The sequence below is a fragment of the Caloenas nicobarica genome, chromosome 13 (assembly GCF_036013445.1).
Source record: "Caloenas nicobarica isolate bCalNic1 chromosome 13, bCalNic1.hap1, whole genome shotgun sequence".
Classification (NCBI taxonomy): domain Eukaryota; kingdom Metazoa; phylum Chordata; class Aves; order Columbiformes; family Columbidae; genus Caloenas; species Caloenas nicobarica.
In genome coordinates this window covers 5925517-6064290 of record NC_088257.1, presented here as the reverse complement: position 1 = coordinate 6064290, position 138774 = coordinate 5925517, and the positions used below count along the sequence as shown (strand labels likewise).

Below are 138774 nucleotides of genomic sequence, written 5' to 3'. Positions count from 1 at the left end.
AGCTGCTGATGGCATGAGGCAGCTGGGACAGCACTGGTGTGCAGTGCCATGGCCAAATCCTGCAGTTTTGGGCCACCTTGGCCATTACACGTGTGTGCCCGCACACAGGACAGTCCCAGCACAGAGCAATACCTGCCAGCAATACCCAACACTGGTGCTCGAGCTTTGGCTAATGTCCTTTCACTGTGTATTATACAAATAATATAAATAACTCGTCCTCAGACTTCAAACATGCCACTTCAGATGTATGGTGGGAGATTACAGAGTTTGTTAAAGCTCAGGTCTTCAATCATCTGGGCAGCTTCGAAGCTGCTCACTAAAATACAGATCAATGCTTCAATTTTATGGGAGGCCTGTCCCATGTGACCAGACTCAAATCCCTTATTTTATGGCTTGCTTATACATTCCTGGTGAAAAACGGTTTACATTTTGGACCCCGGGAGCTCTCCTAAATCAGCTGCCAGGTTTTTGCAGCTGGTAGTAAAGGGAAGCGCTGTCATCGGGCTGCCCGGAGGTGAACAAATGAGCTGCCAGGCGCAGGACTGACGGCTCGCCCCGAGCCGCGCGCCAGCTCCCCGGCTGCTACCGCGGCGAGGACGCCGCTCCGGCGAGGCGACACCGGGCACAGCACCCTGGGCACCCCACAAGCGACGCCGGACCCACGGCAGCATCTCCCCCCAGGAGACTGCAAAACTTCGGGGCTTTGGAGACATGTAGATGAAAGGGTTAAGCTGGGCTGGATGGCCAGAGAGGAGAGGGATGCTAATCCCCCTGCTCTGGCCGCTGCTAATTATTTGCTGATTCAGCCGCTGAGCTGAGCCCGGCCCCAAAGCGGGGCCTTGGCCCACGCCTGCTATCAGCACCAGGGATGCTCAGAGCTCGTCTCTGCCGGTTTTCTCTCAAGAGGCAGAGCTGGGGACGGTGCCCAAGCCCCGGCTGCTCTTCTGCCTTGAGTGGCAGCATGTCACAAGCAGGTTTTGCAGGGAAACTGAGGCACAGATTATCCCTGGGCAGACCCAAAGGAGTAATGATTTTATCCTCTTCCATCTTCCTGCAGGGCTTCACCCCTTTCCTTCACCAGCGAGTGTGAGAAATGTGGCTGAGGCGCTGCAGGGGCTCAGTCCCAGACTGGAGCTGCCACCCAGTGCAATGGCACGGGGACCTGCGGGGACACACCGCTGCTGCACGGAGCTCAGCAGAGCACTTCTGCCTTTGCCAATTGCATTGCCTCCCCTCCTTTATTGAGCACAACAAGCTTCCAGAGTTTCCCAGCAGCATAGTCCCCTGAGGTCACCACTAACAAAGTCCCCTCCAAAGTCCATAAACCCCGGGTTTTCGGCTACCAGGTTGCCTGGGGAGTTTTGGCATTGAGTTATGGCCAGGCTGCCCCTTGCCGGCTCAGCAGAGCGCACAGTCGGTAGCAGGCGATGGCCATAACTCCTGCCTGTACAAACATCTCCTCACCCTGGCTCCTTCCCGATGGTGCCATGACAGAAAGCAGCTGCTTTTCCAGAGAAGGGACATTTGGGCTGCAGCCGACAGAGGTGGAAGGAGCCCGAAGGATGAAGGCAGGTGCCCGGCTGTGCTGGTGGGTGATGAACCCAAGCAAAACTGAAGCGATGGTTGGATGTGGCATCATGGGGTGGGAGGATGGCTGAGCCCGAGGAGCTTTTTCCTCCCGTTGCTTCCCACTGAGGATGCTGGAGTGGGAGCAGAAAGCCTCATGGGGAGGTCTGTCCCTGGCTCTCCTGCACAAGGAGCTTTGTCTCCTCATGGGGTTTTTCCCCAGGGTGGCCATTCCCCTGGGCCAGTGGCTGAAACTGGCCCCATAGAGACCACGTTGCCTCCAGCAATCCCTGAATCAGAAAGCAGAGCTGCTGCTTCCCAACACACTGTCTTATGGTACCTAAATCTGTGCTGGGATAGTGGGATGAGGTGGGTCTGAAATCCAGCTGGGCTGAGCTCCTCCAGCTCCTGCCCAAGTGAACTTTGGTACCCAGGCAGCACCCTGAGAAAACCCAACTCCTCTCACTGAGGCACCCAGAAAAAGATAAATCCAGCCTTTGGCTCCTGACCAGTGGTGCCGAGGTGCTGGTCTGCTGCCCTGGGCACGGCTGGGCAGGGTTCCTTGTCTCCAGCTCTGGCGATGGCCAGGGCAAGGCTTCAGTAAAGTGCCAGGTGATCTTATCCCTCCCTCATTAAACAAAGCTGAATTTCCACCTCAAGGAAAGCAGACAGTGTCCTCCTGTTTCTAGCTATGTAGGGGATGGTTGGTTTTGCTTTTTTGGGTTTTTTTCTGTATTAGAAATGGGTAGCTTCATAAAGAAAAAAAAAAAAAAGTCCATATTCATCTTGCTTTGAAAATGCTGTAAATAAATCAATTCACTCCCAGGGATAAGCTCTGCCTTCTCTTTGCGGTTGACTCCTGCCAGTGCTAATTGGAGCCAATAGGCACAGCATGAGGGGAGCAATCCCCTTTACAGGCAACACTTTAGCCTGGCGAGCATGTTTACAGCCTTATTTCAAAGCCTTAAGGAGGAGGGACCTGTCATAAAACCTGGCAGCTTTCGCCGAGTGAACAGTGCTGTTAGAATATTTAAAAACCCAGCGTTTGGGTGGAAAAAATATAGAAAACACATGTTTTTCCATGTGAGCTCTCCTGCTGCTCAGAGCTGGATTTGTGGCAGTGCAGAGCGGGTGGGGAGCTCAGCCCCCAGCTCTGATGGGGACGGCTCTTCGTCACCTTGGGTCCTAGCAGGTGGTGACCAAGAGCCATCCCCTGCAGGGGTGGGTGACCAGGGCCCAAGGGCACCAATAGGTGTGAGTGGTCCTGAGGCCCTCCTGGGACCCCCACTCAACCCACAGCTGGCGACCCATGTAAGCTCAGTGCAGGGTTCAAAGAGATATTCCCTATACTGTGCTTCTCCTAAAATGAGCCCTCAGGCTTTTGGGGTGCTTGAGGACAGTGATTTAGAAGAAAACCACTTTTTCCTGTCAATGAACGAGTTTGGTGTTGATATGTTTTTTTTTTAAAAAAAGAAAGAAAAATCTTGGGGAAACTATAGGAGTTAGTAAAGATGTTTTCAGGATTACTTTTATCTGAAGAAAATCAGGAGAGATTTCCTGCATTAAAAATGTCAATAAGGTCTATAGGAAAAGTACTGTGCAGGGGTTGGCGAATGGGTGAATGAGCCTCGTGCTGGGTATGGGGTGGGGTGACCATGGCCCCTCAGGCTGGAGGAGCATCAGGACTGTCCGCAGCTGATGCTCCCCAATGCTGGACGCTGCATCTCTTGCTGCGGTGTCACCTGCTCAGCACGACCGCCTCGTCTCTAACAATTGAGGATAAGCTAAGTGAAAATAATGAATAATAAATCAGGTCTTCCTTGCACAGACTCTCCTGATGGTGCCTTTTGCTCCCCACTCCGCACACAGTAGCTAACAGTGCTATTTCTCACCCATCGCAGGGCTGGGACCTCTCTGTCCCAGCAGTGTAGGGAGCAGGAGGTTGGCAGGACTCCAGGGGGGACATGGTGCTGCCACAAACCTTCCCCCAAAGATGAATGGCCACCAGTTTTCTTAATCCAGCCACTTTGGAGAAATTGTTTGTTCTCATCCTGTTTGAAACAGCTTCAAAGTGGCTCCAGTCTAGACTGTGCCAAGATAAATTACAAACCCAAAGCGCTGATATAAACCATAGGGGAAGGAGTCATTTGCTCTAATGTAATTAAAACAAGATATCATAATGTATGTAAGTATGTATATGTGCAGACATACTCTTTCCTGGCAGGGCAACGGGGAAGGAGCAAAATGATGCCAGGCTGCTCCCAGCAAAGACTAAACCACCTTTACTGGGATGGGGGCTTCTGCCCCCTTTAAAGAGGGGCTGAGCAGGGAGACCACACCCCCAGAACCCAGCAGCCAACCAGGCTGTGGCATGCAGCTCTGACATCACCACTTCTGGTATAAAAGGCAAAGGAGGTGAGCTCTGCAGTAGATGGGAGGTGGCTGGTGCTTGGTCCTGACCATGATCCTGGTGCACTGTGGTTGGTACATGGCGGTTGGTTACGTCCATGATCCTGGTGCATTGTGGTTGGTACACGGTGGTTGGTTACGTCCGTGATCCTGGTGCACCGTGGTTGGTACACGGTGGTTGGTTACGTCCGTGATCCTGGTGCACCGTGGTTGGTACACGGTGGTTGGTTACGTCCGTGATCCTGGTGCACCGTGGTTGGTACACGGTGGTTGGTTACGTCCGTGATCCTGGTGCACCGTGGTTGGTACACGGTGGTTGGTTACGTCCGTGATCCTGGTGCACCGTGGTTGGTACACGGTGGTTGGTTACGTCCGTGATCCTGGTGCACTGTGGTTGCTCGTGTCCATGATCCTGGTGCATGGTGGCTGGTTACATCTGTGATCCTGGTGAATGGTGGTTGCTCGTGTCCATGATCCTGGTGCACGGTTATTGGTGATGTCCATGGTCCTGGAGCATGGTGATTGGTGCCCATCTGTGGGACTGGTGTGTGGTGTCATTACTGGAAGCAAAGGGGAGGACTCTAGAATGGCAGCAGTGCAGCAAGGGAGGCCCAGGCTATAGTCATGGTAAGAAGAGAAAAGCAAAAGAAGGTCTGCCCCAGTGCAACAGATGAAGTAGGGGATGTGTGTCTTCCAACACCAGGATGCCTTTCATCAAAGTGTATCTGATGGGACCCTTCCTTTATGTTTCCTGTGGGGGCGGTTGAGGAAAAGGGCTTTTTCTCCACAAAAGGTACATGGGGAAATAAACACTTCTTCCTTCTCCTGGAACAGGTCTGATTTGTGATGAACTAAGTAAAAAAAAAAAAAAAAAAAAAGGTAATTCTTCCACTTTTAATTCAATTAAATGCAACTCAAGTAAAATAGATGGGGATCCACTTACCCCTTAGGTCTCCTCTCATTTACTGAAAATTAGGAGGGAGGAGAGAAAGAAAACAGAAAGAACAGGATCTGGAAATTGGGGGAGCAGAAATTAAGATAACTATTCTAATTTTGAGTTATTTTGTTGACTAACAAATGAGAATCCTTGATGAATAATGCTTATATAAATTAAAGAGGCTTTCAAAAAAGTTAACGATCATTAATGTTTCAACACAACTTGGCATCCAGACAAAGCTCAACGAAACTGAATTCCATGAAGAGAGAGTTGATTACCAGCAAAGGTGTGTGTCATTTTGTGTCAATAGCAATATTGCACTCGAAAATTAAGATATGTGTATATACAGCTGGAAGTTAATTTGTGTATGTAGATGTGTTTGTGAGTGCATATATGTTGCTATACATCATCGCCCCATACTGCAGTCCTGGTGTCCCCAAGGCCACCGCTGTGCTGCCGCCTGGCTTTAACTTCCCTCTCATCTCCTCTCTGGGTCTCTTTCCCTGCAGCTTGCAGCAGTAAGTCATCCAGACATCATCTCAGGCGTGAGACGCTTTCACCTCCATGTTAACCGCAACACAAATCGCTTTCCAGTTAGTTCTGCAATGGCTTTTCCGCTGGTGCTGCGCAGACGCTGACCCTGAAGACACGGCGGCAGTGCTGATGGGGTGGCAACAGCTCTGTAGCTGTGACACCCTGATGTGACATCTGAGGGACGTGTGTGGCGTGTCAGCTCATGCCACAAGCAGTGTCATGGATTTGCCTGGGACCACCAGAGGAATAAAATCCTGGTTAATGTGAGCAGAGGTAACGCTCTCCAAGGCAGGGGGTGTGTGGTTGTGTCTGGGCTCTCACTTTTCTTGAGAACAGCCCTGAATCTTCTGCCTGGCAGCCTGTGAGTCGGTCTCCAAAGCTGCTTTATGCATGGTGAGACAGTTGTATGTGAAAAGCAAAGGGCCTTTGTTGCTCCTGGCAAACTTCTTGGAATACGTTTTTAGGGCATGCTTTGGGTGCCCATGGCCATGGGGCACAACCCAGCCTGAGGCTGAGCTGCTGCTTTTATCATATTGTGGCCATCACAGTGCAGGGCAACCTGCTTTGCTCCTTGCCTGCATCCCATTTACATCCCACAGGAGATTTTGTCACATCCACGGCTCTGTGTGGGTAAACCCTGGTCCCAACACTGCATCCTGCCCATGTCCCTGTCTGGGGCTGCTCCCACTCTCCCAACGCCCACGTGGGCTTGTGGCAACATAAATTTCAACTCAGTGCTTTGAAGTCTCGAAGGAGGAGAGTTGTTGTTTTTGTTTGCGGCACGGCTTATCACCACCGTGCCTCCTGCCTGTCTCTCGCCGCACAGCCCCAGCCCGCTGTCCGTGTAGCCCCGCTGCCAGGGACCGCGGGCTGCCAGCGCTGGCTGATAAGGATGATGGATGGGGAGGAGACTGGCTCCACCACAGCCGGCCGCTTCCTGGGAGCTGCAGACGCTCCCTGAGCCCAGAGGAATGCGCGTTGGAGGGATGGAGAGCCAGCACGGGATGCGAGTGTCTCCCTGCATGGCTGAGCCCTCCACCACCCCCAGCCGTGGGTGTTGGTGCCACGCACGGGTACCCCACATCAGCCAGGGTCCCTTCTGTATGCCCTTGCCCACGGCGTGGGGTGGGCAGCACAGACCCAAATCCATAGCCTGGCAGGGAGGAGATGTCCCCCACTCTGCTCCATCACCTCTGCAGCCCACCCCGGTCCCCTCTGTGGGATGAGGGTAGCAGGTGGCTTTGGCAGGTGGATGGGTAGACTGACACTGCACCACCGGTGTGGCATCACTCCTGTTATCAGCAGCCTGATGGCATGGGCTGATCTGTAAGCAGATGGTCCTTGCTTGTATTGCCAGAGAGGTGCTTTTGTTTAAATTAGGGTCCCTGGGGCCGGAGTGGGGCGGAGCGGGCTCTGGACACCCTGGTCCCTTTAGCAGAGTGCGGTGGCTCCAGCATCGAGAAGTCCTTAGCCTGGGTTTAGGGCATCCCAGCTGGGAAATTATGCTGCATTGCATCCCTTTGTTTTTGGGTCTCCCTGGCCTTCGGGGAAGCTCTTTGCAGTGATTTTCAGAGCTGAGCTGCTTCTAATACACCTGGAGCAACTCCCTTCACAGGTTGGCTCTTGTTCCTGACTCACAGCAAGCCAAGGGAAATACTTTCGTGCAGCTGCCTTAAGGACCACATTGTAGTTTCTTTGCAATGCCATTCTTGCTTCTCTCCCTTACCATGATTTTTCTTTGCTTCCATTTGACCCAAACCTCCCGCCCTTTTATATTTCTTTCCCATTCCTTTCCCCCTAATCTGCTCCATGGAGGACTAAATGCCTCTGCTCCCAGGTTTGAGCTGCAGAAAGCAGCCAGCCCAAATCCCCTTCCCCTGGCAGGAGTCTGGATTTGGTCCCTTCTAACAGGCAGGATAACGAAGAACCCAGAGCACAGAGATTACTGTTAGCTCATGTCCCCAAAGCATCGCCCACTGAGCCATGCCAAATGCAAACCTGGGATAAAACACACTAATTGCAGTGCCTCAGTCAGACAATGGAAAAATTGGATGCCTTTCCACGCCAGCCTCGTTACAAGGGTTTCTTAAATGGAGGTTGTGCTTGTAATTAAATAGCCATATCTTGGCTCCCAAAGACAGGAGGAAAAGGCAATTTGAAAATGTATTAAAACAGGAGGTTTGGCAATTCTCCTGTATTTAGAACAATTCATGGATTTAAATAGTTCCATTTCAAATATGTGTGCTTGCTTTCAGTGGAATTAAATAAAGATGTGCAAGATGGGGGAGAAGGCGGCGCTTTCCTGGATGCTTTTCCCTCTCCAGCTATCAAGGGAGGCGGCAACACTGGGCTCTGAGAACTTATTTGGTAGCAGTGTGTTTTCTGGGCTGCTCTGTGCGGCTGACGCTGGGGCTGACTCAGCTGATGAGTACAGGAAAGCAAGAAGGCCTGTTAATGCCACATTTTCCAAAGTTTTTCAGCGTGGCTTCTGGTTTTACGCTTACCTCCTGCACTTCCTACCGTGCTCCTGCCACCGGCGGGGCCGGCTCTCCAAGCACAAGCTGTGACTATCTGGGGATGGGCAGGATCCTCTTCTCCAGCTTCCTTTTCTGCAAGGATGCCACATTAAAAATAATAGTCTAAAAGCTGATAACAAAGGACTCCTTGGGCCCTGTGCCATTACACACACCCTTTTATTTGGCATGAAACATCAGTAATACCATCATTATGCAAGTTTCCACATCTATGGGGAGAAATACATCAGATATTTGAGAACCACGTGAAAATCTAACACCTCTTTTACTCCATGAAAAGAAAACGAAACCCTTAATTTCTCTTTAGACAGCAGCTCTCATGCTGGGAAGGTTTATCCTGGCAATAGCAGTCAAAGCTCTTCACTTGACCATGGGTAGCTCCTGGGGAGGAAGAGTCCAGCAGCACCCCAAAAATATGTCCCCTCTTTTAGGTAGTTCCAGGAGAGAGCAACCTCTTTGCAGAGCACTCGCGCACCTTTGACTGCTTGGGTATTTATTAGTCACTCATTTGAAGCCGGAGTAACGGAAAAATCCTCTCCCTGCACCCTCTGGCTCCCCTGGCATCACGCGTGTGTGTATCAGGAGGCAGCTGAGAGGTGAACGGGAGATGAACTATGAGATGACTTACTCGGGTAGCAGGGAGGATGGAGGAGTAGTTTGAATCCAGCCCAAATCCTGAGCTCTGTGGGCTTGACATAAGCATTTAAGCCTTTGGTTGGGATCTGGTAATAGAAGAGGGCTGGAAAGCACATTTCTTTTGTGGTTAAAGGTCCTTTTGTCGGTCCATAAATCCAGAGGGAGGTCTGTTTATTCTGTTTACTTGCAGTTACCTAACCTGTGAGCCTTCATGTAAATCATGGCAAGCCGTGATTTAGAGAGGAGCTGCTCTCCCCGTGGTGTGTGCACCGTGTTCCTGCCCAGACCCCCACGCAGGCAGCGTGCTCCTCCAGAAGCCAGGAGATAAGACCAATAAAAGCCCCAGCACTCTCTGCAGCAGCACTACTGCTTCATTTTTTTTGGCACAATCACGCATTGCTGCTAACAGATGGAAAGAGGAACCTGAGCCCAAAAGATTTTTTTCTTTTCTTTCCTTATTTTTTGGGAAACAACAGGCATTTCCCAAGGCTCCCTGGCTGCAATGTCCCATTTCCAACCCGTCACCCCCAGGGATGTCCAAGTGCTGCTATCTGATGGGGCTTGGCCAGACGAGGAGGTGGCCAGGCTGATAACCCCCCGCCACGGGTGCCCAGCGTGGGGCAGCTGGTGACCAGCCTTCCTCACCTGAGAGGTGCTGACTCCCTGGAGCCGAAATCGGCAGCCCGATAAGGGAGTGACTCCCAGATAACAGTGCCAGCTGCTCCGTACAAGCCCCCCGGGGAAAACCGTCTGTGTTATCTGTCAGCAGAGCACGGGGAGCGAGAGGAAGAGGAGGGTTCAGGCAACTGAAGGGGAAAGAAACCACCTTTGGAACGCCAGCCCTGCCACGTCAGGCTTGGACACGCAAGTTTGGTGATGGAGGAGGGATGATGCAAAGCTGGAGGATGGCGGCTGGAGGGCCAGCTCGTCTCAGGGGGAGTGACCCCCCAACCTGGAGGGGGGTGTCTGCTTCCCACAGCCCAGACTTCATCCTCCAGGGTCCCTTCAGCCCTTCCTCCACCTCCTCTTGCCTGCTTCCATTAAGTAGCCACAGGATCCCTGTGTTTTTCCCCGTTAGGATGGTGCTGCCAGTTTTGATATTAACCATTGCGCTCTCCTGAGCCCCCCCCATTTCCAGGCTGGAGTGGTGCAGGGGGGGATCAGCCTGGGTCCTTGCTGTTTAGTCTACCGATCACACTGGTGACAAGGAGTCTAGCAACTGGCAGAAAGCACTTTTATAATTGCTCGGGTGCCGGCTTCGAGTTGTTTGCTGGTGGATCTTTCTTTCTTTAAATACTAGAGCAGGGGGAAGGAGAGGATGATTGGCGGGGGGGTGGGTGAAAAATGTTATATCCCTGGCATTGAAGTCTAGGCAGCTGGAGAGGGCTCTCTGCTGATCTCAAATGCAGAGGGATTTGGGGTGCTGGTCATGGGGAAAAATAAAGTCAACAGGCAGCTGGGCAAAGCACAGCATCCTCTGGGCAGGCTGGGTTGGCTTGCTCCACTTTCAGGTTGGAGCATCCTTGGCAGAAAAGGTGGACACCCAGGATGTGGGTCTGGTGTGCAGATGTGCCTGTGCATCTGGCGGCCCCTCTTAGATAGGGTGAGGGTCTGAGAACCCCCCATCCTAGAGCTCGCGGGCAGTTTCACTCCAGCCACAATGCAGCGTGATGTCTTACCTCAGCTTCAAGGCTTGAAGGGTTGAGGAGCCCATGTCTCACATGGAGCAACAGATGAGCTTTGTTTGCTGGAGACCAGAGCTGTGTTTTGGAGCAAAATGGCACAGCGCTTTGCTGCATGCAGCATCATTGAGAGGTGTGTGCTAAAGGGGGAACCCAGATGGCCAAATCTCACTCGAAGCTTGCGAGTTATCTGCCTGGCTTCAACTCCTGTGTGCACTCCAGAGAGCAGGCAAAGCAAGAGACTCAGTGTGGTCTTCAGGGCATTGAGGTTCCTCCTTTGAACACCCATCAAAGTGAGCCCCATGGGGCTCAGGGCGGGATGCAGACAGCTCGAGGAGTCAGCACAGCAGCAAGGATGATGAAGGGGACAGCCCGACCTGGCCAAAGAGGTGGGATTTGTTTTCTCTAGAAAGCTGGAGACAGAGGGGGACATGATAAGAGACTCCCAAGACCTCTGAGACAACAGTGATCAATCGATCTCGGGGTCTGCTGGAGCTGGGCCAGGATGTAATCAACATAATTTGCAATGAGAAAGCTCAAAGGTTAGATATTAAGACAAACTATTCAGGCACCATAGGAGGACAGACAAGCCTGGGCCAGGTTATGGAAGGGTATTTTAAAACCAAGCTGGGCGAGACTGTGGGACTTGGAAAGACATTAATCCCCTGAGCTGAGCGGGCAGGCAGGGGACAGGCAGCGCTGCCATGAGTTGAGGACATCTCTGTCCCGCATTCCTGGCTGTCCCTGTTCCAGCAGCTCCATCTGTCTCCAAATCGGCTGGACAGGCTGGACGCAGACCATCCGTCCCTTCTTCATGGCACAGTCTGGAGCACTCATGTCCCATCAGCAGTGGGACAGGGACCAGCGAGACCCCCTAAAGCCCCTCCTGGCCCCACAGCACGGCTCCAGAGGTGGCATTTCTGAGCCTAAGAGAGGGAAGTTCGGGGGCTTCCAGACACTTACAAGCTATTTTACTGGAATTTTCTAAACCTTATTTTGGGCTGGTGCCTTTTGGCATTTTAAAGAGAAAAATTATGAGGAGGCTGAGGCTTATTAAAATCCAAAACTCAACCACTCCCGCAAAAACAACCCTGCTTGTTCCGTGCTGGCTTTTACGGCTGTTGTATGTGTGTGATAAAAACTGGTTGGGGCTAGCGGCAGAGCGGTGTGGCTATTGCCATATCCCAAACCGCATGTTCACGGGTGTGTTAGTGATTTGCTGAAGTGCTCTGACTTTGGAAAGGTTTCACTCAAACAGAGAGGGTGGGGAGCAGCGCTCGTTTGGGGTTTCGATGGCTCTTTTCACGTGAAATTAGATCTCTGGTTAAATAAGCAGAATTAATCAAGATTAGTAAAAAGAAAAGCACTTTCCTCCCTTTTTGGGGGGTGGCTCCACAGCTGCAAGGAGCATGCCCGCTCTGTAGTCACCAACCGCTGCAGGAAAACCCCCAAATCCTCTACCTCCCCAAGCCCACGCTGCTTCCCGCACCCTTTCAGTCGGTGCCTGCTGTCTGCTGGTGACTAAGGACGTTTATCGGCAGGGCTTTGCAATCAAAGGGCTGCGATAGGCAGGGTAGGATTAACCCCAGAAGGGGAGGAAAATCCCTTGCCGGCCTCCTGCCCCGTACATCAAACGCAGCGGTCCCGTAGCTAATCTGCTGCGCAGCCCAGCAGTTAATCACAGAGCAGCCCGACACTTTGAGACGGAGGAGACCTGAGATCTGGCTCCTCCAGCCCCTGTCTGGGCTGGCCTGGGACCCTCCATGCAGCCCCACGGCTCCCACTGATGCCCATCGCTCTCTTCTGGGCTGCTCTCCCACACCAGACCCCCTCGGGGGTGGGTGTCCATTGGCATCGCTGTTCACGCAAAGAGAGCTTGGCAGGACGTTTCACCATGTGGTCACAAGACAGACTGGGGACGGGGTGTCAGACAGGGCTGCTCCCACCACGGAGCCTCCCCTCCCACCCGGCTGTGGGCAGCTCCAGCCCCTCGGCTGCCCCCGAGCCCACTGCAGCCCTTGGCCCCACCGCTTTGGGGATCAGGTGCAGGGTGGCCAGGGGACCAGGCGGGTCGTGAGCTCCATCTGTTGACAGGGAACTCCAGCAGCCAGCACCAACGAGCACTGCGCTCTGCTCTGCTGTGGTGCAGTGCAATGCGCTGTGGTGCAGTGCAATGCAATGTGGTGCTGTGCCGTGCAGTGCAGTGCAGTGCAAGGCGGGACAGCGTAACGCAGGGGTGCAGTGCAGGGAAGGACAGTGCAGTGCTGGGGTGCAATGCAGGGCAGTTCAGAGCAGTGAAATGCAATGCAGGGCAGTGCAGTGAAGTGCAGGGATGCAGCGAAGGGCAATGCAGTGCTGGGGTGCAATGCAAAGCAGTGCTGGGGTGCAGTGCAGTGCAGTGCAGGGCAGCGCAGTGCAAGGGTGCAGTGCAAAGCAGTGCAGTGCTGTACAGGGGTGCAGTCTCCCCTGGGATCAGAGTGCCTCCCTGGGGCTGCAGCAATCTTTAGGAGCGAGCAGGAACAGAAGCTGTGGTGGTGAAGCCCAAGGTGGGTGACCTGGCTTCCCGCAGGAGGTATCCGTGACAGTGGTGGGACCGGGGCCCTGCGGAGCTCAGAGGGCATGCGCTTTGGGGACAGCCCTGTCGCACACCCCTTGACTCCTTGGCTGGAGGTGGCAGCTTGGAGGGAGATTGAGAGGGAGGCTGCCACATCCCCTTACCCAGCAACTGAGGTGGCTTGTGAGGCCACCCTGGGACCTGCCCTTCAGCCTCCTCTGCCTCACTTCATGGCCCTGTATGTGACTTCCCCACATATGGTTTCCATCCCATGGGCTAATGGTCATTGCTGATGATCCTTTTGAAGCTTTTCCCAATTGCCCTGAGAGGCAGCAGCCTGCAGCACAAACCCCACAGTCCAGCGTGTTTATGAACTTGCTACCTGTACTGTTCCCCCTTTTCCTTTGGGACCTTCCTGCACATCCTGCGCCGCAGACCAGCCCTTTCCCTCCAGTGCCGAGTGCTGGATCACAGCCGCTGCAGGCTGATGGCAGTGCGATGAAATGCCACTTGCACAGTGCCACCATCCACAGATGGCACTGTGCCAAAATCAACACAATTAAATTAAACAGTATTCCCTGAAAATAAAAACCCCCAAAATTTCAGAACAAATATGAGGCCTTGATACTTATTTTTAAAATGTTCTTAAAGCTTCAATGATTGTTTGCTGCTCCGCTTATCTACAGTGATTGATCTGAGAAGTTTTTTCCCCACCAGGACTTCAGAGGAGAGTGATGGTGGCCCTGGGAGCTGGATGGATGTTTCAATGAGAGTGCACACAGCTAATACCCTGGTGCCTTACTGAACACAACAGCCAAGAGAGGCTATAACATCTGTCTGATGGGTGAGTGGTCCCTCAATGAGCAGAGTAGTTTGACATTTGGAGAAAAGCTCAAGGGAGTTTTTTTTTTTTAATGGGGAAAGTTCCACAAGAGTTTCCTTAGGGGAGGAGATGGCCATCCCTGCCCTGTCCACAAGTCATCTTGTGGGAGGCAGCCGAGCACAAATGCTGCAGGCTGAGCTCCTGTAACTCACAGCCATCCTCACTTGAAAGGGAAACAGCCCTGGGACCTGCGTGGCAGCCAAAAGGGGAATAACCAGCCCAGCATTGGGGATCTGTGCTGCCAGTCAGCAGCTGGTGACTGAGCATGTTTTCAAGCAGCTACTCAGTGACAGACAAATCCCTGGAGAGCCGGTGAGCCCCCCGTCTACCTTGGGACATCATCCTGGTGGCTCATCCTCACTGGTAACGGAAAGGACCAGCACTGGAGCGAGAGTGTTATGTCAGGAAGGATGCAAACAGCTCCCAGGGCGCACGCAGCACAGCCGGCACAGGCAGGCTGGCGGCACAGGCAGTGCAGGCAGCGCAGGCAGCGCAGGCAGCGCAGGCAGCACAGGCAGGCTGGCAGGCTGGCAGGCTGGCAGCAAGCGCATCCTGCACATATATCCCTGCCCGGCTGGCACTGGGCAGGCAGGACCCCCGGAGGGCTCTGCTTCCCCTCCGTGGTGCCTGCAGAGCAGCACAGGGTAGTGCCAGCCCCATAGGTGATGGGAGCTGAAGGCCAAGCGGGTAAGCCCGACTTATCTGCAGCTCCATCTTGTTCTCTGCCCATCCGCAGCAGGAAAAACTCAAAGGAGCGATGTGGGGTGCACGTGCTGCCCGTGTTGCAGGGACATCCTGACCACGGGTGACTGTCACCAACCAGCACTTTGACCAGCAGCATCCCTGGGCAGGGGGTGACCCAGGAGGGCTGAAATGGGCCAAGCCAAGAGCGGAGCCACTGGCCACAGTCCACATGTGCCACCCCCTGGACACTCGACGTAAACGACTGGAAGCCACCGCATCCCGCGGCAGAAACCTCCAGGCCTGGCTGCCATCAGGGGGAAGCCAGATGTTTGACAGCCCCGGGACTTACCCTCTGGTACCACAGGACCCAAAGGGGCACTGGAGCTTGGAGACAGACCCCAAGACAAGGGGTGCTGTGGAGTGACTTAACCATGCTGCCCCACAGCCCCACCAGCCCTCAGCACATCCTCCCAGCCAGGCGCTCGCTGCTTTGGGGGGGTTTTGAATCTCCTGTCCCTGAGGAGTGCAGGGCACCGCAGGGAGCAGCAGGGTTTAGGAACCGGTCTGTTAAATTCTCTCCAAATTTGCAAAAAGAAAAACAAACAAACAAACCTCTGGTCTTTTTCACCATCGGGTTTCTGCCAGCCCACCCCTCCAGGGTGCAGCTTGGGTTGGTGGCAGCTGGGGTGTCTGCAGAGCTGAGATTTGGGGAAATGGGAGGAAAGAATTGGCTCTCACCTGCCCTGAGAGCAGAGGACACGGAAACGAAAAAACTGCCTCTTTTAGGAACCCATTGAAAATGGGATTTTGTACGAATTTATTGCACATACAGCTATTCGCAGTGATATTTACATGAAAGCTATTGCATTGCTGTTTCGCCTGCCATCAGCGCTGTGGGATGCCGGCTCTGGGAGCTGAGATGCTATCTCAGGGACTAGCTGGCAGTCCCAGCCAGAGCCAGGGCATATCAACCTGTACTGCGCTGAGGACACTTTGCAAACATCCCAACATGTTCCTCAGATGTATTTCTGGGCTGAAGCCAGGCAGCATGAGGCTTTCGACAGGCAGGTGCTGCCAGCAGAGCTTTCCCTACGCCGGCTGGTAGCTTTTCGAGCAAACCCTTTGTCCTCACAGGTCAAATGCCTCCCTTTTGAAAGAGGGAAAGGACTTGTTTTAATGTTATTTGGATGAAAGGGACATCCTTCAGCTGAGAAAATCAGTGTTCTGGGTTTCCTTCTGAGCTGAGCGGTGTTTGGTCCCTGGGTTTGCTGGCGGCAGATGGCAGCAAAGCCGGATTCAGGCTGCGCCTTGGCTCCTGGGGCTCTCCCGCTTCCAGGCCTGGCCTGGAAGAAACCAGCAGCAGCATTTCCTTCCAAAGTGATTTTCCTTGCAGGGCGATGGACATTTTCCCGGGCTCTGCTGTGCCCTGGCTCCTTTCCCGGCAGGAAAGGGGAAGCACATTGGCAAATTCAAGCCAGCTCTGAGCTGCTCCGTGTCCCCAGCCATCCCAAAGCCGCCACTGTGACCTCGCCAGGGCTACATGGGTCATGGCGACAGTCCAAACATCTCTCTCCCTGCCCCATCCTGGGGTCTCAGCCCTCCCAGGAAGGATAAACAACTCCCACTGCATCGAGAGGCGCCAGGGAGAGGCGGAAAGCCCCCACTACCTCCCAAAACACTCTCTGGGAAAATTAAAAACCAAACCAAACCAAAACCAAAAAACCCACAAAAAACAAAGCACAGGGCTGTGAGAGCTGTAAACAGGTTTTCAGTGAGTTTTCCATGGCACCTGCCCCGATGGCCGGGAGCACAGCCAGAGCACGCTGGGATGCTTGGCTGGCCAAGGCAGCCAAGGCTCTTCCTTGGCACCCAGCACCAGCGCAATGCTGGGAGGGGGCCAAGGACACCCCCTTCTCGAGACACTTTGGGGTGCTTGTTTATGGGGGCAGACGATTTTGTCGAGTCACAAGCTGGGACTGGCAAGTGTCCAGTGCTGCACCACCAGCCAGAGGGAGGCTTGGGGCTGTGTCATCCTGAAAAAAACAGTGCGGGAAAAACTGTAAGCCCTGGCAGGGAGCTGGGACCCTCTTCCCTAGCCCATCAGGTGCCCTCTAACACCCCACTTGGTTAAAAAAAATTAAAAATAGTGACAGAGCAATGTTTGCTTTGCAAGTGCAGAGCCCTTGCTGGTGGAGCAGCTCCTGCCAGGAGGGTGGGCATGGGGATGGGGTTGAGCTGACCCTGGAGGCATGGTGGGGGCTGCAAAGCTGGGGACAGGCTCCGCTTTCGTGCCGTGTGATTTTAGGAACCCCCAAGCCTGGCCACAGGGGCACATGAAGACTGCTGCAAGCCAGTAGTGAGTCTCCAAGCCTGCAAGTGCCTCTGAGCCGGAGAGAAGGTGGTTGGGACCAGCCTGGGATGCTGGTGGTGCAGCCCACGGTGCTGAGCCACCCCCAATGTCTCTCCTTTACTCCCCGGCTCTCCTCTCCCTCAAAGCAGGGATGGGAGGATTTCTCCTAAAGCCCAGCCCAGGGCCAGGAGAGAGCACCGTTACTGGAATTGCCAGTTCCCGGAGGACTGGCTGTGCAGGGAAACCCACCATGGCTGCATGGCTTCTTGGGGCTGCACCAGCATCTGCGGTGGTGGGAAATTCTCCCCGTCCAAGGCAGCCCCTCTCTCACTCGCCAATTCTGCCTCCTGGCGTTATCTTTAGCGCTGGGGTCCTGGGTGCCTGTGTCACCCCACCCAGCCTGGCTGGCTGGAGATGCAGTTAAGAGCTGGGGCTGCCTTCTTCTGATTACACACAAGGGTGCTGGATCACCAGAGGCTGCTTTTATCGTGGGCAAAGCCCTGCTGGCTCACTCAGCCCCTTTGGCTGCTCCCGAGAGCCCTGTGCTCGGACCCCAGCTGTGCTATCTCCCCTCTTCACGTGAACCACACGACTTGCAGCCTGCCTATCTGAAAAGCAATGCGGGAGAGGGTCCCTGGCCTCTGCCCAAGGGAAAGTGCCATTTGCCACTGCCTGGGGAACCGGTTCTTCCAGGGAAAGGTGGATCCTGATTGCTCTCATGCTGGTGCTGCAACCCCCTGAACAACAGCAGCTAGTCCTGGGACAGGTCCAGCCCAGCAGCAGGCTCCAAGCCCCATCCTGTCCTTGAGAGTGGGATGAAGGGGCAGGATTGCCCTCCAATAGCCAGCAGACCATCAAGATGGAATTAAAATGGTTATGCAGTGTTTGAGAAGATGTTTAAATGTGAGCATACAACCTCACCGCAATTTCCCTGGGGGTTTTCCTGGCATTTGGGCTATCACACAGTCAAGCAGGTCACTGGAGGGATTGTACAGAGAACAGCTTCACCGGGCAAAGCATCTGAAACAGCAGCGCTTGGGAAAGCTCCACGGGAACATCTTCCACTGCCCTGTGAAAGGACAGTGCCATCCCAAATAGTTCCCAAAGAGCTGATGGGGCCTCTGTATCCATCACGAGATCCCCTGCTTGGAAAGAGGACAATGTGGAAGTGTTTGGTCCCCCAGGGAGCGCGGGGAGGGGGAGACAGGCTGGAGAGCCCTGGGAGGAGGTACCTGTGTTTGTCTGAAGATCAAGCAGACGATGCATTAGTCAAAAGGAACTTCTCCAACGTGATGTGCTGGGATGCCCCACGGTTAGCATGAGCACCAGTGGCTTGGTGCCCCGGCCTCCGCCAACGTTATCAGCAATCATAACGTGCTGTCACCACGTGTGGAAAGGGAGGAGGTACCTTAATGAGGCTCACTAAAGTAAATTATTAAGTTAACAGCTAAGGCAGTACAGCTGCCAAAACAACCAGCAGTGGTGCAGGAATCACAGTGCAGTCTGGAGCAGGATGGCTGGTGCCTGCCAGAGGGAATTTGCCAGGCAAAACCTCCTCGGGACCAAGGATCAGGAGAGCTGTTGATCTGGAAGGTGCAGGAGAGGAGGGATGTGTGTGCACAGACTGTCACTGCCCTGGGGTTTCCCCTGCCCGGTGGCCCTGTCCCACCAGGCAGGAAAGTCAAAAGCAGCTTCTAACGTGGCTTTTGTCCTTCTCTTGCGTTGCACCGGGAAGGTCTCGGGCCCCATCAGCGTTAACTGTGGCTTTGCAGGCTCCGGCCACCGTCATGTGCTCCTCTCCGCTCAGATAAACTGCAGAGATGTTTTCGTTTGGCACACGCTTTGGTTTTGCATGCTTAGGAGAGGAGTTACAAAATAACAAGATAAGGCTGTAGACTGGAAGCAAGCTCAAAAAAAAGGTGTTTCAAGTGTAAAGAGATCCCTCCTGCCCGGCGGTCTTGTGGGGCAATCTTGGTTTAGGACATAAATTGCTGCCGAGGGTTTCTGGACAGCTGGAAAGCCTTGGGGTGGTCCTGTGCTGACCTTGTGCTGGCTCTGCTCAAACAGAGAAAAGATTTTGCTATGGGAGAAGGAGCTTAGAAGCAACTTGTAAGGGTGGGAGGGGCAATATGTGCTTTTCTCCCGTTTTTCTTTTTTTTTCTGAGGATGGAGAGGACCTGTCCCCAGCCGCACCACCTCTCTGTCTGCTCAGCCGAAGGGAGGGCTGACACAGACACAGCACGTCTGTCCCTCCGCAACTCATTCCCATCCCTGATGACCTCCCTAGGGACAAAGCATGAACATGAGCCCTTTTAGCTGCCGTATTTGTATACACAGGCCTGCTGCTGACACAGATCTCTTAATCCCCCTGCCTGTGTCCCACGGACCGTGCTTGTACAGCGGTGGCCACGGCTGGCTGCTGGCACTGCACTTTACTGAAGCCCTTTTACCTCTGACTCGCTGATCAGCTGCTGACGGGGTGTTACTGGGAGGCTGCAGTGGGCTCGGTGGCAGTGCCAGCATCCTGGCTCAGAGGACTGTCCCCAGCTTGATTTGGTGGCACCAGGACAGGCTGGCAAGGTGGGGAGGACCAGTGTGTGCTGCTCTACGCTTTGGTGTTGCTTTGCTTCCAGTTTATCATCTCTCCCACTTCATGGGCCTTCAGCTGGGAGGTGGAGGCGGCTCAGCTCAGGATTCAGCAGGCTGATTCTTCCTTTGCACCAGCAAAATATTTGGGAAAGCAAACACAAAGCTGGCGAGGCTGGGTGGGAGTTATAGCCAGAGAGCCTGGCTTACTGCAGGGCACAAGTGGAGAGGAGGGGATGCTCAGAGCAGGCTGGAGCCCTGTCCCCCCCTGAACCTCTGGTTCTGGGTGCGCGGGAGAGCAGTGCCAGCTGCTGGGGGAGTTTCTGTGCGGGATGAAGCTCTCCCCAAAAGACAGCGTGGGGAAGAAAGCCAGGAAAATCAGCTCAGCATGGAAACTGCCCTGCAACAGGAGTGGGGATGTGAGCAGATACATGCACAGTGGAGGAAGATCCTGATGGCACTGGGAGTACAATGGCCCCGCACAGCACATCCCTGCATTTAAAGGGAGATCATGTAGTTGTGCCAGGGGGTCAGTCAGAGCCAGGCATGGAGCTGGTCCCGCTTTGGCCCCTTGTTCACATACATGATGCAGCTTTTGGTCACAGAGAGATGCACTGTCCCCTCCTAGGGTCCTTCACCACCTGCGGTGTGATGGCTGGTGCTGGGGCAGGCAGCCGGGCTGGGCTGGGGAAGGAGATGCAGCTTGACCCCACCATTCCAGACTGGCTTTTGATGGGGTTCCTGCCCAGTTCCTCCTCCTCTGGCCCATTGGAGCCCAGGCTGCTACATGGTTCTGGGGTCAATGTAGCTGCAAAAGTGGGAAGGAAAGCATTGAGGTAGGATGCCCATTGACCTCAAAAGTTAGGGACAGAAGTCAAAACTCCTGCACACAAAATAACAAGAAGCTTTTAATTTTTCTTCTCACTGTTTCTCAGATCCATAGCTATCTGAGGAGGAGAAGAGCATCCATAGGATCCGTATGTATTGATGCAGTGCACAGATTCTAGTGTGCTCCCCGCCAGCAAAACACCCGGCAGCAGTGTAATTGTGCTGTGGGTCAGGCTAGGATTTGAACAGCAAAGCCCAGGGCTTTGCTTTGACTGCAAAGGGGTAAAACAATATTTAAATAACTGCCAGCTATTGAAAGGAGCAGGACTCCCATGGGAAAAGAGAGAATTTGCGGCCGTGCACGGCTGATGGTTTTATCATGAACATACAACCTGCAAAGGGAGCGAACGAAGCTGCTGGGAGCTGCCTCTGATTTAGTATTTCATAACTTTGGGGGTTGACTCCAAGCCTTTTGGCTGTTAATTATCCTTAGGTGCTTAGAGGAAAATATCCTGGCAATTCTACCCATAAATCTTATTGATTCTCACCTAGAGTCTTTGGGAGCTTTTAGGGCACCTGCACAAGCTGCCACCGCTCAAATTAATGGAGCTCTATGGAGCAGCTGCTGGCTGGTGCCTCCCTGCACATTAGGCACAAGGCAGAAATACATATGTCCCCGGCCAGCTCTGGCACAAGGTGCTGATGACAGAGAAACATAGACTCCCGGGACTCACGGCACATTGCCAGCACGGTCCGTTTCTCTGTGGGAATGGCACATCCCCAGCTGGGCTGAGCAAGGGGCCTCCGGGGCTGCTGTGGGTGGCTGGGACCTGGGAGGGATGCAGGACATCGTACCTGAAGCACAGAGAGCTTAAGGCATTTTGAAGAAGGATGCTAGAGCATTATATCTCATTTCTCTTTGTAGAAGTGTCTGAAATATTTTTGCTCAAATTTCTGATGGCAGCGGAGTGGCACAGAGGGGAAATATCCATTGAAGAAAGCGTCAGCCTCGGTGGTCAACTTATGCCATGTTTTCACAAGCACCTGGATACTGAAATGACTTAGGGGACATGTTAAGCAACCTCAGGCTAATATATCTACAGCAAAATATACAAGGTAGGAAATTCTGTTTGAGAGGAGGTGTTGCTTTCTACAGCCAATGTCATCAATAACTAGGAAATGGGAGCATTTTCAGAATTTTTCTTGAGCAGATAAGGTTATTTATTGGCTTTGGGCAAGTTCTACAAGAACTGTGGCTTTTGGATGAAAAACTTGTGAGGATAAAATCATTAGATATTCCCTTCCTCCAATCCATTTATTAAAAACATGCAAAAACTGCATAGCAAACTTAATTTTTTAAATTATGGGATATTCAGAAGATGGGTGGAAGTGGCGAGCGGCCAGCGCCTCCGCAGAGCTGGTGGGAGCTGCTTTCTACCCCACGTATGTCATGAGTGCCCTGGGCTGGTCTGCACCATCAAACCGGCAAGCCTGAGCCTCCGGGCTGTGGAGTCCTGCTAAGGGAAAGCACTTTTTAATGGGGATGTAATGGAACTCGTTAGTGTCTGCTGTTTTGTTACATGGGCTGAAAACTACTTACTAGTGTGAATGCATTGACTCCTCATGCTGATTGTTCATATGCTTTGCTAGAAGGGTCCAAGCACATTTATCTCAGAGCCAGGGAGCATCTTCCATCTCTCTGGATCACACGGCTGCAGACAGAAAAAGCCTACAGGACTGTCCACGAGCACTCAGTGTGTTCATATCCCTTTGCCCTGGCAGCAGCAGAAGTGGAGAGTTTGCTGCTCTGGCTCCATGTCGTGTTTTTGTGCATGGCCCCTCTCCCCAGAGTAGGGGCACAAGCCCTGGGGTTAAAAACTCTGAGCAAGGGGAGTTAGAAGCTGGGTTCAAGAAGGAGAAGTTGGAGGAGGTCTCTCCAGCAGAAACGCAGCAATGGGCGCTTTCTTCTGGTTCTGAGCTAAAACAGGTTGAAATGCCAATATTTGGGGTAGTAGAGTAAGAGGTTTGGGTGTTTCATTTTAAAAGCACTCGAGACCTTTGTGATGGCCACGATGTGCCACTAGCAGTTGTCTGCTGGGGTTGGGAGGCACCTGCCAGGGCAGGGTGACAGGGACTTGCTGGCAGCCTGCCCTGTCCCCACTCACTGCTGGGGCTGTAAACGGGGTCTGGCATTTGGGCTTCCACTGCTTTGTGGGATCCAAACTGAAATGGCTGAGTTAGAATTTCCTGATGAGGATCCTTAGGGACAAGCTGGGTATTTTTCAATGGGAAACTCAGGTTTTTTGAAATTGGAAGTTCCTAGTTCAATCTTAGGGTTATAACTGGTGGCCCAGAGAGCTGGAAATGGCTCTGCACCAGCATATCGCGCTCTTCTTGAAGAGAAGATGTTTCTCTGATAGGAATGAGCTCTGGGTGCCCTTTCAAAAGCTTTTCCCCCGCGGATACCAGAGGTACCCTGCAGTTTGGTCGATCATGCTGCATTGGCAAGTCCCTGGAGAGCAGGACTGCTGTGACAGTCCCTGGGGCAGCCGCGTTCCCTGGAGGGCGGCACTGCAGGGCTGCTGCAGGAAAATTTGCCCAACCTTGAGTGCATCATCCCTGACAACCTTCCTGCCTGGCAGGATTCATGGAGTAGTAACAACTACACAAATAAGTCAAAGCATATGACTCAGGATAGGAAGTTTGAGCTTTTCTTGGCAAAATCCCCTTTCTCTTTTGCAAAGCCTTAAAGGTGCCTGAGTCTTAATATTCTGCCGTCCACGTGTAAAGCTTGGGCTTCACTCACCTCACAACGGAACAGTGTGACCGGCACTGGCTGGCAGCGAGCAAACTGGTCTGGAGGTGCTAGGAAGAACAGAAGATGCCATGACTGTGAGGTCAGCACAGGCCCTGGATGCAGGGAAAAAGATCTGATTAAGAGTCTGCTGCAGCTGCTGGTGGGCATTTGGTCCTTGGGACCAGGTGAGGGTGAAACTAAAACTGCAGGAAATGTATAATGGCGATCTCCTGTCCATAGCGCCAGACAAATCTGGCAAGTGAAGCCCGAGAAAGGGGCTGAGCTGCCATCCAAGCAGGATGGTGGAGCTGAGGGGTATATCAGTCACATCGGCTTCTTTGTGCTCCCCCATCACACAGACCCCTCGCTGCAGGCCACTGAATTAAAGCAGTTCCCAAAGGGAGGGTTAGGACCCCAGGTGAGGTTCCCAGACCGGCAGAAATGAAACTGGGGATATTCAGGGCCAAGCAAGACCCAGAGGTGCTCAAAGAGGTTGACGGCCACCATCAAAGCATCTTTGAACCTTCAGGCCAGCATCAAAGCAGCCAGGCATCTGTGATAAATCTGCAAGCCCCACTGCAGTCAGGGAGAAGTAGGTAAACTGCTGTACATGGAGCGAGGGAGGTGGGGAGCTCCTGCCCAAATCACTGCTCTGCAGAGGAGTTTCCCTGGGCCCTGTGAGGGATGCAGCACCAGAGTCGCTTGGCGTGGCCCGGGCAGGTACGGGGACTCATCTGGGGTGAAGGATGAGGTAGAGAAGCAGGCTTGGGAATAACAGTTAAGTGCTTCTGTTGAACCTGGGGAAAGCAGAGCTGGATTACTTGCCAGTGAATTGTACTGTAGAAATGTGGCAGCTTCTCGGCTGCTGCTCAGCAAGTCCTTGGAGCCGAGGAGCAGAATATCCCAGTGCCGAAGATGCTGGGCAGAGCAGGGGAAGATGAGGCTGGCAGACGTGAGGATGCTGAGGGAGGAGCGGGGTGTGTGGAGGTTGCTAGACACAGCTGGTGTGTTTACACCATCTGGAGCTGGTGCACAATCAGCTTCCCTTCACGTGAAGGACGGGGGTTTGAGAGTTGACCAGCCAAGGCGATTTGTCCCTGTGGCTGATGCAGAAAGGTAGCACGGACACTTCCCTTCCTCCCCCCATGCCCATGAATTTATTTGCTAACATTTAAAACTCTGCCACCTTCCTCAAACAGTGATGGGTTGTGCTCCCCACCCAAGGACCCGCTCGTAGGGAGGTGAAGGTGTGAGCCTGGCTGGCAGGGCAGTCGGTCCAAATCTGCGTGAGCTGTGCAACCCCCAAGCTGTGCTGGCAAGGAGAACGATGACCCCCCAGCAAGTATGGGACTGGGCTACAGGGAGTGCAGGATGCGGCTTGTGTTCCTGCAGCTCAGGTATCAGAGCATCCCCGGCCAGCTGCCGGCTGTTCTGGAGTTATATAGAAACTTCCTTTCGGAATTTTACTGGCCGAATTCTGAAATACAGTTGGGATGTGGCACATGCTGGCGCTCCCTGCGGCTGGGTACCGAGGGATGCCGGGAGCCGAGCTGGTCCCAGAGGATCACCCCTGACAGCCCGAGGCTCCTTCTGGGGATGCGCCAGACCCTGGACGCTCTTGTCCTTGCAAGCGGGGGCGCTGAGTCCGTGTTTGCCTCTCGCACTCCCCTTCTAACAGCTCTAACGCCAACCGACCCCACTCGTGTTTCTGCAGCAGCGTGTCGCTGCTGGCTCAGGGGAGCCGGCAGAGGAACCCCGGGCCGGAGCAAGGCCTCTCCCAGCCGGGGTGAAGCCCGGCGGGGCTCTCCGCCAGCGCGGAGGGGCGGCGAAGGGACCGGTACCCCCGCCCCGCCCGCGCGGCCCCTTTAAGCGGCACCCCCCGTCCCTCCTCGCTCCCGCCCAGCCGGGCGTTGCATCAGGCACGTGCGCGCCGCCGGCCGGCCCGCGGGGGCGCGCCCCGCCCCTCCCCTTCGCCGGCGGCGCGCACAGGCGGGCGGGCCGGCGCGGCGCGCGCCCCCGCGGCAGTCGCGTGGTCCCCGCGCGTCTCCATATTGCGGCGGCGGCGGCAGGGGGGGGCGGGCAGCGCGGCGGCCGGGGCTCGGGGGCGCCGCGTGCGAGGGGAGTTCCCCGGCGGGGCGGGGGCGCGCAGATGGCGACGCAGGTGGAGGCGCTGCTGCCCGGCGCCCCGCTGCTGGCCGCCGAGGAGCGCGCCCTGGTGCTGAAGCCGCCGCAGGACGGCGGCCGGGAGAAGGGCGAGTCGCCCATGGGCCCCGACGGCGGCCCCGGGGCGCCGCGGCCGCCCAGCGCCAAGCAGCAGAAGGAGGAGAGCAACAACCAGGAGAAGGAGAGCCTGCTGAGGGCGGGCGGCGAGGCGGAGGACGGCGGCGAGGCGGGCGGCGCGGGGCGCCGGGAGTTCATCGAGGCCCCGCCGCCCAAGGTGAACCCCTGGACGAAGAACGCCCCCGCCGCCGCGCCGGCAGTGAACGGGCAGTCGCCTCCAGGTGGGTGCCCGGGGGGGTTGGAGCGAGGCCGGGGTTGCGGGGGGGGGGGGGGTCGGTTGCGCCGCCGACCGCGCCCCGGCCGGCCGCGCCATGCGGCACGGCGTGGGGACGGCGCCGCGCCTGCGGCCTGCCGGGGAGCGGGGCCGCGGCCGGGGGAGCGGCGCGGCGGGAGGCGGTGTGTGTGTGAGGGGGGGGCGCTGGAAGTAGGAAGCGGCCCTGCCGTCCGTGGCCATGAGGCGGGGAGCGCGTGTGCGGGGGAGGGGAGCGCGGCCCGGGCAGCGGCCATGAGGCGGCGGCGCGGGGGGTGGCGGGGGACGCTGCGGGCCCGGCGGCGGGCCTGGGCGCGGGGCGCACCGAGGAGTTCGGGCGCGGCGCTTGGCGGCCGGAGGCGCTCGGCGGCCGGGCCCTGGCGGCGGGCACGCGGCGTCCGCCCCCCTGCGAGCCGCCCCCCCCCCCCGCCGCTCCCAGCATTCCGCCGCAGCGCAGGCAACGTGGTCGCTTCTCCGGGCACCGCCAGCGTGCGGCTTCTCCCGGGAGCGCGGCCCGGCCCCCGCCGCTCCCGGCCCCCGGGGGCCTTTCCCCGGCCCGGGGTCTGGCGCTGCCCACGTGTGCGGCGGCGGTGGCGGCTCCCCCGGCGCGCAGGCCGCGTCGCCTTTCTCTGCCGACTCATGGCGGCGGGGCCGGGGGCTGCGGCGTTGGCCGAGCGCGGCTCTGCCCCTGCGCGCCCGGAGCCGTGAACTGGGCTTGTCAGCGGCAGAGCGTGAGCGGCTGCGGGGGGGTGTCCCCAAAAGGGAGCCCCATGGGGAAGCCGAGGGGCAGCGTCCAGCGGTAGCGAGCGGGCGCTGCTGTCCAAGTCGCGTTTGTAACCCACTGCTGTCGTCAGCAAAGGCTGAAACTGCAGAGCACCATTTTTTCGGGAGCTGGGATAGGTATTGCTTTCACCAGGAGAGCATTGCTCGCCCGTGCTTCGCGTGAATTGGTAGTAAGTGGAAAACAGAAGTTTTCACTAAGCGTGTTGTCTGGGAAAGACTCGTAATTTTTCAAGCCTGCCCCTGTTAATGCTGAAATCGTACTGCCAGATATGACATCAGATTCCCTATTACTGTATATGCTAGTGTTTTGCAAGAATTATTATTGCCTAGTGTGATGATTCATCAGAGGTATTGATCTTCAGAAGATGCTATGCAAATTCCACCTGGAAAGCTGTCATCTTAATGGGGAGTGTAGAGGAGAAGTTAATTGTGCCAGGTAAAAGTCTGTGTTCGGATTGTTTGGTGGTTTGTCATTGTACGCACCAACGTAAGCAAAGCTTAACGAAATCCAGGACAGCGTTGCTGTCTGCGTTTGCCTCTTGAGGTGTGACACAAAACTGGTCACATCCCTCCTTTGCGTGAAAGCTGCACACCATTGCGCTGCTTTCTCAGGTAACAGTCCCTAGAAATAAACCAAAAGATGCAAAACCACAAGATTGGATATTCCTGTTTGAGACTCATGTCTAAGACGTATCCATATTCGTTCCCAGGCCCGTCACGAAGGTGGGTGACTTGTCAAAGTGAGCAGAGATGAGGCAGTCCGCCCAACACAAGGAGGGGGCCTTTGCAACTCCTGAGATGATTTTTTTTTGAAGGAGAGTGTGTTCAGTAGCCTGTCCACCCTACAGCAGGGTAAGGGAGTAATGCTGAGAATTTTCTTGGGCCTCGTGCAGTTGTCCTGGTATTCCCGAAGGTGTTTAAATAATGGCTTAGGTTAGTGGTGTGTTTTGGGATGTTTGGCAGCAGTGACTGGTTCCTGCAGTGCCCCAGACGCTGCCACTTGGCTCTTCTCTCTTGGGACATTGTTTCTTTTGCTGCGTGTTGGTTAGCAGAAGAGAAAATGTGTAAAATAAACACTGCTGGTGAACTCCCAGGAGCTGCAGGCTGGCAGCTGACCTTGCCCAGTGTCCCTTTGCCCAGGTACCTTCTCGTAGAGTTTGCAGGCTCCTGTTGTGTCTTGGCTGATTTGGGTGGAGGATTTCTTTTAGCAGATGCTTGCGAAAAAAGACCTGGAGCGTGAGTTTGTGCCCAAGGTGGTGCTGGTCAGGTGAGTTGTGTTGCAGTGACCTCCAGGAGCTCACCTGAGCAAAGGGACTCCTTTGTACGCTTGAAGCCGATTGAAAGCTTCTGAATGCTGGAAAGTCACAGCTGAATGTTTTTGGGTTTTCAGCAGAGCTTAGAAAGCCATGGCTTCCGATTCAGCAGTGTTCCCAAAGCAGTGCTTTGTGTTGGAGATATTAAATGTTTCCAGCCCTGACCCTGACAGAGGAGACCAAGGATCCTAGTGAGGACAGATCTGTAAAGATAAAGGGATCCTTCTATGACTTGTTTTACAGGCTTTGAAAGCCTTAATTTTTTATAATGATGGTATTAATTACAGGACCGTAGAGCAGATTTAATGGACAAGACCTGCTCCTTATGTGTTCACCCCTTCTCTCTAATGGTCTGCGTTGGAATTAGTGCTTATAAAAGTAGAGGCATTGAGCTCTGGCCCAGAGAAAACAGAACCACCTTTAAGATCTTTGTGAGTTTCTGCTGTGTTGGAATATGGAACAGCATAACAAATCCACCTCTGTTTGTTTTGAACAGTTTGACTCACTCGTGCTGGGAAAGTTGAATCCATTGGCAGGTTGATGAAGGGACTGAAGAACAGTTTGGTTTTTTTGTTGTTGGTGGTTGGTTTTTTTTTTTTAAGGATTTGGATTCATTTTTAGAAGTGGGTGTCTTGCCTACCTGCTGCAGCATTTTTATGCTCAAGTTTGGCAGTGAGGTCTGTAATAGGATGTTTGAGTAAATGTTTCTCCTTTTTCAGGAAGGAGGACTATTGAAGCAAAGCTTCTCAACCCCTCCTCCTGGAAGCATAACCCTGTGGCAGTAAGTAGAGCAATCATTACGTCGAGGTAGACAACAGCAATACTGCTGCTGCTGTAAGCAGAGGCTGAGGCTCGGCTGAAGTCGCAGACCAGAAGATCTTCCCTGGCCACTTGGCAAGATGTGTTACATTGCTACTCGCGTGCGTTTCAGAGTTGGGGTACAAGAGAGCAGAGGGGACCCCCCGAGCCCTGTCCTGTGCAGCGAGGCTTCTAATTGACACTGCTTACTGCTTGTGAAGGATGCCGGCAGAGCTGGTGATGATGCCTCATTTTTGCTGTCTAATGATCTAGCAATGAGGTCTGTGTGACTGTCCCTTCGTTATTATATGTTCTCTTCTTATCTCATCAATAAATGCAGCCAGCGGCTGGACTGGCAAAAGTGTGATGGTAGCGTGTCTGCAGTAACGAAGGAAACATTTTCTGGCAAAAACAGCTTCGCACTTCTGGCAATAAACCAAATTTAAAGTATTTTCTCAAATTTTTTCTGTAGAGAAGTGTGGCTTGCAGTTAAGGCAGCTTGACCTTCTGGAACATGTTGTACTGCTGCGCCCTGCACCAGGGCTGGTGCTGATGCAAGCATCGGGGTAGAGAGGTGTTAAGAGCACCCATTTTGAAAACCTGCTGGATTTATTTCAAAAAATGTTGCATCAAGGCACTTGGCACTTCTTAATTTTTAAAGCCATTTACATCTTGAAAGTAAGGACATGCAGGCTTTAATGAGCAGCGCTGCAATTGCCGAGCTTTGCCTGCACTAACTTTTATGCCAGTTTTCATTCTCCTTGCAAATGCTCAGCCAGGAGCAGGCGGTGTATTTCCTAGTGGAGATGCAGGAGGTGTTTTAATTTGAGTAGAGTTTCTTGCTTGCCGTTTGGTAAATGCACTGGGTGGATAGGCAGTACTTTCCAGAAGGCACACCTTTGTTGCTAGCAGCAAGCACCAGGGGTTAGCTGACTATTGTTCAGAGCGAGCGTGTGTTGTTTTATGCCAGAGCAGAGGCTGGGCTGGCTCCTGGTACTGGGGAGAGGGCAGGGGAACATTCATTAGCTTCTCACCCCTCGCTGACTAACTCCCCATAGGGCTTTCCCTGTAACCAGCCTCCAGTGCAGGAGATAAGATGTACGGGAAGCTTTTTTACCTTTGGCATTTCTTTGTGTTCAGAGTAGACGTGCGCATCTGCCTGCCTGGGTATCCAGCTTGGTACTGCTGCACACACCTATTTCCAAAGTGTTGGGCAATTCTCGCTCTGTCGTGGCATGTAATTGCAGAGCTCTCCTGGCTGTTTGTTGCAACAGAGCTGCTATCGCAGCAAGAGTCCCCCCCTGCCCCCACCTCGAGTTTCCTTTCTGAAATACTGTTTTGTTCCAATCCCACGACTCAGGTTTGAGTAACTCTTCCCATCTTGTCGGGAAAGATGAGGATAACTGGAACTTGCTGCTCCAAAAAAAAAAAGTGAAGCTTAGTGTTTTTGCTCCCCCTGCATACCTTTGCCCTTCAGCTTTGTGCTGGACCTTTGCCCTGTTCTGCGCTGTTTGTTTCAGGAAGGCTGGGGAATGGGAGCTGACTCACTGGCCCTGGTTGCTGGGCTTCAGTGCTTGCTTCTGCTGCGACCTCCAGTTCCAGATGGCCAAGTCTGAGGTGTTGCTGGAATATTCTCGCCAACCACCTCTTTATCCTCACAACTCTTCTTTTAAGCTGTTTTTTACCTGTGGTGCCATGGTGGTTCCCACCGGGGTTGCATCTGGGGTCAGTGGATTGGGCAGCAGAAGGACTTGGGTCAGATGTGAAGGCGAATGGAGTACAAAAAAGCAGGACTGGGAATGGGGGCACTGGGGCTTTCCCTTCCAAACTATGACATTTGGTCCTTTTGCTGTGCTGTAATAGTGTGAAATTATCCTCAGGGGAATGCCAAATGCTGACTTGGATAGAGTTAGGTTGCTCTTTGCATACTCACAACTACTTTGTAATGAATCTCGGACACCACCTCAGTGATAGCGCTAAATAAGGAATGGACATTTTAGTAGAAAGCCGTACTGTCTAGATCAGGTTGGGTGGTTTTAATCCTTACCGTTATTACAGCTGCAAACAGCAAGCGTTTAAAAAAAAAATCATCTTAATGAAAACTTTGATACACTTGAACACTGCCAGAGGATTGTGGTGTCCTTTATGGCAGTGCGCCTCTCGGAGGAGCTCTGCTCCTATTTCAGTCACCAGGTAAGCGGAGGTCTGGTGGCCTTGCTGCGGATCCGGCCAATAACTGATACAAGAGCCGGGAAAGCTTTTTGCTCTGCTCTTCCCGTAAGTCCAGCTGGGAGTGGTGAGCTTTGTTCATTCCCAACCACAATGCACATTTACATTATGGTCTTTAAAATGTTATTTATCCTCTGGTCATTTTGACATTGGAACATTTGTGGACTTCCTACAAAGGGCTTAAGTCTCCACACTGCTGGCTCTGTCAAATCCTTGGCTTGCTGTGCACACAGGGAGCCCAGGGAAGGCGGTGGTGCAACCTTGGTGATACCTGCTACGCTCTCTTGTGGTGTTAATGCCGTCTGGTTGGAGCTTTGCACAGGCAAGAAGTCATCTCCAGGGGCTGGGTGAAGCTCTGTGGATGCTCTGTGGATCTGTGGTTTCTGGCATGGCCAGTTCTGCATTTGTCCCTTTCTTTGCTTGAGACAGGTCTTCAGTTTCAAACTCATTCTGCAGGTCCAGGTCCTTGTTGGTGATCTGAGGGGAGTTGGAAGACTTTTCTCCTTGCATCAAAATAACTGGCTAATCTGAACATCTAGTAGTAGATGATACAGGTGCACGACTTGAGCAGGTCAGAGAAGAAGTAAAAGAAAGGCTTCGAACAAGTTTATGCAGTGCTGTGGGAACTTAAAGCAGCTACTTGTGTATTTGGGCAACAATAAATTGGTGACCAGAACAAATGGGAACTGAATTTGGCCTTGAATAAATCAATTACCAGACTTTGTGGGCAGAGTCCCGGGTCAGGGTCAGTCTGGATTGCTCGACTGGAAGGAGAAGTGGGTGTGCACGTGAGAGTCCTGCGACTGCGGAGTAAAAACTGGCATGAGAAATTTGGTGAAAATGGGTTTGTTGATGGCAATTCTAATACTGTGCAAGACACATGGTTTTTTGGGGAGGGGTTGTGGAACTGGTGGTGAAGTGTCGACACGTTTCTAAGCAAAAGCTCATCCTGTAATTGCAGGTTCGCAGGAAGATCTTCCTAACTGAACTTTCCTCAATCAGAGCATGCGTTTGTGCTGTAGTTAGGAGGGCTCCTGTGGGCAGGCCTGGGTGAATTGCGTTTCTCAGCAAATTGGCGCATGACAGATTGTAGCTCTGCTGGTTTCAGTATTGCACTGGGCTGCTGGAGCCGTCCGTAGCAAGTTGTCCGGCCCAGCTTTGGTGTGACACTCGCTGTGGATTTTGCCAGGATCAAGAGCTCTTCCTGCAGCATTAAAGCCTCATGTATGTGCGATATTCTGCTGTGATATGCAAGGAGAGGGAGGAAGGGCTGTGAACCTGCATTATCAGTGGTTTGTCTTCAGTGTCCTCCTGGAGCAAAGCTGACTCGGGAGCAGCAGCCTGCCTTGATGCTTCCATGTGTTGCAGTACTATACCGGAACGCACAGTGGGGTTTGGTACTCTGTGGTGGTTGTGATTTTATTTTTTGTTTTCTTTTTTGGTTTTGAGTCATTCTGTTCCTTTACATGGTCGCAAGTCGGAAGGATTGGTAAAGATCTCTGCTGTGGGTAGCTTGGGGTTGACTGGGTGCGGGATGTGATAGTGGTGACCATGACAGAGTTGGATGCTCTGGCACGATGGGTCATTTTGAAGCCCGTGTTTGCTTTAGAAATGTCTAGTGGAGGTGGCTGTTGGTGTGGCTGAGGTCTGTCAGTGCCACTCAGTCTAGTTCTGGTGGCACTCAGAGGTGACACAGGCACCCTTTATTCGCTCGATCTAGAAAACAGAACTCTGGTTCCCTCTGGAGCATGCATGGCACGCACAACTTGCTGGTGGGCGCAGCTTGCCCTGACCTGCGCTCTTGGGGAAACGCGTTTGTTTTCTGCCAGGTGCCCCTTCAAGTGGCTGGAAAGGAGGCTGCAGCCTGCTGCTTTGGCAGGCAGAGCTGGCTTCGACCTGGCTGCGGGCCCACACGTGCTTCTGCACTCCTGACTTGCTCCCCAAAGTGGCCCTGACGGAGCGCAAGAGAAGCAGCCCTGCCCCAGGAGGAAGGCGGTGGTGGAACAGCATCTCTGGTGCTCCTCAACATTGTTTGGTATCTGGCAGGCTCTGCAGAGAGCCCTTGGTGAGGGTGAGAGCGATAGCCATGGGGGCACTGGGGAGAAACAGGGGCTTGGATGGGGCTTGTGAACCTCACCGTGTCCTTGACACACGAGCCAGAGTTAAACCGTGATGGGAACGCCAGACGGGGGGATGGAAACGCCAGACGGAGGGATGGAAACGCGCTGCATGTCCTTCCCGCTGGGTGCTGGAGCAGCTGGGGGGGCTGCATAAGTGCTCAGGTGGGAGCTCAGTGCTGCTCCGCTCTCACCTGCCCAGGTACGGGGGTGCAGCCTGGAGCTCAGGGGGTGCTGGGCGGGAGCGGAGCCTGTCCTGAGCGCAGTGCTGAGCACGTTTTTCCAGGCGAGCGGCAGCATGTGCCGAGCTCCCGCAGAGTGACTCTGCAGGGCACGGCTGCGCGCTGGAAGGGATCCATGGCCAGGAGGAGGCCGCAGGGGGCCGCTTATCTCTTCTCCTCCTTGCCTGGCAGTCATTTGACTTTTTTGACTCAGCTGCTGGATGCATGCATGGAGAGAATAGGGGGTTTTCAGGGCTGGGGAAGTTAGGTTTTAAGAAGTCTGAGATACTGAGAAAAGAAGTGAGTTTTTCCTGACTAAATATGTGGGGAAACAAGTATGAAATTGAAAAAGCCACAAAAATGAGGAAAAGGGAGAGTTTTGTTGATGGGAAAGTAAGAGAAAAGGTTTGGGGGGAAATTGGTGTCTTACCTGCCTGGTAACTCACAGGTGCTGCCAGAAGGTGGGTGCGTTGCTAAATACTTAACGCTATCTCTAAGCAGATCATTTGTAATATGTATTCAGCCTTCACATTAAATTCACTCCGCCTTTTTTTTTTTCTTTATAACTGTGCTTTTGAAAGCTTCTGGTCAGTGGTACAAATGAGTGATTATTATTTTTCCAAGTGTTAGTTAACAAACTGTCTGGTTTGTGCACTTACAAGATGATGAAGCTAGTGATGGAATTAAATAGAACTTATGGTTAATAAGCAACACTCAAATGTTTGATAAGCCAACATTCACTTCCAACTACAGGAAATTAATTTCTTCAGATTCTCCAAGGTCACATCTTCCATTTTCCTTACTAAATGTTGCAAAAGGAACACCGAGTTTGTCCTGCAAGACACTTAGGATTCTCATGCAATAAAATACCTTTACTGTAGCCCTTCCAAATAGTCACCAACTTGGCGTAGCTCAGGAGCAGTGTCTGATGTCAGCTCTCCTGGCCTCACAGAACAAGCCTGCTGAAAATAAGGACTTGGCCATAATAACAAATCGCTTTGCTCTTGGCCTCATCTTGCACAAAAAGAGAGAGTGAAAGGAAAGGAGTGACTGAAGCACGCTTCACCTTACATGTGTAGCTCGACATGGGCTTACGTTGGCAAGTCAGCTACAAGGCTGCGCAAAGGGGCAAGAAAAGGGAAAAACAGAGCAAAGAATTAAATGTAGAGTGTGACACCAGTATGCATGATGCGGAGAATTATGTGACTGTAGCAGCAGATGTTAAAATGTGGAGAAATGCATCCTTAAATGTTGTTGGGAGGCTTTACTCTGAAACAGGAGTGATAGGATATTTGTGCACAAGATCACGCCCAACAAGACAGAAAAGCAAATCATGGAGGTGTCTCTACCATGTGCTCAGATGACAAAGCATGAGGCTTTGGCTGTAATCATATCAAATTTCATTTCCCAGGTTCCAGCTAAACCTTGAGAGCTCAGGGGAATACTTCATATAATCTGACACATCTTCTAAGTGCTCAGAAATCCTTTGCCACTGCCCTCTGCGGTATTGCACTGAGCTGGACAAAAGGGGGACTGATTTGTTTTGGCTTCTCAATCTTAGGTGAACTCTTCCAGCTCCCCTTTTTTTAATTGGAGAATGACAGATGTGACATTTGAGTGCTGTGCAGGGAGGAATTTGCTGTAAGTGACCCACATTTTTGAAATGTAAAATTAAACCTGTAAGTACAACTGTGATGATGATTTGGAAGAGATGCAGCAGCTTACAGGCAGACAACCCTCTTAACTTCAGTTGGAGCTGAAATCTGAGTTGATCTAATTAACAGCAGAGAAGTGGAACCAAGCAAGCATGGAGTTCGGAGGGTGATTGGAAAAGCTGTGTGTTTGATTAAAACCAACCAGATAGCCTGGACCAGAGAGGGGAATGTCTCAGACTGTGAGTCTGATGATTTCTAATTCAGTTAAGAGACTTAATTATGCTGTCTTTACTGTGCTGCCTTGTGTATCCTACAGACCCACTGCTTGGCCCGCTGCCTTGAGGTGGAGAGTGCGTTGCAGTTTTCAGTTCCTGGGGTTTTCACAGGCATTTATGACATCCCTGCCTGACGTTACGGGGCATGCTCATGATACCGGTGCTTTTGAAGAGGTGGAGGGGATCCCCTTTCATGGAGAGGCTGGATTTCTCGCTAGACTGATGGATTCTCTTCTATAGGGAGAAGGATCTCTCTTGCTCACTGCTTATTGAGCTGTCCTGAGGCAAAGCTTTGCTGTGGTGTCTGAGGCTGCCTGCCCTTGATGTCCACACAGAAGAGTGTGTGGCAGAGCAGTGTGTAATAACCCTGTCAAAGGGAAACCCCGTCTGCTATCCGTTTCCACAGCCTGGGATCCAGTTGGCTTCTCGGCTGCACTGAAATAGTTCCTATATTTCAACAACAGTCTCCGAGACACGTTAATTTTGCTCGATTGTGCCTGAAATTTCGCTACCTGTTCCATGTCCAGTAGCTTAAAGAAGAATTTGGGGAGGATGACTGTGGTCATTGGGCCCAGACTCATATAGCGTCAGTCTCCTGGAAGGCTGGAGGCTTCCAGTGGTGTCATTTCAGGCTTACTGGTGATTAAGGGATGTGAGGCAGAGAGCTGGGTCAGCAGCAGCGGTAATCAAGGACCTCTAAGGTACCTCTTACTTTCTCTGCAGCTTTTTGTCCGGTACGTGAACAGGAGCATTAGGACTCACGCTTGGAGCACCAGCACTTCACTTCTCCATTTTGGAGATGAGGGGAGAAAGGGTTAATGGGAGAGAACACTCAGTGTTTGTTCTTTCCAGTGCAAGCACTGATAAGTGGATGGGAGAAAAAACAGCTGTGACCTTACAGTTATTCCTTGTGTGCCTGCGCATATGTGAGCATTGGATTTGCAGGGCTGTCTGGACAGCTCTTGTGTTTTTCTGGTCAGGCTGACCAGATGCATTCCTCAGAACCCCGTTGGCATCTCTGGTACTAGGAGAAGACACCTGGACCCTCACCCAAGCAGATCTCTGAAAGGTGCTTTTTCTGGGCACAGTGCTGGTCCCACTGGTCACCCGGTGTTCAGCCAGAGTCGCAGCCCTGCTCTGTCAGCTCTGCTCCCCTTCTGTCCGGAAAAGACTGAACATCAGCATTAAGGTACTAATTTAGTCTAGTATATGGTGTGAAGTTAAAGCTAGGGAGCTATCTCAGACAGATAACGCTCTGGTTTTGCAGTAGGGGATTTTTTTCCAGGGGAGTTCCTCTTGCAGCTCCATGAGGCTGGAAGTCTTCATCCCTTTTCAAGTACATGAAGTCAGCAGGGGCACCCCAGCTGAGTTTCCCAAAACCCACAGTCATTTATACACTGAAAACCTCTTTCAAAAATTTGGTTTCCATGGGGTTTGTGGGAAATCAATGTCAAAGCTCACACTGGCTGCAGTTCTTCAACAGGTGGAGGTGATGGGAGTGTCTGAGGAGGAACCAAGCCTCTCCTGGATGGAGAGCAGAAAACCACTTTCTGGTGGTCTGGATACCCTTGCAGAGAAATGGATTTGGGAGCTGATAAAAGCTTCTCTAGCTTCCTAGCTTTTTCTTGCACAGACCTTGTTGGTGTCTTAAGACCTAACCAGCATCAGGTTAAGGTTGATCCATCTAGATTTTATCTTTTACTCCTCTTCGAGGAGGCAAAGATACTTATTACAGTAGCCAGGTGTTGTTAAGAGGCATGGGAGGTGTTTGCCCAGACCTGGCAGCTGGGGAGGATTGGGAAGATCTGGGTGGCTGAGAGCCGGACCCTCCCCAAGCCTGCTCGGCAGGTAACGAAGGAGGGGAGCAGGAAGCAAGCAAGATCTCAGGAGGGACATAATTGGCCATGCTAATCTTTGGGTTTGGGGTTTCTTGCTTTGCTACTTTTTCCTAGCAGACCTCGCCCCCTTCTCCATTGAGCATTGCTTTGAAGAGGCTTGTAGCTGTCTCGGGAACTTGTGCAGACACTACCTTGGCCTCTGAGGGGGAGCCAGGTGATACAGATTTGAGCTGAAAAGTTGCTTGATGACAGAGAAGAAACTGAGGCAGCACTGGTCTCTTTGCTGCAAACACCGGACTATGTTATTTGAACCTTTTCCCTGCCTGTGTTGTTTGCACTGGGAGGATTGTGGTCATAGCCAGAGGAGCAGAACTGAATTGTCCCTGCTGGGTGGCAGGTCACATTAGGAGAGATCCCCAGAAATCCTGCTACCAGCACTTCCCTTCCCCATCCCTCTCTGGGGCAGCCAGTGCAGCCCTGCAGCTTTCGAGTCACCGTGACCAAGTTCTGGTCACGTCTTTGCTGCCAAGTCCCCACGTGACCTTGGCAGAGTCTTTTTTTGTTTGTTTTTTGCAGACGTCCAAGTCTTTTGTCTGAAAAATGTGGAGGATGATTTAGTTTCAACTTCATGGTTTGAACACCAGAACAGATGAGCTGGTGTCTTCCTGTGGCAGTGTGAACGGACCCAGTGTCCTGCTGGGAGCAGCTGAGGAACGCGCGATCGTATCTGCTTGTACCTGTGCAGCCCTCGCCCAGCACACCAGTGCAGTGGTGCCAGTCAGCGTGCTTTGGTGACAGGCAGGTGACATAAAGCATGCTGAGGTTGTTTTTTTCCCCAGTCTGGAGAGCAGAAAAGTAACTGCGGGGTTGGGGGTTTGCAGGGAGCTGGTTCTCACTGTCACTGCCCGCGGCCGTGCTGCCCCTCTCGGCAGTTGGGGCTGTGGGTTGCTGTAATAACGAGTCAGCGTTTCTCTTGTAGTCAGCGTTTCTCTTGCGTCAGGGCTAATGAGCTGCTGTTCAGCCGCTGCCTCGGGCACTGCTGGGAGGAAGCAGCGTATGTGGCAGAAGAGGGGTGCTGGTGGTAAAGGGGCTGGGGACGGGTAGCGGGTGGCAGAGGTCCCTCTGGGCTGTAGCTCCTGAGCGGGGAGAAGACAGGCGTCCCGTGCAGTGTTTGGATTCAACTCTGAAGCCTGGCTGGTGGCAGAGCCCAGTTAGCAGCATGCTTCTGCAGCGAGCGGGGTGGGCAGCAGAGGGGAGATGTGGGCTCGGAAATGGGGTAGCCTTTCTGGACCTGTCCCAGATACCTGAATAGCAGCGGTGGCTAGAGAGCCCCCAGGGGCGGGGTATGTGTGTGGATGCATCAGCTTCTCTCTCGAAATGCCCAATTTTAGCATACAGTCTCCTCCTGCATTTAAAAATACCATCAGGCAAAAACTGGGATTCTGTACCCGCCCCTCAGCATCACCTCAAGTAACAAGGGCTGCCCTCAATTTGGTTAGTTCTCCTGGGCTTTTTGTGCAGCAACTCTGGTTATTGGTGTTCAGAGCAAGCACCTCTGTAGTGCATCTGCACCCTTGCGTGACAGTTCTGAAGGGACGTTCCGAAAGGGACATTCCGCGCCTGTCCCGACATCCTGCTGGCCGCAACATGTGCCCTTGACCTCCTCCTGCTTGCTCCTTCCTCCACCTCTCTTTGCTGATAACAGGGAGACACATGAAACGTGGTTTCCACTGAGATATAGGCTGTGTGGATAACGTACAGAGCTGAGGAAGATGGTAAAGGGCTTGGGGAAATACCTGAACTGGCAGAGGCTGATGCTACGATGAAGCGATCACTGGTTCCTTGATTATAATACCTCTGGTTAGACACCAAGTCTTTCTGGTTTTGGGCCCATGCAAGTGTCCGCATGCAAGACAAGGAGGGAAATGTGAGACCACAGGGCCCAAATTTCATGGGTCTTACTTGCTTGTGTCACGTTATTGGTATTTCTTAACTCGTTCCCATTTAGCTGCCTGGGGGCTATTATATTTAGTGTGTGGGTCCTTTGTGTTTGGTTGTGGTTTTTTTTGGTTTTTGGTTTTTTTTTTGGTTTTTTTTTTTTTAAACCTCTGGAGCATTGGGAAGGCAACTGACCTGGACCTGCAGCCTCCATCCTGCAGTGAGCTAGATGGGCTTCTCGGAGAGCAGCCCTGGGGGTTTATCTTCGACCTGCTTGCCACATGCGTTTCTGCCTCCTTCCCACTATGGCTTTCATGGGAAAGAAGGCACTGCCTCATTTAGACTTCTCTTGGGTACCTCAGGTGCTGCCCTTAATTGGCAGGCTAATTTCTAATCTAGTCACTGGTGCTTGCAAGGTAGAAGGCATCCCAACGGGTCGTTGTGCCTGGTGGTCCCTAACCAGCCCTGCCTCATATATGCCCTCCCAGCAACCCTGTTTTTCAGAAGAGAAAGTCCTGCAGACTGATTGTTCTCAGCGGTGGGGAAAGCTGCCTGCGAGCCCAGCACTCTGGAGCTCTGCTTCGGAGAGCTTGGAGTCAAATCTGCTTTAATTGTGGGTGTGAGGAGTTGGACAAGCTCAGTGTCTCCCAGACAAGAGGGCCAAGGACTGGAGCCAAGTGTCCTTCCTGAGCAGGAGTTGCACTGGCAAACCTCTCGAGGTGAATGTGAGTAATATCTGCCCCTGACCATCATACATGGTCCTTGCTCTCTACTGACCTAAGCCACTGAGGAGTTTCCATTGTTTTTCTACCAGATGGAGTGGCAAATCTGCTGTTGGGTTGTTGTGGCCAAGCTCAAGAGGAGCCAGGTGACCCTTGGTGCGCGTCTCTAGTGCCGGACAAGGCAGTTGGACATATAGCAGTGAGATGAGCGGAAGCCTTGAGGGAACACAAGCTTGGAGTTGCGGCGGTGGAATGACTGATAGGAGACGCCTGCAGTTGCTACCTGATTTGGTGGCAATTGTGGTTTCTAGAAGTGGGTAACCTGGACTTCTTGTGGATGGCTGGTTGTGCTGATGGCTGGCCAGTCTGTGATGTGCATTTGATGAAGAGTTAGTTGGACATCATAGTAGAAACGCAAACTGGAGAGGCTGCATCTGGCAGGGGCATAGCAAGGGGAATGGTTGCCAAGGCCTGTAGTTCTTTGCTGGCACAAAGTAATTCCTTTTCTCAGCCATATTATCATGATTATTATTATGTTTTATTTTGGGGTTTTTTGGTAATAGCTGATACAGCTAGCTGATCCAAACCAGTGGGATACCAGTGCTTCTACCTTGTTTCTCTGTGGAGAAGCTGTCTAGGAGTTGCCCAGGTAGGGAAATGCAGAAACCGCATCTTGTTTGAGACCTGTTAGATCAAGTACATGGTGTTTCTGCTCACTGTTGTAGGAGCCTGACCTCATCAGCAACCACCCACAGAAATACAAGATCTTTAGATGTGCTTGGGTGATGTGCTGGTGGAGGTTTGTAGTAGAACATGCAGTCTACAAAGGATCCACACTGGTACTTGGAGGCTTTTCTGGATGTGTTGGATTTTCCCTGAGATGACACTTTCGGGATGGCCGCAGACCATAACCCTGCATAACAGTGGGAGGAGTTTTGATTTATTTTTTTTTCTTTGTTCACTTGCTTCTACTGCTTATATGTGGGATGAGAGCATCCCTGCCTGAGGATGCCTTGAACGTGGTGCACTGTCAAACGTAGATAAATAGGAGCTCTTTGGTAGAGATGTGATTTTGCTATTTCTGTGGTGTTTGAGCTCAGGCCAGAGAGCATTGCCCTGTCCGAGGGATAGTCCATGCTGCAACTCTTGTGGTTTTTTTAGCTGAATGTGTGTTTTGGGGAGATGATAAGCAGAAGCCAGGGACTTGCCCCTACCCTGGGAGGAGCTTGCCTTGCCAGCAGCCTCCCTTCCTGTTCTTCCAAGTTTCAAGAAGAAAACATAGTATTGCTCTTTCAGAAGTGCTGTTTTATAGCTGCTTGGAGAGCCTTTATCAACAAGGTTTCTCCATGCACGCTGTCGTGCGTGCTCCTTGGACAAATCTTTCATATGATCCTTCCCAGCTACTTCAGTGAATGTCCTCCCAGCAACAAACAGGGTCCATCAGGAGAAGGAGCTGTACTGGGGGAGAGCCTGGGGGGTAGGAAGGTTGAGTGATCTGGTTTGGGATCTGAAATCCCCCGACTCCAGCAGCTCTGTGCGATGGGCTGTGCTCGCTGGCAGAGCCACCTGAGATGGGAAGGCAAAGGGTTCCCCTGGGCTGGTGGGTGATGTGCCAAGGCACCAGCTGCCTCTTTGGTGAGCGCGTTCTGGCTGCCTATTCTCTGGAATAGGTGCTGTGTTGGAGCCGGGCACAGCTGTTGAGGTCCCTTGTGGCTGTGAAAACCCAGAACCATCAGGGAAATGCTCTTTTTGCTTTGGCTGCCACCTGCGTTCCCCAGCTAGTCATGATGTTAGGTGTTCTCTGTGCCGGTTTCCAGTTGATAATGCTGGCTGGGGGAGTGTTGGGGTGCCAGCAACTAAACTCATGGTGTGGAGCTTTGTGCATCTCACAAGCTTTTTATTCCTCACCCCTGTCTGTTAGAAGCCAATGTGGAAGGTTATTTATAAGAGTAATACATTCGGGTACACACAGACTCTTTTGAAGTCTTTCTCACAACAAGTGGCTGAATTGAGGTGGGTTCCAAGCTGGATTGATGTTTAACTTGGAATACTAAGAAAATACTTCCTCTGTTTAGCTAAAGCAAACAAATTGAGAGGAGGGACCTTTTAAATATGATTTGTGCTCCATGTACAACCAACACTGATCTTTTCTTTTTTCTTTCACAGATATATTTCCACCTGATGGCCAGTCTGGTATGTATTCATTAAAAATTGATTTCTTCAAATCTCCCGCTCCCATGCCTTCCCTGCACTTCTCTTTCTGCAGAGTCAGTGCTAACCAGATTTAGAAGACTGGTACAGGAATATGCAACGGATATTGATTAAAAACAAACAAAAAATGCCTCAAAGAAAACCCAAACAAAAAAAGCCCCTCTAATATTTGACCATTGCTGTATGGCAGTGACATGTTTTATGCTTTCATGTAGTGCTGCCTACAGCTGTTGGAAGGTTACTTTCCTCCCATACAGTGTAGCATGGCAGATTTGGGTGGCCAGGGTGAAAGAGTTTAGCAACTTGTAGGTATTCATTGTCACACATAACTGAAAACATCGATGTGTCAAGATGCGAATATAACTCAGAATTGCTCCTGTTAGTCTGTATGTTAGTTGTGTACAGCTTGATGTGTCTGTGAATCTGAGGATGTATATTTGAATTTGTACTACCTTGAAAGGATGCACACTTGCCTCTTGGCTTGTTTAGTCTGTGTGTTGCTGCTGAGCATCACTGTTAACAACTGCAATACGTGCTGCATTGCCACCAGTGTGAGACCAATGAAGAACTCCTGGCCCCAGCGGTGCGTGCAGCTGTGCCAGGAGGGACCCTGCAGAAACTGCTCTGGATGGAGGTCCCCAAATCAGAAACAGGATGGAGTTTTTAAATAGGTGTTGGTTAGCTCAGTCCTTGCCTTTCCCGGATGGCTGGGAGCTCTTCATCCAGCTTGATGTTGTCAAACTGCTGAGACTGAAGGAAAGGTTTATGTTTTACCTGGTGATACCAAGACCAGTCATTAAGATGCTGTCGTCTCTGAGCTGCAGTGCCTTGTGGAGATGTCCCGCAGCAGAGGCACAGGGAGTGGGGATCTCTGCCTAGCTTGGCCTTGTGTGACCTCGGACATGTCACTATGTCCACCTCCTGTCTGCATCTTTTGCTTTGCCTGGGATCATGTTTCCCCGGTTCACATGACAGCGTGAGGATGAATCGCTGCTGATTGCGGAGGCATTGCATGATCAGGATTTGGAAGTACAGAAATCAGCTCTATTGTCTTAAAGCTGATTTCAGTAAAAAATAACTCACTGATTTTGAGTGGTCCGGTGTAACATTGGAGGCAGTGTAATTTGACTTCATGAACTGAACAGGCGTCTGGAAGTCATGTGTGTGTTTCCAGAGCTCTAGGCAGCTAACAAGGCTGTGGTACATAACTAGATCCACTGAGGCGTTGCAGAAGTTGCCTTTCTAAGTATTGGAGAAGTAACCCAAGTAGTAACCCAACACATTTGTAGGTCTTTCATGTTTTTCTTGCTTTCAGAACATGTGTGAGGGTGAAATATTAAGACTGATTTTGAAGGAGCAAAGGTGTCTTTGCATCTGTTGAGTACAACAGGTGTGAAATCAGGATGGAGGAATGAATGCATAGAAAAGTTTCTGCTGTTTAGAAGGTTTTTCTTTTTCCTTCCCCTCATAAGAGGCTTTCTCTCCCCTGCTGAAGATCTGCCTTCATCAGGTGTTGGGTTTCGGCTGTGCTGCAGACTTGGAGATGTCCTCTGGTTGGCACAACTCCATCCTCTGCTCTCCAGCAGGTTGGGGACTTTCACAGCTGTCTCCAGGGTGGGGCACGAGCGTGTGTCTGCAGCAGATGATAGCATTTCAGTAAATGCATGTTACATGTCAATAGTGTTGCAGAAAACATTACCTACAGAGCTTGGTTTTGTGGTGGTGGTTTTTTTGGTGTGGTTTGTTTGGTTTTTTTTACAATTTTACTATTTTTAAGGAGATAAGTGTAAACTTAAACAGGATTCTTCTTATTGGTAGCTGCACAGGACACTGCACATTCCTTTCTCATGCTTTGTCCAGAAAAGCCTTAGAGCTGGTGCTGTGCTTTTTCTTCCTGTGTGCTGAGCTTCTCTGGAAGCCCTGATCTGAAAGCACAGTGAAGTGTGAAGGCAGAGGCAGCATCACTGGCGGGGACAGCAGACCTGCCTGGAGCGTGCCTGCTCCTGGCGTCAGCTGTCATGCACTCCTGGGGCTGTTGGGTTTGACCCCCTCACCTCCTTTGCATTGCCGAGGTTGTTTAACGAGTTAATTTGCTCAGGTCTCTTACTGCAAAATCACCAGGAATCCAGTATCTATGTCAGTGACTATTCTTTAAGGTTAATCTTGGAAGGCCAGGTTGGGTCTGTGTGGCTGGTTTCCCCTCTTGATGAGAAGTCTGCTGTTCTGCCCAAGGAAGCAGCTTAGTGACGGAGGGTGCCGAGTTGCAGTAAGAGTTGGGTCTTGCACGGGTGGGGAGCCTGAGCCAAAAATCAGCCATTTTGTAGGCACAGCAGCTGTAGTGTGCCCCAAAGCATGTTCCTGCTTGTTAGCGTATGGATTCTGGAGGCATTCTGCCCTCAGCTTGGTGTCACGTGCAAGTGCTATGGAGGTGGAAGGGCACCACTGTTTGCATCCCGATTGCTTAAGAGCTGCTCTCAGAGAGAGGCGACTGACTTTCCTTCTGTCTAGCGCAGCAGTTCCTCCCTCCTCTCCCAAGTCCAGCAACTGGGTTTGGGCAGCTGTGGGATGCTTTTCAGAAGATGACACTTCAGACCTTGTGAACTGGAGCTCAAAGCTGAGATTTCAACACCCCTGACAAGATGCTGCCTGATGGCAGAGCAGAGGGATGGACTCTCACGTTTCCCACTTCTGCTGTTCGAGGAGCGCTGTGGATGCGTTGGCCGTGAACCCCTAATCCCTTTGTGAGGCTGCAGGTGCTGCCCACCTCCCCAGGACTTGCTGCACACGGGGTGGTGAAGTTTGCTGCCTGCCTTGCTACCTTTGCTTGTTTTAAACTGATCTCCTGCTGGCTTTGTGCGCTGTTGCTGTGCCGTCCTGGCATTGCACGCTGCAGCCAGCCCTCCTCCTCTCAGTGGTGGAGGGTCCCAGGCTTTGTAGTCTCACCTCTGGGTGATTTAATTGCTTTTCTCTGTGCATCTGTAATGCTGCTGTACTGCTGTTGAAATGCAGAGACCAGAGCTGATTGCAAGATGCGGTTGTGGATGCGCTGGTCTTCAACACAGCAGCAAGTGATGCTCTGTCTGGGTCTCACTACTCCTGATTGATTTTTTTTTTTTTTTTTTTTTTTTTTTTTTTTTTTTTTTAAATCTGCTGCTGCACTATGAGCTGGTAATTTTGGAGAATTGTCAGCAGTTGCTGAGATAACTTTCTTAAGTTGTAAATGCCACTTTTAATTAAGTGCTATGAAGTTTTCCACAGAGGGATGTAGGTGATGCTCCCACTGCAAGGAAGTGGTTTTTAATCCTTTATAAAGAAAAGGGGGTGAGGTGGGTCTTTAAATTAGGAGAGAACGTGCTGTGTTACACTCTTTTGTAGCTGGGTATTCCCGACTTCTTTGGGAAGGATCACTCTGATTAGGGTGGTTTTACTTTTTAATGCTGTGTATTGAGAGAAGGGAGGCAGCTGCCTGTAGCACTGGAATTACCTGGATTGGAGAGAGTGGTTTATGCAGCAGGATCCATGTGATTGTGGACCCAGGAAGGAAGTTAGCAGCATTTGTTATATCAAAGTTATTTAGAAAAATCTTGAATTTCACTACACCTGGTTTAAAGTGGGGAACATAAGAGAGGGGGCTGCATCTTGTGCTTGGAGAGTATGCCCTGAAATCAGCTCAGCTGAGATAGAGTAATCCTTATGTAGCAAAAAAAGAGCCTTTCCACCTGGTCCCAGAGATTGCAAGGGTGTTCAACTGCCTTGTTGTTGTCATAGTTTTAATGCTCTGGATTTGCCCATGGGAGGAAGCCCCCATACCTGTGCTTAGTTTAATCCAGACAGTTACGGGACTGTAGGATTTCTTCAGCTTGTTTCTGGAGACACCCTGCTTAGAGGGTGACCTAGGTCTGGCCTCCCTAAATTTCTGGGAGTGTTTGCTGCACCTGCTCTTACCACCAAATCACCCTTGCTTTCGCCCACCCCAGAAGATGGAGCTGGATTTCTGCCTGATGGTGGCTTTGTCTTCCTTGCCCTCGCAAGCTGAACTGCTGGTCGGTCTCCTTTTGTTCCAGGCAGTCGGGGAGGCAGCTTTGCCGCGCCCAGGGTGAGGTCTGGTCGCCACTGCCCAGGGGACATGCTGGTCCTGCAGAGGGATCTCTGTAGAAGCAGCCAAAATCAGGTACAGGAATCACAGTGGGGAGAAACTAAGAATGATGTTGTTTAAATTACCTCACAGTCTCCTTTCTAGAAACCTAGTCTCCATCTCTCTCCTTTGAGGTGATAGGTTTTCCAGGGACACGTTTAGCGCGGAGTTTACAGCTTTGCCATGTACAGCCCTGGCACGGGCAGTAGGAGCTGTACGTTCCCCTCCGACACAGTGCGAATGTGTGGAGCTGGAGGGTCTGGTGGCAGGTGCTTGGCTCTCAATTCCTGTCTCTTTGTTGTTAAATATTTACAGTGAGATGTACCAGATGCTTCACAGGAAGGGGTTTGTCAGCTTCCAAGTCCCCACATGCGGCTGCAGAAAAGGCTGATGGCCCTTAAAGGGATCACATCGGTGCCACACCCTGGGTTCAGCAGGGACGCGGTGGCCTCTTCTCACTCTTGCTACGGGCACCGCTGGTTCTGCTGTCTCATCAGATGCAGTGGGAAGCGAGCAGAGAGCACCTCTCTGCTGATGACAAGAGATTGATGTCTGGTCCTCAGGCTTTTTTTTTTTTTCCTCTCGTTTGAAGCTCTTCTGCTGCAGTGGGAAGGGGAGAGGGTGATGCTCTTGGATTTTGTTGCCGCGCACCTTTTTTTCTGGGACCTTCTCTCTGTGGTGGTGGCACGTGTGTGTGACCACTGCATGGCTGCCTTGTCTCTCTCTCTGTGGCCATGTCTGTCTCATTTGCACAGCTGCCGTGAGGAGAGGCGGGCTAATCCAGGCACGACAAAGTCCCATTGCCAGCCCTGGGCTGGCAGAGGTGGGCAGCTGCAGTGTCGCTGCCAAATGCCACCCTTGCACTGGTCACACTGGTCAGGTTCCCAGTGTGCCTCCTGCTTTCAAGATAAGGTCCAGGACCTTGGGCTGGGCCCTGTTTGTTGCTCTTGGTACTTATCTGCTTTCACCACTGACAAGGTGACCTGCTGTGCAGCACCAAGGATGGGGAGGGACGGTTCCCCCGGCCCAAGCTGTGTGCTGGTCTGGCCCCCCCAGGACAGTCCATGCACACAGGGCTTGCTCCTGTGCCCGGTGTCCCCATGTCGGGGTTACAGCCCCTGCCTGGATGAGGGACTCCCCGGGTACTGTGGAACTAGGGTCTCCAGAGGTGGCAGGTCGGCTCCTCCAAGGCGAGGGCAGAGAGGGGCGGGCTCACTAGGTCATCGTTTTTCAAACTAAATATAGTTGCCCGTGCTTTCATAAGGCCAGGATTTTTGCATCACGTGATTGTCTTATCCCTCCCAGCCGGCAGTCGGTCAGAGTAGGGGATCGTGTGTCTGAATGGGTAATAATTAACTGTTAACTAGCTTTTCATTAGAGCCTGGCAGAACAGGCAGAGTGGTACAGCAGAAGTAAGCAGGAGTGGAGGAAACTGCTCTGGTCCCTCCCGGAGGGTGGACACCCCCCTTTAATTTGCAAATCAGTTGCCCCCAAAGGTGAGTGGGTTGGGTGGTTTGGTTTGTTGTTGTTTTTTGTGTGTGGTTTTCTTTTTTCGCTGTGTTTTATAAGGAGTCTTGAGTCTTGCTGTGCCTTGTGTCTGTCCTTGCTCTCTGTAGCTCCCGCTCATGTCATCCCTCCTTCTCCCCCACCACTGATTTTTTTTTTTTAGGTCATGAACTACGAGCTGGTCTCTGAGCTGGCTTGGAGAAGAACAGCTGCATCAACTCACACCATTTCTCAGAGGTCCCAGCCAGCCTGTGATGGGCTGATGCGGTGTTTGCCCCAGAGTGCCGCTGGCTTTTCCAGCCTCTCTCCTTGAACCATTTAATTTGATGGGGTGTTTGCAGGTGTCCTCAGAGGCTTTTCTCTCTCCCATGATGGCAGAGGAACTGCTGGCTAAATGCTCTGCTGGGTCAGGTGCTGGTGCTGGAGGAGCCTCTCCTGTGGGGTGGTGGGATGATGGGTGCCCTTCTCCCTACTCAGGGAGAGTAGGGTGGCTCAGCAACTGGAGGGGCCTGAGCCAGCCCACCTCCCTCGTTTTGTGACACTTTCTGGAGTCCCGTCAGCCAGGTGACCTTGGCTGCGTCCCCATTGTGGTGCCTCCTGTGATCTGGGAGCCACCAGCTGTCCCAGCAGAGACCTCTTAGTTTAGGGCTCAGTTTTCCTTAGAAAGCTGGGCAGGGGGGTGGTTCCTGTGCCATCTCGTTCTGCATGAGCCTGGCATCTTGGGGATCGGTGTGATGGTGTGAGCCTGGATCGTATGTCAAAAATTTCCTAGAAATCCTCTTCAGGGAAGAGCATAGCTTGAAAAGGCATTGGAAAGATGTCGCTCGCCCTTGAGAGAGTTCATTTGCTGCCTTTAATAGTAGCTGTCTGTGCCAGGAAGAATCTGCGGTGCTTTCGCTGACGCTGTTAATGTTAGAAACGCCTGTCGGCGTTTCCTAACCTGCTCCTTCTGGAGTGTAGCTTGGCCACAAGACGAAGCATTTCTGTTTTGGACTGGGAGGCTGCAGAGAGGATGGTTTTGCATCTTTGGTAAGTCCAGACCCTTCCTGCCCCTCGTCTGCCCTAGAAATAAAAGTCAGACCCTGCAAATAACTTATGTGTCCAGAGCTTGTAATGGTTATGTGCGTTTGAAAAGCAATGCTGTTTGTGTGTACTGTATTACAGGGCTGTGTTACACCTGGTGCCTCTGCGTGCTCTGAAGGTCTCTGTGCAGTTTTGTGCTGTCAGCTGCTGCTGGCAGAGAGAGACGCTCTGCAAGTGTCTTGAGCTGCTTTACCTGCCCCTGCTTGGGATCTTCTTAGGAATATCAGCTGAGGAATGGGAGGGCTTGAAGAGCTGGAATGTAACTCAAGTGCTCACACTCGCAGCTGGTGATCGTGCTGCCCCAGCATGCTGTATCGAACCTGCCTGTACTCCTGGCCTCTCTCCTTGCACTTTTCCAGAGCAAACTCCGAGCTCTCGGAGCCTGCCTAGGACACCCAGGTGGGAGTGTTCTCATGCTCTCGGCGGAGCTGTCAGATGCCCTTTTTGAAGTTATTTTTAGCAAGTGATCTTTGCAGCAGTTGCAGAGCTTACATTGCAGAGAAGTGTAGGCAGCTCCCTGCTTCCTTTGCTGTTACAGTAGGGCTTGTAAGGTGGAGCTGTCTGCCAGGAGCTGCAGAAAATTGCTTGCAAGGCTTTAAGCCGTGGTGCCTGCAGCTTGTCTCTTGCTCCTGCTGAACAGGCTTCCCACGTGCTTTACAAGCCTGAATCCCGCTCAGCCGTGCAGCTTAAGGATCCAGTCTTCTGCTTCATCTTGACCTTGGCCGTTCTACTGCAGTTTTTATTGCATGTGCAGGAAACTTCTGATATTGCAGGGTTGTTGCAAATCTCTCTTAACCTTTGTAAACAAGGCCAGACGCTGTGCTGACAGCTGGGAGCTGCACAACTGTGCTGCAAGCGGTGGGGCCGGCTGTGGTTCTCCTAGTCCCCAGGAGTGGGTGGCAGCCCCTGTGGTGAAGACACCAACCTCTTTTATGCTGGAAGATGTCCTTGTGATAGCATCTCATTTAAAGCTGTTGGAGAACCCCATCCAGTGCTCCCTCGATGTCCCCCTCCATGTATGCACCTCCAGCTGTGCCTGCAATTTGGCAGGAGGTAGTGCCATACAGAAAATATTGCAAACTTAGACAAGATGCGGTCTGTGTGCCCAGTTTGCCCTGACCCTTGCTGGTTTTGTGTACTGTATGATGTCTTCAGCAAAATGTGAGCGTGCCAAGCCATCAGTGCTGTAAATCCCAGGCTTTTCCTCTCATGCATGGAGCTGCAGAGACGAGTGTTTTCCATCTCAGTTTGGCGTTAGCTGTGACATATGGCTGAGGCTGGTGCTGGGAGCAGCTCCTTGGGAGATGAGCAGAGGTGGAAGCTGCTGCTGGGTCTCTGGGGTATCTGCACCTCACTCTGCACATGGTTGCTGCCAAATTGCTCCCTGGGGAGACTGAGGTCCCCTCCTGTCTGTCTGTGCTTCCCAGCCCCTGCACAATAAGGGTGTGTTGCCCACTGCTGCTGTCCTGCTGATGAAGAAGGTGTGGTGTTGGTGGGCATGAAGCTCACCAGCTGTGTCTTCTGATGGTTTGGTCATGCTCAGGCTCCAGCTCCACATCATGGAGTGCATGGGCAGTGTTAAGTGCTACGGGAGAGCCTCTGAATCTGTTTTGTCCCTGCTGCTGCATGGATCAGGTCACTCTGGGAGAGAGCCTGCTCAAGGCCTGGAGAAAGGACAGTCACAGGGTTGGTGCCCTGAGTTTCCCATGTTGGTGACATGAAGATACACCTTTGTGTGACTGTCTTCTCTTGGCTCCCAAGGTCTCTTTTGAGGCCAGCAGGGGCATTCTTGCAGCCACAGGGGGGTCCTGGCAGGCTTGGCTGTGGCTGCCTGCCCACTGGGTCGCTCTTTCTCATGGGAATTGCTTTGCAGGTTGTTGCTGTCCCACCACATCTCTCCCGTGTGTCATACCCCAGGAGGGACTCTCCTGCCCTCCTGGAAAGACTCTGAAGGAGCTGGTAATCTCCAGGGGAAACAGCTAATTCCCAGGCTGATTTTCTCTGCCTGGCCAACGAGCGTGTATATACAAATAGTGTAAGCGAGTAGTAGTCCTCTTTGGTGTAAGCTATCTAATGGTTTCTGTCTTTGCTCCTCTCAGAAGTTGTCATACCCGGGTGTGCGTTGGTTTCTCAGGAGGTTAACACAGCACCTTTTCCTTGCGATGTCATTTTGACTGGGGCACTATGTCCCCTCTCACTGGCAGCCTGTCCAGACCCCCAGGGCTCGGTCACTCCTGCCCAGGCTGTGCTTGCTCTTTCTCGCCTGTTGACCTTGAAGAAGCATCACCAGAGCAGGTGTACTGTCATATTGGTTGTGAGCCGCAGTCCTCACGTGCACCAGGACTGTCCTGTGGAGAACGGGAAGGAGGGAGCATCATGGGGAGACTCTCGAGTGGTGAAGTGGATCCCGTTGGATCACTGGGCCAGTGGCTGGCTGTCCCCTGCCAGCGCTCCAGGGAAACTGGGGATACCAGCTGGGCTCTTCCAGCCCCAGCAGGACCTGTGGCATGGAGCATGCACCCCTGTCTCAGCCTCTCCAGCTCAAAGTCCAGGCTCTTGGCTTCAAAACCACCTTCATCAGCAGTTTCCCCTGGGTGCCAGGCTGTGGGCTGGAGCAGCTCAGGGGCAGGCCAGCTCCTTTCTGTTGACTTGGCTGCTGGCAGGAAGGAGTGTGCTGTGTCCGGGCTCTGTGTGCTGCAGCTGAGGACTCTACATTCCTGCTGGGAGCCTGGGCTGCCCTCTGAAGCTGTCCCAGCTGGTGCTGGGGAGCTCCGAGCCCTTGTCTACGTTGCACACCAAGAGCAGGCATTACTGCTTTCTTGTGAGAGATGCAGGTGTTTCTGCAGTGTAACACCAGGTCTCTGCCCAGCCCTGCAGATTTATTCCACCTCTTCGTCCACTTTCTCTAAAAATCCATTGCAAGCTGCATTGGGTGTAAGAAAAGGCAGGGAACCAGGCCAGTGGGTGTTGGATTTGATTTTTCCCGGGTAAGGTAGTAAATATATCTCCTAGTCTGAGCACAGTGGTCCTACAGCACGTGTTGCTCTCGGGGGAGCACTTTTAGCTATGGAGCTGCTGTCACCCTGGCTGTCTTGGCCTTGTGCAACAGCTTTTCTCCTTCCAGGTATGAGGCGTTTGCTCAGCTGGGTGCTCCTGTGAGCTCCCCGCCTCGAGGGCTCCTGTGCCACAGCCAGCCGCGGGCTGGAGGGGAGGCACAGGCTGACTGCACAGCCTTGCCCTTCTTGGTGCCTGCCGGGTGTGTCGGGCAGCAAGCATCAAAAGCCAGCGAGCGCTTTGGTTGTGGGAGATGTTTGTAACACTGGCATGGGGGCCTCAGTGCCCCCACCTTCACCTTGTCCCCTTGGTTATTAAGAAATAACCTCCTCCTGGCTGGGCAACTTCAGGCAGCAGATCAAAACTGGAGACCTGCTTGTCTGTTCCTGGCTGTGCCAGCATCTGTTCTGTGGCCGCAGGCAAAGCCGCTCCTTCCTTCCCTGCCCGCTGTCCCCTTGCCAGTCTCGCACCACTAAAGCCTCAGCGGCTGCTGCAGCTGTTCTGTGTGTCCTCTCACGTGGAGAGGCCCTGTTTTTTGGCAAGGGGTGGTCAGGCAGTGGTACTGCAACTGAAAATCGCTTACTGCCACCAAATAAAAGCAAAAGGAGATTTGTGCGATGCCAGGAGGTCTGTGACATCTGTCAGCAGCTTTTAAGGGCTGAGCTATCCAGCCGAATGGTATCAGGTATCCCTTTGTAGTACTGCTTGTCCTGAGCTCCTGTGTAGGGGTGGGCAACACCCACTTGCTCCCCATTTCCCACGTTGATGCAGTGTCGAAGGGCAGCGAGGTTTTCCTGCTGTGGGGTTTGGCAGGGAGTCTTTTCAGCTGCGCACCACAAGATGTGTTGCTGTCCTTGCAGGAAGGTTTTCTTCTGAAGCCTGAGCACCTGGATTACCCTAAATGTGTTTTGGGTGGGTTTGGTTCATTTTTTTTAAACACTTGGGTTTGCTAGAGTCCCTGCAAGGGAACATGGAGAGAGCAGTTTGGGGTTTGATGTCCAGGACTTGACTGCAGAATTGCGGATGGGTTGGAACTGGGGCCCTTGGTTAGGCATGCACAGCTTCTCTTGCGGGGCTCTGGGGTGGCGTGTCTATCTGCCGCCACAGTCACACCCCTTGGTCTCCTGCCTTGGTCTGAGCAGCCTCCACCGTGACTTGCAGATCTCGACTCTATCCATGCTGGCAAGAGCCGCAGCTGCGCTCCCTGGAGCAGCCTCCCTGCCAGGCTGCAGCGCTTTGCTTTGTGTTTTGTCTTCTGCAGCGCTCTGCAAATGCTAATTAGCCTTCTCAGCACCTCAACTAGATAAGGGATCCTTGTTCTTATCTTGCAGATAGGGAAAGCAGCAGAACTTGTTTCAACCAACCTCCTCCCTCCCCCGCAAAGAGGAGTTTGTGGCACCCACCCCTGCAGCCTGTGCCCCTGTGTCCTCTTTCACTAGAGGTTATGAGGGGGCCTCTCTTTAACTGGTCCCTAAAAAAAGCACAAGGCGGTGGGGGGGAAAGCACTGTGAGGCTCCTGAGCTGAAGCAGCTGGAGGAAAGGGCTGGATGTCTTTGCTGTGAACCCCGGGGCTGCGGTGCAGCCAGAGCGGGCGCCTGGGCGGGATGCTTGCAGTGAGGGAGGGAGCCCTGCTCTCCCCCCGCCAGAGAAGCTGGTGCCTAATCAAGCTGCAGAGCAAGTTCAGTTATTTTTTTTCTGTGGTGCCAGGCATGTCGGTGCTGTCGGAACAGGCAGGAGTGCTCCATACCTGTGGAAAACTGGGCTGGCTGCAGGTTTGTGCTGTAGCACTTGGTGCCTTTTGAAGCTATATTTAGTTGGTGACATCTGTGGGCGTTGAGTGGAGGATTTTTAGGGGCTGTTTTGAAAGCGCTTACTCTTCCTATGTTAGCAGGGAAGTTTAAAAGCCTTGTGGCAAGCTTTGTGCTGTAGAACTGGGATTCTCAATGAGGTGCACATGGAATAAATGAGGGACACGTGGGACTGCTGCTGCTCACGGGGAGAGATGGTACAGGTGGGTTGGAGATGTTCTGGGGAGAAAGGGGAGGATTTGGGGATCCAGCTGAGAGCTTGGGCTCTCCCAGGGGTGAAATCCCCATGCAGGAGCTTGGGGAAGGGAGCCGAGGAAGGGGAGCGCACGTGGCTCTGTCGTGCCATGTCTGAGTCTGCCTTACTGACACTTCAAAGCCTCCAGCTCTGAGCAAGGCTGGGCCAGAGGATGAATCACAGGGTTTGAGACTAGGAAGGGGACCAGTTTTGATCAGCTAGGCAAAGCTGTCCTGCCTCACGCTGGAGATCAAAGCCAGCTTGGAGTGAAGCTGGGTAGGTTATTCAGGGTGTTTCCTGGGGCGTCCCCCGATAGCCTTTGTCATTCCTCAGGGCTCTTCACCTCCTTCTCACCCTCGCCTCCCACTCCAGTCTGGGGCACTTTTCTTTTAAACGAAGCGGAGTCAGCAGAAGTGCTCATTCCTGCTGGGCACCTGGCATGGCTGCCTGTCAAGGCAGGGGCTGGTGGGCTCTCCTCTCCCTGCAGAGCACCCCTGTCATGGAAGAGACGCTCACACACGGTCCTCATGGGGCTGGTTTGTGTTAGATAGCGACATGCTGCTTTGTCGGGTGCTGTGCACGCCCTGCATGAGCCTGCTACTCCTCTGGAGGCCTTGCAGCCAAACCTGAGAGGGAGAAAACAAGTCGAATTTCTTTTTCTGCTTGTAAGGAGGTGGTGTGTGAGCAAGAGCCAAGACAGGTCATGGTGGGGCTGACGTCTTGACTTGCTGCAGGTCTTGCGTGAGGTCTGTGGTGATACGAACCCCAGCAGTTACACTCTGATACCCTAAAACACCCCAGAGGCACTGGAGTGCCTAAATGCTTCTGGCTGTCGTGGGATTTAGGCACTTACCAGATCTGGCAGCATCTCTCTGTACGTTCCCTCTCATGAACTGGCTGCCCCGTGCTGGGATGCGTTGGAGATCAAAGCACAAGGCGGCAGTGCCCATGTGCCACAGGCTCGCCAGTCTTTCCGTCAGAGCTGTGCTCCGCTCCCTGGCGAGGGTTGGCCACACCGGCGTGGTGATGGGCCTTGCCTCTCCAAGGGCATGTTTGTTTTGCTGTGCATAACAGCAGATAAAGTTCTGCACGGCGCTTTGCAGAGCGACCTGAACTCCTCACCACCCCTTCTCCCTGGCTGGCAAAGCCATGGGGAGAGCTGAGTTAAGTCAGGGAGGGCCTTCCTGCAGCAGGGTCGAGTTAAAGGTCCATCTCATGGCCACCTGGATTGATCAGGAGCCTCCTGATCTTGATGGGGCCTTTCTGAGACCCAGGTCAGAAGCTGGCTCTGTTTTCTGTTCACCTTTTCCTCTTAGCCCTCCTTTTCTGAAGGGGGAGCTGGCTTGCTTCCCACATGCTTTCCTCCAGAGCTCGCACTTACACAACCCTCGGCTGTGTTTAACAGTTTTGTTCTCCTCCTCTTGCAGAACACACAACTCCTGCAAAAGTGGTGAGGGCTGCCAACCCAAGACAGCGGAAAGGGAGCAAGGTAAGGCCGTGCCTGCCAACCCCCTCGCTGGCCTTCAGCTTCTGGTGCAGCTGTCAGCGCTGCCTGAGCATCTTGAGGGTCTGGTGAGCAGACCACTTCCTTCGCAAGTCTGGGTGTGGAGGGGTTGACCTGCTTTCCTGGCCACTTCTGAGAGTGTGGAGAAGAACATCTTCTCCATTTCATGCGCAGTGGTCTTGCATGCTGCCTGGACTGGTTTTCTGCCTAGTTAGGCTAGGGGAGACCTTCTCACCTTCCCTTCTCTAGCACAGTGCTGGATGTGGAAAGCCTTTCCCCCCACTCCAAGGACACATCTGACACTTGATATGACTTTCCTTATCTGTTCCATCTCAAGGAGAGAAGGACCCTGGGGGTGGAAGGTTGTCCTGTCTGTGAAACAGGCATGGCCCTGCTCTGGAGGCGGTTTTCCCAGGAAACCTGCCTCCCAGGGAGAGGAGCATGGCACCTGAATGTAGAGATATGGTCTTATGGGGGACTTGGTGGCTCCAAGTTGACTTAGAACTAGTAACCCCACAAAGGCACTGATAAGTTTCTGTGCCCACATAATCTTAAACTCATTGCCCAGCCACAATTCAGCATGTACCTGGGCAGCTGTTTGGGTCCTGTTCTCTCTGAAATGTGGAAGAGGGAGAAATGATGGTAATGGTCAGGTTGCTTTTCAGCAGAGAAGTGACTCATGGTCCCCCATCTGTGTCCATAGGGTGGTTGGAACAAGGGAGCTCACATCACCATCAGACACCTTGAATTTTCCCACTGGTTCTGCTACGCGATCCCTTTGCTTTGTTGTTGCCAGCACTTGGTTGCAGTTGGGCACTTAAATGAAACTAAGCCTGGCTGTAACCTGCCACTAGGTGCAGGCAGCTGCTTTAATGGGATGGAGTTGCTTGAGGTGGATTTAGGATGCCAGAAGTTGTGTGTTTCCCCTGTCCAGGAGATGGTGCCCATGATAAATGAGTTACCCTGGCAACTTTGTGCCAAATGCTGCTGCTAGGGTAAAACGTTTGGTGGGAGCTGGGTGGTTGTTGGCAGCTTCATTACCATCCCTGGTAGACATAAACTTGTCTGCAGTTATTTGGGATTAAGTTGGGGACCCTGCTTGGGTTGGAGAGAGGGTGTGGATATGCAGTTTGGGTGTCAGCCTCCAACCTGGGGACAGCCATCTGCAGGACACCCGTGGGTGGTGGCTGTGACAGTGCGACTGGAAGGGCTTCTGGCTGCTGATACAGGGAATGACACCCACATCTTGTGCACTAATGAGACCTTTCTCTTTGGATACAAGGTTGGTGATTTCGGTGATGCCACGAATTGGCCAACACCTGGAGAAATAGCCCACAAGAGTGTCCAGGTGAGAATGCAAAATCACTCTGGTGAGCAGGATAAGGGCCTTGCAGACCTCCCCATCCCTCTGGAAGCACTGGCTGAGCCAGGCCATTTGGGGTGCCGAGTGTCAGTGCAGAGGCAGCCAGGAATAGTGTGCAGGGGATTTCCTTTTAGGGCTGCCCTGTGTGTTGGGCTCCCTCCCTTGGTGCTATTCTGGGAGCCGGGAGCCTGGTCTAAACCCCCGATCTGGGTGAATCAGGTAGGGCAGCTCCCAGACCGGCTCCCCTCAGGGCTGCTCCATGCAGGAAGGGACCTGGGCAAGAGTTGAGATTTCCACAGGAGAATCCGAGAACATGCACGGGAAAGGGCTGACATGCCCGAGCGGCATGGCTTTCCTCTCCTCCTATGGGCGTGCGTGTTGTTGAAAGCTTTCTATGGAGTGTTTCAAAAAGATGGACCCATTTCAAATTTATTTCAACTTGAAATTGGGTCCATCTTTTCGAAACACTCTATTTCTGGATGCTGTTTTGCCAGTTCCCGGCCGTCTCTCATGGCATGAGGGTCACTCACCCTTTGCCATTGGGGCATTCTGGTCCTTGTGGACGTCTCCATCCCGGACTACCAACCAGGCCGGGCAGTCCATCTCAGTAACTTCTCTGCCTGGGGCTTGTGTTTCAGCTTGAGCACTTCCCAGCATCTGTAGCAGCCCTTGCCCTGCTCAGACAGGAGCCCTTCCCTGGGAACAGGGCAGCTCTGGGAGACATGGAGCAGGGATGCTTCCAGCCTAGGACAAGGTCCTCCTGCTCTTGCCAGGACAGCTGAGGTCTGTTACCAGCTTTTCATTTCTCCTGTCTCTCACATTTTTCCTGCACTGATGTGTCTCCAGCAGCCGCACAAAGCACCGTCCCTTCGGAAACTGCCTGTCAAGAAAGACATGAAAGAGCAGGAAAAAGGGGATGGGAGCGATGGCAAAGAGAGCCTGAAAACCAAATCAGATGAGTCTGGGGAGGAGAAGAATGGTGATGATGACAACCAGAAGTCAGCGCAGAAGAAGAAAGGTAAGACAGGAGCTGGCAGGGACAGTACCCCAGGCTCGGCCTGTGTCCCTGTCTGTGACCCACAGCCAGGTGGAAGTGTCCACCTCTTTCCCTGGGGGCCTTGCAGAGGGACATGGTCCCAGTGCAGGGACAGCTGCAGTGAAAAGGTGTTTGCAGGCTTCAGTGGGACAAAGTGGCATTTTGGTGGGAGTGGGTGGAGCAAGGCTAAAGTAGGGACATCTACGTGTCTGTTTAGGGAGCGGGGCAGTTGTCTGTCCTCTCACGAGTGCTCTGTGGTGGCACAGAAAAGTCCCTGACCGTGGGTTATGGCACCTGTGGTTGACACATGGGCTCAGTCTGGCCTGAGCCTTGGCAGGCAGAAAGAGGCAGAGGAAGGACAAGGGCCGTGAAGCAACAGGGGAGTTTTGTGTCATGTCCCTCCATGCCTGAGAGTCCCAGTCAGAGCTTTTCTGCATCCAGCGACACTTGGAGGGATGTTTGAGGACAGGGTTGGTCCAGAAGCCCCCCTTGCTTTCTCTCCTCCATGTGTGGGGGCTGTGTGGCAAGAAGGGGCTGCAGTGGAAGAAGCAGATGCTCTCTGAACCTGTGTCACACCCAAACCCTGTCCTTTTACAGGCAACAAACACAAGTGGGTCCCTTTGCAGATAGACATGAAGTCAGAGGTGCCTAGGGACAAAACGGCCTCTCGGAACAACCGGCAAAATGAGCAGCACAGGCACCCCTCCAACAACCGCGGCGAGCTGAAAGGTGGGGACTCAGGCCGGGGACCCCTCTCCCAGCCCTGGCTGTGGAGCAGAGCAAGCCCTGGTGCCCCGGCAAGGCGTGGGGTGCTGGGCATGCTTCCTGCATTCAAAGGGCTGCGGGTGCAGCGGGCTTGCTCCAGGGAGGTGCTTTCATCCTATAACACTCCTCTTGCCTCTTTTTTTTTTTTTTTTCCTTCTTCTTCCCCATCTGCTGCAGGCTGGCACCCGGACAACAAACATGAGCGCAGCTGGCAGGACCACGATGAAACCTCCAGCGTGAAAAGCGAGGGGGGAGCTGTGCGTGGGGCTTTCCGGGGCCGAGGTCGGGGCCGTGGCAGGGGCCGGGGCCGTGGCAGAGGAGGTGATGGCAGTGTGTGTGGTCTTGCGTGAGCAGGGAGAGAACAGGGCACGTGCCCAAGTGTGCGGGGCTCTGTGTGTGCGTGAGACCTGGGGCTCCAAAGGGGGCTGGGGAGGGCAGAGTGCTGTAGGGATACAGGGAAATATTGTGGCAGGTCATCCCAACTGAGAAGCTGGGCTGCTTTTAATAAAAGCAAATTATTAGTATTTTAATAAAGGCAAATGTCTTTCTGCTACTCAGGCCAGTGTCTTCCACCTGTTTTCTGCCACTTGCAGTGCCCCTGCATGCAGAAGTTGAAGCATGCTGATCTGCGTAGGCTTTATGTCATGTTGAGAGCCAAGCAGAAGTCTTGGCCTGGGTGGGGAAGAGCATCTGCACTGGCATTTGGCAGGGCAGTGTCTGTGCTGACCCTGACCAGCTTCAGGGTGGGGCCTTCATGTGTCACCTGGGCTGCTCAGTTGCTCCTGGGTTAAGAGGGCTCCTGGCCCCTCTTTGGCTTGGTGTGTTGAGGCTTCACTGGTATCCTTTCTGTGGCAAAGGCTGAGGGCAGGAGGGCGAGGGATGTGCGTCAGTGTTGCCCCTTTATAACCTGCCATGGGTGCCCCAGGAACAGTGCAGAGGGAACTGTTTGTGCAGGAGTTTGTCCCCATCAGGCAGTGCAGCCTGGGTAGCAGATCACAGAGGCTGTGCTGACCCTTCCTGATGTCCCACAGGCCACTTCGACTACCAGTATGGGTACCGGAAATTCGAGGGCTCAGATGGCTCCCGTACCCAGAAGTACGCTAGCAACATCACTTACTACTTCGACAACATCAGCAGCGCCGAGCTCTACAGCGTGGACCAGGAGCTGCTCAAAGACTACATCAAGCGGCAGATGTAAGCACCACCTCGTCTCTTTCTCTGGGCGTTGGTTGTTGGTGGGATGTTCGCGGATGCCCTCCCTGGACACTGCATGGCTCATCTTGTGGTAGGGTTAGAGCCAAGTTGTGTTGACTCCATGCCACACAGCTTACAGCACCAGCTTGCCCAAAGTCTGGGCTCCTCAGGCTGTCTCTCTCCAGCCTCCCTGTAGCAGAAGTCTGTGTGTGGGATTATTTCCTCAGGGGTGCCCAGAAGAGGGTGGCTTGGAGCTGCCTCTCACTGACATGTTGTCCATACAGAGAATATTACTTCAGCGTGGACAACCTGGAGCGAGACTTCTTCCTCCGTCGCAAGATGGACTCAGACGGCTTCCTTCCCATCACCCTGATTGCCAGCTTCCACCGGGTGCAGGCCCTGACCACTGACATCAGCCTCATCATCAAGGTGAGGGCAAGGAAGGATGAACTTGGCTTGTTCTGCTTCTCACCACCCCTGTCTGAGGCCTGTTTTCTTGATGACCTATAGGCGAGATGCAAGTGGAACCTTCCCTTGTCCTTGATGTGCTCCCTCCTCCTCTTGGTCCCTCCTAGGGAGGAAGGGCTGGGGCTGAGCCGCTCAGCATGCCAAGGCAGGGCCCTAGGTTAACCGGGTATCGCTTGGTTCCAGGCCCTGAAGGACAGCAAGGTAGTGGAAATCGTGGACGAGAAGATCAGGAGAAAAGAGCAGCCAGAAAAATGGGCTCTGCCTGGCCCTCCTATGGCAGACTACACACAGACAGACTTCTCGCAGTTCATCAACTGCCCTGAGTTTGTGCCCCGGCAAAGCTTCCAGAAAGAGACAGGTGAGCACTGGGGAATGTGGAGGGAGGTGCAGGATGCAGTGTTGGTGCTGCACCAGGACTGATGCCCTGAGAGTCAGGAGTGTTCCCCAGGACAGGTTCTTGTCACCTCTTCCCATGGGAGCTGGCACGAGCCCAGGGTTGAGTCTGAGAGGCTGAGTGGAGGATCTTGCTGCTGTCCTAAGAGTTTTGGCGGGAGGATATCTGTTCCTGCTGGCTTCAGGCTGTCTTGGGAAGGTTTCCCTGAGAGCAACAGTCACCACCTGCTTTAGGCCTCTATGTGTCTGGGAAACTGTCACCTGCAGAGCTCTGTGGCCACCACTGGCATCACAACCTTAACCAGAGAATGCTTTTATTTTTTTTCTCCTCCCCATCACTTATGGACAATGTGCCAGTAAGCCTTGGCCACTAGATGCTGTCTAGTCGCACAAGCTGTGCCATGCTGCCAAAATAACTCCCTCTTTGGTCAGGTGCATTAAGTACACACCTCCTCCAGGCTCCCTCCCTCCCTCTAAAGCACCTCTTGGCTCTTGTTGGCTCCAGAGTCTGCTCCTGGCTCGCCACGTCCCGCCAGCCCGGTCCCCACCAAAACAGAGGAGGTCAGTAACCTGAAGACAATGCCCAAGGGCCTGTCTGCAAGTCTGCCAGACCTGGATTCAGAGACATGGATCGAAGTGAAGAAGAGACCTCGGCCCTCCCCAGCCAGGCCCAAGGTGAGTGGTGATGCAGGAGCTGTTGGGGCTGACGTCTGGGTGACTTGAATCATGAGTAGGTGGGTTTCAGATCAAATAGGGTCTCTTGGTTATGAGAGTGATGTCGTACTCTCTTGGCCACATCTGCCCCCTTTTGGAGCTGCTCCGCAGGGATGTAAATAAGGTATCTCCCCAGATGGGCAGCTTTTGGCTGTGGTAAGGAAACACAGGGCAGTAGCTGGGTCTCCAAGCAGTGAGTTTGTGCCACTGTGTGGTCTTTATCCTGTGTCACCCTTGCTCCCCTACCTGTAGAAACCAGAGGAGTCAAAGACACCGCAGCAGCAGAAGCAAAAGGACCAAGATGAACCCGAGGAACTAGACTTCCTCTTCGATGAGGAGATGGAGCAAATGGATGGCCGCAAGAACACCTTCACCGACTGGTCAGATGAAGATTCGGATTATGAGATTGACGATAGGGACGTGAACAAGATTCTCATCGTGACACAGACGCCTCCTTACCTGCGCCGGCATCCTGGCGGGGACCGGACTGGCAACCACACATCCAGGGCTAAAATGAGCTCAGAGCTGGCCAAGGTGATCAACGATGGGCTGTACTACTACGAGCAGGACCTGTGGACAGAGCAGTTTGAGCCAGAGTATTCACAGATCAAGGTGAGAGCAGGTGATCCAAGGAAGGGGGAGTACGTGTGAGCGCAGGGCTCCTCATGGGGAGCTTTGTGTGCAGTGGACTGGCTGCCTTGATGTGGGGTGGAAAGGGCAGTACAGTGGCTTACAGCCTGCTCATGGGGTAGAGCTAAGCCAGGATTAGTTCTCTTGTAGAGCTCAGGATTCCTGTCTCCCGGCATCATGCTCTGCTGCGTCAGGGACAAACGCAGCTCTGTAACGTGGTGTAAGGCTGCAGTCAGGTAAACAAAGTGCTGGTAACGAGATGACCTGGAACGTAGGGTTCATTGCTCCGCTGTCTGCCAGGGTCTTGGCAGGCAGTGCCAGATCTTTGGAGGGAACTGGGTGTCCGTAGTGCCCAGCGCTCTGTAGCACAGTCCCTTGGAGACTGCACTTAATCGGGACAGGTTCATTGATGGCTGAGCTGCACTTGGCCTGTGCTCTTCTTTACTTTGCTGCTACTTTGTGTAGACCTGGGTTTTTTATAGAAAGCCCATCTGCTGCTTTGAAACGTTTGAATCCCAACTTAGTGACTCTCGCAGTTGAAGACTTGCCTAGGCTTGCTAAGCAACTGAAGTTATTTTGGCTGCAAGGTGGGGTGTCCCACTGGAGCCACCAGCCCAGCTCAGTGTTCCTAGGTCTGGTACCTGGCACGTTGCTGAAGCAGCGCCGCTTTTGAGGTGGCTGAAGCTGAGGATGTGGGGAGAGCAGGTGACAGAGGGACAGCACGTGCCGGGGGTTTCAGCCCCTCAAATACACAGGAGTGTTGTGCCCTGCTGCTGGTGTGGCAGTGAGGAGGCTCCAGGGACACAAGAAGGTGGTGGGGCCGGGGGATCCTGGCCAAGCTTGCCTTGAACCTTGCTGCACTGGCACTGACACAGGCGAGGAAAAGGTTGAAAGCAAGCAATGGTTAGTGGAGCTGCCTTGTCAGATCCCTCAAAGCTTGAGAGCAGTAAGTGGCTCAGATCTGGCCCATGCAGGGCCCTGTTTTCTGTCTGCTGTGTCTCCCTTTCCTACCTCCACACAGCACGTTCCCCTTCTGGGTACTGAAGCCTCATGGCTGCAGTTGGTGGCCAGCACTGTGGTGGTTGCACAAGCAGGGCGGTGGTCACGATGAGCTGATGGGATGAGGGCAGAAGAGGGCAATTGGTTGCTTCATTGTCATCTTCTTCCAATGCAGCAAGAAGTAGAGAACTTCAAGAAAGTGAATATGATCAGCAGGGAGCAGTTTGACACCCTGACCCCAGAGCCCCCTGTGGATCCAAACCAGGAAGTCCCTCCTGGTCCCCCCAGGTTCCAGCAAGGTAAGAGACAAGGGACACAGGTGGGTGGGACTGAACTTGTCCCTATTCCTTCTGGTGAGAGAGGCTGGGTGGCAGCTGGGGAGAAGGAATTTGGACTACTGGTATATGGTGGGAGCAATGCTCTTCTCCCAACTGAACATTTTGAAGCTCCAGAAGAGAGGCCCAAGAGCTGAGGTGTCCCAGCAGAGTGAGGAAACTTTGGCAGACTTTGATGTAGCTCCCTGGATGTGACTTGTCTTTTGGACTCCATTGGAGTATCTGGAAGGCAGATCCCCACTGGGCCTCACTGGCCTGTGTGTGGGGCCTGGTGCTCTGTCTTTCTCCTGGGGATGGGGGATTTGTCACTGTTGTTAGACGCTGGGAAGCAGATACCTTGTGGAATCCCTAGAAGTTCAGTCCTTAGATCTGCCACTAGGCTTTAGGCTGTCTGGCCAGGCTGGATTTGAAGCTGCTTGTCTCAGAGAGTGGGATGTGTCTCTGTGTTCCTGCTTCTGCTGCTCCCCATCTGGCAGATGCTGTCTCTTGGCTGTAGTGATGCTCTTGTGCTCAGAGCTCAGCTTGACCCTGGCTGGGGGGTTTCTATCTGTAGTACCTACAGATGCTTTGGCTAACAAGTTGTTTGGAGTCCCTGAGCCTTCAACCATCGCCCGGTCTCTGCCTACAACTGTACCAGAATCACCCAACTACCGCAACGCCAGGACCCCCCGGACCCCTCGCACGCCTCAGCTGAAGGACCCAACGCAGACGCCCCGTTTCTACCCGGTGGTGAAAGAGGGCAGGACGATAGATGCCAAGGTGAGGCCTGGGCTGGGGTTTCCCCCTGGGGCCTGGGCAGGAAGGGGATGTGTCCCTAATGCGCCGTGTTTTGCAGACTCCGCGGAAGAGGAAGACACGGCACAGTTCAAACCCCCCGATGGAATGCCACGTGGGCTGGGTGATGGACTCTCGGGAGCACAGGCCCCGAACTGCCTCCATCAGGTACTGGAAGTGGGTGTGCGGGGTCACGGAGGAGCCAGAAATGGGAAATTGAGCAAGTGCGGGAAGGAAGGGGAAAGGCAGCATCTGGTCTTGCAGGGGAGGTCTCCTGTTAGGTGGCTGCAGAAAAGACTGGGAACCAACTTGTTCCTCCTGGAAGGAGCTGAGGAAAGTCTGAAGCCTTGGAGTTACAAGACTTAATTGGAAACTTTGGTTCCCTTTGTAGTAGGAAGGCTCAGGTCCCAAACCCAGAGCAGACAGTCACAAGGAGTTAGTGGGACAAACAGACAAGTGCCATGGGGTGGAGTGTGACCCCCCTTCACTGTCAGCTGGGTGATGCTAAGGAAGGGGAGTTTGACGGGAGTCTCTCGTGCTCAGCTCCAGCCCCTCGGAGGGAACCCCGGCCGTCGGAAGCTACGGCTGCACCCCGCAGTCCCTGCCCAAATTCCAGCATCCTTCGCACGAGCTGCTCAAGGAGAACGGCTTCACGCAACACGTCTACCACAAGTACCGTCGGCGCTGCCTTAACGGTAGGGATTGCTGCACCACGGGGCGTGGGGCAGGGTGTCTGCGCTCTGCTGTGTCAGGGGCAGGGAACGGCCACCAAGCACACACGCGGTGATAAGCACGGTCCTACAAGACAACCTTGCTGGTAGCTGATGTTTCCCCACAGTGTGTGGCGAGCATGAGCTCTGGCTCATGTTGTCCAGCACTGGGGGTGCGTTTAGCCACAGGGCCCTCCTGTACATGAGTCCCTGTGCAGAGCTGGCTCCCTGGGAGAGGATCTGCCTTGTAATCGTCCCCTCTCCCAAAACAGAGAGGAAACGACTGGGCATCGGTCAGTCCCAGGAGATGAACACGCTTTTCCGGTTCTGGTCCTTCTTCCTCCGAGATCACTTCAACAAGAAAATGTATGAGGAGTTCAAGCAACTGGCTGTGGAGGACGGGAAGGAGGGATACAGGTAGGAGAGGCCTTTCCTGGGAGGGGAGTGAGGGAAGAAGGGTTTAGCAGCATTTCTGGCAAAACAAAGGCAGCATCTCTGCCTTGCTCAGAGGTAGGATGGGGGCTTCCCTTAATCACCTGCTGCTGGTACGCAGCAGGGCTCTTGTCTCGAGAGCCTCTCTGCCTGGTGTCTGAGCACCATGTGCTGCTCCGTTCCCAGGTACGGTCTGGAGTGCCTTTTCAGATACTACAGCTACGGGCTGGAGAAGAAATTCCGGCCAGACATCTTTAAGGACTTTCAAGAAGAGACCATCAAGGATTACGAAGCTGGTAGGTACCTCCTTTCAGCCCCCCTGGGCTTGGTAATGATGTAGTCCAGCTGCATGGCCATCCATCCCTGGGCTTCTTCTCATGTCTTTAGGGAAGTCATGTAATGCTGTATGTTAATGTGTGTGATGAGGACTGACTCAGTGTCCTGTTGCTTGCTTCACAGGAGTGGGTTGAATGGATGCTCACTGGCCTGGAGAGTGCTGGGGAGGTGGAGGGGGGCAATAGGAGGTTGTAGCTCTCACGAAACATTTCTCTAGAGGCATTGATTCCTCTCAGATTTTTTAAGGCTCTACAGTGGCTGAGCCTTTTCACCTCCAAGTCAGCTGGGCCTGGAGACATCCTCTAGCAAGAGGGCTGCCCAGTACTGATGTAGGCTGCTTCTCTCCAGGTTCTCCATCTTGCCTTGGTTGCCCACCAGTGAGACAGGAGGGTCTGCGGGGCAAGCGGTGGGGAAGCCTGGAGGAAAAAGTTCTGACATCCAGTTTGATTTTTGTCCTGCTGACATCTGATTTGGTTTTCTCCCACTCCAGGACAGCTGTATGGGCTGGAAAAGTTCTGGGCCTTCTTAAAATATTCCAAAGCCAAAAATCTGGACATCAACAGCAAACTGCAAGAATACCTCAGCAAGTTCAAGCGCCTTGAGGACTTCCGAGTGGATGTGAGTACACACCATGCCTGCACCATGCTAATAGTTGCTGCAAACACTCTCTGGCCCCCTCCAGAGAGGATTTTGGGGGCTAGTCCCCAAGCAGTGCCAGGCAGGGGAAGTCAGTGACACCTAGTGTCACACCCTGTCATTGCAGCCAGGCCAGGAACAAGCTGCAGGGTTTCAATATTGCAAATCCACTTCAGAGCAGCTCTCTGGGGAATTGGATGAGCCCATCTTCCCTGACGAGCTGAGGAGGGAGGAGGAAAGTGAGGCTTGATGGCTTGAGTGGAGCCAGCATTGTGTGGAGCTTCAGCTGCCGCAGTGTGCCCCTGTTTGGGAAGGAGATGCCTAAGAACAAGCTTTCACCCTTGTGCTTGATTGGAAGTCAGTCTGTCCTTCTGTCAGCAAATCTGGCAGCGGTAGGTTTGGAGAGGAGGGCAGCTGTGTGCTTGGGATGGGTGTGTGTGTTCCTTGTGGGTCAGGGAGAGAGGCTGCACCTGGAGATTTGCAGGAAGGCTGTCCTCTGATCCAGGGGGAGGGCATCTGCATTGGGAAGTGGCTGCGCTGATACTGGGCTGCTTTGTCTTCCAGCCACCCATGGGGGAGGAAGGTGGACACAAGAGATACCCTACAACGTCAGGAGGAGATGGCAGGAAGCGCTACCCATCCCAGTCTTCCAGCAAAACGGTCAGCCAGTGCCCATCCAGCCAAGCCCACACCTCACCCAGCCAGCCTGCACAAGAGGATGCCAAAAATCTGAGCCAGCAATCCCCTGCCCCCTTGGCTGCAGAACCGCAGACAGTGGGGAAGTAGAGAGGCTGCAGCGTCTGCCTCCTGCGGGGGACAGGGTGGGTTGGTGGGGGACTGGTTCAGAGAAGGGGAGACATGAGGGGGTGGGACAGGAAGGGAGCTGAAAGGTGGGTGCCCAGGAATAGGCTGCTCGGGAGAAACTTCAACGCACACGATTTTTTCTCTTGTGGCTGGAAAGCAAAGACGATCTGCAACTGAAACACCATTTTGCTATTACAACCGTGACCAGAGCCAGACCCACCCTTTGCTTTCCTTTCCCTGTCCTCCTGTGCATATGCTCATGTCTTAGAGTCTCTTCAAAACAAAAAAGTTCTGGCTGGGTTGGAAAGGGGAGATTTTTTTTTATTATTATATATATATATCAAGTTTTAAATTATTGCTAGAAGTTCGTCTGGATTTACCAAAACAAGTCTGCTCTGTGCGGCCCCAGCGACCCCCCTCTGTGTCCCCCTTGGATCACGGGGCAGCCTGCTCAGGAAGCTCGGAGGAGCGAGGTTCCCCGGCAGGGGACCGAAGCCGCAGTGTGTCACGATGCTGCGGAGCCTCTGATCTCCGTGACCTTGGCTGACATCTCCCATTCCACATGTGGCAGTGCCTCCTCGGCACTGACTGCTGCAACAGGAGCATCGTCCTGTTCGTCCTTCTGGTCCCTCCTCCCCAGCATCTTCACTTCCAACCTTCCCGAGGGTCTGGCTCTCCCTCCACCTGCCTCTCCCATCACGGACAATTTGGAAGTCAACCAAAGGACCTTTGCCAAGGATAGGCTTGTTCTGATTCCTTCCTGCGAGGATGGCTGGTGGGAGGCCAGCAGGCACCTGGACTCAAGCCTGCATGGACAATGCACCTGCTGCCCCAGAACACCCATCGCATGCAAAGACAGGACTTTGCCGAAGAAGGTTTTCTCTTCCTTTTCCCTCGGAAAAACAAAACAAACAAAAAAATTCTAAAACAACAAAAAAAACTCTTTAAAAAGACACTTCTCCCTTTGCTTTCATCCTTGGAAATATTATTGAAGAAAAGAAACAAACAAACATACAAAAAAAAAAAAAAAAAAGAAAAAACACGCAAAAAAAAGTTGCCTTATGGTGGAGCTAGACCGGGGGCGCTCGCTGGCTTCCCGCACCCTGGGGCGCACTGGGCTCTCGCCCTCCCACCCCGGCCCAGAGACTCCTCCCGGCGTTGCTGCCGAGCTGATCTTCCCTGCGGCCTTTCTTCTGACCCCGCAGCTCGCTTGGATGCCTCCCCCATCGCAGAGACCCCCCTGCCAGCCCCAGTTCTCCTGGGGGAAGGTGCCGAGGGCAGTCAAATCCAAGACTTGTGCTCACACAGTAGTTGAAGCCGCTACGTTGTGTATATACCATTGTAGCATCTTCTCCCTGACACTGACTGTACGTGCTTGTGGCCTCGCTCGGAGCCCCTGTGCACTCTCGGGGCAGGAGGTGGATCAGCTCTGCTCCTCCGGCGCGGTCATGGACTGAGCAGGGAGATCATCACAGCAGCTGAATGGACTGGTCCTTGCTGCGAGCGCTTGGGAGGGCTGGCATGTTGCCGGTGTCACTTAATGCTGTAGCGTGACAAGGCAGCGATTTGCAGCCCCAGGGAACCCGTCTCTCGCAGCCGTCACTAGCCCAGGACTTGTGCTGGGTGCGAGCGGGAGACCTGCCCAGCAAAGGAGAGCTCTGGTCTGAGTGTCCTTGTGCATTGTCTTGGCAGGTGGCTGTGCAGAGTCTCCTGCTCAGGGCAGTGTCCCTGTGCATCTCCAGGCCTGAGAACACCCTATTGCTCAGTGGGGGCGAGGGGATGGTTGCAGAGCTGCTATGGCGTTTACTTGGTTCCTGTATGCAGCACCGAGTGGGCTTTGGCAGACAAACCCTCCCTGGGCTTGTGAGCTGCATTCCCTCACAAGAACCGTGTGTCTGTTGGAGGGTGAGGTTGTGCTGTAAGTCACGCTCTTGCCATAAGGGTAGAAGCTCCTTTTCAGCCAGAGCCGCTTGCCTTGTTGCTGCTCTGTCCCCTGGGTCGGGGTACCTGCTCGTGGCTCCGGCGCCCCATCCTCGTGAGCTGCAAAGCACTCTGCATGCAGTGCAGAGCGGGCACCACCACGGGCTACTAAAAAAATGCAGCTAAGTGCGTTAACCTCTCTGCAAAATCACAAGCTGGGAGCAAACGGTGTTTTCCTGAAGTCTCCAGCTGGTGCAGTGCTGTGTCCCGTGGCTGGCAGGAGGAGTCGCCTCTCCAGGGCTGTCCCTGTTGGGCTGCGGGGCTGGTGGATCAGAGCAGCTGTGAGCGGAGATCGAGAGGGCGAGCTTGGGCAAGCTGCTGATCAGCAGCGGCTGTGGATGCTCGTGCGGCCCTGCCTGCAGTTACCACCTTCCTGAACTGACACCGTGTCCAAGGTGCTGCTTGAGCAGGCGTGGGGGGAAGGTCTGTGTGGAGGGAGCTGTGTGACCTGCTGCTGGAATGGAAAGCACAGCTGGGTTTGGGTAGGGCTTGGTGGCTGCTGCTTTGCTGTTTGCTGGTGGTGTGATCCTGCCATGGCCTGTCCGGCCCTGCCACGTCACCCTGCGGCTTGGTACCACTCGGAGGCCCCGTTTCAGTGTGCCAACCTGTCCGAGTCCACGGCTTGCTCTATTACAGCGGTGATCTGGGGCTGCGGGGTGGTACCTGGGCAAGTAACGCCTGTACGGTGCTCTGGCTGTGACTGTTATCTCTGGATTTCTCCTCTCGAGAGCCGGATCTCTGAGGTTATGGATGCGGTCGGGTTTGCCCCTGATTTGGGAAGGAGGAGCCTTGAGATAGGGGTTGATGAAGGATTTCAGAGATGCGTTGCTGGTCGTTTGCAAGTGGAAGCAGGTCTGGATGTGCCATGGGTGGTCCTTGCTGCCGTGTCCCTGTGCTCCTCTCGTTGGTGCGTGTTCTCTTTTGAAGCCAATTGTCTGCGTTTTAGCAACAAATTAGATAGGAAATGAGGAGGAACAAGCTCCTCTGAGGGACAACTGCTGCTGTGGGGTTGTTGCTTGTGGAGCAGACTGTGGAATTGCTTGGGTGGTAGAAAGAGGTAAGACATTTCCCAGAGAATTTCCCCAAACCAGAATTGATTTTAAGTTATTTTTTAATTTCTAAGGCTGAGGCTCTGGTCTTGGCATGGAAGAGTTTTCCCCCCCACTGCTGAGTCAGTGGTTTTTGTCACATCAGTGTGGCTGAGGGCTTGGCGTGAAACTCCCCCAATTCCCAGTGGCAGGTGGGTCAGAAGAGCAATCCCAGCTATCCCTCCAGGTTTGCAGACCGTGTGCCTTGTTTTGCTCCCTGTTGGGCAGCAGCGTGGCCAGACAGCGAAGGACAGAGGGACATGACACCCGAGGCAGCTGTTGCTTGCTCCTGCCTGTCTTGGAAGGAACGTGGGGCCGTTCGCTGCTGCGGCGCCGGCAAGGGCAGGAGCTCAGTGCTCCGGTTTCGGGGCAGCACCCAGCACCCCAGGCAGCGGTGGGGGCCACAGCGGGGCCGGGGCTGTGGTACGTGTGGTCCCTGCAGGCTGAGGAGGGGATGGGTGTGATGAGGCTTTCCCCGTCTTGCTGCGTACACAAGGCATCGCACGGAGCTTGCTCCACCACCGAGCAGAGATGCCTGTCCAGAGAGGGGCTTTGTTTTTGAGGAAGCTCTTGTCCTCCTGCCGAGGAGGGAGTTTGGCGTTGCTTTTAGCTTGGATGCTTCACCACGATCATGTTTTGTGTATTTTTTTATTTTTTTAATTTTATTGTAGTGGTCTGAATGGTCAGGCACATGTACTCCTGTGAACACTGATCCATCCCAGCGCTGGCACCGGCACGGCCAGAGGGGCCCCGGCTGCTTTTGGCAAGGCTGGGGGGCCCTCCCCATCTCACCCCTGTTCTCGGGACATCCCAGGCTGCTGCAGCTGGGATACCTTGCCAAGGTCCTGTGTGTCAGCCCATCTTTGGGATGCAGGTGGTTGCAGTGGGTATAGAGCTGTGGCATGGGATCAGGAGTAGAGGTGGAAAATGTGTTTCAGAGGAGGCTTTGCTGCTTTGCCATGCTCATTTGGGGGAAAAAAATAATTAAAGTAATAATCCTGCTGCTCTGTTTGCCTGTCTGTCCCTCTTCCTGCTGCCCCCCTTGCACCCCTGTTGGTGGCTCGTTGCTGTAGCCCTGGGGGTCCCTCGAGTTTTGGCAACTACTCGTCTTGTGTGGGACTGGCCGACTGTACTGTAACAAAATGATGCGTTAACCTCAGAATCCTGCCACGTGTCCCTACATGTTCCACGTGGCAGTGCAGAGGGGGCCTTCTAGCTGTTAATGCCTTTCCAGTTATTTTATCAAAAGAAAAAAAAAAAAAAAGGAAACCTGTAAATGTAGCAAGCTGTGTTTGCAATGCTTATTTTCTCCTGTCTCCTCTGAGACTGGTTATGTCACTTTGTCACTGTTTTGAAATGGATGCTAGGCTCTTTTAAGAGAGGGTTGCTACACTTGATGTTAAATGTCTCACTGACTCTTTTTTTTTTTCTTTTAAAAGTTTCCAATACAGATAATAGATGAATGACCTTTTTTCTTTTTTTTTTTTTTTTTTTTAAAGAAAATGTTCATCTCTGTGGCGTGGAGCGGGTGGCTGGAGGGCAGCATTTCAATGAGTAGTTTACAGTTTCACTTTCTGCAGACACTTGAACATAGGACCGATGTATCTGTGACAAGCACATCCCCTCAGTGGGATGCTCCGGAGGAGCGGAGAGTGCCCTGGGCACCAACACCACCCCCTGCGGGGACATACTGGGGTCAGCCCCATGTCCCCACGCTGTCCCCTGGGCTTGCTGTCCCAGTGCCAGCGCTGTGTTGGGGCTGCTTGGCACCACGGGGACCCTCCAGCCTCCCCGGGGCAGCCCCCTCGTCCTCTCCCAGCCCGTCCCCATCCCATTGGGCTCGGAAACTTTTGGATCTGTGGCTTGGAGCCCCCCGCTGAGCTGTGTCCTGGCGAGGGTGGCCCTCTGGAGCAAAAGGGGTGATGGTTCGATGTGCTGGCCCTTCTCAAACCCTGTGTGTCCCAACCTCAACCTTCTTGTTTCCCAAAACTAGAAAGTGTGTGCAACCTTCTTCAGCTGCATTTATCGTAGAGACAAACTTAAAATGACTCATCACAAGACCATGTATCACTTGGGAGGAAAATCTTGTTAATATGGCCCGCTGTACATGATCCATCTTCTGTCGATAGTACATAATCTTTGACCCATGTGCTAGGATCATCATCACATATAAGAGGAAAAGAGAAAAATGTAAAATACTTGAATGAGAGCTTGTATTATAACATTAATATTATTCAGAGTATCTGCTTTCTAGGCTGATGTGATTCATTATTCTAGTAATGCTTTAGTCCTTTGTAATTTGTGGTAATTATGCTTTTTCCTTTTTAATACAAAAAAAATGTATAAAAATAAAAACTTCAAAAGACAATGCAGGTTGGGTTTTCTGTTCTGCTGACGTGCCCTCCCTGGGGGGCTGCGGGCAGGTTCATCCCACCGTGGTTGTAGGTTCTGGAGGCTTCCGAGCTGGGCTGACAGCAGGTAAGTGCAGTGCAGGTCTGCCCTGCATGTCCTCTCCTCCGTGGGTTGCATGGGACAGGTGTCCTGCAGTGGTTAGAGGTGGGTGTCACTTTTGTCCCAGGCCCCCAGACAGGAATGAGACTTAGAATCATAGAATCATTTTGGCTGGAAGAGACCCTCAAGACTGAGTCCAACTCTGGGACTAAACCTAGGAACTTCGTCTATGCATCTTTTAAACCCCTCCAGGGATGGTGACTCCAGCACTTCCCTGGGCAGCCTGTTCCAGTGTTTTACAACCCTTTCTGTGAATAAATTTTTCCTAATATCCAAGCTGAACCTTCCCCGGTGCAACTCAAGGCCATTCTGTTTGCAGACTTGAAAAGATCCTGGAGAAGATTGGCAGCATCCTTGAGATCAGTTGTGCAAGTGCTTATGCATGTACATGAAGGTAGGAATACTTTTTGTTGCGTCTGTCCGTACAGAGTTTCACGGATCTCAGGACAGCAGGGTGTGACACAGGGACTCTTCTTTCCGTGGAAAGACTCTCTCCATCATTGATTGTTTTACAGAGCTGCTGGTTTTGGTTTGTGCCTCCGTTGGGCATGTGGGAGCGAGATGAGGCTCAGCGGGAGGAGGTGATGGACCAGGGCTCCGTCAGCTCCCAGCTTTCCTTCCCTGTCCCATGGTGGGGAAAACTCGCTTTATGTTTGCAGGCATCAGTTTGTGGAGATGAGGATGTGACTGCCTTAAATTCAGACCTGGACTGACAGGTCTTCTTGCAGGAATTAAAACAGCTCAGAGCAAAGCGGGCTGCTTGCATGTGCCGGGGAGAGCGTTGCTAAAGCTGTGGCCCCACTGGCCTGTCTTGGGGTTGCATCCCATACTCTGGGTGTTGTGAGTCTCAGAAAAATAGTGGGTTTGATCCTATCATATATAGCTACAGTTGTCTTGTCGGTATTTCTATAGAATGCTGCTGAAATAGGCCAGAACATGGTCTACGGAAACTGAAGTGTTAAAACTTTAATAATGAGAACTCCCCAAAGCCAAGTGCTCAGAACACATCTGGCTTGCACACAGGCAGCTAGAACCAAGGAACAGTGCAAGTAATTAAGAAGAACCCCCTAAACTTTGTTTAAAAATAGCTTTATAGAGCAGTTTTTTGTGCCTTAGGTAGAAAATAACAGCAGCAAAAGTGAGTCACTTCAAGTAGCACGTTTAAGTTCAGCTTCGGGTTCTTTTGTGTGCGAACAATAGCTGGTTTCTCAATTAAAATACTATTTGGCATAAATCATTGTCCTCACTCTGCTAGTTCCTGGGCTCTGCAAGAACTGTGGGTTGCTGGGTTCACTCTGCTCTCCCGGGCACCTCGGGGATGCTTTTGGAGAGGGGTGTCAGGCTGAGGAGGACCCTGTGTCTCTCGTAGGCTTTGGTTTGTCTGAACACTGTATCTGTTCCATGCAGATAATCCAGCACTCCCAGCACTCCATAGCACTGGTTGAACCTGGAAACCAAACAGAGATTACACATCACTGCAAGTTTCTGGTGTTGCCGCACCCTTCCTATTTCCATCTCCTTTCAGAGCCCTGATAAGCCATCTGTGTGATTTATTTGTGCTTCTGCAGCAGTCTCCCTTGAGCCCTAAGGAAGCCTGCGTGAAATTTCTGCAACTTCTCTCTCTGTCACCATTGTTACCGAGAATTGGTGGCACTGAACTGCAGCCACCTCCCTCTTGGGCAGCTCGGAGCTGCAGGGGCAGCCGGACAACCGCGTTGCCGTGTCCGTGCGCACCGGGACGCGGAGCTGCCGCGCTCCCGGCACCGGGACGCCGGCACAGCCCTTCTGCCCAGAGAGCACCGCGGCTCTGCAGCGACCCGCGCGCTGAGCTCTGGAGGAACCCACCGACAACAAGACCTGGCAGCGCGGTTCGGGTGTTGCCCAGCGTTTGAGTGGCGATGGAACTGCCACAACCGCTGTTGCTGCAGGAGAGGCGAACGGTGCTGCAGGGAGTATTCCTGTGGTTTCAGTGCGCATCTGGGAGACGCGAACGCATCTTCCACTACTGTGGTTTGTATCCCTGAACAACCTGCTGAAACCGTGCTCTCTCCAGTGTAGGAGGAGGCTGGGAATCTCTGCCAGGAGGGGTTAATCACAATTGTTTGGGCAAGGTGTTATCTGATCAATATTACTAATCCCAGTGCATGGGAGAGGGGCAGACAGGGAGGCTCCCTGCAAATTTATTTCGGCTGTGTGACTTGCCCTTGCTCTGTCTCTATTCTAGATCACTGTCTCTGACCCTGTGCTTGTGCTGGGGAAAGTCCAGGTGATCGCTGCTGCTTCAGACACTCTGCACTTGCTCTCCTCGCGTGTCATCTGAGGAAACTCAAAACGCGCAGCCTCCGCTGCGGGGTTTGTGCTTGGGAGAAGGTTTCCAAGTCAGCCGATGGAGGAGGGCAGATGGCAATGAGGCAGCTGGCACTCGCGTAGGCAGCAGGACAGAGTCCTCCAACATCCCCATCTCCGTTTAACTGCTCTAAGACCTGACAGCATTCCACCTGCCACCAGGCGGGCTGGATCGGGCCTTGTGCTCAAGTCGTGCAAACCCGGTCACCCTCGGGAAGGAGCTTGGCCCGTTGGCAGTGCCGGGGACGCAGGCGGGACGGGAGGGGGAAGCCGACAGCGCCCAGACGTACTTGAGGTGGTGGAAGTCGTGGAACTCGGGCGATGGGAGGAAGGGCAGGTGGTAGCCACAGTGCGAAATGCTCGTTGTTAGGAGAGCCAGGGAGAACCACGCTGCGATTGAAACGATGTGAGACCCCATGATCATCGGGCCGGTCATGACAGGCAGTGTGTTGGAGAGCTAGAAACGAGAAGCAAACTGCCTCACCAACAGGTCCACAACAAGCAGACTCCCATCTAGGAGCGGAATTGTTTCACCTGGGTGATACATCACATTAGTTTTGTGCAAACAGCAAAAAGGCAAGATCCCTCTGCAAACACCTTCCTAAAATTACCCAATCATCAAAAGAATAATTTACTCTGAGCTGAGTTTTACTCGCTGCAAAACATAGGGAGCTTGGGCTGTGACTAAGCTTGTAGTAGAAGTTAGATGTGAGATCAGACCAGGGGTGGGAGGGCAGCACGATTCCAGAAAATCACCCTGGAATCAGATGTCCAAATTTCAGCTTCACCTTGGAATAATGCTGAAGCTGCTTTCGGGAAGCTGAGCTGTCAAATGGCCCTGGCCTGGGGATGCATGCAGAAGTTGTGATGCGATGACCCAGCTGCATCACTTCATTGTGTCCTACCAGCGGCACAAACGGCCATCACAGCCCAGACCAAGCTCGCTGCGGCAGCCAGTGTTGTTGCGTGTTGTTGCGTGATTTGGGGCGCAGCTGCCTGGGACCGCCTTGTCCTCTCTGCTGGTTTCTTTCCCAAAGAGTCCCTTGATCTGCTGCCCCCCAAGATACTGATGGGGTCTCTCCACCTATTGTATTACGGTGATTGAAGGTCAGACTTTGAAATGGTTTCTGTATGTGTAACTGAGACAGACCAGCTCTGGCAACTGGTGCTTGCCTCAGGGAGTAGAGGATTAGCTGAGGTGCAATCAATATCAAGATATTAGACTTTTTTAATAAGGAAACAGATGGCTTGCTGTATGCTTATGTCTTCTGAAATTATAAACTTTTTTTAAAGACTTTTTTCATAAGAATGCAGTTAGCTTTAGCCTTTATTAACAAGAGGATGGTGGCTTCGTAGTGCATAACAGTTAAGCAATTCATCAAACTTGTAGTATTTTTCTTTTTTGCCTATTTAAACAAATTGCCACCTGTGTGAATGTATTTCCCACTTCAGTTGCAGATCGCCTGGGCTGTGACCCTCGAACACGTTTCCAAGTTCCACCGAACACCAAGCAGTGGATCGCTTTACTACAGCGAGGAAACTGTACCTTTAGAGAGAAAATCTTGCGAGCAGCCTCACATAATGCCACAGCCGTGGTCATTTACAACAATATATCCAGTGAGGAACCTGTCACGATGACTCATCAAGGTAAATAAAACGTAATCTCTTTCACTAAACTTCTTCTTTGCCCAAGTACTCTTTTGCCATATAAGCTATTGCTAAAGAGCTCTTGGCAGGCACCGATGATGCTATTTGAAATACTCTTGTCTGTAATGACGTTTGCATATATGCAATACAGTGAAATAAGCCAACAATTCTGAAAAGTTGTTTTCCTTTAGTGTGCATTTCATCCAAGGAGGAGCACTTTGTGGTGGGGATACGGGTGTTTTGGAGTGAGGAAATGTCTAACTTTTTGGGAGCAATCTGTTTCAAACCTTTCCAAAGAAGAAAAGCTAACACATAATGGAAGGTCTAGAATTTTAGAAAGCATCTGTACTTGAAGAATTTTTTAATGACAGTTTACAGAGGCTTCTCTTTCTACAGTGTGTCTGGTGATTCCTGTATGGCATTCAAAACTTAGTGATTCGGACTGTAGTTACCTCTGTTAGTTGTCTAGAATTGGACTATTGCTGGTCTCGAGTAACAATGAAATTCTGGATTTCTACTGTTTTAGGGCTATCGGTGTAAAATTTTGCTGTTAAGAGTGAGTTACTTTAGCTGGCGGGAACCTCATACATTAAAATTTTCCTTGATTAAAAATGGTTTTTACAATTCTGATAACTACTTTTTTCATTTTGCCAGAAGGTTTTTCTCAATTTGGAATTATTTAGCTTAATCAGAAAAGGCACATTTCTATGTTTGATGGCTGTTGTTTGTTGGGTTTTGGCGGGTTTTTTTCTAGAATATTTTCAATCCTTTTCCTTTAAATATAGGGGCGCAACAACACGCGGGGCACCCCAACCCTTCCAGGCTTCTGGCAACGCAGCCCAGTTTCTTCGTCCTGAGAAAGAAGAGTCTATGGGCACGTTTGCTTTTCTCCTCTTACCGCTCCTCCTCATCCCATGGAAATGACACCGCGCAGGGACTGCAGGGTGAGCGTGAGGGACCCACTTACTATGTGTTCTACCGGGTGAGCGTACATGGAGACCACGCCAACGGGGGCTGTCCATTCGTGGTGCTTCTTGTGAATGTGCTTGTACAGGAGTGCGAGGTGAACGAGCCTAAGGAGAGAAAAGAGAGAAATGTGGGGTTTGAGCTCTGTAAGAAGGGAATGTGGAGTAACCTGACACGGGATTTCTGCTGGGGACTTGCTCATGGCTCTTCTTTTAAACAAAGATTTAGAGTAGGTGGGAATAAGAGTGTAGGACTCCTGGCCTCCCTTTCTCTTTACCACAGATTTAATGTATGTGTGCACTGACTGATGTTAAACTTCAGTCCAGATAAATGCCATAAATCAAAACCCCAAAAAAACAGATTTGCTCAAACCTGGGAGTACTTTTGAGGGGAAGACTCACTTTATATTTTTCACCATTTTGACTTTACCTACTGGCAACTGAGGCAGATTTTTAGGTCCTGTGGGCCCTTAAAAAATTGGTTTCAATGTTTTTTGTGTGTATTTGTCCAAAAGGGAAGCCTGCACAGTTTGGAATTCTGTGCAGCCCTGCAGGCTTTTTTTCTTCCTTGCTTTAGATTTTTTTCCTTTAATGTTGGTGTCAGTGCTGAGAGAACCTGCAGTGTCAGGAGCCAGGCTCTGTTTCATAGGCGCTGTACAAGCGAACAGGAGAGCAGTCACTGGCCCCTTGGGCTTTTTTCTTTCATGATAGTCTTGTTCTCCTCTTTTTGAAGAACACTGGGTTACAGCTTTTGTATGAAGCGGCCTGTTTCGTTTTTTTCTTAGGCTTTAAGCTGCTCCACCTTTGTAACTTAGCCCATTTTTGCTCACTAGAGTCACCAGCAGCATTGCAGCACCCAAGCCTTATGTTGTAAGGGTGGATTCCAGGACCTTGAAGTCTCCCCACAAGAAGAGGGGGGACTGGGACCATTGCTGTTGCAGGAGATGGGTATAAGCTTAAAGGCATGGGGGGAAACCTGAGAGTCCTGTTCCTGTGCTCAGCTCACCTGTGTGTATAATAAAAGAGAATTTCCTCTATTAAGGTGAAGATACTTAGCTCCACAAGAAACCAGCGGAAGGTCGGTAATTCTTTGCTGAAAGTGTTGCCCCACCATTTCATGATGTAGAACATCGGCACAAACATGGGCAAGGAGACAAAGAACTGATTACACAGCACTGTGTAGACGGCTTGGAGCAATTTCTTTGTGTCTACCTGCAAGAGACAAGTCAGGATTTGAGGCTAAATCAGAAGCAATGTGGCGTTCAGTTGGGAGGATAAAGAGCTTTAGGACTTGTAGGCTGTTTCTGTGTTAGTTTGGGGATCAACTTTTTAACAAGCCGTCAATCCAGATCTGATCAGTAGCCTAATGACAAGCACTGCCTTCCTCTCTCAGTGGATATGCAAGACTCAGCTTGATTCTCCGTGCATCCCATCTGCAGGAACTGTTTAGCCAGCAGAAGAGGCAGGGTGAGAAATACTTACAGGATCGTTCTTGCCTGGCTGAATGCGATAGCGAGTAATGAAAGTTGGCTTTCCTGTTACATCAGCCACCATAAGGATTCCATTGAAGCCCCAGAAGGCAAGGCCAGGAACCAGTGCAGTCCCTGTGGTGTGAGGAAAGGGCAGAGATGTGGGAATAAATTCAGAGCTGTGGCTAAACTGGAAGCACAATACAATGGCATGGTGTCCAGAGGACCTCGCTGCGATCCAGATGTGCCAGGTGCGTATCCCCTGCCCTGAGGAGCTTTAAAATGGAACATGGGGAGGTTCCGACACGCGGGCAAGACTTAGGGAATGGGGAGGAGGTTGAAACTTGCCACAGCTAAGGCTAAGAAAGGGCTTTTCTGGGAGGCTGGGCGATCTCTGTCATGGGTGGGTTTTACATACAAATTGGGTAAGGTCAAGTTGATCCCTGGGACCTTCGAATGTCCATACTAGGTGTATTTTCCAGCTGTTTATCATAGACAGAGTTTTATAGGTGCTACCCAAGAGTAAAATTCACCGATTTTATGTTAATTTTCAGTAATTATTTCTACCGAGTCATTCAGTTCTCACAGGAGCAAAGAGTATGTTTTCAAAGGGAAGCCATTTCAGCAGCAAGATCACATTTTCAGTCTGTACAGGGGGTGTAACGATGAACCGGTCCAAAGGCAGCACGGCTGCCCCACATCAGCTGTGCCTGGCTCTGAAGCCCACGCGCGCTTTATCAGCGGGAGGATTAGTGAGTTTGGGAAGGCACGTCCATGTGCCCGTTTAGATGTAATACCTGGATAGTTCTTCCTACAGCACAGGGTTGTTAGCCTGAGTAACTCACCAAGGAAGAAGATTGTCCACTCCTCTCCCTCCAACAGGTAGTAGAGCTTCAGCCACGTTGTTTGCCAGAAATGGCCTGAAGCGTCCCAGATATTCTGCATGTACCTGTGGGAATAAGTGTTCGTGGTTGCCCATCTTTTCATCATCCACTTTTTCCCCTCAAGGCCTTTTGTTCGAACAATCTTACCAAAAACCGAAGTTCACTAAGGTGGTGATTACGAGCAGGCCTGTACCAAGGACACGGGCACTGATCTTCATGGCATCCCAGAGCTGCTTTTCCTGTGAGCAAGCGACAAGAGTAAGCGTGTGCTGCCGTGTCCTACACGAGCACTTTCTGCATTTGAAATGCAGGAGGTCAAGACAGTTCTATGATGGCCTGTTTTGTTTTACGAACACTCTAAAGAGCATAATAACAAAGCTGTTATGGGATATTGCGTGTAACTGAGGGGGGCAATACAGACACATCCATCGGTCATGTCATCTGAAGTATCACTGACATTGAATTCCTCCGATAAAACCAAAGGGAGAGAAAGTACCACTGATTTATATATATATATTTTTTTTTTTTCCCCTCCATTATTATTGGGCACACTTCTCGGTACCTAGAGAACTATAACGTTAAGGGGCTTTTGGCCAAGTCGGAGCAGTCGGCATGGCAGACCTAGGGGTAAGGCACGGTGCCCCACCTAAATGCTCCCCTCACCCTACCAGTACATCCTCTCCCCCAGTATGCAGTACGTGTTCTCCCCACTGTAGCCAAGAGCTGTTGTGCTCAGATGATCTGATTAAAAGCTCCAGTTAATCCAGAACCACCCCTCTCACCTTTCCTCTTTGCTTTGAAGACCAATTCTGAAGTCAGGCTCATGTGCCCAGAAGGTTGCCTTTTTTCCCCTCAAATACAACAGAGGTTTAACACAGGATATTACCTCTCCTTGCATAATTCACTTTGCTGGGCCTTTAGGCCATCACAGGTACAACTCAGCTTTAGTACTGAGAGTACAACTTGTCTAGTAGGTACCATATGCCATCTGTATAGAACAACTGCATATTAACAAGAAGAGAAAATACTCAACTCCTCAAAAGTATAAAGTTCTCTCAATCCCTTCTCTTAGTCATGGAAATGTTACCTACTAAAGAAATATTTCTGTGTACAGCATACGGGCACCAGAGAGACCTCTTGATTCCAGGAATAACTATATTCAAAAAGCAGTATTCAGTATATTTGAGTATTTAAATATTCAAACCCAATTGTTTAGCAAATGTATGACAAATGTATAATTAACTGTCTTTTAGAGTAGCCCAAGTTGGAATTGGTTTTGGAGTTCAGCAATCTTAGTTTGGGTTTTCCTGGGTGAATATGCATTATATTTATCTGCAGGACAAATGTGTTTTAAAAAGATCAATGCAATTCTAAAATAATATAGCGTAATAACCAGCTAGTGCCTTGTTTATTACTCTGTCCTTCCAGTTTTTTAACTGTGTTGTTGTGCTCCACAAACAGACTGGAGTAAAAATAGCATGATTTATAGCTGCTGTCTTGCTTGTCTCTGTCAGAGAGGACAAACAAGAGACAGCTCACTCATAAATGCTGAATGCAGGTGTGTTTAGGGTAATGCAATACAGAGAAATCCTCTTAGCTTTCAGTGCTAAGAGCTGCTTTAAGATTCTGCAACAGCTACAGAACATTAAACATTGCGCAGGACTTGTCAGCAATATTTCTCTGTCCCAGGATAGAACTTTGCTCATTAGCACTGAAACTTTCCTCATTAAAGCAAACAACCTTTTCCTCCTATCATCTCTTTTTTTTTTTTTTTTTTTTTTTTTAAATCAGGTTAGCAGCCAGGAAGTAATTTAAAGGACTCTCGCCCTACAGCTTGATGTTTGTGAACCCTGTAGGTTTATATTAAAGTGATGCAAGCAGTTGCAGCATTACCACTGGGTGTGCAGAGCTACAAACGCGAGGCTGGTGAACACCACCTGTCCCAGCTTTAGACGGTGCCCGCTGCACTCTGGGCTGGAGGGATCTCAGCGGTTTCACACTTGCAGCTACACCCCTGTTATGCCTCGTGTATGCTGACATGAGGTAAGACTTGCTTAATCTTTAGACCCTGGAGCACCATCTACATATTCTTTAGAAAAAGAAAAGGTTACAGAAGCTGTAAAAAGCTTAGAGCTTTTTAACAGATTTGTATCCTATAAATCCTTGTTTCTCCTGGGATGAAGAATGAACATACCAAAGAAAAACTCCATTGTCTCCCAGGTGTTAGAATTTTTAGGTAGACCAATTAGTATTTCAGATTCTTTAGCATCTTCTAGCCGAAGAGTTTAAAAAACTAATAACTCCTAATGCTCATCAGACACTCCGTATGTCCTGCTTTGCGGTAGGGCAGAGAGGAGCTAAAGCTCAGCACTTAAGCTATTTTAAAAGCCCCTTGGCTACAAACTGCCTTGTTTTGAGGCTGTGTTTTTATCACATGTGATGAAGTGATTATGTGAATGAATCCCACACAGTATAATTACATGAGCTGTAGAAGCAGAGAGGTTTACATTGAAAAAAAAAAATCTTGTTCATCAAGTCCAAGTGCTAACATCCTGTTTATCTTCAGGCCAACAGCTCCAGCACAGCAGTTTTCCAAACTCTGATCCATGGATCGCTTGAGATCTTGCCTCTGAAGGCAGGTATACATTTGGCAGATTCTTTAAGTGCAGAACAGGGTTGCTGCCTGCAAAGTAAAGAGACTGGGGCACATCAGCTGGAAACACTTTGTTCAGCGGGACCGCTCTGAGCACTGACCCAGGCACAGCTTCTGGCGACAGTCGAGTGTTGTGGTCTCCTGCCGCACGAGCAAAGGTAACAGACCCTTGGTGGTGGAGCTGCAGTCCACTGGAAGGGGAAAAAAGCTGGGAAAATGTTGCCGTAGTGATAAGAGATGACCTCCTAGTTGTGCTAAAGTGATCAGAGCATGGATGTGTCTGTCGCTTCTCTTAGAAGATAATTCAAACATGCAGCCTTCCAAAGCACCTGCATAACACTGCCTTTAAAAGGTGAGCTTGAGCCTTTACCTGCTTCTGCTGCTCAGCCATGGTGGAATATCCAGAGTCTCTTTTCATCTGAAATAAGAGGTGACCTAAGTAAGTGAACCTTGTACGGCTGGAGAGTGGAATAACACACTGCTGACAACAGCAAAACCCCTCAACTTCGAGCTCAGTTGCAAAACTGTAAGATATTTACTCTGTCCTTCTCCCTCCTTCATGTTGGCCTTGGAGCAAAGCTGAGCTCTTAAGAAGAAAAATGCCCCCATTTCCTGATGAGTTAGCCTTGTCCCAGAAGACTAATAGGGATGGGAGGGTAACACAGAAAAAATGGGAGATCAGCTAAAACTAAAGCTTTTGATCGTGGCACTGGTGTGTTGTGGCACAGCTGCCTCCCTCCATCTGGCCTGGGGACACATGGCACTCGGTGGGAACTCACACCCTTCACAGACCGCCAAGCGAACGATGGAGCGGGACATGGGCTCTTCCATAATGATGGCATGCTGTTAAACTAATGCGAATGAAAACAAAAATGTGACTACAACAATATGAGTTTGTGCCACAAAGAATTAATGCAGTAAAAAGTTATAGCTTGAGACCGCGGTAAGTGAGAAAATCATCTTTGCTTCAAGTCCCACCGTCATCAATTTGAGGGTTGAAAGTTCTAAATGGACAGGTGGCCACCTCGTAATAAATCTCCCTGCATTTGGTTCTGGATTGACCGTTTGTTGCCCGCTTTGGTAAAAAGAGAACCAAACTTAAGGTTTAAGTAGCTGCTGGGGCTTCACTGCTGTCCATGGCCATGGCAAGGTCTCTATTTCAGGAGATGCCGTGGTTGTCCAAGGGATTATTGCGCGGCTGTTTTTATATTGCTGCAATCTCAACACGAATTATAATTAGCAAAAGCTAACAAAACATTCCTTAAGGTTTTCTTGGTTTCACCCAGTCTTTAAGAACAAACATTAATTCTAATAATGTGAAGGTCAGATTACTGAGTGCTGCAGAATTTAATCCATTTTGGTTTTAATATACGGAGGGATATTCAAGCACAGGCAAACTATGTTACCTAAGGTAACAAAGGAAAGTATAGAGAAGGTATAAAGGCACCTGCCTAAGGTACAAAGAAAAACAGCTGGAAAATTACTCATTAGAAAGATGATATTCTATTACCTTTGTGATGCTAGCAAGTCTCTTGGGAGCGCTCCTCTTGCAGTGTTTCAGAAAGGAAGAAAATGCTGCCAAAAAGAAGTCCCTGTATTAGCCGAAGGTTATACTCTAGCTGTGAAACGACAGCTTTATGGGTACATTCTTATGAATGTTGTTTATTGACAAGCCTTTCCAGCTCTGTTTCCCTACAACACATGTTAGTATGCAGGTCAAGGGGCATGAGACAGAAAAATTGGACACCACCTTCCTGCTTTGGTTCCTGCTCAGGTTCCTGCTCACTCATAGACAGAAAAGGACAAGGCCAGTTCACCGAACTACATATTTTAGTGGAAGAAACTCATGTTAAATAGTTCTGAGCAGGAAAAAAAAAAAAAAAAAAAAAATCAGGCAAAAAGTGACTTGAAACTTGAAACCCTGAGCCTGAACTCCCAACCCCCTATTTCCACACTTGGGTTGTATATAGTCCTATGGGAAATGGTAACTTCTGGTAGTAGCCTTAAAAAAAAAAAATAAACAAATTAACTTTGCCTCCCTTGACTGAAGAAAAAAAAAAAGTAGCGTGAGAGGTGCTCTAAGGTGCTGTTGCTTAAAAAGAGAACGTGTTAAGGAAGGCACAGTGTCCAAGGACTTCTTGTCTCTCCCCAGAGCTAGAGCTGCTCGCTCTTAGACTTCGTGAGCTATTAGAGCCAGTCTGTGAGATCTTCCATATGTTTATCCCCTGATATACCAAGCGTGCCAAGCACGACCTTATTGAAAAAATATAGTCAGACTCTAAGATACCTGATGAAGAATACTTGTAAGTAGCAATCACAACCTGCTAGCCTGAATAGGTCAGTGTAAGTAACTTGCCACAGGCCAAATTGATCTTATCTTCATTTCCAAAAAGCTTCTGATCACAGTGACGCATTTTGCATTACGTAACGTGCACCATATGCCCATCTTGTCACGCAGGTCCCCTCAACGCAGGTGTGCCCGTTGTCTCCAAGAAAACACTACTAACACCTGAAATACGTCAGCCTTGAAGAATACATTCCTTTTTGAGGCTTTGCTCTATTCCAGCTTTCTTAGCAGGTTGTTCGGAGCCTTGAATAATTGAGTTTTGAATATCTGCGTGGAGGGAGATTCCACAGCTTCTCTGGGAAATCTGTTCCACTATTTGACTACCTCCACTGTAAATTTTTTTTTCTCCCCTAGTATCTAATCAGAATTTCCCGTGTTATAACTTGTATCCCCTGCCCTTTTGCGGTGTACCTCCCTGTCTCCTCTAGAACCAGCCAGCCGGGACCTGAAAACAGCAATATGAAATTATTCCGCCGGGACGGTGCAGCAAGCAGTGTTGGCAATAGTTTTCTGTGGTTCAAGAGATTACTCTGACGACCTTGTAGCAGAGCACAGCAGAACTCGGAGAGGCAGATGTAACGCGGGTATCTCAGTCAGCGCTGGCTCGAAGGCTGATGCTCAGGAACGGCTCCTCTGTACAACAGCTGAGCCAAACCTGCTGAGTCCTCACATGCAGAGAGCGTGACTCAGTTTTGAGTTTTTAGGAGGAGAAAGAGCCATCGCTCGATCAAGTCTCACATTCTGTGAGCTTGGGGGAAGAGTTAAAATTATAATCCCGTTTCTAGTAGTACTCCTTTTAAGATAATCAAGCTATGCTAGCAGCCTTGTGTGGGCAAAGAATTCCAGTTCAAAAATGTCCTGCCATATCTGCTTCCTCTCCCTAAAACCTCCCTACACTACCTTTATTAAGCCACATATACAGAATAAAATTTTATGTTACTTACATTAAAACAAGATAAATTTTGATGGATTAGGTTTTCTTCAACATCTCATTATTTGCGCTTTTTTTTTATTTTTTTTTTTTTTTAGAAATGGCTCTTCTGATTCAGAAGACACCAAATATATTTTAAAAGCATTCACGTTACCATGGCAAACAAAAAAGCCATTCAGCTGCTTGGCATTGGTCCCATGTTGGCTTGTTATACAGCCCTAAATCAACCAGTGAAGATCTCAGCTGCCTGCAGCTATTTCAAAATATTAGCTAGAACTGGTGGAGTTTAAAAAAAAAAAAAGAGTAAATCCTTTTTGGTTATTTCAAACTAGTTAACACAGAATTTGATCCAAAACAAATCCTCAGCCATAAAGTATTTGTTCTTTCCAGTCAGTCTCTTGGCATTAAAGGAGAGACATACACTAGTCAATAAAGAACTCTAATACTTCTTTTTAATTATTTCCATGTACTTCATCATTTGTCCAACAACTGTTCATTAAATTACAGTTCTGTTTTCACTGACTTTTCCGTTTCTGGTATCAGAAAACCCTGGTCTGTTTAAGTCATATTTTTAAATGTTTAACGTAATCTGACAAGGCAAGAACTGCCATATATTTTACATTTGCTTTAACATTTACACTATTCTTTACGTCCCATTTCTGCTGCCCAGACAGTCCAAAGCTGAGGCTGCATGAGTACCCGCTTCTCCCTGTTTTGTTCCAGGGACTTTATTGCAGCGTGTCCTTCCCAGGACACCCGCCGGTGCTGCTGGCAGGTGACGGGGATGTCTGCAGGGATGGACGGGCAGCTCCTTGGTGTTCCTTTCGTCCTCCTGCTTGAATCTGCTGTTGTAGACCTTACTTCACGAGAATCGACCTTTACAGGGCATTGACAGTGGAAAAAAACTGTGCCTGAGAGAGGAAAAAAGGGCTACGACTGCCCGTGAAAGCATAGAGCGTGTTGAAAGGAAAATGTGAGGACAACTTACCGGGTCACCCAAAAAGCTGCATGTCAGCCATGCTGCGTCGACAGCCGCAGGGCTGGACTTGGCGTTCGGTGGATATCCCGCTGTGCCGAGCACCGCACAGCTCTCAAGGCAACCGGAGCTCCTAGGCAAGCTTACAGCTGTGCCTCAAACAGACAAGCGACGTTGCCTTTTAATGATTTTTCTCGGTCTCTGCCCTATCTTTCCAAGCTGCTCCACCCCGGAACCCCGGCTGCCCGTCCTTTGCTCGCCCCTGCCGGTGGCAGCCGAGGACAGAGGTCCCTTGTGTCCGCCCAGAGTTCAACTCCTCGCCCTCCCCTGCTGCTCTGGAAGCTTTATGAGGGTTTGGGCGAAGGCAGCGGGGATGTTTTCAAGCAGGAGCTGGCTGTCCCTTCCCGCAGGAGTCATGTGCAGCCGGGGCCACGTCACTGGCAGCGCTGGCAGCGCTCCCCGCGCATGTGTGCGTGTGTCACTCAGGGAGCGGCTGGAATACATCTCTGCAGGTAAGGAGTTTTTCGTCAAGAGTTAGTTAACGGCTGTATCCGAGAACAAAAAAGCCACCTACACGTTACAGAGATGTAGTTTTTACGACGCGCTAACTCACGTTTTGAGTACAAAATAGCTAGTGCCAGTGCAACCGAATGGGTTAAAGGCGTGTTTGCTAAAAGCAGCAAGGGCTACTGTGGAATCTGGCAAAAAAAAGCAGGGATCCTGTTTTCCTTTTGTTGCGCTAAATCTCTGAATTACACTAATGCTGTTGCTATGTAGTATCCTCAACCAGTTACAGGTATCGGTTCCATCTGTAAGGACAAGATGAATGTGCTCAGGCTCAGTTGTCTTTAGATGTGATGTTTACAGACCATAAAGTCTGTAATTATGGTATTGCAGGGAGCAAGATGTAATTTACAGTAGCATTGATCTTTATTATGCAAATGTGGCCCCAATCTATGTTATTTACCCCATATCAAGTGCCCTATTATGAGCTAGGTTCTGAGAACTGAGGGTGTTAACCGGCCATAACTTTCCAGATTTATTTTTCCACACAAGGAAAAACATGGAATATCAGCTCTGCGTCCCGGTCAGCCCTGTGTGGCCAGGCATGGGTGAAGCAACACCCGCTGTCCTTTGGGAACAGACATCCCAAGCCAGCAGCAGTCAGAGCTGCATGAACAATGGTGGCACCTCTTTGTGCCTGGGTTCTTGTACCTACCACTACAGCTGTATTTTTATCAATTTTTTTTTTTTTTTTCCTGGAAGGAGAGAATTCCCAGAACTCCTTTCCCAACTTCACACCGTTTGTCCACTTCGTGCGCTAAATATTCACTGTTGCTTCGTTTCAGATTCAAGGCTCTGTTACTGTTTTCATCGGCACTTTCTTTTGGCTAATCCTAGCTATTCCCTACTGGAGAGTTTGTCATTCTTAGCCATTGATACTAATTGTTATTTATCATGGACAGCAGACTCAACAGGGAGGAATGCAAACCCTTCAAACTATTCACATGCGTGCAGAGGATGAAGTGGAAATTGGCATTTCAAGAGAGGAGTGCCCTATGAATGTTGTCCATCTTTATTTGGACGTGGGCTTACACTCGGAGGACTCTTCATCCAACAGCAAACGGTGGGTGATGAGCCAGTACAATATAATTCATATATAATTTCACACACCTCAGTGGTTTTAACGCCTGTTCAATTCCCACACAGGTTATCTCCTAAATATTGGTACCAAATAGGAACAGACAGCTCAGCGTATCGGTCCTAAGGATGTGAATGTAATTCACCTTCTGCTGCAGGTCTGTGCCCAGCACAGGTTGGCAGTAACCTAAAAGCTGCTTCTGTTGGTTGGTGTGTGCCCTGCACTGGTGTCCTCACCACAAACCCTCCAACGTTTGTGCAATCTTTGCTGAGGTGTGCAAGGAGTCTGATTTCCTCTCAGCAGAGAGGCTTTCTGATCAGACACTTCATAAAATCAATTTATCTTTGTTCATTCTCCACAGTTTTTTAATAGTCACTGTTTCACTCTTTGGAAAGAAAAAAAAAAAAAAAAAGGAGAAAAACTATTAATTACCTCTCAGGATCGTACAAACCCACACTGATAGTTCCTCTAACATCAAAGACGAATCTGAGCTTAGTGCACCTCACCTAATTGTTAATTACCTGCATTCTGAACCGTATTTCTAACCAGCCACCCGGGCACACGTGTGCCACCACCTCGTACCGCAGCGGAAGGGTCAGGAAAATGCCAATGGTGGCCTTGCTGTTGTGGTTCAAACACGCTCAGCAACAGTTGCATCTTTTAACTCTCAATTCATGTTTTCAGATTTCCATAAGTAAGTTTTCTACCATTCGTGGTGCCGTTACTAAGTTCTAAAGGAAACCCACAACAGGGCACGATTGGGACACACAGCTCGAGCTGCCTGATGTGCAGATGTTGAGCTTAAGCCCATTTCTTCCACCTCACGATGTAATGGGTCTGCACATCCAAACTGTTCTGTTACTGCGGTCTTAACAGAACCACACAGAGAGTGTGAAGACTTTTTGGGAACCTGCTTTGGAGTGCTGGACCTGGAGGCAAGTTTGGTAACTTCCAAATACAAGACCCGTGGGACTTTCTTAAAGAGCAGGGTGCCTTTTCCAGCTATTCTTCATCCTTATGAGCCATGATCAAAATTAGCCATGAGTGAAAAAAACAATTCTGATCTCCTTAAGCAAAATGTTCCAGCTCTTACCAGCAGTGCTTGTAAACAGCCTTGAATAGCTTTTTTAAAACTATATGAGAACTGTTAAACACTACAAGCACAATTCACCACAAGTGATTATTTCCTGCAATACATTAGAGTAGCAAGGCACACGAATTTTTCGGTGGCCTGAGAAGATTCATCTTCCCTTTTCCCCTGGATTCAACATACCTTCAAGCACTGGGTTTATAAACAAGAAAAATGATATATGCATTTTACTCTGAACTGTTCAGGAGGAAAAAAAATCCAACCTTCTATTTACAGAGTGCTGTACTCTAACCTGCTATATTTACCTGACAGCAACGTGTTTTCTTGCACGAAATCCCAAACTCAGGTGACCACGGGCAGCAAGGTGATTACTTTCTGCCAGTCTAGCATATTGCATAATATATAAATTACACAACGTACAGGACTGGCAGAGCCGAGAAGGCAAAATGGTAATATCACCTGTGGAGATGAACTTTGAATCAAAATAACATTCAGTAAAGGGATGTCATAATTTGCTGACAGCACCAAGGTCACTTGATAGAGAGCAGTACGCAGATAAACCTCTTTCCTAGAAGTTGTTTCTGCTGAGGTATGAGTGTTAAACCTGAGACACTGGACTATGTCTGAAGTGTAACAGATAGCGACATTTGTTTGTCCGGATTCTTTTATTAAACCGGTAGACAAATAGGTGAGATTCAGGGAGAAAAAGTCTTTCCCATGGCGGGTAACGGCTCTGCAGAACCTGAACCGCGGGGGTTTGTAACCCTGTCCGGAGCGCTGCCAGCCCAAAAGGAAAGGAAATACTATCCAAGCGTAATTATTAGTAAACGAGCTTCCAAATAAACTCAGTGCCTGCTGCCAGCACCGGCCAGCAGAGCAACGTCGGCAGCTGCTGACGCAGGAAGTCACGCTGCCTTACCAACACACATTTCTGTTGCGAATGTAACTTCAATAGCATTTCTAGAACAGAAGCCAGCCCAAAAGTTTGCAGACGTAGCAGGCACTTGAACCACGCCTTCCAAGCTTCTGCAGGAAGGGGCAGCGCTGGGACCGCTGAGCTCGCTGCCCGCGCCACGGCGGGCGCTTATGGCCGCGACGCCCCCAACTCCCTCATCTCTCCCCCCGCCCGCGGACTTTGGACTCGCCCGCCGCTCCCAGAGCAGGGAGACCGGGCCAGTCCATTAGCAGCGGGGGGGGAGGGGGGGGGTTAAGGGGGGGAGACGAAAGACGACGCATCATACGGCCACGGGCTCTGCGCAGGCGCACTGTGGGCAGGGCCCCGCGTGACGCTCCGCCCGCCCCGCCCTTTCCCTTGTCCCCGCCTCTACGCGGGAGCGCGCGCGGCCGCGAGGCGGTCGCGCGCAGCAACGTGCCTCACCGCGCGCTCCTGCGGCCTTGGCCCGCACTCTCTCGCGAGAGCCAAGCCGCCGCACCCGGAAGTCCCGCCCCCCCTTCCTCCGGAGGCTGCATCGCGCCTGCGCGGAGCGGAGCGGCCCGGCCCCGGCTTCCGGGCAGGTAGCGCGGGGGCGGGGAAGGCTGATGGGGAGCGCCGGAGCAGACGAGTGGCGGGGGGGAGCGAGGGCTAGAGCGGCCGGGAGGGCCCGTCTCGGGGCCTGGCGGCGCGCGAGCAGGTGCGGGCGGGGCGGCCCCGGGACCCCCGGTGAGGGACGGCGGGGGGGGCGTGTGTGTGTCCCCGTGTCCGTGTGTCCCCGTGTCCGTGTGTCCCCGTGTCCGTGTGTCCCCGTGTCCGTGTGTCCCCGTGTCCGTGTCCCCTCCCGCTCCCCCGCCGGGCTGAGCCACCTCCGCGCGGCCCCGGCGCTACGCGGGGGGTGCTGAGCCCGCGGGGCCGTCGCCGTTGGGCTGAGGGCGCGGGGGGGGTGACGGCGGTTCGGTCCCACCGGGCCCGGCCGTGCCTTGGAGCGCCCGAGCCCCGCGTGTGGGAATCGGGGTCGTTTTGCCCGCGTCGTTGCGGGAAATGGTCGGTGAGCGGCGGTTTATCCGGTGGTGCCGGCCGAGGCACCTTCCTGAGTTACAGCGGGGCAGCTCCTGTCTGTAAACACCATCTGTAAAACGTGCTGGTGCTGTGTCGAAAAGCCGGCGCAGTAGCTGAACAGTATTAAATGTGAGGAGCTTGTACGTCCTGCGCCCAGAGTTTCAGAGCTTGTGGTAAGAGAAAGACAGGGAGAATGGCTCTTTTTGTGCATAATTGTGCACCCGCTCTTGTAACCTGAATAGATACTCGAGATTTCCTTTCTCGTTCAGCGTGTTTCCAGGAAGCGATAAAAGCAAGAAAAACCTTGGTGTAAACTTCAAGTGGGCTGTTCGAAGCTGAAAATGCAAGTGTCACTGAGTCTGCCAGAGCATTCATTCTTACATTTAGATCTTTCTTCACATAAATCGTTTTTTATTTACCTGTGTAACGCAGCACACTGGTGAGATCGCACAGCTTGCAGTTCTACGCTGTCATCTGAATTCGACACCAGCCGCCTTTACCCCAGTCCATGCAAGATGCCAGCAGCGCTTGCGGAGAACAGCCAGGTGATCTGTGAAGTGTGGGCCAACAATCTGGAAGAAGAGATGAGGAAGATTCGAGAGATTGTTCTGAGTTACAGCTACATTGCGATGGTAGATATTTTCTACTTGACCTAATTGCCTTAGTCAAGGGATTTTTTTGGGGTAGGGGAATAAGTGAATTTTTGAGTAAGAAATTATTTCTCTCTGTACCCAGTCAAACTGAGCTAGAAGTTAAATGGTGAAAAATTAGAAAACTATTTAGTAGATGCTTTCCAGAATTTAATACAAGTAATGTTGAATATGGATTGAATGAAAGATGGAGAAGACAGACCACCTTAAAAACTGAAATTATTTTCATATTTACCTGTTCATAATGTATTAGTTTGTGCAACAGAAAAATGAAACAGGTCAGAGGTACAACTGGGCTTAAATCTTTAGTTTTCCACCAGTGTATTTGTCCTTTGAATGTCTTTCTCCATTCGGTTGTGGAAGATGCCACGTTGGTATAGGATGAAAGGCTTGCAAGTGACAATTACTCAGCTGGGCTGCCTCCTTTTTAACGGGGTCAGATGTTGATTGTTCTGGAAGAAAAATATTTTGGCTGTAGGTACAACAGTGTGTCCAGAACACTTTGTTTAAATAGACCAGAATCTCCCCCAGGTGGGAGGAATCTCTTCCTGCTCTTAAAAGTCTGTATCTGCTTGGCAGGAGCCAGTTAGTTACATAAATAACTGGGTTTAGTTATGATACCGTAAGTTATGCCAACTTAGCTTAGGAACTTCAAGATATGAAAAGTCTCTAATAAAAGCATGGCATAAAAACACACTCCCCTGCAGAGCGTGTAGTATTTCAGCGTAGAACACAGTTGTGTAAGTCAGTTTGATTTTCTTGTTATCGTATGTCAACAGGAAATGAGCTTTCTTGCTTCTGTTTGATTTCATTGCAAGTGTGCTTCTGACCTGCTTTACTGATTGTGCTGTAAGAGTCGACATAAAAAAAAATCTTGAGCAAGGGAGCAATTTTGTAAAATACACAGTACTAGATTTTTCATGCGGGTTTTTGCATATGCTCTAGTCAGTAGTAGATTATGTGACCTTGCCTGAGAGTAGAAATAGTCTAGAAGTTCAGGCTCTAGCGGAGAGAGCACACAATTGCTGGCCAAGTGAAATGTTTTTTGTCTAATAGATGTTTGTTCTGCTGTTAAGGTCTGTTTTGATTGGCGTGAGTTTTTGTTAATTTAGACATTGGCTGTTCCTCAAAATCAGTGAAGGTTATTGCTATCTGGACTATTGAATCAAGATGGACAGTGCTAAATTTAACTTGTATTTAGAAGGGCCATTTTAGTAGTTTTAGGGAAAATGAGAGTCCTTTGCTAGAGAAGGATGTTTAGATGATACAGTAGTACATATTGGACGACTTTGTAATTTAATTTTTTTTTTAGAATAAAACTGCAAGAAAGGAAAATGGTAAGAAATGAATGAATGCAAGACTTAAGAAATAGTGTAGGGTTTTTTTAGTGTCGGACTTGTAGCAGTTTAAAATCTGTATGAACATGGAAAAGGAGAAAAAAAAAGCGATTTTTACAGAAAAATTCACAGAATGCAGTGCTGAGACCTGCAAGTGTAGAACTGAATAGACTCCTAGCAGAGTAATAATAATGGCTCCTAATAGAGTAAGCGCTGAAGTGAGATTTTTCCCTTCTCTCCTAGGACACGGAGTTTCCTGGAGTTGTTGTAAGGCCGATTGGTGAATTCCGCAGCTCCATAGACTACCAGTATCAGCTCCTTCGGTGTAATGTTGACCTTCTGAAAATTATCCAGCTGGGCTTGACTTTCACAAATGAGAAAGGAGAATATCCCTCCGGCATCAACACCTGGCAGTTCAACTTTAAATTCAACCTTACGTGAGTCTCTTGAGCTGGGGAATAATTGTCTGCTCAATTCCACTGTAGTGATGCTTTGCTTGGGCAAGTGCAGGTGTCCAGATGTTCATTGTCAGAGGCGGTTCTAAGCAATAAAAATTCAGAGTCTTAATTAATACAGGTTATTTGAGAACTGATTTTGGCATGACAGAGGTTTGCAATATTTCTGGATGTCCAAATCCTGCTAAAATCTTGTCCTTAATACCCTTTCCTGTGATAAATCGTCTATCCCCAATAATTGTACGTGCCTTAAACTTTTTGCTAGGACAATGTTATGGTCTAAATTTATATCTTTTTTAATATATATATTTTAAAATATTATTTGGTTTTTTGTATCTATAAAATTTATCTCTTTCTGCTAAAAATAGATGGCTGTGCTGTTTTCAGCAAAAAGGAAAACATCTCTTTACAGATCCATGCTAAAATATAAGCTGAGATCTAAAGAAAAAAACCCACCAGTGTAATCGTCACAGCTGCTCAGGAGAATGAATCTTGTTAAATGGAGTGTGGCAGTTGTTCTTGTCTCCTCCGTACTGCAATGTCCTGGGCTATAGTCAAAACAAATTTAATTATCCCTTCCCCTGTAATCGTGAAGACCGACTCAGCATAATTACCACTAGAGCTCCCTGGAAATAAAGAGAGGGTTTATCTGGAAAAATAGCACATCTGTAGGAAATCAATCAGTATTTTCATGGAACGGTCACATTACAAAAATTCATAGCCGGTATGTGCAGATCATACAGTTCTTGAAGGCAAAAGCTGAAATATTTCCACAGATTTGTGAGCCTCTTAAAAGTATTGAAGTCAGAGTAAAGTGGTTTTCACAGTGTGATCACTACATTGGACTCGGTTACTGTATTTGGTGTGAATTTTGCTCTGTGGGTTGTCGTGTCCTCCCCCTCAATGAAACAACCTGGTACAGAAGTCGTGTTCCTGCTCAGCGCTCCACCGAGCACATCATCACTTATCCCTGGTCTTCTTCCTTAGTCAAGTATTGTGCAATTTTGTTTACTCCCAGAGATGGAACAGGAGACAATGATAAGGTGGTATGTGCTGTGAAGTGAAAAAGAAAAATGGAGACAGGAATCTGTCTAAAGACAGAAAATGTACTTTAGAGTTTCACACCTTTGTATTTGGGAGAACTCCCCTTTTCTCTGTGCTCTCATCTGGGGTGCTTCCGTTTGCCTTGTCGAAATGACATTTGTCAAAACATCATTCAGTTCTGTGGCGGTGGAATCTTTGGAATCTGCACTACCAACAGAATTATTTACTAGTTGTGATTTGCAGAATAGCTTGTTACGGCTGTAGGAGGCTGCAGTAGTGGTATTAAAACTGATTTAATATGAATTTTCTAGAGAGACAAATGTGAAACGCAGAGGTAGCCTACTGGTCACTCCAGTTTTTGAAATACAGTGTGCGGGGAATTTTCCTAATAAGAGCCTGAATTGTTAGTACCTTGAGTGCGAATCTGCTTTTCTCCTTCAGGGAGGACATGTACTCTCAGGATTCCATAGACCTCCTCGCCAGCTCTGGGCTGCAGTTCCAGAAGCATGAAGAAGAAGGGATCGATACTCTGCATTTTGCCGAGTTGCTCATGACATCTGGGGTCGTCCTTAGTGACAGCGTGAAGTGGCTGTCCTTCCACAGGTACGTCGGAGACGGTCACTGGTGCTATCAAGTGAGAAATCTCTTTTTGATTGAAATACTGCTGCTTCTGTCTGGCAAATCCTTTCGCTGTTACTGTCTTCCTTTCTGGAAGAAGTTATGAAGTTGAGATGTGATTTCTTCACTTAGTAACTTGTGTGCATTGTCAAGGAAGGATTTTGTTTCTCTTCCTTGCAATGTTGGTGGTGTTCTCAACTTCTGCCTTGTGTTTATGCAGAGGAAGAAATCTGTGTAGTTAAGATGTCTTTCTTACAGCTTTTCAAGCAACTTGGTTACAAAGCCTCTGGTCCTCGATATCATAATGAGTGAAAGGACTTGAGGGAGGAGGAGGAGGAGGTGGTGGAAACAGATATTTACAGGTTTTCCTGCTTTTCTGTATTGTCCACAGCTACAGAAACTTGCCGTGTTGAGAAGAAAAGTGTGTTCTTCCCAATGGCTTAGGTGTTCTGCAGGGGGTTAGTGGTGGCACCCCAGGAGTGTTCAAAAGTCCTACATTGACACGGATGATCAGGATGAGTTCTGTCTCTGATCTAGAGGAGTTTTATGAATGTTAGAAAATGTTAAGGTTGGAAAGCTACAGCATGTAAAACTCCTGTGAAAAACAAGATATTGGTACTGACCGAGTATAAGTGTTGCCTGCTTATCTGCTTTCTGTATGTTTTTGTTTTCAGTGGTTATGACTTTGGCTACATGGTGAAGTTGTTGACAGATTCCAGGTTGCCAGAAGAGGAACATGAATTTTTCCATATCTTGAACCTTTTCTTCCCATCTATCTATGATGTAAAGTACTTAATGAAGAGCTGCAAAAACCTCAAGGTACTTGTATCTCCCCAGAAAGTGATGGATGGGATCAAAACTGTAAATGTACAGTAAGCCAAGTGACAGAACTGCTGTACCTATCAAGTCTTAAAACTGGAACGTGTATAAAAGCCAGTGGTCACACAGAAGCACCTGTGACTAAGTTTGTATCTAACAGATCCTGCCTCCCCAGTTTTAGACTTATCAATGTGTATATTATATAGGGGACATTCCCATAACCTTCCGGTTTGTGTATCAGTCATTTCAGAGGCTAATTATAATTCAGCGTGCTTATCTTCCCTGTGCAAGGTGGCATATTTCTTCTTACATGAACTATTACATGACTTGATTAACTGGTAGACACTCAGAGAGTTGAAAGTAATTTATCTGCTGAATCACAGCCTTGTTTGAGGAAAGGGAGGGAAAGGTCCAGCATTTGTAACCTACAAATGCACCCACAGTTATCTCAAGTATGTGCAGCAGGAACGCAAAGTACTGAAATGTGAGAAGAGTGTTTCTGCATTCTTGAAGAGTATTTACGGCTGTTTTGTGTGTATACTGCTGGAATCTGTATCGATTTATTTTAGCCAGCATTCGCCCTCGCATTTTGGAGAAGCGTGGCAATTTTGGTGAGAGATGGATCTTCCAAAGTAAAACGGGTTCTGTTCTGATTGCAGGGCGGCCTTCAAGAAGTGGCTGATCAGCTGGATTTGCAGCGAATTGGACGACAACACCAGGCAGGATCAGACTCTCTTCTCACGGGAATGGCATTCTTCAGAATGAAGGAGGTACTGCAGTATTCTTCCTTATGGTTCTTCTTTTTCCAGTTCCTTTCCATAAATGTCAACATGCACACTGTATTTCGTGGTGGGTTTTTTGGGTGTTTTTTGAGCCTTGTGGCCATCACACTTCAAAGTGTCAATAATAGGAATTGTTGATACTGGCACAGACTACTTCTGTTTACTTTTTCATGTGCTTATTTTAATTCCCACACTGCATCTTAGAGGTGGCTGACTTCAAATGAGCTTCTTAATTAACATAGGTGTTTTCTGATTTAGAGGCACAATTAAACAATCCCTGTTTCTTCCTCTTTTTTTTTTTCTTTTTTAAATCTGTAGTTGTTTTTTGAGGATACAATTGATGACGCAAAGTATTGCGGGCGGCTGTATGGCCTTGGCACAGGAGTGGTTCAGAAACAAAATGAAGATGTGGACTCAGCCCAAGAGAAAATGAGCATTTTGGCTATTATCAACAACATGCAGCCGTGATATGTGGTGCCCCTCAGCAGAACATGGTTACCAACCGTATTGGCAGCTGCTGTCCTCAACCATTTTCCCTAAGTGTCTCAAACAAAAGGCATCTACAATACACAGCCTGCAGAAGGCCTGCAGTTTTGCTGAAGAGCTGCATCTTCATTTGAAATCCTGAAGAAGAGAGTTGACTGAATTCCTAATGCCAGCATTTGTGGTTTGCCATTTTTTTAATACCAAGGGCAAAAGACAGAACCTACTGTGTATACCTCTGGTTTTTTTTCTTCTTTATACTGTACAGAATCTGCAAGGAAGACTTAACGGTAGAATATTTGGTAGAGCTAAGGGTCTGGAAATCCAGTGAAAATGGACACAGATGTGCACACAAATTTGGAATTTGTGGTTTATAAAGCTCATTTTAAAACTTCTGCGTGTTGTGAGGGTAACTGCTTCACCTCATGTTTTGCTTATTTTATCTTTATGTAGTCTGTGGAAATTGCTCCCTTTGATCACTGCAGAGGTTTGGGAATGGATGACATTAAAAATGATCCTTGCAGCTAAAAATATTCAGAGATTTGCTTTAACAACACTGGGAAGGGATATTACTGGAACTGATTTGATCAGCTTCCTATAGGTTCTAATTCTGTATGGTGCAGGTTTGACCCGTACTGAGCCTCAGCTTAGTTCTTATGGGTATTAATAAACTGTTCTGGAAACAGATTAAGAGAGCCTAAAAGTTCACCTTTGCTTGAGGACCTTTTACATGGATTGGACCAATACTCTGACTTCAGTCTTCTTCAGCTTAACCTACCAATTTTTTTCTTCTCATTGCAACACAAGTAGTTCAGTAGATGGATAAATATTTGTTCCTCTTCTCCTTCCCTTTCTCCAGCCCCTAATTTTACTATATGCTTAACAACAGACCAAACAGCTCCCATTTTTCTTCATTATAAACATTTGAAACATAGTTAGAGGATGGAAAAACATGTGATTCTGACTTTTTAAAAAATGAGCTCTTCTATAGTACCTTTTTTTTTTTTTCCCAACAGCTCTGTAATGACAGTTCTTAAAAAAAAAAAAAACAAAAAACAAAAAACACACAAACCCCTTTTGGATATGGCAAACTTAAAATTTTAAGACTCTGTCTTGCATTTTAAACAAGTTTAAACAAGCCATTATTAGGAGTTGAGCATTAGAACTGGTATTTAAAATGCTTGTAAATACTACTTGTTTTTAATTTTTGTAAAAATAAATTTTTTTAAACCAGGCCTTGTTTTGGATTTTCCATCAAGCGCTAAAATTCCCAAAGTTCAGGCTTTGGAATCGGAGTTTAGTGATACACACTCAAAGAGAAGAGGCTCAAGTTTTTCTTCTTCTACCATTTATGCTGTGCTACTGAGGTAGTTCTTAGTAAAATCTGCTTTTGAGCTTATTGTACAGTTGTTGATGAAAGTTGAGTTTAAGATCTCTTTGGGGACTTGTATTCTCTTTCTGCGTAACTCCCAGCACAGCCAGCAGTATTGCGGATTATTCTGGCAGTGCGGCATAGCCACTTCATGTGACAAATCCATTTTGCTTACCTGCCCTGTGTGACGTTTTCCTGCTTCATCTAAACTCTAGTGGTTCTCACTTAGAGGGCTGTTTGGTTATGGACTAGCTCCCTCTCCTGGTTTTCAAGTACTTGGTACAGAATTTACTAAGTTCAAGATAGATAGTGGCAACAGTTTACCAGGTTAACACAGCTACAGAAGGACCATCTTTTGCTTTTCATCTCTTCAAGTTGTTCAGAGGCTTCGCTCTGGAGCAGGAAATCTATCATCAGTGTCAAGTCTGCTTTTTGGCTGGAAGAATCTGGAACAGCTCTTGAGCTAAAAAAACCCCATCCCTCCTACTTTTTTCTTTAAAAATAATCTTTATTGTACTTACCAACTTTCTCAATTCATGACCCCCCATCCTACCATGAACTTTTCTGCTTCATTTAAGAACGTGCTGCTATAAATTTTTAAGATAGATGCTATTATATGTTCACTAAGGCTTATGCAGCCTTGTTCTTAAGTTATTATTTTTATCAAAGACAGGCAAAACCTTTAGGTAAGCTGTAGGACTGGTCAAAATATTGCATGTTCAAGACTCCAGAGTCTAGGGTTGTTTTGGAAACTTCTAGAATATCAGCTTTTCTAGAGAACTTGATAGTACCTCAAACTTACCATCACTGTAACAAAAAGCAGTTTGTTCAGGGTGGACGTTGCCAAAAGCAGGGACTGTCACCTTTCTTGATCTGGAGAAGTCCCTTATCTCTTGCTAGTAATGCTGGAATCAAATATAAAATATTCTGCCCTCCCTTTTATGTTGTGCAGGTGGCCTTACCACAGAAAGCAAAGTCATAGCATGCACTTGTTTTATCTACCAAGTTTGATTTATGTAGTACCTTTAACAAAAAAGAGGGTTTATTTTTAATGCATTTACCCTTGACTGATCCTAATTTCTAGCCATCAAATTAAATGCCAATTCCTGGTGGTAGAAGATTTTATTTAAAGGAGGGAAAATAAACTCACAATGCTTTTAAGAACAATACTGGCATAAGGGTCAGTTTGCTTAAAGAACCATTGCTTTTTCTGAGGGCAGCTACTCTTCCTCCTCTGCTGACTCTATCTGACTGATAGAGCTGCTCAAAACTGTGTCTCTTGTAAATTCCAAGAGCTTTCACTAGCATAACTTCCAACAAATTAAAAAAAACACACTATACAAAAATCCTGTATACAGTTCAAGGCCCAAACATACCGCTTTTCAATTTTCTAACACAATCTCCTTAAGTAGTAGTAGTTGATGCCCACAAGGGAGTCTGTATAGAAACCTGATTTTTTGGTAGTTTTATCCAAAACAGTTCAATAACCACAGCCATGCAAACAAGCCTTCACTTGACGAAAAAAACAGCCTTGGTGTTAAGCAGCTGTAGGCAGCTCAAGGGAGACAGTTTGGTCTCAAAATGTCAAGAACCTCCTGCCAGCCTTTTCATAAATCCCGGCATTCCCGTGTTTCCTAAGGAGATCTGATGCCTGTTGGCGTAGTTGAGGAGGGCAGCGGGATCCAGCGTGGAGGAGGACAAGGCAGCACTCCAGCACGTCGGGGAATGGGAAGACCTGCGAAAAAAAGGTACATGATGTGATGTTTACTCTTTCAATTGGAATTGTTCAGCTAGAAAAATACTCAGGCTGCCAGGTCTAAAGACAAGTATCTTTGGAACAGATAGTCATCAATCAGATGTATTTTTTCTTCTTCTTCCAGTGTAATAGCTCATGTTTAACCAAGTTTGTCCCCTCTTGCACAATCACCATGATTACCTTCAGTTATAGGCCAGGGAGCACAGGGGATGAGACAGCTTAGGAAACACTGTTTTCAAGCCTATGATGTGTAGTTTCTACAGTTTGTGATCTATAAAGGCCATTTTATACCTTAAATTCCTTATTTCACTGTTTATCAAAACTGTTTTTGCATAAATAATTGGTAAGTAGCAAGGGGGTATGTTTAGAATGCATGAGAGAGATTCACACAGAATATCCCATTGAGTTCTCCCCTGCAGGTTTACCTACACTTTCCACTGCACAGAGAAAGTTATGCTTGAAACAAAAATAGTAGCCTGATGTTATGTGTCAATTCTCTCTCAAAATTGTCACGGGATCACAAAAGTCACCGTTCCTTACTTTCTATATGAAAGGGGTCCTATGATGACACTGCCCTTACAAAAAGGCTGTCTTTTTTCAGAACTACAATGCCTCTTCTGAAAACTTACCTTTAAATTGTCTGGAAATTCTGCGAGTTTCTGCTTTGCTTGTAGAAGCTGCTTCGTTAGCTCAGGGAGTGTAATTGGTTCCTTTACTTCATCTTTGCTGTCAAGAAAAGAGCAGGTGTCATGAGTAATTGTTTTGCATAAATAACCGGACAGCCTCCCCCCTCTACAAGGAGCACAGGAGAGGGTTGGGCAAGTGTTGGACGCTCCAGCTCATTCTTGCCAAAGTCTCAAATAATTGTTCAACAAAGAGACAGAACTCCTAGATCTGCCTGTCCTTTTCATTACGCTGCCCTATTTAATCACTGTATCAACACACCCTGTGTATCAGAAAGTTACCAAGCCATTGTACGTTTATGCAGGTGGTGGTTCAGCTCCAGGGAAAAACAAGACCTTTAAGCTGTGTGTTGAAGTGTCCCTGGGTGACAAGCTTGTGATTAGAGGCAGTCTGAGCTAAACAAGAAATTTGCCGCACAAATGCTTAGAAAAGCAACGCTTGAGATCCACTCATTCATGTTCTGAAGCTTACCATGTCAGCTGGCTGCTGTCGGGGCACAGTTTGTCTGATTCAGTCTCTGAACTCTGCTGCAGGTTGCTTTCCTGGGTGCTTCCATTTGTGCTTTCCTGGAGATTATTCCTCTGCTGTTGATGCTGGCGGATCATATCTGCTAAAATCTGCTGGACCTCAGCTATATCTCTCTGGGTGTTCTGTAAAGCAGCGATCTCTTCTGAAAGAAGCACTTTGCAGCCATTCAGTTTGGACTGACTGTCTTCCAAATAGAGTGACCTAGTTGTCGAGTCGCTTTCTGTCTCACACCTACAAATTTCAGTTGTAGTGCAGTGGTTTTCATCCATCTCAGCTGCAGTTCGATCAGGAGTTTCTTCAGGGGAGCAGTGACTTGAAATGTAACTTTTCTCAAGAGCTGTCTGCTCACTGGGACACTGCACAGGTTCCAGAACAGGTTTTTGCAGGATGAAGGAGTCTTTGGGTGGGTTCCACCACAGGTCATACAGCAGTCCATAAGCCACAAAGCCCTCTAAACTTCTGCAAGCGTCCATGCTCTGAGAATTTGTGCTGTCCAGTTTGTGTCTCAGGTTATCACAGCCTAAAAATAAATAAAGGATTATAAATCATTTATACAAATTTCCAAAGAACAAGACCAGATCTGGTAAATGAATGGCTATCCTGGAAACCCAACCAGGGATTTACTCAGATGCTGGCAGAATGGTGCAGGAAGCAGAAAAGCAAAGGCAGACACCAGACATCTTTGGCATCTTTTTAAACACAATCCTCTGTTCTAGCTAGCATGAGACTGCATGTTCTCATCATCTACAGCAAACTTCCTTGGTCTCAAGCTGCGCATCAAGATATTCACATGATCAAGAGCCGCAAACTAAATGCACTGCCTACTCTGCAGAGAATGAAGGGAAGGGCATTCAGAGTGATTTGTAACTATGAGACACAGCTTTCTGATGTCCTCATCTCTCTTACAGAACGGAATTTACTGAGTTTCCCAAATCACGACACCAGCTGACACTGCAGAGCTTCTTTCCATGGTCAGGAATTCTCATTGCCCAAGGGCCACTGCGCTAGCTAAATTCCACAGGTTTCCATATATATGGGTATGTCTTGCTCCTTCCAAACATTATTATGCCTTGTAGTATTAATCGACACACAGCTGTACTTACAAGGAAGATCCTCCTATCTGTCGCTGCCAGGAGCTACACAAGAAGAGACTCACCTTCGGGAAGGATGATGCTGCAAATCTCTTGCATCAGAGTGAAATTACCGGCATCATAACTGCGGGTCACAGCTCCAAGAATACTTTTCACTGCCTCATCCCAGGTAGCAGTGTGAGAGCTCAGGGCTGCAAGGGTCAGGTCATGAGAAATATGGAAAAGCACCTGCAGGAAGCACCACAGAGCATGAGTAATTATTAATTTTACTGCAAAGTATGAATTACTCACAGCTTATGACCATTGTGGAAGAGACCAGAAGCACATGACTTAACCAAAAGCAATTTTAAGGACAAATGCAACTTGCATAGTCTCCTTCACGCAGGAGATAGAGCACTTTTACATTACTTGTAACTATGAAACCAGCACCTCGCTCCACCTCTCCCAGCTATTTCTATTAATCACCAAAACCTCTGCTTTCTCCTAATTGGGTTATTCTTCTGTCTTCCATTCAAATACTATCACTCATTTAGGAGAGCCACCACTCTGCAGTCTTTCAAATACATAGTCTTTGCACTGAAGATTTCATGCTTCAGACTGTGCTTTCATGGACAACATCTAAGCAGGAGACAGAAGAGACCTGACTCCACCTCTGGTTCCTCTCCACTGTCTCCTGGATTTGCTGAGGAGCAGAAGTGTTATCCTTTTCGAGGGAACATTTAGCACTCAACCAACCATCTCCTCTTACTGGGTCTTCTGCCACTTCTAGAAAGGCTGATGGCTGCGGGGAGGGAGGAGCTGAGAAGTCCTGCCAGTTGGAGGTGTTGTCTTAACGCCTGTCCATAATAGACTAGCAGCAGAAGAAAGTTGCTAGCACCTTCCTACCAGCTTGCACATCGTGTACAACTGACACAGGAGCACCTTTAAAGACCATGATCTGCAATGTCAGTATTAGCCTTCTGGCACCCAAGAAAGTAGTCACAGAGAACTGTAGGTAAATAGATGATGTTTTCAGCTTCTTTGAAAGACATTAATAAGCACAGATATCCATTTTGGTATATATATGTGCAATGTTATTGAAATCTGTGACAAGTTTCATTTTATAATCGAGGATGATGCTGTGCTTGCATGTGTCCTACTGAACAGATGAGAAGCGGGAGCGCACCAAGGTCAGTGACTCACTGCAGAAGCACCAGCCTCTGAACAGACCTTCTGAACTCCAGGATATTTAAACAAGCAGCAGCACTGCCCCTCTCCTAACAGTTTCACACAAAACCCCAAATCACTGCAGCCACTACTCAGCTACGCCCATCGCTCCCACCCACTCAGCACATCTCAGTGCTCATCACCGACACTGTGTCTGTTCTTACCCTGCGCAGAAACAAACTTCGTGGCTACACAAGCTGTCCCAGCTGCCTATCATCTACTTCTCCCAGACTAACCTGCAGCTGGGTGCAGACATCATTTCCCTGGGAATAGCTGGCACACCACCACAAAGCAGCTGCGTTTTACTGCGTGTGCCGTAGTAAGCCTTAGTGTGTCTACAGATCTAAGTCCATTTACCTGCTTTGGGTGTGTGTTGCTGGTCGAAGGAGGATGCTCAATACTGCGCAGCTGCTCCCGTGCACCTGTGGCTTGTTGGGTGGTGTCCATGCCCAGTGCATTCTGCCACACTTCTAGCACCATGTCAAAAAATGAGACGTCTCTGTTCAGCTCCCAGCTGTGGTAACAGGGAGGCACGGGGCTCTTTCGGTCAAAGGGATTTCTTTCACTAAGGCACTTGCAAAGCAGTTCGTTAAGAGAGAAGACAAGTCTTTGTCCCTTTAAAAAGAGGAAAAAAAACAAAAAAAAAGGAGACCACTGAGCTGATGCTAAAACAAAAACAATCCCTTACTGACCACAGCCGGTGGACAAATTTGAGAACATCATGGCTGGTAGCAGCTTGTTGGTGACAGACTGTTCACAACTGCAGCTACCAAAGAACAATGCTGATAGACTCAGAGACTCTAAGGTCAGAAGGAAACCTCAGAACAAGCTAAGGCAGCCTTCTGCTGCTCACTCCACATGAAAATGAGTTTCTGAATTAAGCCTCCAGCAGATGGACGTACAGTTAGCTCAATTGTTCCTTTAATGTAAACAGCAAATTCTTTCCTTCACTTCATCCTTCTTATGATCAGTATTACATACGTTAAAAAAAATCCCACTTTTCTCAGCTCCCTCCCAGATAACTAAGAGCGAGCCCATGTGCCTCCCCACCATGGGCCTTTTGCCTCTGGAAAGGCACTTGCTTTTCCACAGGGTCACTGCGATAAACTTCTAGGAAGGTATTTTGAGCAAAAGCAGCTCAAAGGACTACCTGTGGACTATTAACGTATGGGAAGTGGTGCCAAGTTAATCTGGAGAGAGACAATGCTAAAGAAAGCAAAAAAGAAATGACTAGACTCACAAATAAAGTTTTATGTTGCTGAAGGACTTCCTGAGCTCCCACCCAGTTCCTGGATAACAGCAGGTCTTGGGCACATCTGAAAGACAAATTTGCCGACAACTCCTCCTCTCCAGATACCAGCGCAAGCTCAGCAGCAGTTCTAAGGGATGTGACATCCCCCTTTTTTGCCAACACCTTAACTGCATCATAGGGTGAGGAAGCCCCCAAATAACTGAAAAGAGATAAAAGCAAATCAACTTGATTGGTACTAAGATACTGTTTTAAAATTGTGTTACAACAAATAGCACAAACATACAGATGAAGATAAACCCGTATCTTCCACAGGTTGTCAGAGCTCTCATCACTTACAGACAGACGGCACCTGATCTGATGCAAAGCTACAAAGGGGAAGTCACAGAGCCTAATAATCTGGACTGAAGTCTCTGGTGGTGTGCCTACCATGCATGGCTTCAATAAGAAATGCATAGATTCAAGAGACCGAGGTTATATGCAGTAGTTTATCCCTAATGCATTTCTCTGGGCTTCATCTAAATCCTTTCACAAGCATGAACACCCCCAAAAATGCCAAAACTAAAATCAGCATCAAGCAAAGTTCACTACTCCAGCCAAAATACTTCAAGCGTTATTAGTAATGTCGGTAGTCAAAATTTGAAACACTCTAGTTGGAGGAGGATACCCCAGTGATGAGGGTATTAGCTAAGGCCTCAGGAAGATCAAGATGAACTGTTGCCCTGCACATTACCAGTGGAAAGTTTGGAAACATCACAGAGTCTTTTCTGTATAAATCCTAATCTTAGTCTTGCTAGACTAGTTTTCAAAGACCTCCAGTAATGTCTATGGAAAGAGATGGCTCCTCTGCAGTACAGGAATTGGACCTTCTGCTCTGAACCACCCGCTGGAGCTTCTTTTCCCACCTACACTAGAGGGAGTGCAGTGAGATCAGGCTCAGAAAGCACCTCAGACAAATAATGACCAGACCAGTTAACAGATTTTAGCTGCTAAAAAACCCAAGAACCCTCTTTGAGGCCTGGAATCAATTCTGTCTTCTTCCCAGTGACACTCACCATTTGGCGGCCATGGAGTAATGACCATCTTTCTCTAACAGAGCTGCCCAAGTATTGTAGAGATCCTTCAGAATTGGATCTTCTGGACGCAACCTGGCCTTAGCAATTACAATTGCTTCCCTAATGCACATAAGAGAATCCAGGTAGAAAAGTTAATTGACTGTGTACAAAAAACAAACCAAAATGTCAAATCTACCCCACTAGAAAACAAGAGCAAATCCTAAACAAAAATATACAGTAACCTGTAAAAATTATTCACTTTCAGGAGCTCCACAGCCTCATACACTTTGTGGATGGACAGGAGGTGGGTGGCAGCCTTCACATATTGCTCCTGAAAACACAGCTGCTTCGCAAAGGCTTCCACTGTCCAAACCCATGCCTGATACCCAACTGCAAAAGAGAAGACAATACAATTGGAGGCAAAGTTTTAAAACTGGAAGAATTCCTGTGGGATGATCATCACTGGTTCTTTCAACATGTACCTCTTCTCTGCCCCAGATTAGTTTCTTGTTTCTTAACCATCCTGATATAAGTCACTGAGGCAATGAAACAGGGCAGTGCTGGGGCTTGAACACGACTGTAGGACTTCACTACCAGTAAAATAACCTCAAGGCATATTTGAACTAACAGCAACCTGGCAGGACTGCTACAACCAACCAACTTTGCTTGGAAGGATGGACCTGCTCCTTCAAGAAAAATCCCAAAGGAAACCACCATGTTTCCTGCTATCCCAACCTAAGGGGGTGTGCGGAAACATTCAGGTCTCTGTCATAAATAGGATATATTTTGTGTTTAATTTTTGTTACTGGGCAGTTAAAGAAGCGATTTCTTTCCAGTGTGGAACAATCACAACTTTCCAACCCAGAACAATCGGTTATCCTTGGCAGCTAATTCCATCTGCTCATGTGTTACACGAACAAACATACCCATGGGTGAGATTGCCACCAGCTGGTCTGTCAGCTCTCCCCTCTCAGCAGCCGCCTGGAGAACACCCTTCATATCTCCCTTCCACAGCATGAGCTGCTGAAAGAGCTCTGGATGCCCGTTCTCCAAGTGATGTTTTCCTGTTGGAAGCAAACACACTTCCTATCAGCATGAGTGCAAGTGCATTATTTGCCACAGTAAACCAATTTGGCTAAAGTGAGATTATTCATGCTTAAGATATTGCAGGTTTGCATCTGAGAGATCTAAAACTACTTGGGAAAATTATGTCTTTTCACAGACCCGCAGTATACTCTAATCCATGGTAAAGAAAACTGAAGCGTTTTTCCCCATTTGTTTTCTCCTTGAATGTAACAGTTACAATGGACATGTTGTCACAGTGGATTCATTACTCCATTTACCTTCCACATCAATCATCTTGTGCAGAGAAGCCCTGTCTGTGAACAGCCCCAAGTGGATACGATCCTCCAGGTCAGGGGACACATCTTCATTATTATCTAAACCAGATAAAGAGAATGAGTATTTAAGATTTGGTACAACACTGGGAACTGGGACCTGCCAAGTCACTGTACCACTTCATTACACTCAACTGTTGGCAAATACTTGTGTCTTCTAATTTCTTTCCTATGTAGCAAATTTAACAAGTTCTCGCATTTGCAGATCAACAGTTAGAGTTTACATCTAAGTTTGAATAGAAGGACTGTGCTTGTGCAGAACATTTATTCTAAATCAAACACAGCACGTTTCTTTGCATACTCTATGGAACAATCCTGTGAGAATACAAACATCTCCCTCATGGCTTATTTTCTCCTCTCCACATTATACTCAAAGCCTATCTGGAATGGCTACAGCATGCTGAAATACTGCAAGAGAAATCAGATGACAGACCACAACTAGTCACACACTTTGATAAAGGATTTAAAAAAATAACGTCTAGTGGTCAAAGTCAAGTCCTTGGACAAATGCTTCTGAATACTACCCTCTAAGTATTTTAGTTTTAGACTAACCTTTGGTTTTCAGACAGGCAGCCAGCCTCAAACAGTCCGCATGCAATTCATCTTTTGATCTGTGATCCATGAATGTGCTGAAGGGTAGAAGAGAACGAGGCTTTCTCTTCTTCAGAGACGCATCAGAAGCTGAAAAATCAGGCACGTTTTAGCCACTGCTGCACAGTTACAAGAGTCTCCTACAGCAGAGCTCTCCAACATATTCCAGCCTCTTCCTCAGGAAAACCAAAACCAGGTGCTCAAGTGCCACATTTATATCTGTTATGACAAGTCTGATGTTTGAATACTGATCACTTTGCATATTTTTCTGCCCATCTTGCCTGGAATGAAACTAGCAACTAAGAGGTAATATCAAAGCCCACATTAAACAACTACTCAATTGACCTGACGAGCAAGGCAAATAAAAGGAGAAGCAACTTAAAACATTTCAGAGATTTTAAAAGCACACTCTTCTTTCTACGGAACTTATTTGGTGTCACGTTAGGAAGGGAAGCTGCAGCCAAACTAAAGTCTAGGATGACGAACTCTGCCTTGATGCAGGACTCTTAAAAGTCCCTGAAACGTACTAACTTGGTTTCTCTTTAGGTGGATCCTTTCTCACAGGAGTGGCTTTCTCGGTCACAACAGGCTTTGGCAAGCTGAATGAAGAGTGATCATATGCTGATGAAGATGTATCCTTGGATACTGTGGAGTTAAGTGATAAAAAAAGAAAAAACAATACATGGAAAAGTCCATAGCAGAATATTTAATATGTTCACATTCTATTAGATTAATTTCAAAATACAAAGAAACCAAACTTTGCTTTGCAATAGAACTTAGTAGTTTTTTAGGGAAAGGAGATAGTAAGAAAACATTACAGAACTGTCAGAAAGCTAAATAAGATGTCAACAGACACTGATGAAGATCCATGAGTATTTTAAGATTTATCAGCAGAAGGAAACACTGATCAAAAATGACATTTTTTCAAGCCAACGACAGTACCTTTGCTCATTAGGCCAGAATCTTCTTATTTAAAGACAATTACTCCCAAACTAATCTACAAAATTATGAAAGGCATTCCAGAATGGTATTTCCTTCAAGTGGACTATTCCAATAAAACCAGATTATGAGAATATCTGCATGAAAATATTAAACTTGGTGATGCTCTAAAGGCTAAACAGTCTGGGAACCATTGAACTAAGAGGATTTGATTATTACCAGTCACGGAGACTTTATCAGGCATCTCTGCCTCCTGAGCTTCTTTTTCCCCTTCATGGTCCGACACTCCGTTTTCCTCTAGCAACATTTCCTTCACGCTCTCATCTCCATTCATGGCATCACTTAGATCCTGTTTGGCTGGACTCTTTCCTATATGTTTTTTCTTCTTCTTGGTTTTGACTTTTGGTTGCATACTTCTTTTTTTCTCTAATTCTATGCTTTTTTTGCCTGTAAAAGGTTGGAAAGGTTACCCTGATATTATCTGTAGAGATTTTTAGTGTACTGGTTGGCTGCCTCTCAAGATCAACATTTAGTTTCCAAATACAACTCAATTTAAACCTAGACAGAGTTTATTCCTGAAGAGGTAGCAGGCAGATTTGAATTCAGCATAAAAACATAAAACCAATGTGGCCACCCTCTATTTCCCAGCTCCAACAAGGTTCTTCTGTTAGAATACACTTACCTTGAGGAGGCCATGTATGCTCCTGCTTTGAGATGTACCATTTGTGAACAGAAAAATCATCTGCCCCTGTATAAACAGAATCTGGGTCCACTGGTGACCACTGGACACTCAGTAGCCGGCCCTGGTGCCCTCGGTAGTTGCAGAGCGGCTCTTCCTTCATAACATCCCATACCTTATCAACAAGAAAGAAATCCAATTACTCTGAAAGTCTCGTCTTCCCCTAATACTCTGCATCTTCTCTTCAGTCATTTGCACTTGTAGGAGTGTCTCTTTTAGGGCATTTTTACAGGTACTTCAAATACCAGCAGACAAACAGAGAAATTTCAGGGCTTCCTCTGTTTGCATGGATACATTTGCATAACATCTTTCTTTTTGAAAGATCCAAAAGTGCTAATATGCAAATGATAACAACTGGACTTACAAATCAATTTTGCAAGTTGTAAAAAGCACATGAATACCTCTGCATATCAGGTATCCAGACCCAGGAGATGGTTACCATGGTTACAGTACTTCAGTAGTTTCTCTCACAAAAGAAGCTTTGCTGTTTTATCAGCTTGGTTCTAAAACGCTGTAGAATTGATGACTTGAAACTAAAATAAATACACTTCTGAGCAGCTGTGGAACAATACCTGTGCAGTTCCATCATAGCAAGCGGATACCAGTCTGCCCTCATGATGGGGGCTCCAAGAAAGACTTGTGATTTTAGCTGTGTGCCCAGCCAGGGTTCGAAAAGGCTCCGTTATTGTCAAAGGACTTTCTGAAGTGCTCTCTGAAAGAGAAGAGGATCAAGTATGGCAAGCAAGACAAAGCAGGAGTAAACCAGAACAAGATGCCAAGACTTGGAATATCATCTGCAAACCGTTACCTACGACACTCTTCAGATTATGGACATAAATGGTGGCATTGATGGAGCCTGAAGCTATCAAGTAACTCAGCTCTGGCTGGCTGCCGTGTTCATGATGCCAACGAATAGCGTTGATCAGTTTATGATGCTGCTGGATAGTGCAGAGCAACTTCAAGTTTGGTGTCTGAAATATTTCAATTGAGCTGAAATGTAAGAACAACGGTTTAAGAATTCCAGTAGTCAGTGAAAATGGGAATTTTTTTGTTATCCTGCATAAGCAGAATGACAGAACATGAAACAGAGTAACTAAATGAATTTTTCTTTTCTGAATTCAACTCAAATGCTCTTTTAGTACATCAGTAAAAGTCTGTTTCAACCATGAATGGATCCTTGAAAAATAATTTCACATGGTGATGTGGATCCTCCATGCCCAGAGCAGCTAAATCAAGTAACAGCAAGGAATGCTGGATTCTCACAGTTCAAATACATCAGCAGCGAAAGAACAGAGACAAACCAGGGCAACAAAAAGTACTTTTGAATCAGTACAGTGATTCTGGTCAGGATCAGCACATGTACAGTCTTAACCTACAAGTGAAACATACCCATCTTCATTGCCAAGAGCCAAGAGTTTGCCATCTGGTTTCCAGCTGATCTCTGTACGTGCCGGCAGTTTATGCTGTAGAAAGAAGGCACAAGTATTGCCAACAACTCTTAAATCTCTCTTGCATACATTCAACAGAGCAAGAATGGCAACTGGACAGAGTTAGTCTGCAAAATGAAAGTCACAAAAGGGTCCATTGCATTTTGTAGCAGTGACGTAAGGTTGAGCAGTTAGGCAAGACTGAATGAATTGATGCAAGAACCAGTGATTATTTTTATCGGTTCAGTGAAGTCTCAAAGGAAGTTTGTCTGGATTCCAACAGGACCTTGATGCTTGATCTGCTTACGCTCCTTGGAAAGACCAAGACATTGTAAGCAAATTCTATCATCTTTCAAAAGAAATAAAAGTTTACTCGTAATTGTTTCTGTTATTTCTAATTCAGAGGGAAGATACTTAAAATTTAGATGCCTAAAATGGATCGTTTCATTGCCTGTGACATTAGTCTCTTAACCCCCCATGAGTTTTCTACTCAAGGAAGATGCCAAAACCCAGCTGATATAAAGCAATATAGTTTGATTGACTTCAGTTGACTCATGCTGACTTAAAGCAACTGAAGATCTAACCCACTTCACTTATTTTGTACTTTGAACTGAGAAACGACTGATCATATTTGAGAAGATGTTGTGGTCAGCTATCGCCAACCACTCTGCATTAGCTGCAGTGTAAATGGAACCAGACTCCTGCAGAATCATGACTCCTTTACTGCAACATTCATTTTATAAAGTTCACATTTGAAACAAGAGAACTAGAGAAGTTGAGGTAGTTAACTCATGCATGTCCACCACGTGATCTAAACTATGACACTATTCAGGATATTGCTTCAAGTCCTTTGAAACTGGAAAGCTCTGTGTGAGCTAATTATTTTAATCAGTCACACACAGCTTTAAAAAACAGACCCTATACTTCAATTTAACTTTTCTGGTTAAGTAAATTACACAGTAGAAGAGTAACTGGTGCCAGGAACAGATGTGCCATGTTGACACTGGGGGAAGAAAAGACCCTTTTTCAGAGGCAAACACATAAACTGTTTAAATAGTTTGAGTCAACAAGTGTGTCTGAAGTTCATCTGTGGAGACTACAGGTGTCAAATTCTATATTTGATACACATTCATCAAGAAGGCAAAATCAGAAACCTGCAACTACAAGGCCATACAAACTATGACATGGTTACCACAAATCCATTAAAAAACCCCTCCAAATCATACTCACTTTTATTGAATTAGTGTCTCGGATGACTTTATTGATGTCATTTGCCTCTCCATTAAGGTTCCAGGGGTTGTGTTGAAAAACAATACCTTCCCCAGCACAACTATATAACGTTACAGAGGGCTGTTCACCTTCTTCTCCTATCCAACAGAGAAAAAAAGCTAAATATACTATGTTCTTCATCAGTCTTACCAAAAGTGATCACTCCCACTATCTATCAAAACGTTATTTTCAAAGGCTTCGATTGCCTGTGATCTGGCAGCAAGACATTCTCACAATGCAATCCTCTGAAAGGATCTCTCCGTTGTACAATCACTGCAAGCCTTAACATTCCCTTTAAAGTTTGGTACTTAAAAACCAAAAATCAAGTTGTGTAAGAAGAGTTAATGGAGCTGTTCTGTTTACTTCAATCCCTCATGGAGATGCCGCCTTAGCTGCTAGAAAGGATTGCTACCAAGCAAATGGGGCTCCTTTTCCTAAGAAAGGAGGGCACACCAACTTCGTGGCATTTGTGTGCTCTGCATGGATGATCTACTTTGTCACAAAGTGTTAGAAGACTCACCAGAAGACAGAGGAGGAGTTGGGGGTCCCCAGGCTAATGTGTACACTGTCTTCTTGTGGTAAGTACTGGAGATCTGAGGTGGCTTATTCTTAGCGCTGGGCAGGAAGATAAGGAAGCAGGGGCAGTCAGATTTCACCAAAGGCAAAAAAAAAGAAAGAAAAAATGTCAAAGCAATATATTCCCAGTGGTGAAAACAGACACCAAGTGCTATAACGAACTAAAGCAATGGCTCAACCAAGCCTTCTGGAAGAGCTCCTGTAGGACACTACTAAAAGCATAACAAAACTGTCACGATGACCTGCACCTGCATGTTGCTCTTCTCTGAAAATGTATTTCTGGCTAACGTTTTCCTTGACTGATGTCCTCCCACAGATGATCTCTGGTCATGCAATTTGAGTAAGATTACCTTAGAAGCTACCAGACATAATGGAGAGGTGAAAAGATGCACTGAAAATCTAACTGTGACTAGTTTTAATTTAAACCTACTCTTGTCTAATAGTACAGATACACCTCAGGAAAGACCACACCACCTGTGCACAGTGACAAACCAGCAGGATCTGACATGAATGAATTTGAAAGCTTTCTTACCTGCTGCAGATGGTGTCAAATATGCCAACTTTTCCGTCATCTGTTCCAAAAGCCAAGCAGCCTTCCTTAGTTGGATGCCAGGATAACTGCAAGCAAAATAAAAAGAGACCCATAGTGACACAAACCACTGACACTTTATTTCTAAACAATAAACAAAAGGAAAACATTGAAACTGATGAGCAAACACCATCCCTTATACCCAGCCTTCCAACTCCCGCTGTGAGTATCAGAGGCTCTCCTCCTACCAGCTATCGTGGGATGAAATGAAATGGACTAAAAATCATTGAACTACTTTACATCTACATTACAAAACAGAAGTGGAGAACATTGTAGGATGGTGAGAAAACTTTGGGTGTGAACAAGAATAACGATCATGTTTTAATGCTGGCAGTGATTTTAGCAGACAGTAGTCTCTGGCCATCCACTGGGCAAACCCAACCTGAAGACGTCCACATTGGTTTTTGTGCCTGTCAAACTTCCGAGCAGAGCAAGGGAAACGATGGATGAAGCAAGGAAGGATCACAAAGGAGAATACAAGCAGGAAAATAATGTAACAGCCAGCTGGACTTCAGCTGCTTTGCACTAAATGTAATACAAGCACCTAGGACTGTAAAAAGGTCTAAAAATGTATCGCTGGCCTCTAAAATGCATTGTATATGAAAACAATCAAGTACAAAAGGAACGATTTGGCTTTATAGATTTTTAGTTGGGAAAAGCCTTCAGAGTGAAAGATAAATGTTCTTCAAAGAGAAAAATGGAGTGAGAAGAGGAAAAGAGACAAGAGAAAAAAAGGAATCAAAAGCACACTTACGGCTGTAACCTTGGACTTGATGCTTTGCCAGAAAGTTTTAACATCATAGATATTGTTCATGGACAAAGTATTCCACACCCGGATCATGCTGTCCCCAACCCCGATGGCAAGACAGCCTGTGTCCACAGGGGAGAAGGCAAGACTATAGACGAACCCCCCAAGCGAGGGCATGGTCCAGCTGCAATCGAGAGCTGACAGGTCCCAGCACTTCACCTGAAGAATATTTAAGGAACAAGGAACAGTTAAACGTAGTGACTGGTATGACAAGGAAAAAACAAAGCATGAGTGAGATGAAAAACCAAAGCGTCAAATTCAAGGCTTGACATAGTATGTGACCTGCACCCAGAGGGTTACATGTCACAGACAGGGCTGCAATAGTTGGAAGACTGTAATCAAATGGACAAAGTTAATATATTTTAATACTATGGTCCTCTTCTGACTTCAAAGTAGAAGGCACTCTGCTGCCTGTAAGAGGCAATTTTTTTTTTTTAAAAAGGATGCTTTAGTTTGTACAAGTGAATTACTACAAGAAGGAAAAATAGGCCTTTTTTTAAAATAAAACATACTGGAAAATGAGAGGGTAAACTCCCCTTATTAAATGTTTATCATTCAAGTCCAGAATATTGTAACCATTCACTCCACCATGGTAAGAGCTTGACCTTATAAACTAAAAATACACAACCTGTGCTCAGAAAAAATTTTACGCAATTATAAAATGCTACAATAGACCCACTTTAAGAGCAGATTTGTAGCCCTGAAAGGGGTACCCTCACTCAGCCAAGCTGTACAGGTACTGCTATTTTCATGTTAATTTTATAAATGGTTCTTACATCTCTGTCCATGGAAATGGAAAAAAGGAGCTCTTTGTCTTGACACTTCACAGAACTCAGATTAAACACAATGCGGGAGTGATTTTGTCCTTCTGAAGATCCCAGAAGCGTCCACTTGCGTTTTCCAGGTTGGGTCAAATCCCAGAGAAGCAGTTCTCCTCTGCAAAATTTATAGTGTGTACTTAATTTTTCACTTCAAAAGAATAATGTAGGCTATATATAGGCTGTATTACATGTATACATACTGCTAGACACACACACACAACCACCACCCTACAGACAATACCTATGGTTAACCACACTGAAAACTGACGTGTCATTTTTTCTCCCATTAGATGAGCAAACCTACAATTAGTATCAATATTCAATACTCAGATTATCAGAGAAATTACAGGACAAATAGTAGTTTTCTACTACCAAACTCCCACTTTAACTCTTGGCCTGTTTTCTCTCCAGTCATCCTAGGAAGGAAGGGGGTGTCAAGGTTTCCTACCCAGTTCTTCCTGAAGTATCTGCAGTTACGGGTGGTACCTGGCTGCTGTGTGCCCTGCTTACCCAAAAGAGCTGGATACAATTTCTGTGGAACGACCAGAAGGCCAGTGAACAGTCAGCCAGATGCGCTCTTTAACAGCGGGATCGACGGCTCCACCTCTTCTCTTCGTGGGTGGCAACTTCAAAGTCATTACACCTACAGAAACAAGAGGGATCATCCAGACCAAGTACATCAAAATTCTCTGAGAGTGAATGAAGTCCTGCGAATCTGAAACTTTACGTACGCTTCTCATGCTTTAAACTATCAAGTTAGCAAATGAGGGCTGTGGTTAGGGAACTCTTCAACCATACTATTATTGTGTATCTCACATTATTCCTCTTACTTACTTCTGCCTCTATTACAGCTCCATATTCGTATGGTCTGATCTTTGCTTCCCGAAGCCAGATAACAACCTTTCTTCGTGGCTGTGTCCTGTGTCAGCTCCCCGTTTGGAAATTTGCCTTCCTCTGAAGGAACTACTGAACACCATTGAAGTCACGTTATTATACTTTCAAATTCAAAGCCTTACAAAAATTAACTGAAAATATATCAATCTGCATCAGAACGTATTTTATTGAACTTATCAATTGCCTTTGCGTAGCTACTGACTGACGTTCTGTAAGGAATGCAGTTCTCTGGAAGGACATTTACATGAACTAAAAATGACTTCACAAATGTTTAATCACTTCTACATTTAATCACTTCTACACACCTTGGAGCTCATCCTGCCAGGCAGGTAACCTTTCTTCACCAGGCACGGGGCACCAGGCCAGGCAATGTATTTCATCGTCATGGCCTCTTAGCCGATGAAGTACTTCTCTTTTTCTGCTGATATCAATTATAACCACCATCCCATCCTTGTAGCTAAAAATAGAGACTTAAATTAACGAAGAGATTCTTAGATAATAATATCTGACTCAATTTCCGAGCTCTTTACCAGGATCACTATTTCCGTATTACAGACAGAGAAGCCAAATCACAAGCAGCAAGAGGAGCAGCAGACTAACGGTCTGTTAGACCTCCAGTATAACACTGGTGTACCTGCAGCGGCCTTTTCAAGATGTGCAACCAGTGCATTTGGCTTCAAGAATGACACTAACTCATTAGTAATACAGCTTTCAGAGACATGAAAAACTACAGTGGCTTTTATACAAGGAAAATTTTTCCCTTTACCACAAATCACTTTCATTCCTTCCCTTCTCCTTCAAGAGACCCATTAAGTGTAAAGGGCTTTCACGTTCCTGCTCTGCTCAATACGGTCTTGGGTATCTGAAGGACTGGAATTGCAGTGGATGACAAAGGCCTAGTCAAACTAATAAATTCTCTTCAGATGAAGTCACTCATAATGCGACAAACACCAGTCAAGTCTCGTTAAAAAATAACAGTTTTAAGAAACTTCAAAGATTCAAACCAAACCTGGACCCTTACGTTGTTATGGATTTCTATGTCTTGCAGGTCTACCAAATCTAAATGTTTCTGAATTGTTGTATACCAGAAGAAAAAACAAACAAACAAAAACAGGAAAAAAAAAAACCCTATAATTGTGTAGCAAAAATTCACAGCAAGGTTCTTGCAGAAGAAGACTGGAAACCAAAACTTAATGAATATTTACCCAATTGCCACTAGGTTTTCATGGTGAGGTGAACAAGTGAGACAAAAAATTGTCCGAGGCTCTGGGAAGAACTGCTGGCTGTCACTTCTGTTGTGCCAGTAACAAACAATGATACCTTTTTCATCACCGGACACAATCAGATCTTTCACAAGGGGTGACCAGTGCAGTGCTGAGATTGCATTCTGAAGAAAGAGAATTGAATACATTTAAAGCTGTATTACCACCAACTAACACACAATAACAGGCAGAAAATAATCTGTAAGTACCCCTCAGCATCACATGAATTAGTTGTAAAGTGTTTCAGTTCTTCTGGGCTTTGGCACAATGGACATATTTGCTGATATGCTGTCCCAAGTGACAGTAACTGTTCAAATGTCTGTTCTTGGTCTGTCCCATGTGGAATGAGAACTTGCTGAAAAGATTTTGAGTGAGCTCAGTTAAGTGGCCATGAGTACACACTATGAGCATCCTTGCTTACTGAGGCTTTGATGGTAACCAACAGCTCACTCAAATAATCATAGAATCAGAACAGTTTGGGTTGGAAGGGACCTTTCAAAGCTCCCCCAGTGCCACCCCTGCCATGAGCAGGGACATCTTCACCCAGATCAGGTTGCTCAGAGCCCCGTCCAGCCTGGCCTGGGATGTTTCCAGGGATGGGGCATCCACCACCTCTTTGGGCAACCTGGGCCAGTGTCTCCTTGTAAAAAATGTCTCCCTCATGTCTGGCTTGAATCTCCCCTCTTTCAGTTTACAACCATCACCCCCTTGTCATATCACAACCGGCCCTGCTAAAAAAGTCTGTCCCCACCTTTCTTATGGGCTCCTTTTAAGTACTGAAAGGTGCAATAAGGTCTCCCTGGAGCCTTCTCTGCTCCAGGCTGAACACCCCGACTCTCTCAGCCTGTCCTCACAGCAGAGCTGCTCCAGCCTCTGGTCATCTTGGTGGCCTCCCCTGGCCCCTCTCCAGCAGGTCCACGTCTGCCCTGCAGTGAGGACCCCAGAGCTGGACCAGCACTGCAGGGGGGTCTCACCGGAGCGGAGCAGAGGGGCAGAATCACCTCCCTGACCTGCTGCCCACGCTCCTTGTGATGCAGCCCAGGACACAAGTGACCTTCTGGGCTGCAGCACACGTTGTCACCTCCTGTCCTATCACCTAACAACGCTGCAGCAAACAGCCAGAGGTGTTCAACGGCGTCGATCTCACCGCGTTTGGAATTCACGTTTGGATAAAGTACCGTCACCCTGCTCTGTGCCCAAAGCCTAAAGCCCCTCCCGCCCCGCTGGCCCCGTACCTGGTGCAGCCCGTACTCGGCCACCGGCGCCAGCGCCTCCGCGTCCCAGATCCTGACGCTCCCGTCGTCGGAGCTGCTGGCGCAGAGGCCGCTCTGCCCGGGGCAGCGGCAGAACGCGAACCCCGAGATCCGCTCCGTGTGCCCGACGAGCTCCCCTGCACCCACAGCGAGACACGGACCCCCCGTTAGCGGCACCTCCCCCGCCCGGGGCTCCCGCCGCCCCCCACGTGTCGGAGCGGCCCCCGGCAGAGGGGCGGCCCCGCGGGGCTCCCAGAAAACGCGGGCCGTCGGGGGGGGGGCCGCCGGCGGCGGGTTGTGGCGGTACCGTAAAACGTGGGGGCGGCGGCGCTGACATCCAGCAGGCAGACGCGGTGCCTCGCCGCGAAGCCGAAGAGGCGGCCATCGCTGCTGGCGTCGCTGCAGCGGCTGCTGTACCAGTTGGGCGAGGCGGGCAGCACCCGCACTCCCGCCATGGCCCCGGGCCGCGCTTCCGGCCCCACCGAGCCGCCCCGGGCGTGGCCGCCAAGCGCCGCTCACGCCGTCGCAAACTGCCGCAAACAACGCGCCTCGCTGCGCCTGCCGTGAAGCGAGGCGGGAAAGATGGCGGCGCGGCGGGCGCTCGGCGCCGGTGAGTCTGAGGGGACGGAGCGGAGCGCTGGTTTGGGGGGTTTCGCCTGTTTTTGTCTTGCTCACTGTGATGCCGCCTTGCAGGTAGCGCCTTGGTGTCCGGTCTTCTCGGCTGGGCGCGGCCGGAGAGGTGAGTCTGGCTCTGCCGCGGTCCCGGACAAAGGCCCTTCCGCGGGTGTCCCAGTCTGGTGCTCCGTGTGCCGCCTGGCTCCGCCTTCTTGTTGGCTTAAGCATAGGAGGTTTTGTCTGAATATCAGGAGAGACTTTGCTGTGAGGGTACCGGAGCCCTGGAACAGGCTGCCCAGAGAGGTTGTGGAGGCTCCTCTGGAGACATTCAAACCCACCTGGACACATTCCTGTGCGATCTGCTCTGGTGAACCTGCTTTAGCAGGTGGGTTGGACTGGATGATCTCCAGAGGTTCCTTCCAACCCCAACCACTCTGTAATTCTTGCTCCATCCCGGACCCGCGGGGAACAGGTCGCTCTGTGCCTCTGTCTGTTTACTTCAAAACCAGGGCACGATGGAGGTGTCTCTGTCTCCTGAGCCCCCCTTTCTGTCAGGCATGGAGATTTCCTCAGGCTTCATGGTGCAGGTTATAGTAACACAGTAGCTGTTTCTCTGCTCTGTGTTCTCACCAGTCACTGCTTTTCTGTAGTTGCTGATTTTCCCCAGTCTGGAGGGATGACAGAGTTGTGCCAGGGGAGCGTTGGGCACTGCTGACCCTGCCCCAGACTTCAAAAGAAAGACTGATGTGGGCTCTCAAAGTGCAGAACTTTGGTCTCTGCCTGAGCCTGTGGAGCTGAACTGCAGAGACCTGTGTCACTGACAGGAGGAGAAAAAGCCTTGTGCTGCCGGTGCTGTGCTTGCTGCCGTGCAGCTGAACAGTCACACGCTACTTGTTTGTTTTACTCAGTTCTAGTCTGTGTGTCTCCCACTTAGTGCTTATGCATGTTTCTTTCTAGAAAGGTGCTCAGCTTTTTCTTTCCTATTCCCCTTACTTACCCATATACAGAGTACTTTTGTTTGTTGCTTATCACTATTTTCTTTTGCTTAAAGTGTAGTTGTGTTCTCTTTATTTTCCTAAAGTTATGAGACATAGAGTTGATCGTGCATGAGGTTGGATTACTTTAAGATAGAGGGAACGTAAGTTTCCCTAGTTTGTTTAATGTATTAATATGTTCTGCTAATATCAAGTAGACAATCCTTAATTTACTACTGCTTAAGTTGTTAAATTGCAAAATGATATTCATGTGCTTGTCAAATATTTTCCTGTATTCATAAGTAATGTAATAATATGTCTGGTGATGATGAATTGTTGTCTTGAGGAATACATTTTTTAAATATTAAGCAAATAAACTGTTTTCACTAAATACCTGAAAAAATATTCTACAACATTTAAATTTGTATGTTATGCTACTGTCTACTGATACGGTGGGAAAACTTTAAAGTGTACAATGCCCTTTTGAAACTAATCAATGTGTTCTGTTTGCCAGCCACTTTTAAAATGTTTTGTGCAGTTTGGCTACTCACAGGAAGCTGTTCAGGCCTTAGTAAAACTCACGGTATCTGGTCTTGACGACATCTGGTTTTTGTAGCTCCAAGTGGCTCCCCAGTACTGCCTTACCTAGTCAGCAGGGGGCAAAATTTAGCTTGGTTTTTCTGAGTCTGAGGTGAGTGAACTGACTGAAAACTAGAGGTTTTTTGCTATCAGCTGTCTTATATTGACCCAATTGCATTTTTTTGAAGCAGTTTAGAATACCTTCACTTTCAAATATCAGAAGGGATGACTGTTGTAAACTTCTAATGCTGTTTTGGTACTCAATCCCTTGAAAAAGTAGAAATTTTTACTGCTAGAAATGTTGTTGATAGACATTAAATAAGTATTGGCTAGTCTTGGGAAAGATAACGTAATGAACCCTACATAAGAAGAAGGAGGTGATTGTGTTGCTAAATGTCCCCAGCTGGTCACAAAGTGTGGAATCTCAGGCTACACAAATGTGATTTATGGTTCATGGTTTGCTTTAGGAAGCCTGAGGCTTCTTGTTAAATTAAAAAGCCCTTTTAATGTAAACTGTAGAGGACTTGAACAGTTTTATTTTGTGAGTAGTCAAATGTGTCAGTTCTGTTTATCAAGACAGGTAAGTTCACGATTTTGCAGGTAAGCTGGGCAGCAGCAAAGAACTTTTGTTCAGCAGCAAAGCTGGTTTTGTCTTGCAGGTGGCGAGCAGCCGGTAGCCTTTTCCCTCTGTCATGCATCCACACGAGCACATCTCTGCAGAAATTTGGGAAGTGGGAGAAAAAGAACAGGATTGTTTACCCTCCGCAGCTGCCTGGAGAACCTCGCAGACCAGCTGTAAGGATACACCTGTGAATTCCCTCACCTGTTTATGTTTAGCCATTTCTGAATGGATTGTCACTGTCTCAGGGTGACTCTACAGGATGCTAGTTTGATAGTTTTTTTCATTTGTTATTTAAGATTTTAGTCAGTTTTACATATTGTAAAAGTTAGCATCGCTTTGAATGTTTCCAATTCCAAATAATACTGGAGTTCCAGGTTGCTTGTAACTGATCACCTACCTAAGGTGTGATGTGAACTGCAAAGTTACCACCCTCTGTTTGTAGAAGTCTCTGGACTATGAAGAGGTAGAAGTTACCAAGGATGTATCATTATACACTCATTCTGTTTGTACAGACAGTAAATAACTAGAGAAGATTGTGATTGTATTGTTTCTGTGCACAAAGATGCAAATGTAACTTTTCTTGAGTAGTGGAACTAGTGGTGCCTGTTTGTAGGTACAATAGCGTGCATGCTCTTTTCATATCTTAATTTCTTTGTGTTTTACTTTCTCTGACTTCTAGTAACGTGTTGCCTTTTGCTGTGGCCTGCCCTTAATGGAGCTATTCAGAGGTTGTTTTCTGTCATAGCGCTTGCTTGAAATGTTTAACATGGACTGAGAGGTTCTGAAGTTAGGTGGGGAGGGACATGTGAGTTGAATGTGGCATATGATTGCAGGAGGGTTTTTTCTATAGTACAGTGGAATTGTTTCTTCAGTCTGTTGCACAATAACTTGTGTTTTACTAATCCATAAACTGAAGCAAAGAGTCTTTGTTGGCCTTTTATTACCTGTGTGCTCAGTGTAGGGCCTTCTGTTGGCTGTTCAAGGCAACTTTTGGAAAAGTCACCCTAAGTAACATGGTCAGTTTTTTAAATGCAGTCATAACAGATTAGTTTTTGATAACTGCAGATTTATGTCTGTTTCTCCCTGCCTCTTATTGACCATTCTATAACCGGGTAGTACAGTTAATGTGAACAGAGTGAGGCTTTTAAATTAAGTTGTTCCTGAAAACTGAGTGTTGTATCTTTGATCACTGAAGGGATTATTCATTGCTGCTTTCTCTACACCACAGCCTGGGAGAATTTTAGATGAATTTTTCAGTATTTCATCACTCTTAGGTGCTGATATTTTGGAATTCCATTTTTGTAATTGTTCTTCAGTTGCAATGTCTTGTGGCCTCTGTTAGGCATACTGCTCAGCAAAGTTATTTGCATCTCAAAAGAACAGGGGTTTTTGGATGCACGCTTTTGTGGACCATGAGCATTTATTGCTTCTGTGAGTATTGTGGCCTAGGATGTAGAAACGCACGCTGTGTACTTTGCTAACTAATGCAGTGTATGTGAAAATGCAGTTACCAACCAACTCGCTTATTAAATCAGTTTTTTACCTGTTCATAAAGAATGCCGTCTCTTTCAAATTTGTATTTATGTTAAATTTTACTAGCTAGTTTTGGTCCCTGCTGGTACATTAATAAAGTTAAGTGGGTCTTTGGAGACAGCTCTTCATGCCAATCAAACTTGAAACCCTCTTCACTTCTGAAGAGCTAATGAAGTTCATTCTGGTAACATTGCTTAGTTGCTGTCCTGGGAACTTAACTTGACAGCAGAATGATGTTTATCAGACCAAATGGGCATGTCAGTCTTGAACTGCTTCAAAAGGTGGGGAAGAGGAAAGGAAAAGATCATGAAAAATCTTCTGATCATTCTTTTCAGGGACTTCTGTTTATAAACTAATTCTCATAAGTTGGTATTAAAATGTTATGTATGCTAGCTACTCTTTTTATTATGCTTTCAGTTTCAAAAGTCAAAGGCATGACTGATTGGGTATATTCACGATATAGTAGGGGGAGTCATATTTACTTTATTCCTGGTAAGAATATAGACTGTGGAGCAGACATGTATGCTCCATTCTTGTTTTCACAGCAAAATTACTGGTCCTCTGTTTTTTGCCTCTAGGAAATATATCACTGTCGGAGGGAAATAAAATATAGCAAAGATAAGATGTGGTATCTGGCAAAACTGGTGAGTAAAAATACTTTGTATTGTATTTGTTATAACGCAAAATTTAATCGCTGTATTTGCCCTACCAGCCTAATTCAGTCGCAATCTAATCAGCATCTCTGTAACAGAGTCCTGGGGAAGAGCCTCATCTGTGCAAGCGAAGAGTCGTTTGTAGTTTGGTTTAGCTGCTTTATCCTAGTTTGCTCTCAAATGTGCACTCAGGATCATGTGCAGGTGACGCACTGTGGAAGAATTTTTGTTGGTTTCTGTGTAGTAGTAGATGGCAAGGAGAACGTGAAAGGACAGTAATGGGCTGGTTTTCTCTTTAAGAAAAAGAATCAAATGTTTTATCAAGATTTATTCAATATTTAGCTCAGAAGTTCTGTATGTAAGATATTACATTGGAGAAATGGTATTTAAGGAAACTGAAGTCTTTTGATTTGCTCTTTATAATGGCAAAATAATTTAAATACTGTCTTCAGAACAAGAGAAGGGTAATACTTGTAAATGCAGGAATTAACTTTAACACTTTGATTGCAGATAAGAGGAATGTCCATTGATCAGGCTCTTGCTCAGTTGGAATTTAATGATAAAAAGGGAGCAAAGGTGATCAAAGAGGTATGTAGTAGTATTCTTTAACACTCCTAGTTTCAAGAAAACTTCAATACCTATCACCAGAAGTTTGCAGATGTTTCTGTTAAGCCTGTTGGGAGCACATTCAAGCGATATACTGTTGTAGCAGCCATGTAATGTGAATATGCAATGGTCACTTGTGCTGGCTGTTTTAACTTTAAATAACAGTAATTTATGTGTGGGTACCCTCTCTAACAAAGCTTGGTGTTAATGTAATGGTAAATAATGCAGAATCCTTGTCATTAACGGCTGCTACATCTGTATGTGCTTTGGTTCTTAAAATTGTAAGAGGTGAAGGACGTCATCAGGGAAGGGACTGAGTTCTGTGAAGGCATGAGAGCTTTTTGTACGCTTTAGTTGTTTAGAGTCTCAAATGACTCATTTTCTTGGCCAAAACATTGATTTCTGGCATCATAATGACAAAGTATCCTGTATTAGGTGAAAATATTCCATGGCCAAAATTCGTTTTGCCTACCTCGGAATTTGTTTCTAGTCTGATGTCTAATTAGACAAAGGTCCATGGATGGAAGGCTGAACCATCTTTTACATTTTTGGGGAAGGAAAGGGAGAGGAAAAAAGTTGTCCTGAAGCATTTCCAGTCTGTATGCAAAGAATATGCTTATGTAAAAGATGTCTGTCTTTTAATGATTTTGATCTCTATAGAACATTTTTTTTCTATAACTGACTTAAACTTGCAATTTCTTCCATGCTATCTAGAGATAAGTAGCATTGCTTAAATTCCTACTCAGTATTTCTTTTCCTTTTGTTATAGGTTCTCTTAGAAGCTCAGGAAATGGCAGTAAGAAATCACAACGTGGAATTCAAATCAAATTTACATATAGGTACCTTTTTTTTTTCTTATTTCAGTGCAGAAAAATGTCATCCTACCTTATGAAAAAGTTTTATCCATAAGGTTTTGTTGCTTCAAATCAGCAAAAGTTATTAATAAAGTATAGTTTCTAGTAATCTAGGCACGTGTTTCGGACTCACAGCACAACTGAAGTTGTGTGGTAGTTGAGTATTCAGCCATCGTTTCGTTGTGGTTGGTGTCTGACTGGTGTTCTGGCATCTGCTGCACACGTTGTGTTTCACACGTTCACCTGAGAGTGGAGTTTCTGCTCCCAATGTGAAAAGAGAAAGTCCTGAAGGGAAAGATGCTTAACATGATTATAAAAGACAACAAAAAGCAAAATGTTATTACTTTTTAACGTTGCTAGCGAACATGGATGCTGGAAGCTTTGTCCGTGGCTGGTACTACTAGCTTTGCAGGGTCAGAATCTAAACTTGTCTTAAAACAGTATAAAAGTAAATTAATATTGATGGTAGACTTATTGAAATTCTTTATTACACACGATTACAGGATATGCTTGTAATAACTACAGCACTTTCTTGCCTAGAGAAATGTTTATTTGTGTTTTTAGGCTCAAAGAAAAAAATGCCTGTTTTGCCAAATATGGTATAAATGTTATTAGGCTGACCTCATAAGCTTAAAGTAACCTGGATTGTAGAGCAGATTTGATTAGAATTCTTTGGAGCCTTCCAGGCCTCTGCCATAAGAAGGTTTATCTAGTAGTGCAGGATTGGATGTGTAGATAATGAAAATACCTATGATGAATGTAATAAAGAGAAAGGAGGAAAAACGAAGTCTGTAAGACTTCTACAGGAATTCATGAGAGAAACTACTGAAGATCAGTGGAGTTAATATCACCTTCAGACGAGCTATGTAATCTACTAAGTTCTCAGTGTAGCCTCTTTTGGATTTGTCCTTTACTACATATCTATCTTTGCATACTTTCTAAATTCACTTTTCTGGTGCTCCTGAAGAGTGTTAATTCAACTCACGGGTTCCTCTGTAGCAGTAATCTGCTAAATGTAATAGAAGAAAGATGCAGGAGACAATCCCAAATAGAATTAACTTTTCATATGCAGTCATGAAAAATACCCTGACAAGACAGTGTTTCAGTTGCAGATGGGTAGTAGTTTATTCTTGACTGAAGAGTCCTTTCTCTCCCCCTGGCTTTTTCCTTTAGCTGAGTCACTGACGGGCAGAGGCCGCTATGTGAAGCGAATTCGTTACCATGGCAAAGGCATGTTTGGCGTCATGAACATCTCCAGGTGCCATTACTTTGTGAAGCTGGTGGAAGGTCCTCCTCCTCCTCCAGAGCCACCGAGGACTGGTTTTGACCAAGCAAAAGAATATGTGCAGCAGCTGCGAAGTAGAACCCTTGTTAATACACTGTGACAAACTTTTGTGACTGTATAGGTATTTCTTGTTTGACGATGTAATTATATGAAAGAATAATTAAAATCATGCTTTAGTTATGTCTTTGCTGGAGCTGGATGATGCAAGAATGATCGTAAGCTTTTTTTCTTACTTGTCAAGCCATAGGTATGGAAAAACTGTTGTGAAAGCAGGAACAGATGTTGCTTTTTCTGAGTTACTTGGACCAGAGCATCCAATCTAGAACATACGGTGCTGTTATAAAGCATGTAAGGAACTGTGGTGTCCTCAAATTCATGCAGTTGTCTCTGTTACATATGGCTGGGTCTTTTATTGTAAAGAATACGTGCGTGACAGTCACATTGCAAGATCAAGACTTGGACTAAAATTACTAAAATTTGACAGAGTAGCTGTGACAGTGGAACAAAACAAGCAACAATAATAGTTGAGATTATCAGGCATCAACTTATGGTTTCTTTATCTGGGCTATAATGCACTTTCCTTCCAGCCTCTGTTGTGCATTTTAGGCGTCGTGTCTGGGAGTGGGGAATAGAAAAAAAAAAAAATCATATTTTGATAGAGTCGGTAGGTGGCAGTGTTTAGTTTGTCAGAGAGGGAAGTGGCAGTGAAAACTTAAAACACACTGAAACTCTGTTCTTGATTCTGACCATGGCATTAATAGTCTGATATGTGTGCAGAGTTCAGGCTGTTCACTGTGGAAACTCAGAATGCGTAACAGACACAATGTGGAGAAAAGCTGCTCTTGCTGAAGAGTGAACTACGTTATTCTGCACCGTCTGGAAACAAATTGCTTTTATAATGTTGAGGCAAGTAAAATGCTCAATCTATTTAATATGGAATGGCTTGTCGCATATACAAATCAGGCTTTCAGTTCTCTGAAAACAATCCCATTTTTATCATTATTTTGAAAAGAAGAAGACTGATGTCAGTATGGGAAATCTCATTTCACCCAGTCAAGCTTTCAGCTCAGATGGCCAGAGATCATGAACATCAGCATAAAAAAAGAATGAGTAGTTGCTTGTTTATACTGATGTCTGATATTTAGACCTTTCTTTTCCATGTTTGGAGCACTAGAATGGGAGATTTCTTACTTCATTTGGGTCTTTACCACACAAACTAGTGGTAGCCATTCTGATATGTGTTTACTTTGATCAGTACTTGAATGATGGCAAAGGGACAGTTCATAAGGAAACAAATTATCTTTGTCTTAATGAAGGTGGCATACAGCTGTTTCTTTTAGCTACCAAAGAAAGGCTCTCATGATCTTAGAGTTAGAGGATGCTGAAGTTACACAAGGACAACATGCACGGCTCTGTACCATTAATGGGTGCTTATTTGCAGCCTGGTTTTCTGCAGTGCATTTACAGACACACAACTTCAAAGCCACGATTTAGTAACTTTTGTCTGAAAGGTATGTTCCTGATAAAACTCGCTATCTCTGCAGTCCCTGATGTGTGCTTGAAGAACTGTTTCTGGTGTGCTATGATAAACAGCTGTGCTTTGCTCTGCTAGCTGCTGTGAAACACTTTTGTCGTACTAAATCTCTTACAAGTTCTAGCAAACTTGAGTGACTTAATCTTTTTTGAGGGTCAGTGATCTGGCAGAAGACTAAGGAATCACAAAATAATCCAAGCTTAATAAGCACTTGTCATCGAAGCATGTAAAATCTGTCTTCCAGATACTTTATTCCACTACCTGTTCCTCCTGCATGCTGTAGATTTTTCTATGGATTCCTTCTGGACCTCCAGACAAGATTGTATCCTAATAGATATCATTGCTCTAGTTATGAAACTGCAGACGAGGAGAGAAACAAGAATGTGACTGGTGTCTTTTTTGAGCCTCTTTATGATGCAGCAGGTGGCCCTGACACTCCTTCAAACAGGCCTGGGCTTTTAAAATTTGCTTGTCATTCTTGTTTTCTTTCTCAAAGCAACAAGTGGGAAAACTCTTCTTTTGACATGCTTTTCAGCATTCCTCTTATTCCTTAGTACCCTTTTCTGCTTGCTTAAAGATGTGTCACCCATAGTGTGTCCTGCCGGTGTTGGTTAAGGAAGCTCCAGAGCTGCAGCTGTAAGAGAACAACAATGGGAGATTCGGTGAGATGAGGGACTTGAACTGACTCAGTCCCTGCTTTTGAGTGGTAGGACAGTAAGAGAGTCTGAAGTGATTTCCATCATAGGTCTGTCAGAGTATTGGTACGGGAGCCCACCTGAGCCTTTTTCAAACAGAAAACTCCATGCTAACTGCAACAGGTCTTTTAGCAGAAGAAAACTTATTACTGTGACTTCCAATAAAACAACATTCTTAATGAGCTGTCACCAGAAGGGAGGGGGAGAGGCACATAGGCCTCCACTTGATGCTGATTTTGTTAGTAACATCTGGGGGCACTGTAAACTCACCACTTGTGTATGTATATGCTGATGTTACAGAAACTGGAGAAGGAGCAAGTATGTGTGAAGGTGTAGTAAGGCTTCGGGGAAATTTGAAGAGAGCAGAACTGTGAGCACTGCTCAGCAATGTGAGATTTAATTGGGGGAAACTTAAAAACCTGCTATAGAGCTTGTTTATAAATGTTTTAAAGTATTCAGTGAGAAAGTCAAAGTACTTTTGTCAGACAGTTTGATGCCTTTTTGGATGTGTGTGTTTGTTTGTTCTGGGCAGTTATTTAGAGGGTACTTCATTAAAGGCAGAGTTAGGAAAGACTCATGAATGTGGTTATAAAGTGATCATCAGCCTTTTTGGAAATGTGGAAGGCACAGGAGGTTACATGTGTGTAATAAACAGTGACTGGGGAGTTAGAGACCCCTGATTGTGGACAGGTCTGGACTGGGAAGTGCTGTGGTGAGATGAAGGTGTGTAACAGTGCTTAGGAAATCCCTCAGTCACTGCAGTGAAGGAACAACAGGGAATCGCTGTTTCCTTTCTGCCAGTCCCTATGAAAATCTACCAGTGGGATGCTGGAGCATCATTTGCAAACAGAATTCTTGAAATAGAAATAAGGTTGCTCCTAATATCCTCAGTGAACCATAGAAACCAAGTGTGATATTCTTCACTGTATAAGCTGTAGTCCTGCTGAAAAAAACCCTATTTCTAGCTTTTCAAAGAACAAGCCTTTATTGCTGAATGACATCTATCCAGCTGCGTTTCAGCCATGTAATTTTAAATAATTACTAGTTGAACAAAGAGTGTAATACCAATAATAACTGCAAAAGTTACTGTTTGCTGCAGCTTACCTAGGGAAAATAACTTGAGAGGGGAAAGTTTCAGGAACTGACTTTTGAGTACTTAAACTGCAGTAAGGAGCAAGTTATCTCTTGAGAGCAGTCAGCAAATGCAGAGCTAATTTTTTATTTGCTCTATAACATCAACACTTTCTTCTTGTTTCAAGGAAGTTGTATGCTGTTACAGAGGGCAGGCTGCCATTCAAGAGAACGAGCCAAGGAGAGTGTAACTTTACGTTGCACAAATTAGGCATCCACCTTGGAGTATTAGATGAGGACATTAACCTGAGAGTCTGTTCCACACTTGAACAGAGCATTCTTGAAACTAAAGGCAAAACATGGGGCAGACCATTTGAATAACAAGCACATCTGTGGATGCTGCTTCTGTGTACTACGTGGCAGTACGGCCATCAGGTTTTGTGTGGTAAATGAATTGTGTCATATGTGAACCTAGGTTCACTCCCTTTTTCTTTCCTCCAAAAGTAATGGAATGGAGGCTTAAACTGTGTCTGTATTCTTGTGATATCAGAGTTGGCACCATTGTCAGTGCTGCATCAAGTCGCCTGTGTCTTTGTCTAACAATACTGGAAATCCAGCCACCTCTCTAGTAGCCTGTACTAGTGCTGCTGTGCTACTCTCCCTGTGGAAGCTCTTACCGAGCCCAGCCTGGGCCTCCCAAGCTGTCCTCTCTTGTCCTTTGTTCTATTGCCTCACGCTGCTGAGAAGTGGTTGAGTATCACATTTGAACTCTCCTCTTGCTATCAGATCACCCTGCTAACCATCTTTTGGGCAGGATGAACAAGCCCAGCTTCAACCTCTCCTTATAAATGCCATTCTCTAGCCCTTGTGCTGTACCCTCCTAGTTTCCCCATCTCTGCTGCAGTGGGGGACCTAAAACCAGAGTCAAGGTTCCAGGTGCTGCTTCACCAGCACTGATGAGAGGCTGATGAATTCCCTTGGTCTGCTGACCACACTTTTAATGAGGCCACGTATGCAGTGTGCTGTGTCTGTTATGGGAGCATGTTGTTGGCTCATATTCAGCCTGATGTTCATGCATCTCCCAGGTCCTTTTCAGGTTGCTCGTCAGCACCGTAGAACCTGTGTTCCAGCTCTTGTTGCTTTTTTTTATACACTAATTAGGACTCCTTTACCACCAGGAAATTGTTCTGTTATGTGGATGGTGATTTTCTTTCCTAATAGAAAAGTTGCAAACCAGTGCAGTAGAGGTGTTTGTACATGCTGTTGTGGTAAACTCCATCAACATATGTAGCTAATAAGCAGTGAAATGTGTCTACATCTCTCCTATTGATTATCTCCTTCAGAGCAAGAGAAACATAGCTCCTTACTGTATGCTGGCCATGTAAATTGAAACTTTAATGAAAACAGAGTGGACTGTGAGGTACACTGCACTGGGCCATTAAAGGATTACTCTTCAAAACCAGCTCTTCTAAATGCCCCCGATTCCTTGCCGCCTTTTTTCCCTACTTAAAATTCCCAATAGTGCATTAAGATAAACTCAGTGCTTAGTAAATTTTCCCCTGTGTAGTTTACAAGCTCAAGGTTATGGGCCAGAACAAGTAGTGTCATGCTATAAATCAGGTGTAATGGAACAGCTTGAGAGGGCGCACTGAAGTCCTACTTCCCCTCACACAGTGTGTGTCCTAAAACTATGAAGGGAGAGTTGGCAGAAACCGCCATAAATTGCTGATTATATCATCAATAATGAGGTTCATCTTGCTACCTTCTCTCTTCTGGTGTTTGAATCACTTCAGTACAGTGGAGTGTACTGGAAAATTCTTAAAAGGGATGCAAGTCAGAGAATACAGAAGTTTTCACTGAAACCCACTGTCGTGCAGAACGGAGGTGGGACATCTGCCTTGTAGTTATCCTTCCAGCAACTAAATGCTTTTTGTCAATGTTCCGTGTGATAACTTATGTACTTTTAGCTTTCAACTATTCCTTATGGCTCTGGGTTTTTTTCCCTGCTGGCTTAAAAAAGTCCTTTTCTGTTTCTTTTAGGCCTGAAATGCATCACTATTTCAGGGAGTCTGAACATTGGACCATCTCAAGAACTTGCCTGCACAGGCAGGGGAGGTTAATCCTGAGTTTGCAGCCAGGCTCAGCAGGACGGGGCTCGGGGTTTCCTCGGGCTGGTGTTGTGGCTGAAGGCCACAACCTGGATGGGGTCACGCTCTGTCAGCTCGGAGCACGGGCAGAAGCAACCTGCAGCTGTCTGTGCTGTGACAGAGGTGTCCTGAGTTGGAGCTTGGAACTTGGTTCTTGAGGGGAAACAACAAACTGGAGGTACCAACTTATTACTACTTTTTTTTTTTTTTAAATAATACTTAATTCACACCCTTTATCAGACAGCATAGTGTCTTAATTTCTTAAAAGTAGGTTAGAGATGTTATATTTTTTCCTGACAGGAATCTTGGGGGCCAAAGTCCTGGTTTCAGCAGGAGGCTAAGAATACGCTTTCCTGATATGGTGCCTGGGGTGTCAGGGGAATAGGGACGATGACCTGGGGGTGCATCACATACCCACAAAGTGAAATGCAGCAGCTCCAGGGCAGACGGTGCCTTGGCACTGCTGTGACTTTGCCAAAGTCACATTCATGGCACTGACGGCATAAACATTTTGTGGCAACTGTGCAAAGTGAGCAGCCGATTATTTTCCTAATGATTGCTTCTCGGTGCTCTCCTCCTCCTTCATCTGCCCTAGAGAGGAAAACTTTCTTCCCTGTACTCTGTCCACTTGGATAATGGCATAAATGGATTCTTTCTATAAAAATGCGGTGCTAACACTGCAGTAGTCTGTGCTGTGTGGGACTTGGCTGTGTAATTACGTTCTTCCTCTGAGTTCCCTCCTTTTGCAGACTCTTGTGGATCCTGTCTGTGGCTGTTAAGTGGAGCAGGGTGAGTCTGAGAGCTCCCATCTCTGCTGGCTCCTCTCTGAGCTGTTCAGCTGCTTCCTCTTCACCACAGCAGCAGCAGAGTTAATGCTTCCAGAGCACTTCTACAGTTCTCCTGGGATGCTCAGTGAGGACTTTGCATACACAAGCGGTGACCTTCTGCTGACTCATTTGCATGGCTGGTCCAGGTTGATTCCAGTAGTTTCAGCTGAGGAGCATAAACCGGTTTGTGTGCCCATTAAATTCTCAGAATAGTCAAGCCTGTGGGGAAGTTCAGGGCTATAACAGCGTGCATACGCAAACAAAATGTTTGGTACAATAAGTGTATGTCAAGAACAGAGTGGTAACTCATCCTGCTTGAAGGTGTGTTCTTGATTCAGTGAGCCGAAGGTCAGTTGTTGTGCTCTAAACAGGAGTAGCATGGCAGGAATCCCAACTTTAAAAAAGCTATTTTTTGTTTTGGAAGCCCAGGGTTCATCTCTGTTTAGTGAATTCTGTAGGGTAAATGAGTGTTTAAGTTGTACTAAGTTAACTTGGCCAGCTTCTGGATAGCAGATATCTACTGAAAATGGTTCCCAGCTTCCTTAGCAGTCACCTAGTACTGTCTTCTTAACAGACTCTTGGAAGATTTCTGGGCAATATGACCACGGCATCACTCTGACCTTAATTCTGATAAATACAATAATGAATACAAACTGAGCTCCATCCTGCTGGTACTGGATTGCTACCAGCCTCTGAGCTACCTAGATTAAAGCTAGCTGGAGCATTCAGTCAAAAGAACTTCAGATACTGTCCTCCTCCATCAGATTTAAAAGGAGAGGGGTGTAGCTTCCAAATTGAAGACAATCCTCTGCTTTACCACTGTTGTCAGCTATGGAATCCCGTACAGCACTTTCATCTAGTGACAGTGATGAAGTGGTTATTAAATGCAATAGAAATCATTCAGGCCCCTTTTGATTAAAAACTTCACTCTTATCTCTGGCTTTCAATGTTCTTGGAAAAGAGCTCAGCAGAAATACAGAACTGGGGAGAGAAATCCTCCCCTACTTTGTTGTTTTGGGGAGAGTGGGGCTGTCAAACACAGAAAGGAAAGCATTTGCAGGTTTGATAAATTACCATCTAAATTTTAACCTTGAGAGGTTGGGGTACTTCTCCTCCCCAGACTGGACACAGGGCTTTTCAGCAATGATCCAATTGGCTTAAACTGCATAGAAATGTCATCTTTTGAGTACTCATCATGGAATAAAGCACCAGACATTTGAGAAATAACCATTACTTTGCGTATAACACATGTCAGAGAAAGAGTGTGAAAAAATGTCAGTGCCCTTCTATTAGCCAGCTCGTTTGAATACAAACATAAAATATTAATTTAAATCAACTGCAAGGCATTAAAAACTTGATGTTCTCCTTGCCCCAGAAGTACTTTGCTGATAAGAAACAAATTAAAAATGCAGAGTTTTCAAATAGCAAAAACGCTGCATATTTCAAATGAAGTTGGTCTTTTCATATGTAGCATTTTGGACTAAAAAAATAATATTAAATGCACATAAAAATGATTACTGTAAATGGCGAAGACATCAAAGTTTGGCATCAAAGTTAAATGAAGGCACTGGGAAGTCTGTTTGTTTGATCTGTACATAAATAAGCTTAAAAAGAAGCCAGAGCTTTTTTGTACAGCTTGAACTGGGTAGCCAGTTCAAATTCCCCTGCATCCCAGGGATTCCTAAATTAGGTTAGATCTAAACATGGTCTTTTTTTTTTTCCCAGCGTGGTTCTGTGCCAATGCACCAGGGAAAATGAGTTGGCAGAAGACACAAGTCACAGGCTCTTACAAAATAACTTTTGAGTTCATATGTAGAGGGGACAAACTCTAGGATACTGAAATAAAAGCCTCTCTTCTAGTTTTGGAATGAGAACTATCAAAATTAAGGTAAATTGATGAGTCCTTCACCTTGCTGAAGCCAAGGCTGTCTGGTCAGCTGAGGTCATCTTTGTTGCGTTTCACCACCAGAGAGCTGTTCCTGGCTTGGTAAGAAGGTGTGAATTAGGAATGTGGGTCAGAGGTGTGTTAATTTATGTCAGGTAAGGATCTGCTACAGAACTGGGCTACACCAATGTTCAATTCAGTTCACTCTTGGGGAAAACAAAACAAAACAACTACACCTTGAAATATGGAATCTGTAAGAAAAAACAGGACTTGACTTCTTTAGAGCCTTTCACCAGAAGACTCCACCATACTTTCCAGCAATTAACTCTTACAGGAGTCTGCGTGGTGCGGGGGAATTACTCGAAGCTCTGGGAGCTCTTCGGGTGTACGGCAAGTTCCAGCTCATTTAGTTTGAGCTGAAGGTGCAAACGACTAGAAGCAAGATTTCAAAGAAAACCACCTTGGCTCCTGTGATTTCTGTTTAGTGGCTTAAACCTTTTGGGACCAACAGACTTTCAACACTTACGGGTGAGTGATAGCAAAACATGCTCTCAAACCTGCTACCAATTTATCCTGTTTTGTTTGGCCTCTAATCACAGCCTCTCTGAGTACAAGCCTGTCTCCAGTAACCTGAACGGGAGCTGCGTTTGCCTCTGTGGTCTGAAGGAAGATGTTCTGTTTTGAAGAGCAGCTCGAAAGGCCATACTTTATCTGACACAGGATAACGAGCTGCTGCTTCTCTCCCTGGCCTCTGTTCGTAGCCCTGGAATGAAACGCACCCCGTCCCCAGGAAGGCAGGCTGTCTCCGAGGGGGCACATCGCAGCCCGTGCCTTTGGAGATGGTGGCTTCAGAACCTCTTCTGGTCCTGCTGTGTGAGGTCACTGCAAGGCAACCAGCAAGGTGCGTCTTAGTGGAGGACTTTGCCCTTCAAAACTTCAGCCACAGCCTCAGGGACTGTGCCTCTGACATATAAAAGTATTATTTTTCCCTGCTGAGAAAGTCAAAACTGTCCTCCCCCCGTGTTCTCTTCCATTAAACTGTTCCACAACACGTCCCCCGCAAAAATTAATTATCTTGTTAAGGTGGGGTTCGTTTTTCTTCCTGGGAAACTTCCCCTGTCAAGTGCTATAAGGAGAAACCTAAAGTCTCTGGATCACTTTTCCATTTTTTGCTGTGAGTGGGAGTGCAGGAAAGATGCTCTTTATGAAAATAGATATTTTTTTAAAGTGAGAGAAATAATAGAAAACCTCCCCTGGAGTGAAAACACAGCCTGCATCCTCCTGGAGGGGTGGCGGCAGAGGTGGCAGGCTGCAATTTGGCACTGTGGCCTGCTTTTTTGGGCAACGTGCTGCTTTCTATGCGGCAAGCCCAAATTTCATTGGAGCCCCATGAGAGAGTGAGGGGTAGGGATGGGGTCACCCCCCCCATTGCAGCACAATGCCAAGGCTGCTGGGCTCACCTTGAGAGACTGAAGTCACCTTTTCAACCTGCTTCCCTGGCTCTTGTAGCTGTGTTTAATGTAGTTGCCACTTAACAACATCTGCTTTATTTTAGTTTTGTACAGGCTACTGTATTCGTCGTTGCTTCTGTTTAGCGCTAAGTCGAACTTCACGGGGACCTGCAATGCAACCGAGGGAGGGCTGAAGGAGGGAGGCTGCAGAGATGGACAGTGTTGGTCTGTCACTGTGCTCAAAGTGAAATCGGTCTCGGTGTAAAAGTGGATAGCAGCCTGGCAGTGCGTGGCAAGCCGCTTTTCAGGTATGAAAGTAGCTCGGAAATTCACATGGTTCAGCTTTGTGGACAAGAGGAAAAATCAGGAGGACTCAGTTGCTATCGCCTGTATCTCCCTTACCCAGGAGAGCTTCTCTGCAAGTGCAATAAATCTGTTTTCCTATGAATGCAAGAGAGCTCTTGAAATAATCTCATTTCAATCCCTCTTGTTATTTTTAATGGATTCCAGGATGAGCCGGTTGCTATGTATAGCTTTTTTACATACAAATTTGGGGTTGAACCCAGCTGAATATTCTGTCCAATTAAAAGCAAAGTCTTTGCTAAAGCAGAGGCAAGGGGAACAGCGGGGAAGGCTTTCATGCAAATGAAAGAAACAACAAAAACAGGAGGACTGAATGTTTGTTATTCATACATAATCTTAGAAGTAATTATTGTTATTTCATTCCTAAATACTGCCTGCTTTAAGAAGAAATGATTGTATTCTAATAAGTACTTGTTTATTAAACTTGCAGTAACTGAAGTTGACTATGAATTATTAAAATGTCTGTGAGGTGCAGGGCTGTTTTACTTTTGCAAGGTGTCTGTAAAAAATAAAAACAATGTGAGAACATGCAGCAAAGTAGGAGAAGCAAAGTGTAAGGTAAGAACTGGCCCAGGATCGATGGTCCCAGTCCGGCTGCGCCACAAGACAGGATTCCCAAAGCCTGAGCTCTGAACCCCCATCACCTGCAGGACATCCCCTCCCCTGGGCGCTGGGGAAGGGTCTGCGCTGCCCGAGAAAGCAAGCTGACAGTTTACTGCTCTCATCAACTTCTGCGAGGCTGAGGTGGATTTTTCATTTGAGAATTAAGGGGAAATTGGGGGTGTGGGGGATGAGAGTGCTAGGTGGGTTGCACATGACGAAGGAAGGAGGGGAAGGGGCTGGTCTGTGAGGACAGGTGGTGTCTATTTGGAAAGGACGTGGTCTACTCGGGGATCTCCAAGTACTGAAAGGGTTTTGGCAGGGAAGTAAGAACAGAGCAAGGGAAGCCTGGAGAACTCGGCAGATTTAGCCTTGTAAGAGGTTAATGGCTTAGCCCTTCAAACGTAACAGAAAATGCGAGGAGGCTTATGTGATGGCTTTGAGATATTCCGGCAATAAATGCAGCGTGATGATATTTCCTCCATTTGCTCTGAGCCTTTGGCTTTACTCTGGCACTATGGGAAACTCAGGGTACATAAGAGAAAACAGAGAGGATGTGAATTTCTGTTGCAAAATGTGTGTTTTTCTTTATCGTAGTTTACTATGGAAAGGAAGCTTATGCTATTGCACTCTGTATCTCCCAGGCTTACCAGCAGTGTCAGAACCTGTCGACCAAGTTTGAGAGATAAGGACAAGTGTGGAAGAGAATGAAGTTTCTAGAAAATCAGTGGCAGCTAAAGCAGAGATCCTGTAAGCACCTGAAAAAGAAAAGCTGTGACAACCTCCAGAAAGGAGACCTTGTCCTGGTCCTACTCCAGGAAAACGTTCAACTGGAGGTCACGTCTTCCTCGGGCATGAAGTCCATCAGTCACTTGACACAAGACAGTAAAAAATCAAACTACATTTTAAATTTTGTGCTAATGTTGGTGAATTCTGGAGAACTATGAAACTATGAAAGTCCCGAACAGGTGATCCACCTGATTTCAGTGGGACGTCCTGTGCCTAAAATCAGTTCTCGTTTGAACAGCACCGGTGCAATTGCAGTCTTTAATTTTTCCCTGCTTCCTGGGAGTTTGCTGTGTGGTTGTACAGTTTTGTCTAAGAGAAATGTAAGTCAAATGATTCTTCTTTAAGCCTGACAACCTGCTGGGTGACAGAACACAGGTACAGTCATATGCATATTTTTGATTGCTGGTTATTGTTATTCATGTGAGGTGCTGTAGGCATATGTGCCTTTTTAGCTGAGTTCCCTGCTGCGTAGTCCTGCTTCCCAGTAGAAAAGCGTGCTCTGGCCCAGTGATGTCTGCACATCCCTGTTTTCTTCACGATGCTCGTATTCCTAACATTTATAATTCAAACATCTTCAGAAACAAGTGACAGTTTCTCTTCTACAAAATAAAGAGCAAAATGACTTGCATTAGTTATTCCTTCTCGCTTAACTCACTTACCAGGTCATATATTACTCCAAGGCTTTTAGTGCCTTGGGCCAAAAAGGGTCATTACTGCAAGCAGCCTAATGACCTGACCAAAAAAATGTAAGAGAGGGAATGAGTCCTCCTCCGCTGAGCTCTCTGAAGTTGTTAATGGACGCCTTGGGAATTCTACAAAGCAACAGCTCGGAAAACAAACAAAATTGTTCAGTGTTGGATATCACTCTCGTGACATCTACGCTATTACAAAGATTTACAGCTGGAATAATTCGATCTGGATTTCTCCCTGTCGCTCATTGACTCAGATTTT

The 138774-nt window shown here is 48.5% G+C and overlaps 5 protein-coding genes across 11 annotated transcripts; 3 read left to right on the top strand and 2 right to left on the bottom strand.

The window, feature by feature from the left end:
* Positions 1 to 25070: 25070 nt before the first annotated feature.
* Positions 25071 to 71925, top strand: LARP1 (La ribonucleoprotein 1, translational regulator). 4 transcript variants are annotated; one of them, XM_065644380.1, is made up of 20 exons: positions 25071 to 25481; positions 41566 to 41592; positions 54859 to 54920; positions 56218 to 56283; positions 57148 to 57316; positions 57932 to 58063; positions 58277 to 58420; positions 59131 to 59293; positions 59578 to 59722; positions 59945 to 60119; positions 60660 to 60829; positions 61121 to 61480; positions 62673 to 62796; positions 63386 to 63591; positions 63668 to 63774; positions 64150 to 64301; positions 64589 to 64733; positions 64935 to 65044; positions 65575 to 65702; positions 66285 to 71925. In XM_065644380.1, the coding sequence occupies exons 1-20, from the start codon at positions 25130 to 25132 to the stop codon at positions 66504 to 66506; spliced, it is 3159 nt and encodes a 1052-aa protein (XP_065500452.1). In that variant the 5' UTR covers positions 25071 to 25129; the 3' UTR covers positions 66507 to 71925. The 4 variants fall into 4 exon arrangements, with proteins under 4 accessions (XP_065500452.1, XP_065500451.1, XP_065500453.1 ...); XM_065644379.1 differs by having other exon boundaries at positions 57145 to 57316; XM_065644381.1 differs by lacking the exons at positions 25071 to 25481; positions 41566 to 41592 and adding an exon at positions 47039 to 47241 and having other exon boundaries at positions 57145 to 57316.
* A 1120-nt stretch (positions 71926 to 73045) lies between these two features.
* On the bottom strand, positions 73046 to 86749 carry FAXDC2 (fatty acid hydroxylase domain containing 2). The gene is made up of 10 exons (XM_065644383.1): positions 86334 to 86749; positions 83578 to 83642; positions 82438 to 82485; positions 79562 to 79653; positions 79376 to 79479; positions 78544 to 78665; positions 78068 to 78273; positions 77064 to 77169; positions 74740 to 74906; positions 73046 to 73550 (listed from the first exon to the last, which is right to left on the bottom strand). The coding sequence occupies exons 3-10, from the start codon at positions 82483 to 82485 to the stop codon at positions 73394 to 73396; spliced, it is 1002 nt and encodes a 333-aa protein (XP_065500455.1). The 5' UTR covers positions 83578 to 83642; positions 86334 to 86749; the 3' UTR covers positions 73046 to 73393.
* A 3769-nt stretch (positions 86750 to 90518) lies between these two features.
* On the top strand, positions 90519 to 97765 carry CNOT8 (CCR4-NOT transcription complex subunit 8). Of its 3 annotated transcripts, none has more exons than XM_065644136.1 (7): positions 90519 to 90568; positions 91479 to 91678; positions 93277 to 93470; positions 94974 to 95135; positions 95825 to 95969; positions 96629 to 96739; positions 97070 to 97765. In XM_065644136.1, the coding sequence occupies exons 2-7, from the start codon at positions 91562 to 91564 to the stop codon at positions 97217 to 97219; spliced, it is 879 nt and encodes a 292-aa protein (XP_065500208.1). In that variant the 5' UTR covers positions 90519 to 90568; positions 91479 to 91561; the 3' UTR covers positions 97220 to 97765. The 3 variants fall into 3 exon arrangements, with proteins under 3 accessions (XP_065500208.1, XP_065500207.1, XP_065500210.1); XM_065644135.1 differs by lacking the exon at positions 90519 to 90568 and adding an exon at positions 90598 to 90684; XM_065644138.1 differs by lacking the exon at positions 90519 to 90568 and adding an exon at positions 90663 to 90713.
* A 1913-nt stretch (positions 97766 to 99678) lies between these two features.
* Positions 99679 to 119225, bottom strand: GEMIN5 (gem nuclear organelle associated protein 5). 2 transcript variants are annotated; one of them, XM_065644148.1, is made up of 28 exons: positions 119048 to 119225; positions 118723 to 118877; positions 117431 to 117612; positions 116531 to 116682; positions 116166 to 116297; positions 115842 to 115974; positions 115287 to 115446; positions 114457 to 114669; positions 113646 to 113731; positions 113058 to 113152; positions 112499 to 112635; positions 111231 to 111304; positions 110650 to 110831; positions 110414 to 110553; positions 109785 to 109956; positions 109322 to 109549; positions 108695 to 108808; positions 108125 to 108253; positions 107519 to 107614; positions 107102 to 107239; positions 106418 to 106565; positions 106176 to 106295; positions 105112 to 105322; positions 104229 to 104486; positions 102731 to 102893; positions 101518 to 102094; positions 100992 to 101088; positions 99679 to 100341 (listed from the first exon to the last, which is right to left on the bottom strand). In XM_065644148.1, exons 1-28 carry the CDS (start codon positions 119193 to 119195, stop codon positions 100183 to 100185), a joined length of 4599 nt encoding a protein of 1532 aa, XP_065500220.1. In that variant the 5' UTR covers positions 119196 to 119225; the 3' UTR covers positions 99679 to 100182. The 2 variants fall into 2 exon arrangements, with proteins under 2 accessions (XP_065500220.1, XP_065500221.1); XM_065644149.1 differs by having other exon boundaries at positions 116166 to 116294.
* Positions 119226 to 119280: 55 nt separating this feature from the next.
* Positions 119281 to 132684, top strand: MRPL22 (mitochondrial ribosomal protein L22). The gene is made up of 7 exons (XM_065644405.1): positions 119281 to 119350; positions 119434 to 119479; positions 121568 to 121703; positions 123642 to 123707; positions 124227 to 124304; positions 125092 to 125161; positions 126350 to 132684. Exons 1-7 carry the CDS (start codon positions 119323 to 119325, stop codon positions 126559 to 126561), a joined length of 636 nt encoding a protein of 211 aa, XP_065500477.1. The 5' UTR covers positions 119281 to 119322; the 3' UTR covers positions 126562 to 132684.
* Positions 132685 to 138774: the final 6090 nt, after the last annotated feature.

Excerpts from the sequence above, each read along its gene's own strand:
- LARP1 (XM_065644379.1), top strand. The coding sequence starts at position 25,130 with ATGGCGACGCAGGTGGAGGCGCTGCTGCCCGGCGCCCCGCTGCTGGCC. Across the intron at positions 56,284-57,144 it reads TAGCCCACAAGAGTGTCCAG|CAGCCGCACAAAGCACCGTC; the intron begins GTGAGAATGCAA and ends ATGTGTCTCCAG. Across the intron at positions 57,317-57,931 it reads GTCAGCGCAGAAGAAGAAAG|GCAACAAACACAAGTGGGTC; the intron begins GTAAGACAGGAG and ends GTCCTTTTACAG.
- FAXDC2 (XM_065644383.1), bottom strand. The coding sequence starts at position 82,485 with ATGAAAAGAGACTCTGGATATTCCACCATGGCTGAGCAGCAGAAGCAG. Across the intron at positions 78,274-78,543 it reads AGCCAGGCAAGAACGATCCT|GTAGACACAAAGAAATTGCT; the intron begins GTAAGTATTTCT and ends TGTCTCTTGCAG. Across the intron at positions 73,551-74,739 it reads CACGACTTCCACCACCTCAA|GTTCAACCAGTGCTATGGAG; the intron begins GTACGTCTGGGC and ends TTTGGTTTCCAG.
- CNOT8 (XM_065644136.1), top strand. The coding sequence starts at position 91,562 with ATGCCAGCAGCGCTTGCGGAGAACAGCCAGGTGATCTGTGAAGTGTGG. Across the intron at positions 91,679-93,276 it reads GTTACAGCTACATTGCGATG|GACACGGAGTTTCCTGGAGT; the intron begins GTAGATATTTTC and ends CTTCTCTCCTAG. Across the intron at positions 93,471-94,973 it reads AACTTTAAATTCAACCTTAC|GGAGGACATGTACTCTCAGG; the intron begins GTGAGTCTCTTG and ends TTTCTCCTTCAG.
- GEMIN5 (XM_065644148.1), bottom strand. The coding sequence starts at position 119,195 with ATGGCGGGAGTGCGGGTGCTGCCCGCCTCGCCCAACTGGTACAGCAGC. Across the intron at positions 113,732-114,456 it reads TCAAGTCCAAGGTTACAGCC|TTATCCTGGCATCCAACTAA; the intron begins GTAAGTGTGCTT and ends TTTTGCTTGCAG. Across the intron at positions 112,636-113,057 it reads AACTCCTCCTCTGTCTTCTG|GAGAAGAAGGTGAACAGCCC; the intron begins GTGAGTCTTCTA and ends TCTGTTGGATAG.
- MRPL22 (XM_065644405.1), top strand. The coding sequence starts at position 119,323 with ATGGCGGCGCGGCGGGCGCTCGGCGCCG. Across the intron at positions 119,351-119,433 it reads GCGGCGGGCGCTCGGCGCCG|GTAGCGCCTTGGTGTCCGGT; the intron begins GTGAGTCTGAGG and ends GCCGCCTTGCAG. Across the intron at positions 119,480-121,567 it reads GGCTGGGCGCGGCCGGAGAG|GTGGCGAGCAGCCGGTAGCC; the intron begins GTGAGTCTGGCT and ends TTTGTCTTGCAG.